Source organism: Muntiacus reevesi, chromosome 3, assembly GCF_963930625.1.
Source record: "Muntiacus reevesi chromosome 3, mMunRee1.1, whole genome shotgun sequence".
NCBI lineage: Eukaryota > Metazoa > Chordata > Mammalia > Artiodactyla > Cervidae > Muntiacus > Muntiacus reevesi.
Genome location: NC_089251.1, coordinates 87,656,730 through 87,800,908, shown reverse-complemented (window position 1 = coordinate 87,800,908; position 144,179 = coordinate 87,656,730). Strand labels below are relative to the sequence as shown.

The following is a 144,179-nucleotide window of genomic DNA, read 5'->3' as shown; positions in this document are numbered from 1 at the left end:
AGCCAGTTTTCAAGTTACTAACATTAAGTCACTACACAATGAGTTGGAAAGATTTTTTAGTAGTATACTTATATGTAGTATTTCCACCATACAGGAAAGCAAAAGTAAATACCCTCAAAAGCGTGGTATAGCAAAAATATAGGAAAATAAGTAAGTGATGTGTTTGTGCTTATTGTAATTATATAATTTATTAATGTAAATATATATAAATTGCTGTTTAATAATGCCTATGTTTAATAACCAGTTCACAAAATTCCTGAGAATTTAGGAACTGGCTCTTGTCAGTCAATTTGAGCCATTCCTGGGTGGTAGTAGCAATACTCATTGGCTTCCAGATGGTACTAGTGGTAAAGAATCCACCTGTCAATGCAGGTGCAAAATGGCACGGGTTCAATCCCTGTGTCAGGATGATCGCCTGGAGGAAGAAATGGCAACCCACTCCAGTATTCTCGTCAGGAAATTTCCATGGACAGAGGAGACTAGCAGGCTTCAGTCCATGGGATCGCAAAGAGTTGGACACAACTGAGAGTCTGAGCACCTAATAGCAATATTCATACTATTAGCTCTTCCTAGATCAAGGATTTCCAACTCTGATGGTGGATCAGAATTCCCCAGGGGAGGATGCTTTTTCTTTTGTTTCATTTAACCTGAATGCCTAGGCTGCATCCCAGGCCAAGCAAATCCAAATCTCTGGAGGTAGCACCAGGCATCAGTATTTTTCAAACCTTCCAGATAATTTCAGCATGCAGCCAAGGTTGAGAATCACTAGCACAGAACCTCGCTACTTAAAATGAGGTCATGACACCGGCAACTCAGGTAACATGCGGAAGCCCGTTAGAAATGCAGAATCCCTGGCCCCATTCCAAAGCTAGATGTCCAAGAGATTGGAACTCAAATTAAAGTCCTGACCACTCCACCCACCTCACATCAGCTGCCTAACTCATACTCACCCCTTCACTCTTACTTTTTCACTGAAGCCTTCCCTAACAGTCCTCCACTGATGCCTCAAGTCCCAGAGTGCTTCCATGGCACCCTGTACCTCTTCCTGGCTTTTATCACCCCAGTGTTTCAGTCATTATGTACTGATTCTGCTGATGTCTGAATCTCCGAGCAAAGTGGAGAGGTAATGGGGGAAGCTCATTGCTGTGTTTAAGAGCTCTGGGGATGTGAGAAGCCACTGGGCAGCCCCTGGAGCCTGAAGATCTCAGTGATAAGTGGGTTGGGCCAGAGTCTGAAGAACATGAGTGCTGTTAGGGATACACTGTGCCACTTGGATGAGGGCAGCCTCCTCTGGCAGGATAGAATTCGGTGAAGGAGAAAAGAGCTGAAATCTGGAAAGTTCAGGGTGTTCAATGATCAAATGAGGATGCAGCACAGACAGGTACCAGGGGATGTTAGGCGGGTTAGACTCCCCTTCTCAGTAGATTTATTAAGCTCAGAATTTTATTTTCTCTTTTTCTCCCTCTCTGTCTCTTTCTCTCTCTCACACACACACATACACGTCCTCAACTCCCTCAGAAGAAAATGTTTCGGTTTTAGCAAATCCTCAGTTCAACTGCAGAGACACACAACCGTGGGTCAGAGAAGACACGTCTCTGTGGTGAAGAACCGGATGGGGCAACGCTGCTGCTGTCAATCCAGAAGGATGACTGAGCTCATCAGCCCGGAGGCCCCTGCTCCTTGGATGCTGGCAAAGTGGTGGGTGCAGGAACTGAGTCAAAATATAACCGAAAGTGGGGTCCAGCTGCTCGCTGCTCAAAAGCCAGTAGAGAGACAAGCTCAGTGGAAAGGAAAGTTTGCTTTATTTTCAATGCCGGCAACCGGGGTGGGAACGAAGTGGGTGGACACCTGTCCAAAGACATACTCACGCTCACTGGCAATCAGTGGGCAAGAGCTTTTATAGACAGAGGGAGGGGCTACATTCAGAATCAGCACAGTCAGCTCTGACAGTCATCTTGAAGTTGGTCATGTGGTGGTCTGACCAGCATCATCTTGATTGTTTTGAGTATATAGTTTTGAGTACAGTTCCAGGGTTGGTTTGTTTCCATCTCCTTGAGGCCAGTTCTTGGAATTGTTACAGCACTCTGGCCAACAGGTGGTTAACTTCTTCCCAGGACTCAGAGTCTAACAGTGATGGTTTTTAGACATTACTGAGAAAAACCATAAATCACATGGCGCAGGGCTCAAGAGGCCCAAGCTGTCTCCTTTCAAATAAAGTTTTAGGTTTCTCCTTTTATAAAATCTATGTGTGTTTCTTTTTATTTTAAAATACAGAAAAAGAGGAGACAGAGAAGCACCTATTGTCAAATGACAAGCAGACTACCATATCTATATATACATATGACATTTTGGTTTATATATATAGCTGTGATCATACTTTATGCACAAATATAGTCTATTTTTCACTTACTATTATTATATCATACTGTACATGGCCCTTGTTTTTTCTAAATTTTAATGAACTCCAACACAATATGCCATCGAATTTGTTGTTGTTTGATTGCTCAGTTGTTTCCAACCCCGTGGTCTGCAGCACATCAAGCTTCCCTGTCTTTCACTCTCCGAGTTTGTTCAAACTCATGTCCATTGAGTCAATGATGCCCTCCAACCATCTCATATTCTGTCCCCCCTTTCTCATCCTGCCCTCAATCTTTCCCAGCATCAGGGTCTTTTCCAATGAGTCAGCTCTTCACATCAGGTGACCACGATATTGGGGCTTTGACTTCAGCATCAATCTTTCCAATGAATATTCAGGGTTGATTTCCTTTAGGATGGACTGGTTGGATCTCCTTGCTGTCCAAGGGACTCTCAAGTGTCTTTTCCAGCATCACATTTTGAAAGCATCAATTTTTCGGCGCCCAGCCATCTTTATGGTCCAACTCTCACATCCATACATGACTACTGGAAAAACTATAACTTTGACTATTGAATGTACATATTTTATTTAGCCATCCTTTGAGTATAAGGCATTTTGCCCATTTCAAGTTATCAGTATCATATATATGACTTATAAAACATCTTTTTACAAAAAAAAAAGAAAACAACTTAAGTTTAGATTTCCAGAATTGGGGTTTTGGGCCCAGGGTAGGAGGAAGGAAAAGGAAAGGTGTATTCTTCCTGACACTGTTGTTCAACCTCTAAGTTGTGTCCAGGTCTTTGTGACCACAAGGACTGCAGCACACCAGGCTTTCCTGTCCTTCACTATGGGTAGACAATTTTTCCACAGATTGGGGGGGGGGGGGGGCGGGGAGGGGCGGGGGGGAGGGCGTGCGGGTGGAGTTACAGGATGACTGAAGCAAATTACATATTATGCCACTGTTGATCTGACCAGAGGTGGAGCTCAGGAGGTAATGGGAGTGATAGAGGGTGGCTGTAAATATAGACGAAACCTCAGTAACTTGCCTGCCACTCACCTCCTGCTGTGCAGGCCGGGTCCTAACAGGGGGCTGGGGACCCCTAGGCTGAGCCATCTCTCCTCAGAACCAAATGATAGGAAGGTACACCTTGAACTAAATTTGAACTTTATTCCTTTCATTTCCCCTTGCCAGGAACAACAGTGTAGTTAATCTATCATTGGTTTGAAGAATGTTTCTTTATTGGCTTATTAAGCAACATTATCCTATATGCTATTGGCTTGTATAATTATTATAATTCCTACAGTGAATCTATGTTAAATAAAATATTGGGGGGCTTCCCTGGTGGTCCAGGAGTAGAGTCCACCTTTCAGTGGAGGGGATGCGGGTTTGAGCCCTGGTTGGGAAACTAAGATCCCACATGCAGCAGGGCAACTAAGCCTGTGAGCCACAACTACAGAGGCTGTGTGCCACAAGGGACAATCCTGCTGCCAACCTTGCATGCTGCAACTAAGATTGGATGCAGTCAAAAATAAATAAATAAAATAAAATATTGGCCAAGACAATCTCAGTCTATAAAAGTAATTTGCCTGGAAACAAAACAGTAGCCCAGCTCTAATACCTGCCCTGTGTTCTGGGAGATACCACCTACTTCCTCCCCAACTCCCAAATAAATCCAATTTATCATTTAATCTGCCTTGAGTAGATCTCTGTTCTTTTCAACAAAAAGATCGTGGATTAAATGAACAGAATTTCAATACCTCTTAGAGTCAGAGGATATCAGGACTGAAAGGGTCCTGGCACAAACAGACCCCCCCTCTGCTCAGCCATGGCCACAAGGACTTGAGGTTGAGTCCGTCCACAGTTGCAGGAGTGCCGTGCAAGCCAATCAGAGGAACCCACTCACCTCCCACAGCAATAGGCTCTCCTGCCTCCTAACATTGATGGTGCCAGAAATGGGCATTTGACTTAAGCGGTCAGAGCAAAGAGTCATCTATATGGCTTATGGCTCTTTTAATAACAACAACAAAAAGGAGGAGGAGGAGAATAAGAAAAACAGAACTCTTTTCAATATTATGAAAGTAGTATGTGTTTCCTGAGGAAAAATTTAAATACAGGAAAGGATGAATATATAAATAAAAATAGCCTCCCTTGAAATCAGGGAAATGCCAAAGAAAACCAATGAAACATCACATTCATTAGACTGGCAATACTTTTCCTTATGATCAAGTGTTAACAAAGTTGTGGGAAATGAATTCTTTCATACTGCTATGGGCATGTCAGTTATTACAGCTCCTATTGAGGGCAAGTTGCCAGTATATATTAAAATTTAAACTCTTAGGACCCACTGTTCCTCTCTATCTGCCTTGGGGAGACCTTTGTAGACATGTCCAGCTAACTGGGATCAAAGATGTTGACTAAAGCATTGCTTGAAGTAGTGCAAAATCAAAAACAACCTAAATGTCTATGAAAAAGGGAACAGCTAAATCAGTCTAATAAAGTCATACTACAAACTAGCATGCTGCAGTTAGAAGAGTGAAAAAGATCAAAGTGTCATAATACCCAAGAAGGCGTGCTGTTGAGTGAAAAATGCAAGTTGAAGAAAGAAAGGCACAGTCCAATGTCATTTTAGTTTTTTAAAAGCTACACAAAATAATCTGATTGTCATCTGTGTTTCTATATATTTGTGTGTGAATACAGAGAAAAAAACATTCCAAAAGTAGCGATGGTCAATGGTACTTAGTTTATTCTTACTATGATTCATAATTATGCTCAGGAAAAACTCAATAACATATTGTGTGATCTTACTTTAACAAAATTGTTTTCAAATATACGTATACGCAGGAGAAAATTTGGAGAATACACAAAGAATAAAGACGCAAATAAAATAGCCTCTAATCCCACCTCAACTGCTCACCCTCTAGAGCCCTTTGGGAAAGAGTCAGGGTTCTACTCAGGGGCTCAGGCATGTCCATCAGGCTATCACTGGCCTTCTGCCCACAAGGGAGTCTGGCACCATCCAACCCAGAAGACCTCCTAATCTAAATAGCACCCTAAACTCTGCAAAGGTCATGGTGCCCACCCACCACTTGTGATTCTAGACAAAGTTCTGAATTTTCCCATGACTACTTCAGTGCTTTTTAAAGCAATGAATATCAAATCTTTTGAAGCAAGTGCTCCCCCTCCCTTTCTTTGTCTGGGTGTATGTTTTGTTTTGCCTTTACTCCATGAGGGTTTCTTGTGTCCCTGCTTCTTGGTGCCCTAAACCCACATACAATCTGCCTGTTGGCCAATCCTGCCCTGCTCCTCTCCCCACCCCTACCCCACCCCCCAGAAAGCTGTGTTTTCAAAGACACACCCCAGGTTGCCTGCCCCCACCCCACCCCACATCTATGCCTCCTGTTTCAGGCTTGCCATTGTGTCCCAGGCAAGCTGCCTCACAATGAATTCTTAGCAGATGATGGTATTGCCCTGTCTCCACGTTCTGAGCCAACCCCAGTTATGCCTGGCATTCGGGAGTCAGCATTTTGTAAGCTTCTGTGACATTTGAGAGCTCACATCCCACTTCTCCCAGCATTTGGAAAAAAAGAAAGAAGGACAGAGAACTGCTCTTGTCACCACCAATGAGCTCATCCTGCTCAGATAGGCCATAAGAAAGCTAACTCTCACCCCATGAATCAGGAAGCCTGAACTCACAAAAAAGCATGCATTCCTCAGCTGCCTGACCCACCCGGCTGACCTTTCTATAAAAAGGAGAAATACACTGAAGCCTCCTCCCTAGAATGAGTTAACTAATTAAACGAAGACAGACATCTTTTAGTGAAACAAATCTTTCACGCCATCCATCGGAACCCTTTGATTTCTACACACTTTTCCCTTCAGGCCTCCTGTGACTGAAATCACACATATTTGGGAGCCACTCCCAGCTTGAACACTTGGGACAGTTTTAAGGAGCAAGTCACTGAACCTCTCCTAGTTTCCCTTTCTTGGTCTGCAAACTGGAAATACTAGGTCCTATCTTTTCCCATTGTGATTCCAGGACAATATATGCCCTTGGGCATGACTCACGGCCTCAAAACGGTGGTGCCTTGGGATTCAGTTTGCCTCCTCATTCATATTCACACCAGACCAAAACCATTGAGTTGTCATCCCCAGACTTACAGAACAATGGCCTGGTTCTCCTAGCTCTGGCTCCTCAGGATGGAGAAGTCTCTGTGTAGTTAGCCATGTGGTCTTTCCAACTCAACTGACCTCTCGGTCAACTTTTCCTCTACATCTTCTAACAGTGGGGCCAGTCTGCCTCATAGACCTCACAGGGGCCCTTGTTCTCCCTCAGAACTACTGCTTTATATTTAAGAACATTTCTTTCTTTTTATATCTCTCCATGGAAATTTTGAAGACTTCCACATCAGTCTTCAAAGATTTGCTTCCTCCCTTAGCTGGCAGCCGTGGTCCTTCCGTCTGTGCAAGGTAGCTGATTCACCTTTTCACTCTCTAGTCTTTTGTGAGTCTGCCATATGGATTATGCATTGATTCAGAATCTGAGTTTTATTTAGGCTTAGAGTTTGCTCACCTAAGTACGACAGTGTCTTCACGTCTTTGTAATAAATAGTATCTGTTATTGTAAAGCATATTACACATTAGTTCTAAATTATCCTATAGTGCTTGTATGGGCTGGTTGTGATTATTCTAGATTTCCTTTAGGATTGACTGGTTTGATCTCCTTGCAGTTCAAGGGACTCTCAAGAGTCTTCTCCAACACCACAGTTCAAAAGCATTAATTCTTCGGTGCTCAGCTCTCACATCCATACACAACTACTGGAAAAAACCATAGCTTTGACTAGACAGACCTTTGTTGGGAAAGTAATGTCTCTGTTTTTTAATATGCTGTCTAGGTTTGTCATAGCTTTTCTTCCAAGGAACAAGTGTCTTTTAATTTCATGGCTGCAGTCACCATCTGCAGGGATTTTGGAGCCCAAGAAAATAAAGTCTGTCACTGTTTCCATTGTTTCCCCATCTATTTGCCATGAAGTGATGGGACCAGATGCTGTGATCTTAGTTTTCTGAATGTTGAGCTTTAAGCCAACTTTTTCACTCTCTTCTTGCACTTTCATCAAGAGGCTCTTCAGTTCCTCTTCACTTTCTGTCAAATGGGTGGTGTCATCTGCACATCTGAGGTTATTGATATTTCTCCCGGCAATCTTGTTTGCAGCTTGTGATTACTTTAGACAGGTGAGTTCTGCGGTATGTGAATTATATCTCACTTAATAAAGCTGTTGTGTTTTTGCGTGCTGACCTGCCGGTGGCCTTGCTCCCTCCCACTTTTAGAACCAGCTTCAGAGGCATCTGTACATGTTCCTCATAGAGGCGCTGGCCCTGTTTGTGCTTCTTGCCCGTGTTGATCCCAGTCCTGGGGCCCTCTACCACACTCACCCCACCAGATCCAGAGAGAAAGAGAGATTAAAAGCAAACAAGTAGCATGTACCTACTGAAGGTCGTTCAGGTTGTTTCCGCTTTTCCTCTTAGCAAAGGAACTGCAGTGGCCATTTTTACTCACATTGACTTGTGCACTACTGTGAGTTTTTCAAGAGGATACACTACTAGAGTGAAATTTCTGGGTCGTAAGTCATAATTCATCTCCCCCAAGACTTTGATCAATTATTCTTCAAAACAGTTGAAACAATTTATATTCCTACCAGCAATGTGGGAGAGTTTCCATTTACCAGCTGCTCTCCAGCTCTTGACCTATCAAAATTGATTATTTTTTTTCTTTTTCAGCATGACCATTATAAATCTTGTCTTGTTTTAGTGGGCATTTCTCTGATTGCCAGTTGAGCATCTATCTATCCATTAGTTTATGAATACTCAGTTCTTTCTCTGTGAGTCACTGATTTTTATCCAAATAGCAATTTTCTACTGGGTTATTTGTTTTTTATTTCTTGGTGTGTATTTTGGGTACTAATTATTATTACATGGCAGATATCTTCACTCAGTCTATTAGCTTGTCTTTTCACTTTGGTTATGATGTGTTTTAGTATTTGCAAGGTTTTGATTTTTATGGCAACAGAGGATGAGATGGTTGGATAGCATTGCAGACTTGATGGACATCAGTTTGAGCAAGCTCTGGGAGTTGGTGATGGACAGGGAAAACTGGTGTGCTGCAGTCCATGAGAGTCAGACACAACTGAGCAAACGAACTGAACTGACTGAATTTTAATATTGTCTAATTTTCCTCTATGGGCTTCCCTGGTGGCTCAGTGGTAAAGTATCCACCAGCCACTGCGGGAGTTGCAAGCTTGATTCCTGAGTCAGGAAGATCCCTTGGAGAAGGAAATGGCAACTCATTCCAGTGTTCTTGCATGGGAAATCCCATGGATGGAGGATCCTTGTAGGCCATAGTCCACAGGGCCGCAAAGAGCTGGACAGAGCAACAATGCAATTTTCCTCAACAGTTCATAGGAGCTTTTTGTTTTGTTTCAGAAATCTATCTCTACTCCATAAAAATAATCTTTGTTTTCATGCTTTTCTTCCACAGTTGGGCTTTAATCTAAATGAGACTTATTTTGTGTGTGATGTGAGGTAAGGATTTTATTTTTCTCCACAGAGAGCCACTGGTCCCAGCACATTTATTGAATAGTTTACCTTTCCCTATAATCCATAGTGCCTCTGCCATTAAATTCAAGTTCCCATATACAAATGGAGATCTCAGAAATTCATTCCTCTGCAAAATTCACTTGTAACGTCTACAGTTTTATGATGTCTTAGTAACTTAAAGGAAAATACTCTCACCACATTCTTTCAAATTGTCTTAGCTCTTCTTGATCCTTTGCCCTTTTTGTGTTAACCAAAAAAAAAAAAAAAAGCACAACATAAGAATTGCAAGTTAGGGACTTCCCTGGTGGTCCAGCGGCTAAGACTCTGTGCTCCCAATGCAGGGGGCCGGGGTTCAATCCCTGGTCAGGGAACTTGATCCCACATGCTACAGCTAAGGCCGGGAACAGCCAAATAAATAAATAAAATAAATAAATATTAAAAAAAAAAAAAAAGAATTGCAAGTTAAATTTATTTGGGGCAAAATGAGGACTACATTTCAGATAACTCTGAGAAACTGCTCCAAAGAGGTAGTTATGGGGAGGTCAGTATATATGAGATTTTGGTGAAGGGAGGGGAAATATAGGCAATCAAGCATATGTTTTTTTTTAGGCAGGTTTCTGCTGGTCATGAGGAGCAGTCAACACTATGAAGGATTTTAGTGCTTTGAGGAGATACAAACAAGAACTGGACTCATAAAATCAGCTCCTGGGATTTCCCTGGTGGTGCAGAGGATAAGAATCTGCCTACCAAAGAAGGAGACAAGGATTCAATCCCTGTCTGGGAAGATTCCACATGCTGCAGAGCAACTAAGCCCATATCAGGTTCTAGAGCCTGGGAGCTGCAAATACTAAGCCTGTGTATCACAAGTACTGAAGCCCCTGTGCCTAGAGTTTGTGCTCTGCAACAAGAGAAGCCACCACAATGAGAAGCTTGTGAACGGCAACAAAGAGTTAAGTCCCTGCTCACTGCAACCAGAGAAAGCCCTCGCAAAGCAACCATGACCTAGCACAGCCATAAAAAAATAAATAATTAAAAAAAAAAAATCAGCTCCTAGGGACTTCCCTCGTGGTCCAATGAGGAAAAATTCACCCTGTGATGCAGGAGACACCAGTTCAATCTCTGGTCTGGGAGGACCCCACATGCTGCAGGGCAACTAAACCCAAGCCCATGCACCATGTTTCACAACTACTGAAGCCCACTTGCCTAGAAGAGCAACAGGAGAAGCCACCATGAGAAGCCACAACTAGAGAAAGCCTGCGCATAGCAATGGAGACCCACAGCAGTCAAAAAATAAATAGATAAATCCAACAAAACCAAAACTGGGCTCTTTGAGTGGACTATCCAGCAACTGTTCTGTTATGGAATAATCCTAATTTCCAAATCACAAGAAGACTCACCAAGATGCTTATAAGCAATTCTGTGTACCATAATCTTAATATTTCTGAAATAAAAAGTTTAAAAAAAAAATCAGCTCCTGAAAATATCTAACTATCAGAAGACCTGTTTTGTCAGTTCCCTTCTTCTCCCTAACCCCTACCCACTCCCACCTCCTCCACCCCACTCCCACCCCCCCATCCCACCTCTGGCCTCAAGCACGGAGTGTCTCATTTCTGCTCTTCACCCTGAACTCCTTTCAAGGGGCATTAAAAATCAGCAGCTGCAGAAGCACATGATTTAATCCTTGTAGAGGTAGATGGCAAGTGCCTACGCTAGGTGTCAGTTTATAGTTGACACATTTAATATTAGTTTTGTTAAATTCCATGAAAATCCTTCTCAAAGTTTCAACGTGTCAGGAAGGAAGACATTTTCCTTTACTCTCTAGGTTATTCTGGCTGGTCTAAGAATTAAATTGATAAGAGGCAGATTAATAGGAGGAAATCACACAAAATTTAATAACACATACACATGGAAGAGGCCCAGAAAAACCAAGTAACAAGCCAAAATGGCTGAAACCTTAGTTTAGATACTCCCTTCAGCTAAAGACAAAAGAGAATACTGAGGGTAGTAATTTGGGACTTCAAAGGGGAGGAAGGCCATTGATCTATGTCAATGGAAAAGCAAATGACTGGTAAAGAAATGTTTGCTGGGCCATGCAGAGACAGTGGGACACAGAGAGGAATTTTCACAAAGAGGCTTTGCTAGGTTCCTCCCTGTGCATGCATACATATGTGCTTAGTTGTGTCTTATTCTTTGCCTCTCTATGGACTGTAGACCACCAGGCTCCTCTGTCCATGGCATTACCTAGGCAAGCATACTGGAGTGGGTTGCTATTTCCTTCTGCAGGGGATCTTCCCAACCCAGGGATCAAACCCATATCTCTTGTGTCTCCTGCATTTCCCCATCTGTACAACTAATTCATACTATAGTTATCTATGGTGATAACTTCTTTCTTGGAATATATTCTCTGTCTGCATTCTTTTAGACAGTTAGGGAGAAGGTCAAAACTTTTTCATGAGTCTTTTGGGCCTTGATTGTTTCCAGCTTGAAATAATCTGCATGCAAAAGAGACCTTTTGGAATGGCAAGATTTGATCTCCTACAACTTAAATTACATTAAATTTATAATTTTTTATTTGGGAACTGTCATCACCAGTTTCTTGCAATAGGGGAGCCAGTGCTAGGGCTAAGAAGTCAGTGAACAGGCTCAAACGTTCCCTCTAAAATCTCATCAACACCCCATTCTCACTATTGCTCCCTGCAAGCCTGCTCATAAAATGCTGTGTCTCCAGCAAAACCCTGCAGTGGCAGTTTCAAGGAAAGGTGAACCTAAGTCTTCTCAACCTTCTTCCAACAAGACCTCACTGCCCCTACACACCCTGTGGTATAAGAAGTCTGGAGCCTCCACTAAGGAAAGAGAAGGGGAATGGAGGCAGTGGATAAAGTTGCTACTAAATTGGTCAACCAGACCCATGCCTGGGTCCTAGCCTGGGCCAAGACCTCTTGTCCCAGTCCAGGAAGTTCTTTCCCCAGTCAGATTCATAGCCAATAACAAAACCAGTGCTGAGACTGGAACAATACAAGCTTTATCCAATGGCCAAAGCGTGGAGAAGCGGGCACCTAGTTCACAAATCAACTTCTCAACCCAGTTTAGGTGGAGACACCAAATACATAGAAGGGTTGAGGTAAAGGGGACAGAATTGGAAAGGGTGGGAGGAATGAATACTCATGTGATCCAATAACAGGGGTGTGGTTTCAATCCAGAACTGATGCAACTCTTCTTTCCAGTGTTGGTGTAGGCTTTTCCGGTTGTTGTCATGGCAATTATCAACTGTCATGGCAGTGGTGGGTCTGTTATTTAGCATGTTAAAATATTATAATGAGTGTGTAGTGAGGTTCAAGATCTGCTGGAAGTCAAGTCTTCTGCTATTTTGGGCCTAGTTGGTTCTAAGCAGTTTTTGTTCTTTTTTCTATTTGCAGCTTCCTCTTGAAACTTAGGTAAGAGCAATTGCTTTCTATTCAAGAGAGGGGCCAGGGTTTGGGTCTGGGGAGACAGTCTTGGTAACAAAAGGCCAGGTTCCAGGCATTATCCTATTCTGATTCCTGTTCTAAAGGGGCTTGAGCCCTCTGAACAGACTAGAAGACCTAGTCATCATCTGTTCATTCCAGAGCATACCTTGGGCTTCTCGAGGGTTTTAGGGCCTGTGGGGGAAATGGAAGTGAGGGAGGGAGAATGAGGGGGCTACATGATTGCTTACAAAGCCTCATTCTTCTACCCTCACAACCCCAAGTTCCCCAGGGAAGGGCCTCAGGGAAGCAACATCTGAAAGGCCCACTGGGACTCCTAAAGCTGTGCGAGACTTTCATAAAACTACAACCAGGGAACAAAGGACTCGAGAAACAGCAAGTTGAAAAGAAAGGGCACACCCAGCTGCAAGTTAATTGAGGAGAATGAGATCAAGAGGCTTTATTTTCTTGGGGTCCAAAATCATTGCAGTTGGTGACTGGAACCATGAAGTTAAAAGATGTTTACTCCTTGGAAGAAAAGCTATGACAAACCTAGATAGCATATTAAAAAGCAGAGACATTACTTTGCTGACAAAGGTCCATCTAGTCAAAGCTATGGTTTTTCCAGTAGTCACGTATGGATGTGAGAGTTGGACTGTAAAGAAAGTTGAGCAAAAAAGAATTGATGTTTCTGAACTGTAGTGTTGGAGAAGACACTTGAGAGTCCCTTGAACTGCAAGGAGATCCAACCAGTCCATGCTATAGGAGATCAGCCCTGAACATTCATTGGATGGACTGATGCTAAAGCTGAAACTCCAATACTTTGGCTAACTGATGCAAAGTACTGACTCATTGGGAAAGACCCTGATGCTAGGAAAGATTGAAGGCAGGAAAAAAAGGGGACAATAAAGGATGAGATGGTTGGATGGCATCATCGACTCGATGGACATGAGTTTGAGCAAGCTCTGGGAGTTGGTGATGAACAGGGAAGCCTGGTGTGCTGCAGTCCATGGGGTCACAAAGAGTCGGACAGTACTGAGCGGCTGAACTGAACTGACTGAGATAAAGTGCTGAGTTACAGCAACATGGACAGGCTTAAGGGAAAGCAACAGTCCTGCATTGTATCCTGCGAAGCAATCGTGGGGAGCTCTTACTGTCTCTAGAACTGGAGGAGAATGGGGGGAATGGTCACTGTAACCCAAAGAGACCCACAGATACGAAAAAGAACTGTCCAAGAGCATGGCCTTCGATAGAGAGAAGCAGCCACTGCCAGCCTATGGCCCAGACAGTCCCATTAAGCATTTAGCTCTCTGCTCCTAAAGTAGAGGCCCATTGATTGAGGTGAGCAAAGCACAAATCGCTAAGTAGTCCTCTACTTCTTGTCCCTATCCTTTGGCCCTAGGGTTGGTTAGGTATTCCTTACAGGCAGGGATGTCTGCAGGCTGGTATTTTTCAGTTCACAGAGCTATTTCAGCTGCTTGTCCTGAGGAAGGCAAGAAAGAGCTGAGCTGGGTCTAAGCTTGGTGCTCCTGGATCAGATAAGAGAGGCCACCAAAATCCACCCCCACCACAGACACCCACACACATGCACACACCCTACATGTAAATGTATAGTAAAAGCTACAGAGTACTCCACAGTTGTTTATTTTATTAAAAAGGATGCCCTTAGCACCTAAACTGGTCTTCAGACACAGAGAGAAGACTTTGAAGTTCCTGAAAGCAACCTGAGAGGAGAGAGGAGGAATTAAAAAGGAAGAAAATCAAGGAAAGAGGACACTACAAAATGACTTAAGACTATGGTTTGTTCTCTGAGCTCCAGGGCTGACCTGGAACCAACACACCCCTCTTTTCCTCACGGCTGTACTCCTTTCATATTTAGATGAAGCAAGAAATTCACCAAGGAAGAGGTTAGAGCCTGCAAATAGGGATACTTCCTATTTCACACCCTGTTGGAAAAGAATAAAGTAATTTCATTGAAAACACTTTATACAGAATAGGTCCTAAATATGTGTGAGCTGAAACTAAACAGACTTTTCATTCCTCCCCAACGGGCTGATGAATTCTTCTCAACCCATTTACCCCTTCTCACTTCTCACTCTGGAAGCAGAGACAGCTTGAACTAGCTCAGCCCATCACCCCTTCTCCCTAATCCTCAACTCTTCTTTGTTTCATGTTCCTTTCTCTTAGAAAAAATGGCCGCCTTCCAAGCCTCATCACTCGGTCTGGGCGTTAGACTCCACTCCACTCTGGACCAGGATGTATCAGTTACTCCTCTTTAGTCTGGTTTCCCTTCCCCTGTCTCCTTTCCTTCCCTTCCCTATACACGTGTTTAGTCGTGGCCAGGATTTTAAAAAACAGTTCTTGGACCTGTCCCCCTCTCCAGTTTCCACCCTTGCACTCCTTCCTCCCATCACTACTAAACTCCTATAATACCCTGCCCAGCTGGATTCCCCAAATGTTATCATAAAAGTCACCAACAACCTCCATGTTGCCAAATCTGATGATGTCTTCAGTCTTGATTTTGCTGCCATACTTGACCCTCAGGCCCACTCTGTCTTCCTGAAAACTCTATCCCAGCCCCTGCCACCATTCTCACCAGGTTTTCCTCCTCCATCGGGCTATAGATCACTTTCTTAGTCTCTGCTCACTGTATACACACTTCGTAGACAGGCTCACTTACTAACTCATCTTCAATATTCTTCCAGATAACCACCATTCCAGTCTCTGAGCACTGCAGGCATGGAGCCAGCCACAGTTTATTGGGAATTGCAGGTTCCATGGAGGTGGTACGGGTGGCACTCTCCTTTCCCAAAGCTTGGGAAAACTTACTTCTGTCTGGTGACTCTCAGGCACTTTATGCCTAGCTGTCACAGTAGACCCCTGTATGAGGCCTTCTGCTAGGCAAAGGGGTGGGGATTGGGGAGCACACACAGGCATAAAGCCCTAAAGTTTGTCACCAGCCCTCCTCGTCCTACGATATCCACATGACCACACACGCACATACACACATCCCTGCACATGCTCTATGCAACAGAAAGAATGACCAATTCAGAAAGGATGAGCTGCTCCACCTTAGCCAACACCCAAATTCCTTTTTCTCTCTTTCCATCACCCCACCCATCACTCCACCCCATTGCTCATAGTGAAATGGAGCCAATGTCACATCACAAGAGTGCCCTCTAGAGGACAACTGTCCAAACTGCAATGGTGCCCTCTAAGAGGGTGTGATAAATTGCATTTTCCACAGATGGTAGTGTCTCCCATCTCAACTGCTCTGCCTACAATATGGCACTCCACCCAACACTAAACTCCATCTTGATGGATTTAGGGACTTCTCTGGTGGTCCAGTAGTTAAGAATCTGCTCTCCAATTCAAGGGATGCAGGTTTTATCCCTGGTCAGGGAACTAAAACCCCACCTGTGGTGTGGTAACTAAGCAGACTGCAATTACTGAGGCCTTGCACTGCAACTAAGACCTGATGCATAAATAAATATTTTTTTAAAAGAGGTGGCGTTTATGTTATATATTCTTCTATTGGAGTGAGCTTGTGATTATGGAGGAAGTCATGCTAGATGACTTTCAAGGCTAGGCTACCGTTTTACTTGTTTTCAGCTTTAGAGCCCTTAGCCACGTGTAACCAATTCAAGTACCCTTGCTGTGAGGAAGCACAAACTAGCCCATGTAGACAGACCACATGGAGAGACTGCAGAGAAACAGTGATTCAGGCCCACACCATGCCAGCCCCAGCCACTAACAACCACTTACAGACCTAACAGCAGCCGTGCTGAGCCCATCCCAAATTCCTGCCCCACAGAACACTTGGGATATAATAAAATGATTTTTGCTATTTTTAGACACAGTGTTTAGGATAATATATTATGCAGTAATAGATAACTAGAATAGTGGATCATGAATTCAATCTGCTATAGCATGACCAGTATTTTTTTAAAACTAAGTAGAACAGAATGAAACGGAATATAAATTAATAAGGGTATAAGAACTGTCGAGAAACTTTTTAAATAAAATGTGTGTGTTTGTGTATGCTACTCTAGATCAAGAAATTAAATGTATTTGCTCCTTGAATAATATAACTTTTTAAGTTTTGAGAAACTAGACTATTATTGCAATTCCAGAACTTACCAATGCCCTCTGAGGCCAATATCATTACTATGAGTCCAGAAAACTGGGAAAACTAGTACTTTGGCAATATGTTATAGATGGGCCCATTTGGCTTTATCATCTAGACTAGAAAAAGGATTAGAAGTGCCTTCTGCTTATAAGAATAATAAAGAAGGTGATTACTAGGAAAGAGGCATTCTAGGTTGTTCTTGTATATTTATAAGGTAACACTCAGTACCTTGATTTCCTTAGTAAATACTCTGTTATATTAATGAAATTTCTGAGACAGTTTGATGGCATATTTTTCCATGAAACTCCTGCATCAAAATTACTTGAGGTCTCATAAAAATGTAAGATCCCTGGATCTCTCTTCAACCTTTCAGTATCAGAGGCATGAAGCCCAAGGCCTAGCTTCCCAGAGACCCCTCAGAAGACTAAAGTTTGAGATCTAGTGAGTCTCAGAAAGGACTTCAAATCTGGGATTCAAACTCCCCTAGAAAGTGAAGGCTAACTCTATCATGCAAAGGCCTTTAGCTGGTCAGAACACTGAGTGGTTTCAATGCACCATGGATGTAACTGGAAATAGCCCCGATTATCAAGAAACTTCATCCAGGACACCTTTAAAGAGAGGGCATGGCTGGAGCACCTCCACATTTCTGAAAAGAGATTGCATTGATGAAGAGTACTGTGTATCTTTGTGTATGTCTGTGTCTGTCTGAGGGCATGTCTGTTTTACATGTATATATTAAATTATATTATATCATTTTCTGTATGTTATTATATTTTGACACCTTAAAAAACCTTTCCTGCTGAGGAGAGACAGCCCCTCCCTTTGTTGTTGTTCAGTCGCTAAGCTGTGTCTGACTCTGACCCCCTCGACTGCAGCACGCCAGGCTTCCCTGTCCTTCACCATCTCCCTGAGTTTGCTCAAGTCATGTCCATTGAGTCAATGATGCCATCCAACCATCTCATCCTCTGTTGTCCCCTTTTCCTCCTGCCCTCAATCCTTTCCAGCATCAGGTTCTTTTCAAAGGAGTTAGCTCTTCACATCAGGTGGCCAAAGTACTGGAGCTTTAGCTTCAGCATCAGTCCTTCCAATGAATATTCAGGACTGATTTCCTTTAGGATTGACTGGTTTGATCTCTTTGCTGTCCAAGGGACTCTCAAGAGTCTTCTCTAGCACCACAGTTTGAAAGCATCAATTCTTTGATGCTCAGCCTTCTTCAGGTCCAGCTTTCACATCCACGCATACTACTGGAAAAACCATAGCTTTAACTAGATGGACCTTTGTTGGCAAACTAATGTCTTTGCTTTGTGATACACTGTCTAGGTTTGCCATAGCTTTTCTTCCAAAAAGTAAATGTCTTTCATTTCATGGTTGCAATGACAGTCCACGGTGATTTTGGAACCCACAAAAAGTAGTCTGTCACTGTTTCCATTGTTTCTCTATTTATTTGCCATGCAGTGATGGGACTGGATACCATGACCTTAGTTTTTTGAATGTTGAGTTTCAAGCCAGCTTTTTCACTCTCCTCTTTCACCTTCATCTAGAGGCTCTTTAGTTCCTCTTCGTTTTCTGCCATAAAGGTAGTGTCATCTGCATATCTGAGGATAACAAAGGATCCAGCCAGGATGCAAACTAAATATTCCAGAGCCAGGTCACATCTCCTTTATGTGACCTGGAGGCAATATTCCTAAGCCTTAATCATCTGGGCCAGGTACCCCAAAAATCGTCCACCACCACCACCACCTCCCCCCGCCCCCCACACTCAGTAAGTGCAGATTTGGATTGATAAACAGCAAAGGGTCTGCTGGAGCTCATTTCTGGATGACCAGGTCTTATGAGTTTGATAGGGGTGCCCAGCCTGTGCCAGTGACTTGGAACCATTGAAACTGTTCAAACTGACCAGTCCTAAAATGCTCACTCCGCCTCGCCTTGCTGTTTCCATGGAAGCCCCAAGAAAACCCATGGTTTAAGGGCTCCCCTCACTCCTGCCTCCTCACAATCCTGGTGTCTCTCTCCCTGTGGCCTGCACCACAGCCTGTGTTTCTAGGACTCATGAGTGCAATAAACTTTGCTTTACTAGGCCCCTCCTCCGTCTCCTCTCAGGCCTGCACCTGACTAAAACCTTCTCATAAAGAATGTCTGCATGTGTCTCTCCAGTCCTGTCTGTGTCTGAGTGTGTGTGTCTCTGAGCATGTTTCTGTTTGTGTGTGTGTCTGTGTCTGTCTCTCTGAGTCCAGGGGGCCTTCGAAGCAGTCCCTTCGGTAAGGTGTTTCCTGACAAGCTCTGGGAGTTGTCCCTGTCCGTTCCAGGTACTCCAAGTCTTCCTGTTCCGGAGTGTTTTTCCTTTGCACACACTGCACCCAGGTGTACACACACTTTGCTTTGATGGGTAGATCCCTAAGTTCCTACTGAACAGGGCCTCTGAATTTTTTTCTTCTTTCATTCCCTGAATTATATCCACATGAATATAGATTCCCTGATCCAAAAGGAAATAAACAGATCTTACAACCAGCATGCTTTCTTAAGAAATTTGACAAGTAATTTTTTTTTAAATCATCATCTGTTGAAAGAATGTGAGTGGAATCACTTGGATTCAACTAATCAGCCAAAACAGTCTCACAGGGGACTTAAATGCTACACAAAATGATCCCAAGTATATTCATATGTTGGAATGAAAATACTGAGAAAAACACAACTATTTTTATTACATGAAGAACAAAAAGCACAAACCATGATAAAATTGTACAATAATTATAGGACAAAAAGCCTCTCATGGAGCAGTGATGATCACATGGACGATGGTCTGGACCCCACCACCACCATCATAATCACCGCTCATCTGTGCAGCACGTCTCCACCTTGTGTTCCTAGGCTGGGCTCACCATCCCTTCAAGATAGTTTTTTACATAATAATCATTACCATATGTGTGTGTTCCTATTTTATTACATGTTTTTAAATATGTTTAAGAGAAAAAAATACCGTCTGTATTATTTTGAGAGTTTGGTTGGTTTTAGGATTTCAGAATCACCTCATAGAAGAAAAATTTAGAAACATGGATCCAACCCCATTTTCAGCTGGATTAACTGAGTCCCAGAAGAGTAAATGACCTGACCAGGATGGTAAAGGTTTTGTTTCACAATCTCAAGAGGAAAAAAGATTTGGAGAAGATTCGTAGGCATGCTAAGTATATGATCACATCTCTGACCTTGAGGGGACTCTGGGGCCCACACGGACTGGTAGGCTACTCAGAGTCATGGGGAGGGTGAGAAGAGCTGGAGCTATTGCTGGAACTTGCAACATGTTAAGTATTTAAAACAGAGATCTTATCTTTGGGCCTTATTTTGAGATTTTATTATTTTCTTACTATGCATAACAATTGAGTGAGTTTATAAATAACTTGCAGTCTAATTGGGTGGGTCTAACCTGTGTCCTTAGTCTCAGCAAAACTTGGGGAGTGGGTGATGATGCCAGCAGAAGCCACAATAAAGTCAAATCCATTCAGCTCCCCTGTGCACATAGTTAAACAGACCCCATGGGATAAACAGCTGGTGCTAAACTGCTGATTTCCCTTGTTACTCACACCAGGAGGCTGGTTGAAAAGCTGCCATATGGTTAGAACCTTTCATGCAGTGACCCCTGCTGCTGAGACCTGAGATACACTTGAAAACTATTATCTTGCTTGGGAGAGGCTCTGGCCCCCCTGTTCGTCCTGAACCCACAGATCTGTCCCAAGGACCTCACTCACCCACAGCACAGCCCACAGCTGAGTCAGGGGTTCATCAGGATTCCAGCTGTGAATTAGTTAGGGGGACACATTGAGTGAAGCCTGGGAAGCAGGGGACGGCTGAGGGGCATCAAGGTGAGCACAGGAAAGTGGAGTCCCCAGCAGAGGGAGTGGGCTTGGGCAGAACAACCGAGGGCAGTTATGTTCAAATTTGAGAAAAGCATAGACTTCTTTTGAGGAAAGCTCCAGGCCTGAGACTGATTTTGAAGATTTTCCCACTGGCCTATTCAAGGCTATGATCAGAGAAAATACTTCCATTTCTTCTTTTCAAATATTTATTTCGATATACCAAGTCTTAGTTGCAGCATGTGGGATCTAGTTCCCTGACCAAGGGGGCCTCCTGCATTGGGAGTGTGGAGTCTCAACCACTGTACCACCAGAGAAGTCCCAATACTTCAATTTATAAATTTTAAAAATTATCACTTTGGGGAATCACTTTAGCGCCAATGTGATGGTAATCAAAGATGCAAACAAGAGAACATGAACCCTGAAGTTATGTGAAAGAATCTATTCACAATTTGGTCAGCTGGATAGTATAAAACGTTACTTTATATTTTATATAAATATGTTTAAATATTTCATGTATTTATATTATTTTCTCTAAGAGTATCACTAAAGTGAAAATATTAAAAACTTGTACCGGATGCCCAAACTCTGAGAATACACTGAGGCCCCCAGCAGTTCCCTAGCTGGAGAAACATTGGGTGGACTTTTTGGACTTGGATAGATGGGTATGATCCAGAGTTTCAAGTTTCATGATGTTCACATTTATAAAAGTTAGGTATTGTTCTCAAAGAAAATTTGGCAAAATACTGAGAAGTAGAAAGAAAAACACAATGTCACCTGTTTCTGCCTTCAAAAAAACGCTGCAAATGTGTCAGTATACCTCAAACTGTTATAAAACTTGTAAATTTGAGGGAAATTTCTTTATTAACTTATTTCTTTATTAACTGATTCTTTAGGATTGATGCTGAAGCTGAAGCTCCAATCCTTCAGCCACCTGATGTGAAAAGCTGACTCAGTGGAAAAGGCTCTGATGCTGGGAAGGACTGAGGGCAAGAGGAGGAGGGGACGACAGAGGATGAGATGGTTAGATAGCACCACCGACTCAGTGGACATGAGTTTGAGCAAACTCCAGGAGATAGAGAAAGACAGGGAAACCTGGCGTGCTGCAGTCCATGGGGTCACAAAGAGTCAGACACAACTTTCTGACTGAACAACAACAACAAATTTCATCAAATGTGTTTTGTGGTCCTAAAAGTCACACGGTGAGGTCAGCAATATTGCACTTAGGAACCAAAGTGGTTATTGATGTGCCTGGCACATACCAGGAGTCACTTCTCCCTCCAGTGTTCTATAAGCAACAAAGAATCCAAGACAGGACTTGCTCCATTGATTGGGAGGCTTAAGCTCTGGTCACAAATCTCTCTTGAAGAGCAAAAGCTATTCCAATGTCTGTCCTTAATCTTTTCTGTTCCACTTCACTGTGTTCAGAAGAATCAAAGCAAAAAGCCAGCCAAAATCATCCCTGATAAGAAAACAACTAATAATTATAGAGCATCTTGTATATCCTATGTGTGGGTACATACATATATATGAAGAGATTAACTGCAGATCCTCATGATTAACTACTACCAGGATCCCTCTTCCAACAGAAGCACTTTGCATTCTCCAGCAGCCCATCAGAACAGAAATCAAAGCTCCAGTGTGCCCACCTATCCTCTGTTCTCCAGCACACGTGCACATATCTGCTTTCCCAAAGCTACAGACGGAGAAGAGATGATTCGGTTAACCCTTAAAGTGATTCATACAAGCAGAACAGAAGGAGACATTGAGTAGGAGGGTATTTTCTTTGAGTTGAAGGAGGTATGAAGAAAAAAAAAAATCTCATTACAGTAATCATATTGTCGGTACAAAGACAGAGTGACTTAAGGCAGGTCCCCGGCAAGGAGAGGCTGAGCGAGGCTGGGCCATGTCCTCTAGAATTAGAACAGCATTCTGTATATCTTCCCACTTCTAAGATACACATCCCTCAGAAAACCAAGTGAGGAGAGCCTGTCATTAAGGCAATCTGGGCAGGGCTGTGACTACAGATGAAATCGAGATGGAAACCCAATCCACAGCACAGTTCTCTGCTGGGGGCCAGAGCTTTCTCGGGCTGTCTTTTTGTCCACTTAGTACATCTGAGCAGTGGTGTGGCCTTAAGGTTTTGTGGGGAAGGTGCCTGATAGAAAAAAATAATAATAATTTTAAAGTATTGCTGATATGGAATATTACTCAGCTATAAAAAGGAATGCATTTGAGTTGATTCTAATGAGGTGGATGAACCTAGTGCATGTTATACAGAGTGAAGTAAATCAGAAAGAGAAAGACAAATATCATATATTAACACATAGATATGAATCTAGGAAGGTAGTCCTGATGATCCTACATGCAGGGCAGCAAAGGAGACACAGACAAACAGAACAGACTTCTGGACACAGTGGGGGAAGGAGGAGGGGGATGATTTGAGAGAATAGCGTTGAAACATATATGTTACCATATATAAAATAAATAGCCAGTGGAAGTTTGCTGTATGATGCAAGGAACCCAAAGCTGGAGATCTGTGACAACCTAGAGGGATGGGATGGGGAGGTAGGAGTGGGGATTCAAGAGGGAAGGAAGATACGTATACCTATGGCTGAATCATGTTGCTGTATGGTGGAAACCATCACAATATTGCAAAGTAATTATCCTCTGATTAAAAATTAAAATTAAAGGGAAAGTGTTACTGTTGGGTGAGTTGCAATATTACATGAGAAAATCAGTCCTAATTCTCAGTTCAGTTCAGTTCAGTCACTCAGTCATGTCCAACTATTTGCAACCTTAAGAGTCCTAACTCTCTTGCTCATTAATTATGGTGGAATGTTCTAACTTGAAATAATTTTTATATAACTAAGGGAGACATATGTGTTGAAGAAAATGTAAACATACAGAAGAAAATAATTTCACCACCAACAGGTAACAAACCTTAACACATTTTATTGTGTAACCCTCCAAACTTTCTTCTATGCATATAAACGTGTTTGTTTCTTATAAATATAAAATCTTTATGCACAGAATATTTTCTCACTTGACTTCTCAAGTAACTCAATCAATCAAATATGAATTTTCCACATCAGTAGAAACTGCTCCCTCAGCATCATTCTTTATGTATGCAGGGTACTCCATTATATAGTACATTCATTAGTTATTAATCAATTTTATATATTTACACATTTCAGTTCAGTCACTCAGTTGTGTCCGACTCTGTGCGACCCCATGAATCGCAACATGCCAGGCCTCCCTGTCCATCACCAACTCCCGGAGTTTACTCAAACTCAAGCCCATCAAGTCGGCGATGCCATTCAGCCATCTCATCTTCTGTCCTCCCCTTCTCCTCCTGCCCTCAATCTTTCCCAGCATCAGGGTCTTTTCCAATGAATCAATTCTTCTCATGAGGTGGCCAAAGTACTGGCATTTCAGCTTCAGTATCAGTCCTTCCAATGAACACCCAGGACTGATCTCCTTTAGGATGGACTGGTTGGCTTTCCTTGCAGTCCAAGGGACTCTCAAGAGTCTTCTCCAACACCACAGTTCAAAAGCATCAATTCTTTGGCACTCAGCTTTCTTCACAGTCCAACTCTCACATCCATACACGACCCCTGGAAAAACCATAACCTTGACCAGACAGACCTTTGTTGGCAAAGTAATGTCTCTGCTTTTTAATATGCTATCTAGGTTGGTCATAACTTTCCTTCCAAGGAGTAAGCGCCTTTTAATTTCATGACTGCAGTCACCATCTGCAGTAATTTTGGAGTCCAAAAAAATAAAGTCTGACACTGTTTCCACTGTCTCCCCAGCTATTTCCTATGAGGTGATGGGACCAGATGCCATGATCTTAGTTTTCTGAATGTTAAGCTTTAAGCCAACTTTTTCACTTTCCTCTTTCAATATGGAATATTATAAGTGCTAAACATCCTTGGTCACATATCTTTCCAAACATGTCTGATTATTTCCTTAGGTTTTTCTTTTTAGAAGAGCTGTTGGGTCTAGAAGTTTTCATGTATTTAAGGTTTTTATATATACTGCCAAATGGCCTTCCTTGCCCTATGGATAAGTTGTACCCTTTACATCCACTATTATTGTATAAACGTTCTTTTTTTCATCTTCACTAATAGTTGATTTTATCCTGCCACCTCACAAGTTGAACAGTGGTATAAAGAACAGTGCTTTGTTTTCTTTTTGATTTCTTAAATTTCTAGTGAAACTGAATATTATTTCACAGTACATTGGTTTCCTAGGGCTATTGTAACAAACTATGACGAACTGGGTTGGTTAAAACCACAGAAATGTACTATTTCAGGGCTCTGGAGGCTGGAAACGCAGAGTTAAGGTGTTGGTGGCCATGGGCCCACTCCCTCTGAAGTTTCTAGGGGAGGATCTGTTCCAGGCCTCTCCTAGCTTCTGGGAGCCTTCCTTGGGAGACTTCTCCTTGTGCTTCTTCGCATGATCCTCTCACTGTGCATGTCTGTCTGTGTGTCTAAATTTCTCCTTTTTATAAGGATGCCAGTCATACTTGGAGCTTTCCAGGTGGCACTAGTGATAAGGAATGCACCTGCCAATGCAGGAGACATAAGAGACGCAGGTTCAATCCCTGGGTCTGAAAGATAACCTGGAGGAGGTCACAGCAACCCACTCCAGTATTCTTGCCTAGAGAATCCCATGGACAGAAGATCCTGGTGGGCTACAGTCCATAGGGTCACAAAGAATCAGACACAGCTGAAGTGACTTAGCACAGTCCTATTGAATTAGGACCCACCCTAATGACCTTGCATTAACTGGTTATTTCTGGAAAGACCCTATTTCCGGAAAAGGTCGAATCCAAGGTTCTAGGGTTTGGGACTTCAACGTATCTTTTTTGTTACAATTCAAATCAGAACGGCATGTGTACTGACCATGTGTATTTCTTTTTCCTAAGGTGAACTGCTCACTTTTCTATAGAGTTGTCTTTTTCTTTGATTGGTAGGGCCCTTTATATAAGCGCTTCATCTATCACATATGCTCCTAATGCTTCCCTTGTGTGCATGCACAGTTGCTTCAGTCAGTGGGACTCTTTGTGACCCCATGGACTGTAGCCCACCAGACTCCTCTGTCCATGGGATTTTCCAGGCAGTAACACTGGAATGGGTTGTCATGTCCTCCCCCAGGGGAGCTTCTCGACTCAGGGATTGAAGTCACATCTCCTTCATCACAGATGGATTCTTTACCACTGAGCCATCTGGGAAGTCCAACACAAAAGAGCCAACATAGCCAAAAATAAATAAATAAAATGAATATATTTTTTAAAAATCACATAGTGAATGTAAAAGTACAACCACAATAGGTGTGAGAAAGAAAACAGTTACAAACAATACTCAGTGTATGGTCCATGTACCAGCAGTAAAGACTTTACATAGAAGCTTATTAGAAAAACAGAAACTCCAGTCCCTCCAGGCCTCCCCAGTCAGGATCTATATCTTACATATGTCTTAACAGAATCTCAAACATTACAGGTTGAAAAGCACAACAGTAGGAAAGATTTCACTGTTTAGAGAGGTGAGAAAAGATTTATATATATATACATATATTCACACACACATATATCACACGGATATATATATATGCACACACACATATATCACACAGATATATATATGCACATGCACACATATATCACATAGATATATATATGCACACACACATATATCACACAGATATATACATGCACACACACACATATATCACACAGATATATATACACACACACACACATCACACAGATATATACATGCACACACACATATATCACACAGATATATATATGCACATGCACACATATATCACATAGATATATATATGCACACACACATATATCACACAGATATATACATGCACACACACACATATATCACACAGATATATATACACACACACACATCACACAGATATATACATGCACACACACATATATCACACAGATATATACATGCACACACACATATCACACAGATATATACATGCACACACACATATATCACACATATATACATGCACACACACATATCACACAGATATATACATGCACACACACATATCACACAGATACATACATGCACACACACATATCACACAGATATATACATGCACACACATATCACACAGATATATACATGCACACACACATATATCACACAGATATATACATGCACCCACACATATCACACAGATATATATATATATGCACACACACATATCACACAGATATATACATGCACACACACATATATTACACAGATATATACATGCACACACACATATCACACAGATATATATATATATGCACGCACACATATCACACAGATATATACATGCACACACACATATATCACACAGATATATACATGCACACACACATATCACACAGATATATATATATATGCACGCACACATATCACACAGATATATACATGCACACACACATATATCACACAGATATATACATGTACACACACATATATCACACAGATATATACATGCACACACATATCACACAGATATATACATGCACACACACATATATCACACAGATATATACATGCACACACACATATCACACAGATATATATATATATGCACGCACACATATCACACAGATATATACATGCACACACACATATATCACACAGATATATACATGCACACACACATATCACACAGATATATATATATATGCACGCACACATATCACACAGATATATACATGCACACACACATATATCACACAGATATATACATGTACACACACATATATCACACAGATATATACATGCACACACATATCACACAGATATATACATGCACACACACATATATCACACAGATATATACATGCACACACACATATCACACAGATATATATATATATGCACGCACACATATCACACAGATATATACATGCACACACACATATATCACACAGATATATACATGCACACACACACACACACACACACACACACATATATATTTGGCTGCACTCAGTCTTTGTTCCTGTGCGGGCCTTTCCCTCTTTCCCTAGTTGCGGTGCACGGTCTTCTCATTGTAATGTTCTCTCTTGTTTCGGATCACAGGCTCTAGGGCATGCGGGCTTCAATAGTTGTGGCTCCCAGGCTCTATAACACCGGCTCAATAGTGTGGCGCAGGGGCTAAGTTGCTCCAGAGCAAGTGGGGTTTCCCGGAGCAAGGGTGGAACCCATGTCTCCTGCACTGGCAGGTGAATTCCTTACCACGAGTCACCAGAGAAGCCCAGGAAAGATTTCTTGAGGAAGCAAAGACTATACATAGACCTGAAAAAAGAGAAGGCATTAACTAAGCCTAAAAGAGAGGGAGGAGTGTTGTGGGTGGAGGTTACAGCACCTGCAAATGTGATGCGATGGAAGCTGGTGCAAATGAAAAAGGAAAACGGCCCAGAGGGCTGGATCACAGCTCACCAAGGAGAGGTGGGATGGGGGTAGGAGGGGGTGGGACAAGACAATAGAGAGAGGCCTGATTGTATGCTGATACACAGGCCTGATATACTGGACTAACATTAAATGTGTTAGGAAGCCATGATTCTGTTTTCAGCATGAGCACAATTTGATTATATTTGAACTAAGTGAAATAATTATTTGATCACTTTTGCTGCCTTTAACCTGTGAGTGTGATAAAATGAACAATATACACTAACAGATCTTTTATATTGAACTATATCAGCATTCCTCTAGCAAACCTTACTTGAACTCAATTTTTATTTTTTAAATATACTCCTACACCAGGCTGCGGCCATTGCAGACTTGACTCCCCTGGCCTCACTCCACTTCCTCAAGCGACCATATCTGACAAACCCGGTATGACTGAGATTGAGAAATTTGACAAGTAAAAATGGAAGAAAACAGAAACACAACAGGAAAATCCACTGCCTTCTAAAGAAACAATTGAACAAGAGAAGCAAGCAGGTGAGTCGTAACCAAAGTGCACTGTACATGCCACAAGCATTGCTTTTTTATTTCACTTCTTTTAACTGTTCAACTCTGTAGATGAAAAGAGGTTGGTACAAGTTGAAATGACCGTGCTACCCCTTTTCACATCAAAAAATGGAGAACTACTGACAAAAGCCTGGGCCTGCCTCTCCCATCTGCCTGTCTGCCTGGCAGGGAAGGAAAAGAACTTGGTTGTTAGTAAAGGAAGAAGCTGGGTGGGAAGACAGAAATCTAGAATAAAAACCTGGCCCAGGGTTTCCAAATGCTATTTAATCAGAGTCCCATTTTGTTGTTCAAATTTGGGGGCTTCCCTAGTGGCTCAGAAAGTAAAGAATCTCCCTGCAATGCGGGAGACCTGGGTTCGATCCCCGGGTTGGGAAGATCCCCTGGAGAAGGGAATGGCTATCCACTCCAGTATTCTTGCCTGGAGAATTCCATAGACAGAGGAGACTGGTGGGCTACAGTCTATTGGATCGCAAGAGTCAGCCACGGCTGAGTGACTTTCACTTTCAAATGATTTAAATTACTGTAATGCACAATTTTTAATATGCAAATAAAAACTTTAAAACCTGAAATAATCAAAATAATATACTCCTAGATTTTATTCAGAAGTAGTCCCCTTAGTATTTTTGCATTCATGTTCATTCACTAGTCTATAGGCCTTTTTGTTTGTTTGTTGGCTTGGTGGGGGATCTTTCTTTCTCTTCTTGTCTCAGGACTAGCCAGTTTTGTAAAATAAAATTCTCTGCTATCCAACAGTTTATATATCATGAGAATTCTTTTCTTAGAAGACTCGAAAGAACTCATCTATGCATGAAGTTTCTTGAACATAAATTGATAATTTATTCTAAAAAAGAAATTCATCAAGGTTTTAAAACATTAGCATAGCATTTTGCAGAATATTTTAATAATTATAGTTCTCCATGATTATCTAAGTTTAGGTCCATTTTTTGATAACTTACTTTAATTATCTTTATTGAACTAGCCATGGTATATATATTATCGTTGTCTTGTTTTTCATAACAATGTGTTGAATTTGTTTATTTATGTTAGTGGCTATTTTTAAAAACTCTATCCATCAACTTCTCTCCCACACCTTATCTGATGAGAGACCCTGCAGTCTTGACCATCAGGTACATATGTATGAGGCTGAATCCATCTTAGTGCCTAAGCCACCTCATGACAGCAACTGGACCAAGGTTTACTTGCTACCCAAACCAGGACAATCAGAGTTCTTTCCCAGGATTCTTTTTTTTGGAGGGGCGGGGGGCCACACTATGCATCATGCAGGATCTTGGTTCCCAAACCAAGGACTGAACCTATGCCCCCTGCAGTGGAGGCTCAGGGTCTTAGCACTGGATTGCCAGGGAAGTCCCTTTCAGGATTTTTCCTATTAGAACTAGCAGGTCCTCCTTTTCCTTTCTGGTCATTTCTGGAAAGATATAGCCCTTCAGTTCTGTTCAGTTCAGTCACTCAGTCATGTCCGACTCTTTGCAACCCCATGGACTGCAGCACGCCAGGCCTCCCTGTCCATCACCAACTCCCAGAGTTTACTCAAACTCATGTCCATTGAGTCATTGATGCCATCCAACTATCTCATCCTCTGTCGTCCCCTTCTCTTCCCACCTTCAATCTTTCCCAGCATCAGGGTCTTTTCAAATGAATCAGTTCTTCGCCTCAGGTCGCCAAAGTATTGGAGTTTCAGCTTCAGCATCAGTCCTTCTGATGAATATTCAGGACTGATGTCCTTTAGGATGGACTGGTTGGATCTCCTTGCAGTCCAAGGGCCTCTCAAGAGTCTTCTCCAACACCACAGTTCCTTGCGCAGACAACCTGTCTGTATTCCGGGCAGCTCTTTGGATACCTGCTAGCTCGCTCTTTTCCCTTTCCCACCACCCTCCCCCCACCACACTCAGACATCCCACCCTTGTGTGTTTGTCCAGGAGGTGTAATACCTTCTTCACATCTCCCTGTCAAATACATCTTAGCTTTTTTATCCCTGTGCACAGTTTGGACTGCACCCTATGCCTCCTTCCTGAGAGGGTTGTACCATTCCCCTCTGGGTAGCTTGAGGTTGTCTTGGGCTAGCCTAGGTGAGCCAAGGGAATTCTTCCCACCTCTTGTCCTTCTAGTAAGAATGTTCTCACCTGGCCCCTTACTAAACAGCTCACCGTGCTTCTACCAGGGAAGAGAGAGTCCCACTGATTATCTGTCTCATTATTACCAACATCACCTCATGTTGGGAGCATAAATGTATCCACCTATCTGGTACTCAGATGGGGCTACCCTGCAAGTCTACTAATAGTTTAGCTGGAACCCAAGGATCCTGCCTCCCCACCTTGTGTTCCTGGCCTGGAGCCACAGGCAGCAACTGGAGGCCCCAAAACCCAATGGATGACAGCCCCTCCCTTCCTTCCTTCAGCCCCTCTCACCCACCTCCGTACTGATTTCCTGAATGGCAACCTCCCTTCCAGCCCACAGTCATCCGCTGGTACTGTCTAAGTTACGGTGATGCAATGACACAAGTAAGCACGCAGACCTTATTTTTAAATGTTGAAGGCAACCTTTCCATTTCTTCAGGATTCAGTGACTCACAGTGGTCCAAGGCCAGAAGAAGAATAAACTGCTTGTGCTTGCCGTGCACTTGGACCTGAGATGTCTAGAGTTCTTGTGAGGTCCACTGACATTCTTATATCCCCAGGAGAAACTTAATCTAGGTTATTTGCATACTCTTCTTCTTTTTTTTTTTTTAATGACTCAGTAAAATTTATTTGCAACCCAAAAGGAAAACTGCTGTTGTATTTACAGTCATTCATGAACATTTACATGTGGCCAGTACTTGAACCACCCAACACACACACACATTCAGTCAAATCTATTGGATACTCTGCTTGTTGAACTCAAGTATATCTTTAAAACTTGTACTGCATGGTGTTTACAGCAGCTAAAGTAGTCTGTGTTTATAGAAGATGAAGTCAGTCTTTGATAACTCCCTGAATTCTCTCTTAAAACTTCTGTCCTATCCCCGGTCTTCTTGGGACACTATTGTCGTCATGAAAAAGTGAAAGTGAACGTTGCTCAGTTGTGTCTGACTCTTTGTGACACCATACATCCATGAAATTCTCTAGGCCAGAATATCGGAGTGGGTAGCTTTTCTCTTCTCCAGGGGATCTTCCCAACCCAGGGACTGAACCCAGGTCTCCTGCATTGCAGGTGGATTCTTTACCAACTGAGCCACAAGGGAAGCCCAAGAATAATGGAGTGGGTAGCCTATCCTTTCTCCAGGGCATCTTCCTAACCCAGAAATTGAATCAGGGTCTCCTGCATTGCAGGTGGATTTTTTACCAACTGAGCTATCAGGGAAGCCAATTGTCATCTTAATGCCCTTTAACTGCCACTGCTTTCACCACTTATCCCCTCCATTCCTAACACCTCCCCCCAATCTTGACAAGACCTCAGAACAGAGGCCTCTCCTCCACTCTTACTCTTTAAAACTTGGCTGCCAGATATGTTTCCCAATTAGCAAGAGATACTTCATCTTTTGGTAAAGGGTGTCACAGGGAGTAAAGTTGTTGAGAACCATAGAGATGGTCTAATCCAATCCCACCCGTGTTACAGATAAAGAATTTGAGTCCAAGAGAAAGGAAGGCTTAAGGCTGTCACAGACTCAAAGACTTCAACCAAATTTCCTTCAATGTCATGAGAACCAGAGCCCCTTGGGTTAAGAACATGTGTGACCAGCCTCAGGTCTCCTCCTGCAGAATGCACTGAACACTGCCCCATAAGAGGTCTTCTTATGCGGGCTCATCAGTCCTTCTGCCCCCAAGGCCTGACCCACAGCAGGCTCCATGAATTATTATTATTATCATTATCATTGCTAATCATGCTAATTGATAACAATGCTAATAATGATATTAGCATTATCATTGTTGTTTCCACTGTGACTACCATAGTCATAACAGTGGGAGAGAGAGTAATACAAGATTCCCAACAACAATAATAATTATTTACCTCACACCTCAAAGACACTAAATCATGGTCTGCCATGGCACCCCTAAGAGATAGCAGGATTGTCCACAATTTTTAGAGAGGAGAAGGAAAGAAAAGAAAAGGGAAGTGTGTCAGTGGATTAATCCAAAGATAGATTGTCAGAGATAAGTGAAAAATACTGAAGACTTTGATGTTCAGCTGTAGATTGGATCTGTAAACCTGTGTTTTCAACAGAACCTAGACCTCTGCCCAACATGACATTCCAGTGCAGAACTTTCCAAACTCTTTTGACCATTAACCCCAGTAAAAATTGTGATTTTACATTTATATATATAGCAGAAATAAGTTTTCATAAAAGTGCTGTTAACCCTTACCATGTGCCATGAATTCGGATATTTTTTCTTTCATTCTAAATCTATTCTATTTTGTTCTTTAAACTGCTAGTTACAATCCCCTAAGTGTACTTGACTACACACTAGTGACTTAACACCCACAGTTTGAAAATTGTATCTTCAGAGGGAAGATAAGAGTACTACTAAAGAAGGGCTAGACGAGATTCTTCTCCAAGAAAGCAAGAAAGAAATGGTGTTAGGGATAAAAGTAGAAGAAAATGAATATAGAGTCACAGTTGTGAGATTAAGGAATAATAGCAGAAGCACACAGCCTCACTTATGTAGAATTTTTGCCCAAAATGTTTAACCTAAATCTAATCATGCAAGTGGGTTTACCAGGTGGCTCATGGTAAAGAATCTGCCTGCCAATGCAGGAGATGCCAGTTGCATCCCTGAGTCAAGAATATCCCATGGAGGAGAAAATGGCAACCTACTGCAGTATTCTTGCCTGGGAAATCTAATGGACAGAGGAGCCTGGAGGGCTACAGTCCATGGAGTGGCAAAAAGAGTTGAACATAACTGTGCAACTAAACAACAACACATATATATGTATATGGTGGTTTAGTTGCTAAGTCATGTCCAACTCTTTCAAACCTGTGGACTGTAGCCCACCAGTCTCCTCTGTCCATGGGATTTGCCAGGAAAGAATACTGGAGTGGGTTGCCATTTCCTTCTCCATGAGATCTTCCCTACCCAGGAATCGAACCCAGGTCTCCTGCATTGCAGGCAGATTTCTTTGCCAACTGGGCTACGAGGGAAGTCACCCATATACATATATACATATATATATATATATTCTTTTTCAGATTCTTTTCCATTATAGGTTTTTCTAATAAGATATTGAAAAAAGTTCCCCATGCTATTCAGTAGGTCATTGTTGTTTATCTATTTTATATATAGTACTGTATATGTGTTAATCCCAAATTCCCAATTTATGGCTCCCCGCTTTGCCTTTTAATAATCTTATTTGTTTTCTATGTCTGTGAATCTATTTCTGTTTTCTAAATAAGTTCTTTTGCATCATCTTTTTTTAGGTTCCACATGTAAGTGACATCATATTATATTTGCCTTTGTCTGACTTACTTCACTTAGCATTGTTAGGGGAAGCACACTGACTGAAACCACCCACCCTGGCCAGGAACCGTACTAACCATATGCATGAGTTACTTTACAACAGGAGGTCCTGGTAAGGAACACAGAACTAATAAGCCACCACCAACCAGAAGAATTCAGGCAAGGTCAAAAGGAGATACCACATGTCCTACCACCTCCCAGAATCCTTCTTGCTGGCATCCATCTTGGCTGAGCAATGCGTGCACCACCAGGAAGGACCCTGAGTCATAATGATTGGCCAAAGACAACCCTGAAATGAATCCCATCACCATAACACTCGAGACTGCAAGCCACATGGCAGAGCAGTTCTCCTGGTTTCACTTACCCTACTGCTCTCTGCCCAAGTGCCTCTCCCCAATAAAGCATCTTGTTTTATCAGCACATATGTCTCCTCAGATAATTAATTTCTGAGTGTTAGACAAGAGCCCATTCTTGGGCCCTGGAAGGAGTTCTCCTTTCTGCAATAGTATCTCTAGGTCCATCCATGTTACTGCAAATGGCATTATTTCATTCTTTTTTACAGCCAAGTACTACTTCATAGGCTTCCCAGGTGGTGCTATTGGTAAAGAACCTGCCTGCCAATGCAGAAGATGTAAGAGATGCAGATTCAACCCTTAGGTCAGGTAGGTCCCCTGGAGGAGGGCATGACCACCCACTCCGGTATTCTTGCCTGAAGAATCCAGTGGACAGAGGAGCCTTGTCGCCACAGTTCATGGGATTGCAAAGAGTCAGACATGGTTGAAGTGATTTGGCATGCATGCACAGGTTTAAATTGCATATATGAACCACATCTTCTTTATCCATTCATCTGTCACTGGACATTTAGGTTGCTTCCATATCTTGGTTATTGTAAATAGTGCTGCAATGCACATTGGGTGCATGTGTCTTTTTGAATTAGAGTTTCTGCCTTTTCCAGATATATACAGAGGAATGGGATTGCTGGATCATATGGTAACACTATTTTTAGTTTTTTAAGGAGTCTTCATGTAATCTGTGAGTTTTATTTATATTTCCTCCCAGTTAGGTTGCCCTCTGAGATTCGAAAACTTCCCCCAGACCCGCCCGTGAGAGGGTTTCCTGGTGTTTTGAAATTTCCTCTATTAAGACTCCCTTCCTGGGATGGGTCTCTGTCCCTAGCTCTTTAGTCTCTCTTTTTATCTTTTATATTTTGTCCTACCTCCTTTCGAAGACGATGGGCTGCTTTTCTGGGCGCCTGATGTCTTCTGCTAGCGGTCAGAAGTTGTTTTGTGAAGTTTGCTCAGTGTTCAAATGTTCTTTCAATGAATTTGTAGGGGAGAAAGTGGTCTCCCCGTCCTATTCCTCTGCCATCTTGGCTCCTCCCCCTTAAGGAGCCTTCGTTCTGCTCTCCATAGTGGCTGCACCAATTTACATCCCCAATGGTGTAGGAAAAGTCCCTTTTCTCCACATCCTCTCCATTTATTGTTTGTAAACTTTTTGATGCTAGCCATTCTGACCTGTGAGTGGTTGTACTTCATTGTAGCTTTGATTTGCATTTCTCTAATAATTAGTGACGTTAAATGTCTTTTCACATGCCTGTTGGCAATCTGTATGTCTTCTTTGGAGAAATGTCTATTTAGATCTTCTGCCCATTTTTTAATTGGGTTGTTTGTTTTTTGATATTGAGCTGTATAAGCTGTTCATATATTTTAGAAATTATGCCATTGTTGGTCACATCATTTGTAAATGTTTTCTCCCATTCTTTAAGTTGTCTTTTTGTTTTGTTTCCTTTTGTATGGTTTCCTTTGTTGTGCAAAAGATTTTACATTTAATTCGGTCCCATTTGTTTATTTTTGCTTTTGTTTGCATTACTGTAGAATACTGCTACAATTTACGTCATGTCAAAGAGAGTTCTGGCTATGTCCAGTTTTCCCAGCACCACTTATTAAAGAGATTGTTTTTCCCCATTGTATATTCTTGCCTCCTTTGTCATAGCTTAATTGAGTATAGATATGTGGGTTTATTTCTGGCCTTTCCTGTGAAGAAGGAATTCATAGGGCCTGGACTCCATCTCAGACCTGTCCGTGCTGATCGTGCTAGGCTGCCTCTCTAATGGACTCTGAACTCTGTGCTTAGCGCCTGTGGGAATGACAATGGAAGCATAAGACCCCCTCTGGGCAGGGGAATCTTGAAGATCACATCCAGGTTAAGAGAAAAACAGACACTAATCACTCCTGCCTCCAGACAGTATCTATCGGAATGTAACCACAGGTTTATCGGTTATTAACTGGTTGGAATATAACCATGGGCTTATTGATTATTAACTGTTTGAATACATAACACATGAATGATGGGGTTATTGTGATTGTATTTACCCTTCCTTTGTAAGCCTCAAGGGATTTGGGCTGGTGGGTTTGGACACGTACACATGGGGTATAAAAGATTTTCCCAAATGCTGGTCGGGGCCCTTGGCTAAGAGGAGACTCTGCCTTGGGTAATAAACTGCACTCCACTATCTGCATTGTCCTTCTGAATGAGTTTGTTTCCCGGAAAGCATGGCTATAACACCTGTTCCATTGATCTATATTTCTATTTTTTGTGCCAGTACCATAGTACTTTCATTACTATGGCTTTGGAATATAGTATGAAGTCAGGAAGCATGATTCCTCCAGGTCCAGTCTTCTTTCTCAAGATTATTTTGGCTATTCTGGGTCTCTTTTATTTCCGTACAAATTTTTTTGTTCCAGTTGTATATAAAATGCCATTGGTAATTTGATAGGAATTGCACTGAATTCATAGTTTGCCTTGGGTGGTATTGAAACCATTCACCTCAAGTTGGGACTTGAACCCATGTGCTGGGACTCAAACCCAGCCAAAACTCACAGTCTTCCAACTGAGATCACATGCTGATTTCAGGGTCTAGTGAAGCTCAGGTTCTTGCTGTCTCACGACAGAAAGAATTCAATGAGAGACAACGTGATATATAAGAAGTGGATTTATTTAGAGTGAAATACACTCCACTGGCAGAGTGTGGACCATCATAGAAAGAAAGAGCAGCCTCAAAATGTGGTGTGGTTAGCTTTTATGGGCTGGGTAATTTCATAGGCTAATGAGAGGGAGAATTATTCCAACTATTTGAGGGAAGGGGCAGAGATTTCCAGGAGTCTGGTCACTACCCCAATTTTTGGCCTTTGATAGCTGACCCTAGAACTGTCATGATGCCTGTGGGAGTGCCATCAGCTTGCTGATGCGTTATAGTGAGTATATACAGTGAGGCTCAAGGTCGAGCGGAGGCCGAGTCATCCGCCAGCTTGGACCTATTTGGCTCTAATCCGTGTATCTTGTGTCCTGGAGCTATATCATTCTTTTAAAGGTTATACCCTGCCCCCTTCTCTCGTATTTCAGTGTTAACAATATTGATTCTTTAAATACAAGAAAACAAAATGTCTCTCCTACTCTTTCTGTGGTCTTACAATTTCTTTCATTAGCGTCTTTCAGTATTGGGAGTAAACATATTTTAAAAGATGTAATAGCAGTGAATCCACCACTTACTCCAACCCACACTGAAACAGGAGAGAAGTGGGCAGGGCACAACCTGTAAAAAAAAAAAAAAAAACAGCCACAGGACATGACAAAAACTGGTTAGAACTAACTATAGCCAAGATAGCAGGGAGATTCAACTTTCAGTAGACTCTGAGCCTCAGTATATGCTCATTATAACACGTCAGGATGCTAAATGACACACCCACAGGCACAATGACAGTTTCAAGGACAACCAGAAAAGGTCAAAAAGTGGGCAGTAGCCCAATACTTGGAAATCCACAGCTCTTTCCCCAAAAAAGAAGAGACATTACTTTGCCAACAAAGGTCCATCTAGTGAAAGCTATGGTTTTTCCAGTAGTCATGTATGGATGTGAGAGTTGGACTGTAAAGAAAGCTGAGCACCGAAGAATTGATGCTTTTGAACTGTGGTGTTGGAGAAGACTCTTGAGAGTCCCTCGGACTGTAAGGAGATCCATCCTGTCCATCCTAAAGGAAATCAGTCCTGAATATTCATTGGAAGGACTGATGCTGAAGTTGAAACTGCAATACTTTGGCCACCTGGTGCCAAAAACTGACTCATTTGAAAAGACCCTGATGCTGGGAAAGATTGAAGGTGGGAGGAGAAGGGGACGACAGAGGATGAGATGGTTGGATGGCATCACCGACTCAATGGAATGAACTGAATGAGTGGAGGAGTTCAGTTCAGTTCAGTTCAGTCGTTTACAACCCCATGGACTACAGCACACCAGGCCTCCCTATCCATCACCAACTCCGGAGTTTATTCAAACTCATGTCCATTTGTAACAGGTGGGAAAGGGGCAGGGCATAACTTTCAAAAGAATGACATAGCCCAAAGACAACATAAACTGATTAGAGTCAAATGGGACCAAGATGGCAGACAAGACTAGACCTTGATCCTGAATCAGCAAATGAAATGACACACCCAAAGGTGCCATGCCAGTTCCAAGGCACTGATAAAAGACCAACGAGTGGGCAGTGGCTCAAATCCAGGAAATCTCCGCCCCTTCCCCGAAATAGTTGGAATAATCCTCCCACTCATTAGCATATGAAATTACCCAGCCTATAAAAACTAACCATGCCACATTTCACGGCCACCTCGTTCACCCTCTGCAATGGCCCACAGTCTCTCTGTGGAGTGTGCTTGTCTCTGTATCTGAATAAATCCACTTCTTACCTATCACTTTGTCTCATTGAATTCTTTCTGTGTTGAGACATGAAGAATCTGAGCTTCATTAGGTCCTGAAACCAGGTACAAGCTTTTTGCTGGGTTCAAGTCCCAGCCACGTAGGTTCAAGTCCCAAACTGGGTTTTGGCTGAGTTCAAGTCCCAGCCATATGGGTTCCAGTCCCTATCTGTGGTAAACAGTTTTACAGTGAGTCAGTGATGCCATGCAACCATCTCATCCTCTGTCGTCCCCTTCTCCTCCCACCTTCAATCTTTCCCAGCGTCAGGGTCAGTTTTTGGCATTAGGTGGCCAAAGTATTAGAGTTTCAGCTTCAGTATCAGTCGTTCCAATGAATATTCAGGACTGATTTCCTTTAGGATGAGCTGGTTGGATCTCCTTGCAGTGCAAGGGACTCTCAAGAGTCTTCTCCAACACCACAGTTCAAAAGCATCAACTCTTCGGTGCTCAGCTATCTTTATAGCCCAACTCTCGCATCCATACTTGACTACTGGAAAAACCATAGCTTTGAATAGACAAAACTTTGTTGGCCAAGTAATGTCTCTGCTTTTCAATATGCTATCTAGGTTGGTCATAACTTTTCCTCCAAGGAGCAAGTGTCTTTTAATTTCATGGCTACAGTCACCATCTGCAATGATTTTGGAGCCTTCCCAAAAATAAAGTCTGTCACTGTTTCCATTGTTTCCCTTTCTATCTACCTTGAAGGGATGGGACGGGATGCCATGATCTTAGTTTTCTGAATGTTGCTTTTTAAGCCAACTTTTTCACTCTCCTCTTTCACTTTCATCAAGAGGCTCTTTGGTTCTTCTTTGCTTTCTGCCATAAGGGTGGTGTCATTGGCACGTCAGGTTATTGATATTTGTCCCAGCAATCTTGATTCCAACTTGTGTTTTATCCAGTCCAGCATTTGAAATGATGTACTCCGCATATAAATAAGCAGGGTGCATAAAGTTAAATAAGTTCATCAAATAAACCTTGATGAACTCCTTTCCTGATTTGGAACCAGTCTGTTGTTCCACGTCCAGTTCTAACAGTTGCTTCTTGACCTGAATATAGATTTCTCAGAAGGTAGGTCAGGTGGTCTGGTATTCCCATTTCTTTAAGAATTTTCCTCAGTTTGTTGTGATCTACACAGTCAAAGGCTTTAGCATACTCAATAAAGCAGACGTAAATGTTTTTCTGGAAATCTCGCTTTTTCGATAATCCAATAGATGTTGGCAATTTGATCTCTGGTTCCTCTGCTTTTCCTAAATCGAGCTTGAATGTCTGGAAGTTCACAGTTCATATACTATTGAAGCCCTGGCTTGGAGAATTTTGAGCATTACTTTACTAGCATGTGAGATGAGTGCAATTGTGCGGTAGTTTGAGAATTATTTGGCATTGCCTTTCTTTGGGATTGGAATGAAAACTGACCTTTTCCAGTCCTGTGGCCACTGTTGAGTTTTCCAAATTTGTTGGCATATTAAGTGCAGCACTTTCACAGCATAATCTTTTAGGATTTGAAATAGCTCAACTGTAATTCCATCACCTCCACTAACTTTGTTCGTAGTGATGCTTCCTAAGGCCCACTTGACTTCACATTCCAGGATATCTGGCTCTAGGTGAGGGACCATGCCATCATGATTATCTGGGTCATGAAGATCTTCTTTGTACAGTTCTTCTGTGTATTCTTGCCACCTCTTCTTAATATGTTCTGCTTCTGTTAGGTCCATGCCATTGTGCCCATCTTTGCATGAAATGTTCCCTTGGTATCTCTAATTTTCTTGAAGAGATCTCTCGTCTTTCCCATTCTATTGTTTTCATTTATTTCTTTGCAGTGATCACTGAGGAAGGCTTTCTTATCTCTCCTTGCTATTCTTGAGAACTCTGCATTCAAATGGGTGTATGTTTGCTTTTCTCCTTTGCCTTTCACTTCTCTTCTTTTCACAGCTATTTGTAAGGCCTCTTCAGACAACCATTTTGCCTTTTTGCATTTCTTTTTCTTGGGGATGATCTTGATCACTGCCTCCTGTACAATGTCACAAACCTCCATCCATAGTTCATCACGCACTTTGTCTATCAGATCTAAGCCCTTGAATCTATTTGTCACTTCCACTGTATAAATGTAAGGGTTTAGGTCATACCTGAATGGTCTAGTGGTTTTCCCTACTTTCTTCAATTTAAGTCTGAATTTGGCAATAAGGAGTTCATGACCTGAGCCACTGTCAGCTCCCGGTCTTGTTTTTGCTCACTGTATAGAGCTTCTCCATCTTTGGCTGCAAAGAATATAATCAATCTGATTTTGGTGTTCTCCATCTGGTGATGTCCATGTGTAGTCTTCTCTTGTGTTATTGGAAGAGGGTGTTTGCTATGACCAGTGCATTCTCTTGGCAAAACTCTGTTAGCCTTTGCCCTGCTTCATTCCATACTCCAAGGCCAAATTTGCCTGTACTCCAGGTGTTTCTTGATTTCCTACTTTTGCATTCCAGTCCCCTATAATGAAAAGGACATCTTTTCGGGTGTTAGTTCTAGAAGGTCTTGTAGGTCTTCATAGAACCATACAACTTCAGCTTCTTCACCATTACTGGTCAAGGGGGACTTGGATTACTGTGATACTGAATGGTTTCCCTTGGAAATGAACAGAGATTGTCATTTTTGAAATTGCATCCAAGTACTGCATTTCAGACTCTTTTGTTGGCTATGATGACTACTCCATTTCTTCTAAGGGATTCTTGCCCACAGTAGTAGATATAAGGGTGATCTGAGTTAAATTTACCCATTTCAGTCCATTTTAGTTTACTTATTCCTAAAATGTTGATGTTCACTCTTGCCATCCCCTGTTTGACCACTCCCTATTTGCCTTGATTCATGGACCTAACATTCCCAGTTCCCATGAAATATTGCTCTTTACAGCGTCGGACTTTACATCCATCACCACTCACATCCACAACTGGGTGTTGTTTTTGCTTTGGCTCCATCTCTTCATTCTCTCTGAAGTTATTTCTCCATTGATCTCCAGTAGTGTATTGGGCATCTACCAACCTGGGGAATTCATTTTTCAGTGTCCTATCTTTTTGCCTTTTCATACTGTTCATGGGGTTCTTAAGGCAAGAATACTGAAGTGGTTTGCCATTCCCTTCTCCGGTGAACCATGTTTTGTCAGAACTCTTCACCATGACCTGTCCGTCTTGGGTGGCTCTACATGGCATGGCTCATAGTTTCATTGAGTTAGACAAGGTTGTGGTCCATGTGACCAGATTGGTCACTCATTTGCCTATGAAATTACTCACCCCTATAAAAGCTGACAACCTCCATACCCAAATGCCTCTTGCCTTCTGAAATGACCCACATTCTGTGGAGTGATTCACTCTACAGAAATCCACTTCTTACATCACACTTTGTCTCTCCTGATTTCTCTCAGTGATGATACATCAAGAACTTGAGTTTCATTAAGTCCTGAGATCAGGTGTGTGATCCCAATTAAAAGACCTTGGGTTCAATCTGAGTTGCACAGTCTCACCATCATCACCGGCAAAGTGGGACAGTTCTGTGCGATAAGAACCCACCGGGTACACCTGACCAGGACACCACCTGGTGATGTGAGAAATGCTCCAACTGATAAACTCATTTATACAATTTTAGACTAGAGAGGCTCATAGGAGTTGCCAACTACAAATTGGCACTTGTCAGCGACTGAACAACAACAACAAGGGCATTTGCCATCTGCTATCTGAATCCTGTGCTGTTGAGTTGTTGACCTTTGACACACCCTGAAGGGAGTTCAGTTGGAAAGTGAGGCACCTTGTGCTCCAGGGAAACTCGTGGAACAGGTCTTTAGATAGTTAGATATTTTCAGGAACTCATTTCAGGATCCCAACCCTTGCATCTCCTCATATCTAGAAGAGCACTATCATGATGACATCAGCTCCTCGTGACTAGCAGAAAACCTTTTGTCAAATAAGTGCTTGGTTGTATTGAACTCTCCCTTCATCAAAATCACATATATTGACATTCCTCCACTACTTTTTGGGGGCAGTTTCTCAGAACTCTGAGGTGCTGTCTCCCAGCCTGCAGTCATTTTGCCCAAGATAAAACTTAACTCACAACTCTCACATTGTGCATCTGTCAGGTGAGTATATGCTCCTCGGTTCTTTGTCTCGTCACAACAAAGATTTGGAGTGACGGACATTAAAGCCCTTGGCGCGCCACAGCTGTTGGATCTTGGACAAACCATGTTATAGCTCTTAGATAAATCAGTGTTCTATTTCATTTAGAAGACAGCAGGCCAATTCATCTTCAAGGCGTGAGGGCATGTCGATCCAAAGACACGAAGAGAAGAGTGCCCCAGCACGCGGGGGGGGGGGGGCCGGGGCCGGGTGAGGGGAGGGTGGAGAGAGAGAGAGAGAGCTTACACACGTGTGGGGGAGAGAGAGAGAGAGAAAGAGCCCTTTGGTCCTCTTTTAATGTGTTTTTTTTTCTTCCCCCTGGGCCTGCCCTATGCAAATTGGGCTTAGGCAGGAGCACTGTTCTACCTGAAGTCCTCACTCCGGTCCTCGGACCTTCCTTTGACCTTCCTCTGTTCTATGTTCACAGGCTTCCTTGTCTTTTAGCCACCCCCATTTGGGACTCCTTTTCCATATTCTAACTACCTAACACATCTTTTTTTAGTTGACAGTGGTGGTGGTTTAGTAGCTAAGTCATAGCCAACTCTTGGAATCCCACTGTCTGTAACCCACCAGGCTCCTCTGTCCATGGGATTTTTCAGGCAAGAATACTGGAGTGGATTGCCATTTCCTTCTCCAAGGGAGTCTTCCCAACCCAGGAATTGAACCCCGGTCTCCTGCATTGCATGCAGATTCTTTATCAACTGATTTATGAGGGAAGCCCTTAGTTGACAGAGTACAATGTGATTTTGAAGTCTATCAGATCTTATCTGAGTCTCATTTCAACTGTTTTAGCTGTGTGACCTTAGACAATTTGCTTGACTTCTAAACCTGCTTCCTGGACAATGTGGAATTTAACCTGAACCCAGTGAAGACAAGAAATCCTCACACCCTTTGTGTTCCAAAAATACCTCACTGCAAGGACCCACCCCTCCCCATAAGACTTTGTAAGAGTGAAGATGCCTTCCTTGTTTACTTACTTGGAAGTCACACAGTCTCCAAATTTTTATTTGTTGTTTTACAAATAAGTAGCTGAACTGCTTGTTCTTATTGATCAATCAGAATAAGACTTGTTATTGTTAGCCAAACTTTCTGTTAAGCTTTTCTCCACTCTCCAATGCCCTGAACTTCTGTCCACCCTCAGGGTGAACCAGCATTTAGCCCCTTAAAGAATCCTTCCCAGAAAATAAACTAGCCTCAAGGTAAAAGAATCTCTGATCCACTACCTAATCTCACCATCCTTTCATCCCACTTCCTTACACCTGGTTCTCTCTAGCTTTGTTTACTGATCTGTGAAAGGAGAACCCTTTTTGCCTAACTCTGAAGAAAATTTGTAGGTCTTTCGGTCAACATGGGCTCCCTATTGCAATAGTTACCTGACTCTTTAAAGTAGACTTCCTCCCCCATTACAATAAGTGTTTTAAACTAAAATTCCTCCTTACTAAGTCTGTTAGGGGAAGCACACTGACTGAAACCACCCACCCTGGTCAGGCACCACAGTAATCATTTGCATGAGTTGTTTTAGGACAGGAGGTCCTGGTAAGGAACAGGGAACTAATAAGCCTCCACCAACCGGAAGAGTTGGGGAAAGATCAAAAGGAGACACCACATGTCTGGCCACCTCCCAGAATCCTCTCTGGCCTCCATCTTGGCTGAACAAAGCGTGCAACACCAGGAAGGACTCTGAGTCAGAATGATTGGCTAAAGACAACCTGGAAACTAATCCCATCACCATAAAACCCGAGACTGTGAGCCACATGGTAGAACTGTTCTCTTGGGTTCCCTTACCTTCCTGCTCTCCACCCAGGTGCCCTTCCCAATAAAATCTCTTGCTTTGTCAGCACATGTGTCTCCCCGGACAATTCACTTCCTAGTGTTAGACTAGAGCCCAGTTTCGGGCCCTGGAAGGAGTCCCCCTTCCTGCAACAAGTCTGGATTCATTTTTTATTTGACAGTCCTTTATTGAATGAGAATAATAGTATACCTGGCACACAATATGTGGTCAATAAATGGAAGTGGCTATTGTTGTCACCAAAGATAACATCCCAAATCAGAAAGGTGAGTCCAAGCTCAGCTCCCCGCTTGGGTCCAGCTCTAGAGCCTACCCTTCTATACCACCAAGACCCCAAAGACCAGGGCCCAGATGACGGGGGAAGTCGTGTTTAGACTCTATCATTTCAACAGTGTATGAAAAACACTTTGACAGAGTCAGAAAAATCTATTTCTATTTTCCTTTTGATAGTCACCTACTGTGTGACCATATGAAATCCCTTTTTGTCTTTTTAGCACCTGGTTTCATGAGAACTTTGATTTGGATCAAGAGTTTTCAAACTGTGCCCAGCAGCATCCTAGGGCTCCACAAGAGAGGCCCTAGTATTTCACACATCTCAAAATTCTAATTTTTTAAAAATATATTTAAGTACTTTCTGAGCTATCCTTCAAAAAACACCTGCTCAAATATATTCTTTGCCTTATTTTAACCCACAAGACATCATTAGTTATTTTGCCACTGGGTTAACTAACTCTGGCCTGGGCTCTAGCTAAAGCTTCTTCTGCCACCTTTGCTTAGTAGAAGGCCATCCTGAGTCTGCAAAAAAAAAAAAAAAGAAAAAAAGAAAAAAAAAACCCAATTGGAAAAGATCACAGTGTGAAACTATTTATCCAGTGAAATCAAGGTTGCCTTGAATCTGTGCCGGTGAAGTCAAACCAAGATGTACACTGGATCTGAGACTGCTATAGGGATATAGGAATATCATTCACAACCTTGAGCAACACAGCCTCATTGTCCTAACGTTGTGCTGTCCAACAGAATTTTCTGCGATGGAGGAAATGCTCTGTGTCTATATACTGTAGTCAAGTTTGCCTAATGAACACTTGAACTATGGTTCATGAGACTAAGGAGCTGAATTGTTTTTACTTACATTTAATTTAAATTCAAATAACTAATAACTTGGCCAGTGGCTATCTGGATAGTCTTTAAAATAAACAATTCTTTGAAATTTGAACTTGGAAAGTTAATTTAGACTGTTAAAATAACATCATCATCTGTTCTTCATATTGGAGTTTTCCCCAGTTGTCATGTTTGAAAACAAATGATTCTTCTCAAAATTTTGCAAAAGCAAACAGATCTCTAGGAACCCTTTAACTTCTATGATTCTTCACTAGAGACACAGATTGTTACCAACCTGGGCCGTAGGACTCTTTAATCAATAGAAATTGATAAGAGACCGAACAAGAATTTTAGGCAAGACTTTATTGCAGCTTGTGCTGCAGCAAGAGGGAGGGAGAGAAGACAAGAAGTAGGTCCCCGAGGAGAGCTGCTTGTGTCCTTAAACAGGGTAACAGTGAGGTGAGGGTGGGGGCAGTGAGGATCCATGGGTTGGGCAGGCGGCACACCTAGGTGGTCTGCCCTTGGTAATACTGAGTGCAGGACCTGGTGCAGTACCTCACTTTTGCCCCAGGCACCTCAGAAATAGCTGTTGGTTATGGCCTTTTTGTATCCTATTGTTCATAATTGCCCCAACTGCACATGCATGCAGTTATTTTCAATCGCCTACAGTTTCTCTGTATTCTTTGGCTCAAGGAGACGTTTGTTCAGGTGCAAGCCCTTCAGTAGAGTGTCCCAGGTCCAGCTGTCTCAAGATGATATTTCACTCACACAGAAGAGACTCCTCCTGGGATACTTTGCTCTGTAAGTATCAAGATGTCTATGATTACATGAAGAAAGGACTAGATTAGTTTGGCCTGGCCTGAGTGGAGGCAGACATGATCCAGGGGCAAAAGTCACAGAACAACCACATGGTGAGATAGTCATGGATTAAATAACTTGTCTAGGGCTTTCCTGGTGGCTCAGTGGTGAAGAATCTGCCCGCCAATACAGGAGACACGAGTTCGATCCCTGGTCTAGGAAGATCATACATGTCTTGGCACTAAGCCCATGCACCACAACTATTGAGCCTGTGCTCTAGAGCCTGGAAGCCACGACCACAGAAGTCCGAATGCCTTAGAGCCCATGGTCCTCAACAAGAGAAGCCACTGCAGTGAGCAGTCTGCACACCACAACTAGAAACTAGCCCTTGCTCATAGGAACTAGAGAAAAGCCCCTACAGCAACAATGACCCAGCACAGCCCCAAATATATAAATAATTTGTCTAAGATGACATCACTGGTAAGGGGCAAAGTAGAACTCAAATCCAGATCTGTCAAGTTCTCAACCACTGGGCTGACTTCCTACTGACCGCAGCACTCATGGGTGTATTGTTTAACAGAGAAAATATGTAAGAGGGACGCTTCCAGAGCCACGTGCTTGCCAATCTGCATTATCTCCCTGGAACTGGGCTTTAAATGTCTCCAAGGAAGGTAAGCCTTCTGACCCACCAGGGTTGCAGACAGGTAAGAGTGAGAGAAGTATCTGCTTTAGGCGAAAACAACTCAAGTCTCCTCAGTCTTGTCATAAACTCACCATAAAACATCTCACATCTCATCTTGTTCTCTCCAGTGACCAGTAAGCTCATTGTTCAATGATCTGATTCTTAATAATAATTCTTAGTAATAGTCTTAAAATATCTCAATAATAATTCTTTGTATTAAAAAGAGATTTTCCTCTGAGAACCTAAAAGTACTCTATTCTATGTACTCTATTCTATTCCCTGAAACCAGTCAACGAAAATAGATTTGCTTCCCTCTTTTTTTTCTTTTCATCAGATTAGGAAACTGAGGCTCAGAGAGATGAAGGCTGAGGGACTAGGGGGCCGGTAGGACTAGGAACAAACTCTAGCCAGGTCCCAACCAGATTTCTCCCATCCCTTGCCCAGTGTCCACACCCCCTAGGGTTTTAGTTAGAATTATTTCTCCCAAAGGGGCTTGGTTCTGTTCCATCTTATCCAAAAGCCCCTCACCAAGTTACCCAGAATCTTCCCAAGCACACAGAGTGGGCCAGAGGCCACATCACCCATCAGGCAAACTTGAAAGTGGAGAACATTTACACAAAGATAAGCTATCGCCTTCCCACTCGCTACTGTCTTCAGCAAAATTTCCCCGATTATGTGTGTATGTTGTACTGTTATTAGTGCTAAGGAAAATGGGAAGAACAACACGCTGTTCTCAAAAGGCTCACCAGCTAGCAAGGGGTAACAAAAAGGGAAGGAAGCAGTTTAATCACTTGACGAAAGCACCTGCAGAGTCAGGTTTACCTTGTGTTGTATGGCCATGCTGTTCAAGGGCAAACACTGAAAATGGTCTTTGGGCTATCATAGTCCCCATCGCTCGGCCCACACAGGTACTTACCCAGACTAGCTTCACTCACTGGCGCTGCCTCTAGGACCCAAAATGCTGGTGAGATTGAGACCCCTGCTTGGTTAAAAAGACACTGTGATAGGAAAAAGGCAGAAAACATAAAGCACGACGGGAGCACTCAGGATAAGACACCAATTGTGTAGCATCTAAACTAAGTCTTCAGTAGGAGCCCACAGGTGAAGAAGAGAGGCAGGGATGGGCAGCTCAGACAAGGGGCACGGCGGGTGGTCCGGGGACCTGGGAAGGCTGCTGACGTGTTTGGGGACTGTCAGTGGTTGGGCATGGCGGACATATGATAGTGAGTAGAGAGACTGGTGTTGGAAAGGTAGGTTCCAGCAGATTCTGATGGGCCTGGTAGTCTGTCTCTAAGGCATTAAAACTTTCCTCTGTGGACCTGCAGACCTTGAGCAGACACTGGATTGGGAGAACTAGAAATAATTGCAGATTAATAGGATAGAAAACTCACTAGGGTTTGGAAGTAGCCTGTAACAGGAGGGGTTGGAATCATGCGTACCTGCATGCGTAGTCACTCAGTCCTGTCCAACTCTGCAACCCCATGGACTGTAGCTGTCCAGGCTCCTCTGGCCATGGGATTCTCAGGCAAGAATACTGGAGTGCACTGCCATTTCCTCTGCCAGGGGATCTTCCCAACCCAGGGACTGAACCATATCTCCTGAGGTTCCTGCATTGGCAGGTGGATTCTTTGCCACTGAGACACCAGGGAAGTCCTAATAAATGAATGCATAGGAGGTGGGGAAACGGGTTTTCCAGACAGAACTGTTCCAGAAGCTCCGAAACAGCTCACTGCTGACACATAAATGCTTGCTTGTCAATTGAATATCTGTAGCTCCCACACTGCACCTTTGAAGCTAACAATTTCTTATTAGAAATGAATGCATAAATATATCTACCAACAATCCAATGATTCCACTTCTAGATATTTATTTGCCCAAGAGAAATAGAAATTTAGGTCTATAAAAGATTTGCTCAACGATGTTCACAGTCACCACTTTATTCAGAATAACTGGGAAGGGCCCAAATGCCCATCAACAGGGAAATGGAAAAACAGATTGCTGTACCTCCATTCAATAGAATACTATTCAGCAGAAAAAAAGAACTGAAGATAAGGCTCAGCCTCAAAAGTGTTATGTTAGGTGAAGGGACCAGAACCCTCAAAAAGTATATAGGAATGAATGATTTTATATAAATACATATACTATATTCTAGAAAAGAAAAGGATAATCTGTAGTGAAAGAGTAGATCAGTGGTTGCTTGGGGTCAGGAGCAATTGGGTGAAAAAGGGCAAAGGTTAACAGGGAAAGGTCAAGGCCTGTTAAAACTCATTAAGTTGTTCACATCTAAGATCTGCGCACCGATCTGTTACATGAATCATATTAAATATTTTTTTCACCTTACTGTACAGCAGAGATTGGCACAACACTGTAAATCAATGATCAGCTCAGTCGTGTCCGACTCTGTGACCCCATGGGCTGCAGCACACCGGGCCTCCCTGGCCATCACCAACTCCCGGAGCTTACTCAAACTCATGTCCATTGAGTTAGTGATGCCATCCAATGATCTCATCCTCTGTTGTCCCCTTCTCCTCCCACCTTCAATCTTTCCCAGCATCAGGGTCTTTTCAAATGAGTTAGTTCTTCGCATCAGGTGGCCAAAGTATTGGAGTTTCAGCTTCAGCATCAGTCCTTCCAATGAATAATATTCAGGACTGAATTCCTTTAGGATGGACTGGATGGATCTCCTTGCAGTTCAAGGGACTCTCAAGAGTCTTCTCCAACACCACGGTTCAAAAGCATCAATTCTTTGGCGCTCAGCTTTCTTTATAGTCCAACTCTCACATCCATACATGATTACTGAAAAAACCATAGCTTTGACTAGACAGATCTTTGTTGGCAAAGTAATGTCTCTGCTTCTTAATATGCTATCTAGGTTGGTCATAGCTTTTCTTCTAAGGATCAAGTGTCTTTTAGTTTCAAGGCTGCAGTCACCATTTGCAGTGATTTTGGAGCCCAAAAAAATAAAGTCCGTCACTGTTTCCATTGTTTCCCATCTACTTGCCATGAAGGGATGGGACCAGATAGCATGATCTTAGTTTTCTGAATGTTGAGCTTTAAGCCAACTTATTCACCCTCCTCTTTCACTTTCATCAAGAGGCTCTTTAGTTCTTCTTTGCTTTCTGCCATAACGGTGGGGTCATCTGCGTATCTGAGGGTATTGATATTTTCCCCAGCAATCTTGATTCCACCTTGTGCTTCCTCCAGCCCAGCAGTTCTCATGATGTACTCTGCATATAAGTTAAATAAGCAGGATGACAATATACAGCCTTGACGTATGCCTTTCCTGATTTGGAACCAGCCTGTTGTTCCATGTACAGTTATAACTGTTGCTTTTCGACCTACATACAGATTTCTCAGGAGGCAGGTCAGGTGGTCTGGTATTCCCATCTCTTTTAGAATTTTTCAGTTTGTTGTGATCCACACAGTCAAAGGCTTTGGCAAAGTCAATAAAGCAGAAGTAGATGTTTTTCTGGAATTCTCTTGCTTTTTCTATGATCCAACGGATGTTGGCAATTTGATCTCTGGTTCCTCTGCCTTTTCTAAACCCAGCTTGAACATCTGAAAGTTCATGGTTCACGTACTGTTGAGGTCTGGCTTGGAGAATTTTGAGCATTACTTTACTTCAGTTTTTAAAAAATAAACAAAAATGAATTTAAAGAACTTTAAGTAAGCGAGGGGAACAGGGACGCAGACAGGTAAGGAGAGAAAGAACCGTTTGACACTAACAGACGTGCGCAGACCTAGTAAAGAATCCCGCGGGGTGGGTGGGGACGCCGAGGCCGGGACCCCGGAGGGCGGCGGGAGCGGGCGGCCAGGGCTGCAGTTACTCCTCTCGGACGCTAGGGGGCGGCGTGGGCCGGGGGAGGGCGCGCGCGGTGACCCGGGAAGTGGCAACGAGGGGGCGGGCCCGTGCGCGGGAGTCCATGTGGGCGCCGGCGCAGCCGGGAACCGCGCGGGTCGCCATGGCGGAGCTGCAGCAGCAACTCCGGGTGCAGGAGGCGGTGGACTCCATGGTGAAGAGTCTGGAGAGGGAGAATATCCGGAAGATGCAGGTAGCGGGGCGGGAGCCGACCCGGGGTGGGGGGGAGCGAGTACGGTCCGGGATTTCCTGCCCCTTTCCGCAGCCGCTTCAGGATCCTTCCGCTCCGCTGCCTCCCAGTCTGCAGACCCGGGTCGGGGTATCCCTGGGGTCGTCGCTGCGTCCTTGGAAACAATGGTCACTCTTAGAACTGGAGCTTCGGCTGAGCGAATGAAATCTGTGCGCCCTCGCCACGCGCAAGGCCGTTTGGCCCCCAGGCCAGGCGGGGGAGGGGGTGTCCCCTTGCCAGGGTTGAGAAGCCCCCGGAGTAAGGTGTTCAGCCTCCCCCACCTGCTCTCTTGCGCGGCCGCTTCGCAGGTGAGCAGCCAGAGCCCGTCCAAAGAGCACTGCCAAGGTGAAGGACCGGAAAGGCGGCAGTGGTCGGCCTCCTCAGTGGCCTGGTCCTGCTCGGCTCGCGCAGCACTGCCTTACATGCTGTTCCGCTTTGATCCCCTGAAGGTTGTGCGGCTGTTGATCCCACTTCCCGAACCGCCTGGTGGGGTTCGCTTGTAAAGGTGCCCCTGGAGTCAGTGGACCAATTGCCCCCTGGTGGATGGTTACTAGATCGCTGACCTCTGAACCCTGTGGTTTAGGCACCTGGTTCTCAGAACTTGGCTCCATCTCATCCTCCGCCACCCTCCTTCTCCACCCAGCCTTCGGTTCAACAACTGTCAGTGAGCTAGCAGCAATGAAACATTGCTAGGCACCGAGGATAATGTTTCCTGTCGTGGGTTTAAGCTCTTGGTGTCTGTTCTAAGGAGAGGTGCAGGTGTGACGCGCCTGCTAGCCTCTTCTGCACTCGGCGGTGGTCATCTCTGCCCGAAGGCTTTCCTGCCTCACCCGTCTCTGCCCTCCCCCCACAGGGCCTTATGTTCCGGTGCAGCGCCGCCTGTTGTGAGGAAAGCCAGGCGTCCATGCAGCAAGTGCACCAGTGCATTGAGCGCTGCCATGCACCTCTGGCCCAAGCCCAGGCCCTGGTGACCAGCGAGCTGGAGAAGTTCCAGGTGAGGAATACCCCAGTCAGACCACTTCAGCCCTAGGTGTTGCTCTTTTGCAGATGACAAGCGTTGGTTCAGAATTCTTGGCTTTAGTGTCTTCTTTCTGTGTTAACATCTGTGACAGTCCTATGTCCAGCTAGTCTTTACAGGGTTTAAAATTTTGGAAAAAGTCCTAGAGGTTGAGTGCTGTAAGAATTTCCCATAGAAACAATGCAAAAGGGAATTCATGACCAAGAGCCTTATGCTTTTTTTTTCCCCCATAGACATCAAATATATGTATACTGTACAGTATAAAGCTTTGTAAAATGTGTTAGTTCATTCTTACAATAGCAGAATCCCCAGGAAAGTGGAATAAGCCAGTCTTTAAAAGGTACAGATTAGAGCAAGATCCTACCATCGTTTTATGGGTTTTCCCACCCAGGATGCCCTTACTTGCTGTATCCAGAGGGCAGCTCCTGTGTCACTAAGGAGCAGTCCTTTACACGAAGCATTATTTTTGTTGACTCATTGTTGCCTGACTCGCAAGCCTCTCTCAGGTCACTTAGAGTCTCCTCTGCCCCCACCCTGCCCCATATTTCTCTCTGGAGAAGCAAAGGGTGTCCTCAGCTTCCTTTTACTCCCTTCCTCTGGGTATACTTTCCTGAAACTTGGGTGAAAGAGGGCCCACTTCTGAATCAGTATTTCATAGCCTGGGATTCTGTTCATGTGGACAAATTTATATCCAATGTGAAACATTTTTATATTCTATATAAAATTCTTCAAAATGACTGGCACTGTAAAAGGATAACTTCTCCAAGATCATGAAACTCCAAAGGGTTTCTTTGTGTTTGACACTTTATTTTACAGGTTTTTTTTAAAGTTTGCTTCTTGAATTACTGTACAACTTTCTCTTCCATTCACTGTTCAGTCCTGTAATCAGACTTACTTATTCATTGCGCCAGGCCCACTCTTGCCACTCCCCTCCATGGGGCTGAATCCAATGGACAGTTCTCATTCCTCATCTTACTCAGTCTACCTGCATCATTGACACAGTGGATCACTCTTCTCCCCTTCTTTAAAAATCTTTATTCATTTGGCCACCAGGATAGGATAGCTCACTCTCCTGGTCGTGTCGTTTCCCACCCCCTCACCCCCAGCTCCTTTCTTGTTCTCATTTACTGTCTTTTTTACTCTCTCCAACCTCTGAAGAGGACTGGAGTGCCCAGGGTTATGCTTGGACCTCAATCTAGTTCTGTAGTCTCATAGCAAATATTTATATGCTGACACCTCCTGCATTCATATCTTTAGACCAGCTTCACTCCTTATCCAGATTCATATATCCAGCTGTTTCCCCAACGTCTTCACTTATTTGTTGTCCATCTCCCTCCACTGGAACATCAGTTCAGTGAAAGAAAGAGCTTCACCTGTTTTACTCATTGCTGTATTCCCCAACAGTAGAGTCCCTCGCACATAGTAGAAGCTCAATAAATATTTGTTGAATTGAGTATTTTTCTGTAGCTATGACAGATCTTATAAAATCAAGGTGTTTGAAAGTCTGTAGTTGAGTAACAGTAGCCTCTAGTTCCTTCTTGCTTCCTGGAAGGGACTTATTACAATTTATTTGGTCATTCACCTGCTTTCTAATAATGCTTTGTCTGGGCCCTCATGGTGCCAGCCTCTGTTTTAAACAGGACAATCTTGGTCAATTCCACTATCGTGTCCCTTTAATTGATCAAGATAATACACGTCAAGCCAAAACATGTAGGATAGACCGTGGCACATGATAAGCACTTGGCAGATGAAGGTCAACCTTTCAGTTTTTCTACCCTTTTCCTTCTTGCCACAGGACCGCCTGGCCCGGTGCACTATGTATTGCAATGACAAGGCCAAAGATTCGATAGATGCAGGGAGTAAGGAGCTTCAGGTGAAGCGGCAGCTGGAGACCTGCGTGACCAAGTGTGTGGATGACCACATGAACCTCATCCCAACCATGACCAGGAAGATGAAGGAGTCGCTCTCATCCATGGGGAAATAGCTGTCTGCTAGTGGCCATCAGGGCTGAGGGCAGGAATCGATTTAAAAGGAGGAGTGGGGATTTGGGTCTTTTAAGGAGAGTTAAGGAATGAGGAAATTAAGGATGGCAGCACGTCTAAGGCCTGTGTTTCTTTCCTCTGGATGCTGGTTCCTTTGTGTTTCAATCCTAGAAAGTGAAATGGAAAAAAAACGGTGCTAAAATTTGGGTCACAGATAGCACAGGAGGTTTGTTGTGAGCCTGAATTTCATGGGCAAGTACTTCTCCTGCCAATAGGAGTCTCCCTGTCCCAAACCAGGGCCCTCCAAGGTACCGGATTCTCTTACTACACAGATACCAAGAGGCCGGCAGGTTCATGTAACCTGCTTATGGTCTAGTGGAGTATGAAAAGAGGTGTTTCTATTTATTGCCCACCTGCTGTTTACCAGAAGGATCACTACAACATTTTCCACAAACTAATAAAATCCATGCAGTCACTAATGTCGAAAGGGGCAGGGGGCTTTCGGGGGTTTGTTTTGCTTGTTTTTCTTTTATAGACAAGGGCATGACGTTAAGATGTAAAGTTGGGAGAGGCAGTTCGGATGAAAAGTTTGAAAGGGTCCCTGCAGGTACTCATTTCTCCATCAAGATGTGGATGTGTGTTTCTTAAAATTCTCACACATTACATCATTCAGCCTGGAGACCCTGCAAAAATGTAAGAAGCAATATCACACTGGTAAGGGAAGCAAGTGTTCCCTCTCACTGGCAGCCATGGTGGGCCCTGAGGCCGCCTGCAGCAGAGTCAGCCAAGCAACAAGACAATCTTACAGTGACACTCGGCCTTAAAGGGAAATGGGATTTTGACAGTATTATATGCTCATATTCAGGAACGAACAGTGAAAGAGGAACTATTAGCTACTTAAATAAGAGGGTTGTGAAGTACGGGCTTTGGGAAAATCTGTTTTTCATGAAACAGAATGAAAGCCTAAACCCAGTGTTGCTTCCTTTGCCCCCTGAAATAACAGAGCTTTGTTGAGACAATCCCCTGGCAACAAAAAAGTCAAGGGAGGAAAAGTAAGCAACTCGGGGATGAACTGTGTGGCTCCTTTAGAGTGATAAAGGGACTGCCCTCCATTACCAAATACCACTTTTGCCAGGGCCTTTGCTACATGTGTTGTTCTTGCCCCAGTTCTGGCCCCTTATCATTTTGATAAGGACCTTGTTTTTTTTACCAACTTAGTACTTGAAATGATAATATTGTCTTTGCTGTTTCAAGACTGTGATATATTTTCCTAGTGGTTTGGTTTTCAAAATAAATGACTTAATTTTCTTCCACTTTTGTGTTTTTTCCCTTTTATCTGGACAGTGAATATACAACTTTATCAGGATACTTCTCTTTGTAATGTGTGAAATAAATTTAAGATGTCCCAGGGAGTGAAAAATATGTTATAGTCCGGGTGCTTATAGATGAGAACTTTGAGGACATACTAGAACACTGCGAATATAATCTGTTAATGTAAAAAGATAAACTGGAACGCTGAAAATTTCAATATGCGCATCAGGTCTCTCGCTTCCACCGTGGAACTAGGCAGGTGGCCCTGCACGTCCCACACCCCTCGGTCAGTTGTCTGTGTTTGCCTTATTCTCATTCAGAGGCTGTTACTCTACCCAAGAGCTCACATATCCTACCGTTCAGAAGACACCTCAGGAGAAAAGCTGGCTGTTCTCACGGCTCCTTGCAGGAGGTCTCTGGCCTCCAAGATACATCCTTTCCATTTCCTCTGCCTGAACAGCCCTCTGGCCACGCCCAGCATATGTAACTTCTATGCATTAGAGGCAGGCAGGATAGGTGCTCTCCAAAGATGTGCTCACCCTAATCCCTGGATCCTGTAAATGCACTGCCTTGCAAGGCACTAGGGACTTTGCAGATGTTAATTAGGTTACAGACTGAAAATGGGTTGATTAGCCTGGATTGCTTTGAGCTCCTTTTTTGGGGCGGGGGCGGGGGGGCGGGGGCGGCTAGAATACTGGAGTGGGTTACCATTCCCTTCTCCAGGAGATCTTCCCGAACCAGGGATTGAACTCCGGGTCTCCCACATTGTAGGCAGACGCTTTACCGTCTGAGCCACCAGGGAAGTGAAAAAGTTGGCATAAAGCTCAACATTCAGAAAACTAAGATCATGACATCTGGCCCCATCACTTCATGGCAAATACATGGGGAAACAGTGGAAACAGTGTCAAACTTTATTTTTTGGGGCTCCAAAATCACTGCAGATGGTGATTGCAGCCATGAAATTAAAAGACGTTTACTCCTTGGAAGGAAAGTCATGACCAACCTAGATAGCATATTAAAAAGCAGAGACATTACTTTGCCAACAAAGGTCCGTCTAATCAAGGCTATGGTTTTTCCAGTGGTCATGAATGGATGTGAGAGTTGGACTGTGAAGAAAGCTGAGCGCTGAAGAATTGTTTTTGAACTGTGGTGTTGGAGAAGACTCTAGAGAGTCCCTTGGACTGCCAGGAGATCCAACCAGTCCATCCTAAAGGAGATCAGTCCTGGGTGGTCATTGGAAGGACTGATGCTGAAGCTGAAACTCCAATACTTTGGCTACCTCCTGCAAAGAGCTGACTCATTGGAAAAGACCCTGATGCTGGGAGAGATTGGGGGCAGGAGGAGAAGGGGACAACAGAGGATGAGATGGCTGGATGGCATTACCGACTCAATGGACATGAGTTTGAGTAAACTCTGGGAGTTGGTGATGGACAGGGAGGTCTGGCGTGCTGCAGTTCATGGGGTCGCAAAGAGTCGGACACGACTGAGCCACTGAACTGAACTGAACTGAGCCTGGATTACCTAAGTGGGCCTGATTTAATCAATTTCCCTAGCTGAGGTCAGAAGAGATGAGGTAGAAGTTAGTTTCAAAGCATGAGAGGATTCAACTCCCACTGCTGGGGGGTTGGATATGGGGTACATGGAAAGTGTGAGGAGGGATGGGAGTGGCTGCTAGGAGCAAACACAGACCCCCAGCTGACAGCCGGCAAGGAATCAGTCCTCGCCACAACAAGGAACTGAATCCAGCTGACAATTTGAAAGCAGATGCATCTAAGGAGCCTCCAGAAAGGAACACAGCCCTGCCAACACCTTAATTGTGACCCTGTGCAACTAAGCGAAGGACCCTGCAGCGCCACACATAGCTGACCTACAAAACTGTGTGATGATAACTCTTGGCAACTCGAATATGTAGGACAGTATGATTAACTATTGTCACCACGCTGTACATTACCAAATGTAGTTTTAACGCACTAAATTTGTGGTAATTTGTTATGGAAGCAATAGGAAACATACCATCCTTTAGCACCATCATTCAGTGCAAATACCACTTCCATGAAGCCTTCTCTGGTTTCTCCATCTATAGGCGTGTCCCCTGTTAAGTCTCAGAGCATTCTGCTCCCGAGCCTCTTCAGCCATTACCATGGTCCACCTGGGTCATATAATTAGGTTATTGACATACGTCATATTTCTCCTGCTAGATGATGTGATACTCAGGACAGTCACTTCAGTCCTGTCCGACTCCTTGTGACTCTATGACTACCCTGCCAGGTTCTTCTGCCCATGGGATTCTCCAGGCAAGAATACTGGAGTGGGCTGCCATGCCTTCCTCCAGGGGATCTTCCCAACCCAGGGATCAAACCCGCATCTCTTACATCTCCTGCATTGGCAGGTGGGTTCTTTACCACCAGTGCCACCTGGGAAGCCCACTCGGGGCAGCATCTGAGCTTTATTCATCTTTTATTTTCCTTCCAGGGAGTAGCACATATCTCATATGTAGACTGCTAAATTTTTCTTGGAAAGGATGTTTCACAACTTGTATGGCTGGTTATTGTTTAATAAGATGAATTGCTCTGACAATGAATAATTGAAAAATGGACCTAGAAATATTTGTGACTATAGAAAGGAAGAGCTTGATGGATGATGGATACTGACAGCATAAGAAAATGAGAAGGGAGGACAGGTAGATGAATCTGGGGAAGGGGATGACAGAGGAGGAGATGGCTGGATGGCACCACCAACTCAATGGACATGAGTTTTAGCAAACTCCAGGAGTTGGTGATGGACAGGGAGGCCTGGCGTGCTACACTCCATGGGGTCGCAAAGAGTTGGACACAACTGAGTGACTGAACTGAACTGAATCAGCATGAACAAGCAGAAAGTTACATCACTGATGAAGGGACAAGATAAAGCCTCAGGAAAACACCTAAATGAAGTGGAGATAGGCAACCTTCTAGAGAAAGAATTCAGAATACTGATAGTGAAGATGGTTCAGGATCTTGGAAAAAGAGTGGAGGCAAAGATTGAGACGATGCAAGAAATGTTTACCAAAGACCTAGAAGAACTAAAGAACAGAGATACACTAGAAGGAATCAATAGCAGAATAACTGAGGCAGAAGAACAGATAAATGACCTGGAGAACAGAATGGTGGAAATCACTGCCACAGAACAGAATATAGAAAAAAAAAAAAAAAAAAGGGAAAAGAAATGAAGACAACCTAAGAGACCTCTGGGACAACATTAAATGCATCAACATTTGCATTACAGGGGTCCCAGAAGGAGAGAGAGAGGACCTGAGAAAACATTTAAAGAGATAATAGCTGTAAACTTCCCTAACTGGGAAAGGAAATAGTCAATCAAGTCCAGGAAGCACAGAGTCCCAGGCAGGATAAACCCAAAGAGGAACACACTGAAACCCATAGTAATTAAACTGACAAACATTAAAGGCAGAAATAAAATATTAAAAGCAACAAGGGAAAAATGACAATACACAAAGGAACTCCCATCAGGCTATCAGCTGATTTCTCAACAGAAACTCTACAAGCCAGAGGGAATGGCATGATATATTTAAAGTGATGAAAAGGGAAGAATCTACAACCAAGAATACTCTACCCAGCAAGACTCTCCTTCAGATTTGATGGAGAAATCAAAAGCTTTCCAGACAAGCTAAGAGGTAAGAGAATTCAGCACCACCAAACCAGCTTTACAACAAATGCTATAGGAACTTCTCTAGGCAGAAAACAAGAAGGAAAAGAGCTGCCTACAGAAAATAAATCCAGAACAATTAAGAAAACAGTAATAGGATCAAATATATTGATAATTACCTTAAATGTAAATGGATTAAATGCACCAACCAAAGATATAGACCAGCTGAGCAGATGAAAACATGTGCATGTATGCACTTCTACTCATCACATTAGTCTACTTGACCCCCCAAATTGTATGTAATTATTTTATATTGTTAGGATAATCATGTTCCCACTATGGCTTGCAACTATAACTATCTTTTATTTTTGGTCTGGCTATTGATTGTGAAAACTGATAAACATCTTTTACTATTGTGATTTTGTAACTATTACTCACTTAAAACCATTGTATCATGATTGGTCAACAGAAAAATAATAGAATTCTATATCACCAAAACTACCATTTAATAGAAAAACCTGTAATCACTTTTTAAAATCCAAATGCATATCAGAATTATCTTGGAATTTTTTGAAAAATACAGATGCCCAGGTATTGCTTTTTTCCACCAGAAATGTTTCTAATGAGCAGCCATGTTTAAAAACAACTGGACTATATGAGGATCTTTTACTTTTATCTAGATTGCATCACTTCTTCCATCTCATATTCAGGGCTCCCATTTCACTTAGTTCATGTTTTCCAATTTCTTCATCTCTTCTTTTTTTTTTTTTGATGTTCTTTCTCATGTCTTTGCCAAGCACAGTAGAAAAGCTCTTGTATGTAAATAATATGTATAATATATATATTTTAGAAAACATGACTTTTTGCTTAACTAAAAAATTTATGACATTTTGATTTCAGTTGTTTGACTTAGTGTGAATAGGATGCTAGATTTCTAATTTAAAAAAAAATATGGAACAAGCAACAAAGGTTTACTGTATAGCACAGGGAAACATAGTCAATGTCTGGTAGTAACATATAGTGAAAAATAATTTAAAAAATAATATATGGTACATGTATAACTGAATCACCAAAAAAATTCTACTTTTTGAAATTTAGTAATGTTTATATTATTTAATATAATTTAATATATATTATAATATATATTTAATATATATTATAATATATTATATTATATTTTTTTTAATGTCCTATGGACATCTGATAACAGTGTATGAGATAAAAAACTTTAAATATATTTATATAGGATGTAAGATGAATATAAATTAATCTAAGTAGAAATCTATTAATTTAAATTATTAATGCATCATTCAAGATGCTCCTATTCTTATTTTTTATACATTTGATAAAATATTCTCAGAAAAATGTTAATATGTCTCACTATGATTGTATTTTTTTCTTTTCCCTATTTCTTCTGATTTTTGCTTTAGGTATCTCTGTTTCTTTGTTGTTAGTTGTCAAATAGTTTTATGATGTCTGTCTTCTTTGTGAGTTGTACCTTTTATCATTAAAAATGTTCATCTTTGTTTCATTTAAAAATAAATTTAATTTTTAGAAAAGAAGCAAATACTAATAGAATGGAGCACACCTCCATCTCCTCCTCCAGCCCCACGGTCAGACTATAGCAGAGGGCGCAGACGGAGCAAGAATGCGGTTTACACCGTTTCGCCCCAGCTTTATTGAGCAGAGAGAAGAGTTATTGTGGAGCTGAAGGAGTTGCTTAATAACTGGAGCAAATATAAAGTAATGGAAATATCTATATTTAAATAAAATAAGAGGACCATCTTAAATTTCAAATATCTGTTATAGGAAAATAGTGTCACAGGCAGATAGATAACCAAATACTTATTTTAAATAGAAACCATTTTATTCTTCTTGAATAAAGGAACAAATGAATGGCTAAATGAGTGGATTAAGCTGGGTGGATGAGTAACTGACAAAGCCCTCCTAGAGGTTTCCATCAGCCCATCATAGGAACTTATTTTCACAGAGTTTACGTATAGAGTTTGTCTCAGTAAGATGTTAATGATCAGTCTAGATTCTCAAATGCTTTAATCACCACAAGTAATTTCTATACACAGTATTTAGTTCTGGTTGCAGTCATGGAAAAGAAGAGGTATTTCATGAAAAGTGTTTTGGATATATCTGTGTTTTTCTCACAGAATCATAGGACGATAACTTGGTCTGGTCTATTAGTCATGTTTTGAGGGTTGTGTTTATAATCAGATACACTTTTGTGTAATTATCTCAACACATAGAAATGCTTTAAGAAACTATAGCATGAAATAATTATATTGGTTTGATAAAGGACTGGAAGCAGATATTAAAGTTGAGTGCCTTCATTTATAATTTTATTGCAGGAAGGGCAATTTCCCATGCTGAGATAGAGACCTCATGGGTGTCCATTTGGAAACAATAATTTCTTGCATGAGTGGTATGATTATCCAAGCTTATTTCACAGATGAAAAGAGGAGGGTTCAGAGGAGCTAACTGGCCTGCCCACCCTCAGTTCCGAAACAGCCAAGAGCTGCCTGAGGCATGTTGGTGCCACTGCCCAGGACAGGTGCTCAGGCCAGCCTCCCCCCCAGCACAGCACACAGCCAGGGGCACCCCAGGGAATCCACATCTCATGGGAAGAACACAGGGCCTACGCATGGGTCAGTCCAACACTTGATGATTAGGACAACTGGCTGCACAGAGGAAGGACCCTGGTCACCACTCCAGCTAGGCTCTGATGAAGATGGGGAGGCAGGGGGAGGGGGCAGCAAGCCAAGAGCTGCCGGATTCCCAGAAACACACTCTGTGCTCCTGGGTTGATGTTCTGAGCGCATCAGGGTAAGTGGAGAAGCCTGGGCACCGCTGCCCCTAAGCCTCCTCCCCCAACATTCAGGGCTCTCTCTCAGGGAAGATTTCTGAGTGAGAGATTCCGGGTATCGGGCGCCAGCCATCACAGAGGCACAGTGGAGAGCCCTGCCACCTTCCTCCCTGGTGAGAGATCTGTGCTGGGAGTGAGGAGCGTGGTAGAGGAGGTCAGGTTGGAACAGAGGAGGCAGGCAGGGATGTGAGAGCATTTCTCATGGCCACTGGAGCAAGCTGATCCTGGGCATAAAATGGTCCCTCCCTCTGTTGGGATTACATCTCCCCCTCCAGGCAGTCCTCATGGGTGGCTCCCTCCAGTGTGGCCACAACTGGTATCCTTGCCCGAACACTGGAGGACATGTAACTCGCTCTCATCCCCTTCTCCTTGCTGCTCTGTACCTCGGGCTGATCCAAACACAGCCTCTCAAGCAGCTCTCAGGATTGGGTCTCTGAGTGCACCCCGTGAAGCTCCCCCTCTCCCTACCTCACACACAATCTTCCTCTCTTTCTCTCCTCCCTCTTCCCTCCTTCCCTTCTCTTCAACAGAGAGGACATACATCTTGCCCTCTTCAAAGATCTTCAGACATCCTTTCCCTCCAGTCTCTCAAACTCTCTATTTCATTTCTTGATTCCCTGAGGTAGGTCATGAGCTAAAAGCGGCAAAGTCAGTTTCAGCCATCCCTCCTGCAAGTCTCGCATAGGTTACTTCGGCCCTCATTTGGAACAAGGGGATGTTTCACACTGTTTGGTCCCACCTGGAGGGCTTCAGAAGGATTCCCGTTGCAGCATCCTATCCTAGAACACAGATGAGTGAGGTATGAGTCCCTTCCGGCCACAGGGCTTGTCCTGGGCTCCAAGCTCTCCATATCTTCTTCCCACCCACGCGACTAGATTTCTAGCATGTCCCCCACAATCTGAGGTTGCCTAAGAGAAGGCTCACTCCACTAGTGGGTGCACGATTTAGTTTAAAGCACCTGGACCAGAATTCAGGCAGTCTTGTCATAAGCCTGTCTCTCTCATGAAAGGGCTGTGGGACCCTAGACAAATTAGTTACCCTCTCAGGGTTTATGATTCTCAGCTCTTAAACAAAAAGCTTGAGTCTGATGGTTCCCAGGGCCTTTCCAGTTCTAGGATGTGAATTGGTCTAGAGGACTGTGTAAGGTCAGGCAGGGCCAGGCCCATTCTAGGACAGAGATGACGCCCAAACCCTCTGGGTAGTTCCTGACATTCCCATTTCCTCTGGTGGGCTGCTTTGTATCAGGTGACACGATTGTCCCAGGATCTGTCTCCTGCCTTGGGATCATGCTCCCCCCCAAGACCAGAACAAAGACAAGGACAAGTCCCTGAGCCTGGGGGCCCCAGGGTGACTTCAAGCCTCAGCAGATCAAGGAAGCTGTGTGTTCCAAAGAGCTTTGTCCCAGGACCTAAAATAGGCAGCGGCAGGAATGGTCCAGGCTCCCCCTCCACTGAAGATAAAAATATCATGGGCTCAGGGATGTTCCCAGTTGTAAATCAATCAGCTAGGACAATTTCTGCCCTTATCCCTTGCCCGGAGTTCCTCCTACAACCTCCATCCATCCTGTCCTCCTGTCCTGGCTTCCCAGCCACCTTAACTGGAGTAGAAGGAAGTTTTCACCTGCCTCTGACAACAGTCCACAACTTGGCCAAGCCATCGTGAGAGTCCTAAGCTGCCAAAAGTACAGATGAATAGATAGGCATTCGGGGGCCTCCACCAACCTCTGGGAGCCAGGGTAGCATGGGTCCACTCTGACAGGCAGATCAACGCCCAGTATAAGCCAGGTTTCCCCAGCCACATGGCTCAGTCGCAGCCTGTTTTCCAGGAGTCAATGCCCATGAGTAATCCCTCTGCACAGCTATGGGTAGGACTTCTTTTTCATGTTGTTACAGAGATTAAAGTGCTACCTCCCAAGGCCACTGGGATGATTAAATGAGATTTCATAAGTAAAACGGCTTCCCAGGTGGTTCAGAGGTAAAGAATCCACCTACCAATTCAGGAGATGCAGGAGCCTCAGGAGCAAGCCCTGGGTCCAGACGAGCCCCTGGAAGAGGAAATGGCAACCCACTCCAGTATTCTTGCCTGGAAAATCCCATGCAGAGAGGAGCCTGGTGGGTTACAGTCCATGGGGTCACAAAGAATCAACACGGCTGAGCACACACGTACGAGCAAAATGTGAAAACCGGCACCTGGCAAGTTGCAGATACTAAGAAAGTAAGACCTGCCTTGCCCCGCCAGCTGTTTACCGGAAGCGCAGACTCCCGCAGCTGACCCCCGTCTTCTGAGCTCCTTTGAGATTTTTGTCAGTCTGACACCCTAAGTCAGCTTCCAATCCGGCTCTTGAAGAGAACTTTGAAGGTGTCCGGCCTGCTCTGAGACACTAAATACGCTGCCTAGAATCTAACCCATAGCAGATGGCCATGCTGCTGGGCCGCTGGACGGCATGGTCTCACGTCTGGTCTTCCACCGCCCCCTGCCGGCTGCCGTGTGATACTGCAGGCAATGCTGGCATCCCAGGCCCACGGACCCTCAAGGTGAAGCGGTTTACAGAGGAAGACAGCAAGCCAAGGCCAGCAAGCAAGTCTGAGGAGGACGACGGCTTGGGACTGCAGGTGACTTATAGCTCACAGAGCGCTTGCCTGTTTGATTTTCACGACCACCCTGCCTTGCCTCTGTTCCTAAGCTCAGAAGGGAATTCACGGTCATTGTTCAGCCCTGATAGCCTCAGTATTAACAGCTGACCTGTCTGTTTCAGGCCAAGTCCTATACCCTAACCATACCCTGATCGAAAGTTCCAGAAAACCAATGAAACAGACCTGTGCAGATCTCAGTGCAAATACTGCTGTTATTTCTAAAGTGCTTCAGTTTTAACCACGCTGTAAACAATCCAGAATATTCAGAGGAAAGGAATTTTGTAGGGAAGTGCATGTGTGTATGTGTGTGCACGTGTGAGTTTGGCGTGTGCATTCACGAGCAATGCAGACTGGTTAATATATGGCAGATGTCAGCATCTGTCATGATGATGATGATTAATAAGCATTTCCCACGTGCCAACCAGCGGACAGTTTCATTTACTAGTAACATCAAGCACCGGGCTCCAATGCACAGTTTCCACAGTCCTCCCAGGCCAGAACCGTGGACCCCATCCAGTAGAACACTGGATATTCACAGAGTGAAGGCACGTGACCTGGCGACACTGTCCATCGGCACCAGATAGTGATGAGATCACCCGTCAGAGCCCGCAGAGGGAACACCTGCCTTTCTCCTGTTCTCTTTTCAACTTGGGGGAATCTAAACCCAGATAGCACACCAGAGAAAAGGAGTCGTGTCTCTGAGCCCTGCAGCTCTCTTAAGTAACTGGAGTTTTCAGGTCATATATTTATAGGCTCTTGCATCCGAAGAAGACCTTAAGGGAGTATTCCAGTCCAATCCTTTCATTTTGCAGTAAAATGAAGCACAGAAAAGGGAAGTGGCAGTCTAAGGTCACAAAGACAAACAGCTGGGATGAGAACTCAGGGTCCTTGGCTGTTTTTTCTCCAGCTGACTTTAGTTCGAGTAGCCTCGTTTCTAGATGGGAACTACTGGCTTCAGTTGAAGATTTTTAAGCCCGATCATTTCTTAAAGCACAGAGGAAGAGGAAGAAACCGGCACATTGTAGGTACTGAATAATTGGGTTGGTTGGCTTTTGCTTTTATGGATTAATCTTACTTTATGCAACTTAAGAAGATTAAATTCATGGGACTTTCCTGGTGGTCCAGTGGCTAAGACTGCACTCTAAATGCAGGGAACCTGGGTTCCATCCCTGGTTAGGGGACTAGATCCCACACGCAGCAACTAAAAGATCCTGTGTGTCACAACCAAGACTCAGTACAGCCAAACAAGTAAATAAAAAAAAATTTTTTTTAAATGAAGACAATTCAAGTAATGAATTTATCTCTTTATTCTCTCCAATGAAGTGGTTAGAGGTTTGAATTGCACCCCGCTGTCCCATTGCAAATCTGAGTGTGGATCTGAGGTTATAATATGATGTTTATTGAATCAAAGGAAAAGCTTTATGAGGAAGACACACAGACTTAGAGTAACTCTGTTTTAAGCTTCTGGAGGCATGTGAGAATCTTCTTTGAAGGAAAGATGCTGTCAACATTTAAGCGTATACAAGCTGTCCAGGGAGTTGGGACACAGCACAAATACTTCCTACACTTATTTCAAATACGTGATTAAAACAGACATGAAATGATGCTAATTGTCTATTAGCCATTCGGGCCTAGTAGTTTTGAATTTGTTCATCATCATGATTATAAATTATATTTTTATCAAAATCTTCCAATCCATTCAATGTTCTTCCAACCACCATCCTGAGGAATAACACCTCTGTCATCCTGAGACTTTCACAGATTCATGTTCTGCAGGGCAAGTTCCACCTTCCATGGAATCCCCAGGGTAGCATAAGAAGACTCCTGTGGGGCTTCTTCTTCAGACCCTCAGAGACCAGGGTTTACAGTTTTCTGGTACACAAGTGACACACTAGGAAGGAACAATGGAGAACTGATTGAAGGGTCTTCCTACAGCTCAGGACTCTGCCACATCCCATCACTGCCAACCACCACCCAAGACCAAACACCACTCTGCAGTCCCAGCGGTGGGGAATGCCTCCAGGGCAGGACCCCATAATATCCCGGTCGCTCATTAATTTTCACTGTATGTGTTCCATGTGTCAAGCACTGTGGCAGACTCTGGGGATACAGGGATGACCAGATACAGAAGTGGTCCTTTCTCACAAGGCACTCACAGTCCTTCAAAAGCCCAGCTGGCTCATGGATCAGCTGCTCATGAAAATCCATAGCAGGGATTTTAAATCACTGCTGTGTTGCAGCATAGCCAAGGCACTTGGGTTAGGATCTTTGCTTGAGTCCGGGGCCTCAGAGGGAGGGGCTCATCAGATCACTGACTTCTGCATCAGATCACTGACTGCGTCAGATGGTTTCCAAGGAGCTAACTTTGCAATTTCTGTGAGCTTACTGGGAACCATGCGGCAACTCTGCTTTCAAAGGAGGTGGGTTTGGGTTACTGTCAGCCCCGAGGCCATGGTGGGAAGGCTCTGGGCTACAACGAGGTTGCTGCACAGTTGTAGGCATCCTTACTGCCTGGGAGCCCTGCACATGGTCTGTGTGTGTCTCACCCTGAAGCTAAAGCTATTGCAAAACCTGAAGGGCCGCCTGACTGGAGACCCCTCCGCCTCCCTCACCCTCTGTGCTGACGGCAGATCTGCCTGCCCCCAGGGACCCTCCTGTACCTTCCCCCTCTGAAACCCAAAATTATCACATTTCCTATCAAATGCCCAGGAGGAGATCCAACTTGGGTATCGGGAAGAATCTGGTTCTGCTAACTCAACAGAGGCTGGAAAAGCCATTGGACAGTGAGTGCAAGGCCCACTCAGCCCAGCTCAGAGACAGGGCTGCTTCTGAGGCTCCGACAGTGGACGCATCTGTCCTGCACAGGCTCCTTTCACCAGGCACTGTCCCCCACAAGTATCACACAGGGACCTCCCCAAATGATTCCAGAGACCATGGAGTTCACTGCTACACACACCTCCAAGGCAGTGACCAGTCACCACACAGGGCAATCAGCTGGTGTCCGAAAAGGCTGCAATGTCTTCCAGGGCACCTACGCATCCCCGGTATCAGCATGGCACAGGGTCATCACAGAACAAATGTGCTCCATCTCACAAATTCTTTTTTTCCCCTCTCCGTCTCCTTAGTACCTCACACAGTGTCTTTAACAAAGAAGGGTCTCAGAAATGCCACTGGTGGACACTAAAGGTCAGGCTCTTCTGGAGTTTTATCCATTACCCTCATCTTTATGGAAATAATGAAATCAGTGTGTGATAAGTGCATCACACAGCCTCCTTCCTCTCAGGAGGCCCAGCCCAAGCTGAAGCTTTAAGGTGATTCTTGTTATCTTCCTGCAAGTTGGAGGTGGTGCATCATGGCAGCAGGCAGTGTGAACCCATGGCCTCCCACCTAACATACAGGAAGGCTGAGAGACAGCCTAACATCGCAGCCCTCCCTCTGCAGCAGAACTTCCCCGGCCTGTGGCCCCACCCCCGTGGACTGCGGGGGCCCCGTACCAGGGTGGTGAACTTGTCCACGCAGGCGTTGCGGATCTTCTCTGGGGTGGCGGGGCTGTCCAGCCGGAAGAGCGCCTTCGCGTTACCGGCTGTGTGCTGAGCGCGAGCCGCGCGGATGGCATCCTTGATGGCAAAGAAGATGGAGGCGCCCAGGAAGAGAGGCGGCTCCCCGACCGCCTGAGTGGACAAGAGCAGAGCACGGGCAGGGAATCAGGGGGGGGCGCAGCCTCCACAAATGCAGGGCTGGAGACCCCGGGGACCCCTGCCTGCGCTCGGCCACACACTGCAAGGCAGGAGCTCAAAATTAAACAGGGGCTGAGCACAGTCTAATAAATGATTCCTCCTGTGGGCACATGTCTTCTAAATTTCACTGTGTGATTTTCTCTGATGACACCATGCGAATATAATGGACCATTAAAAGTTGTATAAAGCATTATATTTTACAGACAAAAAAAAAAAATCTGACCCTTTCCTCATAACAATAAACCTCAGGGAATAATCTACCTGCAACTCTGTCACCAATATTTACAGTCACCATAATTATACTTAACAAGTTGCTGAAACAGAGGCATCATGACCAACAGGATGGAAACTATTTTCTAGCAAAGATGCTTTCATCCCCCAAAGCATAGATCAGAGACTGCCCATAACAGAGTCAGCAGGGAGACTTGTTAAAAATGCAGGCCTGGGCTTCCCTCGTGGTCCAGTGTGTAAGAATCCACCCGCCAATGCAGGGCACACGGGTTCCATCCCTGATCTGGGAAGATCATTTATGCTGAGGGGCAACTAAGCCCATGCAACACAGTCACTGACCCTGTCCTCTAGAGCCTGGGCACTGCAGGTAGAGAGCAGCCCCCACTCTCCGCAACGAGAGAAAGCCCACGCAGAAACAAAAGCACAAGGCGGCCAAATATAAATAAAATTTTTTTTAAAAAATGCAGGTTTAAGGACCCTACCCCATACCTACCAAATCAAAATTTCTAAGGGTGAGTCCCATGAAGCTACCTTTTTAATCTTGAGCCCCCAGTGACCCGACGCATGCTAAAGTGTGAGAGCTGACGGCAAGGACCACAAGTGTCCCAGGCCCTCCCGCAGGAAAGTAAACTGAGATGTGTCTCGTTGATTACAAGTAATTATCTGTCTTCCTTCTTAGACCAACAACTGTATCAATCAGTTTAATGAATTTTAATTAACTGTTTTTCATACTTATTGGGGACATGGAGGAAACAGAGGGTAGTTATAACCATCCAGGCATGCTGATCAAGCCTTAAGGTCTAGTGGCGGTCATTGAAGGAGGTGAAAGTGTGTGCACCGGGGAATGGGCTGGTCCTCATGAGTCGACAGGGGTGCAGGACCTGCGAGAGCATCTCTGGGACCAAGCCTCAGGGATGCACACCAGAGACGTGGGAGTAGGTCAGGACTTGACCTATAAGACTGAACTAAGGAATCCCTCTAAGTGCACCCTGAAAGCTGGCTTAAATGACCGGGGGTGGTGTCATCCTCAGCCCCGTGCCGATGCTCCCAGGCTGGTCTGCTCACCGCCCCCCTCACCCCACCCCCAGCCCCGCCCGCGCATTATCCGCCCGCAGGCTCAGGTCAGGCCCCTCCCTCTCTCTTCCATTCGAGCTCCCTGCAGACCCACATGGAGGGTGGTTTCCCAAAGTGCAGACGGGAAGGCAGCACAGACCCAGGGCAACGGTACCTTGGAGGCATAGATGGCCTTCTTGTTGGGGCAGTCGCGAAGCAGGGACACCCTGAACTCCGTGGGGATGCTGCCGAATGCGGGGATCTTGTAGGTGCTGGGGCCGCGGGTGTGCAGGCTCCCCTCGGGGGAGTAGTGTAGCTCCTCCAGGGTGAAGAGGCCCAGGCCCTGGACAAACGCCCCTTCCACCTGCAGACAGACAGAAATCATGGCCACCCTGCCTCCCGCCCCCCATCCAAAGACAGGTGCTGCTTCCCACAGCAGGCACCAAGCCCCACCTGCCCAGGGGACTGGAGAGAAGCTGAAAACAGCCCCCCACTGCTTCCTTCCCCAGCTCCTGCCCCAACCTGGGATAACCGATCTGGGCCTTTGCCAGCACTGGTGTAGGCAGAGCAAACGCACGGACATGGAAATCAGTTTCAGAACTTGTCAGCGGCTCCCGGACGGGGACATGCGGTGGTAGGCATGATTTCCCACGAAACCTACTTCAGGGCTGATGCAGATGTTCCTTCCATGATGCCACAGGAGAAATGGTAGCCCAGAGCTGAGAAGTGAGCTCGTGGGGTAATGGTGGCTGAGGGTGTCCCTCAGGGGACCACTAACCCCCGTGTACTGAGAGGGACCAGGCACTTTGGGGCAGCCCCACAAGACAGGTTCAGTCCCTGGGTTGCGAAGATCCCCTGGAGGAGGGCATGGCAACTCATTCCAGTACTCTTGTCTGGAGAATCCCCATGGACAGAGGAGCCTGGCGGCCTCCAGTCCACGGGGTTGCAAAGAGTGGGACAAGACTGAGCGACTGAGCACACAGCATAAGACAGGATTTTCTTGGTTAGTAGATTGCAGGCTTTTTGAACTCCCAGTCCTGCCTGCCCTCTGGGAGAAGACAGCCCCTGCTGCAGCTCACAGAGCTCTTGAGCGGCACGTGCCACACTCTGCTGGCCCATGTGTCTGCTCTCCCAGCCTCACTGCTCAGAATCATGGTATGTGGCACCATCACGCTAAATAAGTGTGTTCAGAGGGAGACCAGACACTGAGCATCTCTCTGTCTGCTATGCCAAGCTCACTGCCTGCCCATAGGAGAGGCTCCCCACACCACTGTTCCATGACTTAAAAAATAGATTTATGACTAAGTTTCTGTATACTCAGTGATTGTCCAGGTTTGGGAAATACAACGAACCTTTTCTACCGCATGTTCAATACCTCGGTTCTTGATTCCTCCCTCTGACTCTGTTCTACCTGCTCTGCTCAATGCTCTCATATTTTTCCAAAGTGATTTTCTTCCAGCCATCCCTTTATTCCTCTTGCTGGAACCTGTGTCTTTTGCTCCCAGGACCCTCCACCACCCCAGGCTCGGTAGCATTTACTTGCTAGAGTGCAACAGCCATCCTCAGTGGAGGAGGAATAAAGAGGGAGAAGATGCCTCTGCCCTGAGACCCCACTGCCTGCACACTGAACCCAAACTCAATCTTCACTCCCCCTCCCATGCTCCCTCTCAAACTATGCATGTGTGCCTGTGTGTGTGCATGCATATATGTGTGTGTTTGAACAGTCAGTGTTCCCATTGCCCATCATCTTGCTTTCTGCTGTGTGAAAGCCCTTTTCAAGTTTATCCATGTCGATTTCTCTTCTGCCTCAGGAATTGAGTGGACTGTCATCCACTAAATCCCACTCTCGGGGGGACTCACTTGGCACCATGCTCAGACCTCCTTAAAAATAACAGCAGGTGAGACGCTGTGGCCAGGGATCCTAGCAGGCAGTGGACACATCGGTGGCCAAGTCCCTCACCACCGAGCCCCCAGGAATCTTACTTGTCCAATATCAATGGCAGGGTTCAGACTAGAGCCAACATCCATGACGATGTCTGTGCGGAGGTTCTAGAATGGAGAGCAGAACAAGAGCAGTTTGAGAAGAAAGGGATGTATGGAATGATAGGTGGGTCATGGCAACCCTTAGGTTATTAAGAGCAACCTGTATAGTTCTCTCCCAAGCAGAGAGCTCCAGGCACCCTCAGGCAGCAGTGTGAGTAGGAAGAGCAGGCCCCCAGGTTCCTGGGGCTTTGAAACTGAGCCCAGATCGATCATGTAAGGAAGGCTTACATTCCATGGGCTAACCCCAGTCCATCCCCTGCTTTTGTGGAACTTGTGAGCTAATAATGGTTTTCATGTTTTTAAATGACTGACAAAAATAAAAAGAATATGTTGTGACATGAAAATAATATGAAATTCACATTCCAGGTGCATAAATTACATATTGTGGGAACACATTCACGTTCATTTCTTTGAATACATTCATATCTGTTTTCACACTACAAGATAGAGTAGAATAACTGAGGCAGAGTCAGTGTGGCTCAGAAAATCTAAAATATTTACTTTCTGGCTTTTTACAGGAAGTTTACCAAGTCATGATTTAGCACATTATTTTCCCAACCAGAAAGTTCATTCCTCTGCTCTTTGTATTACAGTTTTAGATGTTTCTCTTTTACCCTTCATACTAAAGTTTTGCAAACTTCTCACCTTATGATCCCCTGTCAAGCAGTCAATTTCCACTTCTGAGCAAGCCACCCCATAGGTGAAATAGTGGAAAGCATTCCCTGAGTTGGTCTCAAAACTGTAGCCAAGGTTGGGTGTCCTGGGGAGAAGAGGAAACATCGCATACGAATAAGATGAACATGTACTCCCTCCCCACTCATACACATACAAACAGTTTGTCCCATAAAATCTTAAGACCCTAAAGGCTTTATTTTTTATTCAGCTGTTCTTTAAAAAGCCCGTGAGTTCTGAACACTTTGAACGTGTCCATGAAACCCCTGCATGCCCGAGCATCTTGCCCTTGTCTCTGCTCCATTTTGCCAATGGCCTTCATATGAATCATTCTGCAGAGAGAGCGGTGCAGGGTCCCAGCATGCTGGCCTCTATGTGGTAGAAACAGAGGTGACAGGATTGCCTGAGCTCATGAAGGACGTGGAAATCACACTCCAAAGGATCTACTGAATTAGAATTCAAGATCTCAGAACCAAAGGTTCCTTCTGGGCTGGCTCCTGGGCTGTTCATACAAGCGCACCTGGGGCTGCTCACCTTTCTCAAGGTGAAAGGTAACAAGATCAGTAACCCGTGCCAACATGGGTGCAGCCACCTGTTACTACTCTTCATATATGGACCCCTCCTAAGTTTTAACAGATGATTCGAGCAAAGGGTTATTAAAAAAAGCAGATGTTCTTTTTTACATTCTTTTTCTTTTTTTTTCTATTCCTTTTTAAAAAGTTATTAGTAAATTTATTCCAGCATTTGGTGTTAGGTTTTAGACTTGGCTCATTTCTTTTTTTTTTAATTTATTTATTTTAATTGAAGGATAACTGCTTTACAGAATTTTGTTTTCTGCCAAATATCAATGTGACATTTTTTTTAATCCTGAATATCTTATACTATGATTCCAATTTTGCATGAGTTACATTGGTTGTGTGTGTGTATTCTCTGTTTATAGCACTCTGCACCTGAGCTATTCTATACCTTACACAGAAAGAATAATGTGAGCTGATGTGATAAGAATTTGCACGAAAACAAAACCAATACAGGGCTGAGGGAAAAGGCTTCTCCCAAGAGATGGCCATGTTCTTTGACCTCTAACCTCATCAAGTTCATCTGGGTTCATTAGAATTCAAGATCTCAGATCTGGGTGCTCCCTGATAAAATTCCAGTTCTATCAACTCTAACAATGAAATAGGAACTTATGAGAAAATCTTCATTGGTTTGTGTTTGTGTAGGTCAAATATTACATAACCAGGGAGCATTGGCAAAACACTGCTTTGCTCTAAAAAATACATGTATGTATTTATATTACATATATAGTCTATGTATTTATAAATTTTCACACAAGACCTTTTAAAGCAAACATTGAACTACTTTCCACGTCTACTGATCCGTGAAAGAAAAGGTCCTAGATAGATTTCCCAGAGAAAGCTAAAACATTATGGCTAACAGTAAATATGATCATTTCTTTTCACAGCTTCTAGATCAGACAGGCAGGGCCTCTGCTGAAACAGGGTTTCACTAAATTTTTAAGTTGCAGAAGACACTTTTTTCTAAATCTCATTTTATGTTCTACTCTGCATTATTTAACAAGACCACGTGCTCTAGATCCTCCTCTCATTCTTTTGCAGGAGAGCCTGTTAAAGCAATCTGACGCAGAGAACACAGTAACACACGTGGGTAACGCTCAGAACACCAGACACCCCTGGTTCTTACAGGAGAGTGCTGAGGGGCATGGCTGCTGATGGACCCATTATGTCATAAAAGAGGAGACAGGTTCAGAGAGGGACCAGTGACTTCCCAAATGGAACAGTACACTTTAAGACCAGAACTAGAACAGAGGTCTTTCGATACGATAGCTCATGCTTTTGGCACATCGTTTGGTAAGCTCATGTATTTCAGGGCAACTTCAATACACTGAAGTTAGTGGAAGTCCATTGGAGAGAGAAGCATTTCGGGGGACCTGCTCTCCCCTGACCAAAGGCTGACAGAGTGCAGTGCTGGAGGGGCCTGCGGAGGTTAGGATGACAACACACGGTGAGAGGAGCAAGGTCAGCACCTTACTTACCTGTAAAACCCAGTGGCAGACAAGCTCACTCTATCCTGGTAGGCAGCCATGACCTGAGGAGACGGAATGGCCATCAGGAAGGGGGAAGCATGGCTTCCAGAAACCCCGGCCCGGCGCTAAGCTTTCAAGAGCTCCTCCTCCTCACCTGGAAGCTGATCAGCGCTTTTTCAATAGTGACTCTCGCTTCCACATGGCACCTCCTGCTCTTCACCACCACCCCCTGCACTGGTCATCTGAAGCCTGGAGCACCACAGCGGCCTCTTAACTGGTCTTCCAGTCACCTCCCTCCCTGCCGTGTAGCCCAGTCCAGTCAGAGGGATCATCTTAACACACCATACACCATGCAGTCCTTGTCATTCACCTACTCTAGAGCTTTTCGTGATTCCGCATTGCGTACAGAGCTACCGAGCAAATGCCTGACAGTAAGGATTCCAGTCTTCTCTCTGGCTTTCGGTAACACACACATCGTCGCTGCTCCAATCAAACTCCAGCATTAACTCTCTCCCAATCCTTCTCGTCCCTACACTTCTGTGCCTTCATTTATGTGCTTCCTCTGCTGTATCTGTCCAAACCCCTTTCTTCCCTCAATAATCAGGGAAGGCAATCAAGCTGGCCTCTTCATCCACCTCTCCTGTGATGACTCCCTACTCTGGCCATTACAACAGCACTCTGTACAATGCTCATTCCTTACTTAACATATTAGCTTTGTGATCTATTAATAAAGTTGTCCACCACTCCATCCATTCTATCTCTTTAGTCACTGCGGACAGTGACTCAGCCATGAAATTAAAAGATGCTTGCTCCTTGGAAGAAAAGCTATGACAAACCTAGACAGTGTATTAAAAAGCAGAGACATCACTCTGATGACAAAGGTCCATATAGACAAAGCTATGGTTTTTCCAGTATCGTGTATGGATGTGAGAGTTGGACCAAAAGAAGGCTGAGCATTGAAGAACTGATGCTTTTGAGCTGTGTACTGGAGAAGACTCTCACCGAGAGTCCCTTGGACTGCAAGGAGCTCGGTCACTCCTAAAGGAAATCAATCCTGAATATTCACTGGAAGGACTGATGCTGAAACTGAACTCCAATACGTTGGCCACTTGATGTAAAGACCCGGATTCTGGGAAAGATTGAAGGCAGGAGGAAAAGGGGATAATAGGGGATGAGATAGTGGATGACATCACTGACTCAATGGACATGAGTTTGAGCAAACTCCAGGAGATGAAGGACAGGGAAGCCTGGTGTGCTGCAGTTCATGGGGTTGCAAAGAGTTGGACATGACTTACTGACTGAACAACAACTACATAATAAATTTTTATTTTTTTCTTCCTTCCTTCCTTTCTTTCTTCTCTCTCTTTCAATATCCACAGCTCTAAATTTAATTTGTTGTTGATGTAGCTTGCATCACGATCATTGTCAACTACCAAGCACTTCACTATATAAAAGATGCTATTGAGTCCTTTGCAAACACTGCCTTGCTTAATGTTCAGTACAACCCTATAAGATCAGTAGTATTACTATAATCATTTTACAGATGAGAAAACTAAAGTTCACAGAAAGAATTTCTCTAGGATCTTTACTATATGACATCAAATATATACATAGATAGTAGTGGTAGCAGTAATAGCTTGCTTTTTCAATAGAGTACAGACACTAAAGAGCTTTGATGTCTGTCATGTCCCAATCACACTCTTCTGATAAAACCCTTTTGGAGGGTTACCTGCTTATAAGGAACACTGGACTACATAGCCAGTAGATGAAGACAAAGCCCAGGTCAACAGATTGTAGAGACTGTCATTGAAAACATTTACATTGCCTTACAAATCCATGCTAAAATCCACACTACCAAAATCAGCCCACATTCATGTGGTATCTATGAGGGTGGACAGGGAAGGACAGGCTGTGTGAGGCACAATAAGATGAGTAGGTCTGGGAGAAACAGCTTATTTTCTTTGACTCTTTTGAGGGATACTTGTACAATCTGAAGAAAGCTGAGTGCCGAAAAATTGATGCTTTTGAACTATGGTGTTGGAGAAGACTCTTGAGAGTCCCTTGGACTGCAAGGAGATCCAACCAGTCCATCCTGAAGAAGATCAGTCCCGGGTGTTCATTGGAAGGACTGATGCTGAAGCTGAAATTCCAATACTTTGGCCACCTCATGCAAAGAGTTGACTCACTGGAAAAGACCCTGATTCTGGGAGGGATTGGGGGCAGGAGGAGAAGGGGATGACAGAGGATGAGATGGCATCACCGACTCGATGGGCATGAGTAAACTCTGGGAGTTTGTGATGGACAGGATGCCTGGCGTGCTGTGATTCATGGGGTCGCAAAGAGTCGGACACGATTGAGCGACTGAACTGAACTGAACTGACCTGAACTGTACAATCTGAGTTGGTTCATGTGTGGTCATGAACCCATTTTATGGGTTACTATTGCATCCAGTCCTTTCGTTGCAACATGAGGGGAAGGTCAAGTGGGGCCACCATTGCGTGTTTGCTTGTGGGCGGAGCTGAGTCTCCCACCTGAGAGACACTTCCTTGCAGCTTCCCTCTGAGGGTTTCTGACATGTAGGCTTCTAAACCAGAAATTGGAGAACAGGGCTCATTCTTCTCATGAGTGCTTGTATCACTCCTAAAATCACAGGGATGATATAAATTTGTGGGTAATGTCTTTTGGAGTTTCCCAGGTGGCTCAGTGGTAAAGAATCTGCCTGGCAAGCAGGAGACATGGGTTCGATCCCTGGGTCAGGAAGATCCCCTGGAGGAGGGCATGGTAACGCACTCCAGTATTCTTGCCTGGGAAATCCCATGGACAGAGGGGCCTGGCAGGCTACAGTCCATGGGGTTGCAAAGAGGCGGACACGACTGAAATGACTGAGCATGGACACAATGTCTTTTTCCCTGTTCCCTCACAGACAAGAGTCTCTGTGGACCCAGAACCCAGAGCTGGGTAATGGGGGAGGCTCCTGGGGCAGCCCTCTCAGAAATGGAGGTTTGAAGAAAAAGAGACTCTTCAAGACTGCAGATGAATGGGATGTCGGATGAGCTCTGAGGGAAGAATTCTCAGGCAGGAGTAGCAGTCACTCCCATCTTCTGCTGCTCGGGGCAAGCCCAATTCCCTCAGGGCTGTCAAGATCTTGGATCAAAAATTCTCAAGTGACTTCCCTCGACTATGAATGCTGTAGAGAAGGCAGCCAGTAAGGCTGAACATTTGCTTCTCCTGTGAAAGCATACAGACAACTTAACTTCTCTTTGCCTGTGTGACTAGATCCTGACCTCCTCTTCCTACCCAGGGTTGGGGACACAGCCTTGTTCTTAATTTCTCTTTTGTCTGCAAACTTACCCAGTCTTCCCAGGAGCCATCAGGATTCTTTCTCTTGAAGGGTAACAGCCTTTTCAGGATGGTCTGGCAAGCTTCCTAAAGGAGACAGCCCACATGGCAGACACATCAGTCCTCTGCATTCCCCAACTCAAGCAAAATCCTGAGGTTCTCCAAGCAATGCTGTGCCCAGAATGCTGCTCAGACAGCCATGCCACCCTCTCAGGAACGTCCCAGGCCCAGGGTAGGAGCCACTGGCCCTTGCGTGGAAAGCACTTCACGACTCAGTCCTGAAGTTGACAAGAGGGGGAAATGCTGAAGGATCCTTAAGGAGGTGTCGTCTCCCTTCAAACTCCTTTGTTTGATGACATTACCCACCATAGGGCAGGGGGAAGCACGGGGTCTGACCTGGCTGACCCCCAATCAAAGTTCAATTTCGATCCATTGTCTCCTGTTCAGTTCTACCACCAGGGTGTGTGTTCTCCCAGAATCCCCTGCATTCCTCCAACTCCCCTCCCCCTCCACGTTCATCCTTCCAGGCCTTGACGGAAGTGATAATGGTTCCTGGGCCCCTCTTTTAGCTTGGTGTCCTCCCGATGAAGAGAACCAGAGGCATAGCCACCGCCACAAGCCCGCAAGGGAGCCATTGCAGCTCCTACCCGCGGACTCTCCCGGCCCCCGGCCTTGGGCTGGCCCTCATCTCAGCAGCCCCTGAGGCTCCTTACATAGATGGCCTGTCCGTAGATGTCGGTACTGACGGAGGCGGCCGTGGGAGAGGAGTTGGGCACCGTGTTAGTGCTTGTCTCGCTGATATAGATCTTAGAGGTGGGGATCTTCAGAGCTCTGCTCACCACCTGCAAACAGAGAGGACACTACCTTCCAGGGAAGGGCCTGGCAGGGCTTGGCTGCCTTCTCCCCAGGGTGGGATTCAGATTCACTCTTAACAGGCAAGAAAATAATTTCATAAACCACAATTCTACTGAGGCTGGGATGTTCTCACATCAGTCTGAATCTGAAGTAACACTTTATGGAGTGGTTTGGTTGGATTCAAAATATTCGTAAACCTGATGGTGATGAACGATGCCTTTTTAAAACTAACCCTGGCTTTAAAAAAGATTCAGCTTGGCCAGTGCCCACAAGCCAAGCAGGTGAGACAGCTCCAATCCAGCTCCACTGAGAGGAGTCTCACATGTGTGAGGGAAGCCAGTTACCTTTAATACACACCTTACACGCTGGCACAGAGCCCTTGAGTGCTGGTGATGGAAGTGGCCCGAATCATCACCAACCTTTGCATAGATGGGGAAACTGAGGCCAAGAGGAGAAGCAGGCTTGCCCAAGGTCACATGTAAACAAGCAGCTGGGCAAGGGCCAGAACCTGGGCCTGCCTCTGCTTCTGATATGGGGCACTGTTCACTCTTTCACAGCATCTTACCTCACCCAGACATCACAGTGCTGGGGAGGATGCACATTGTCTCCAGACTGCTCACCTGGACCATCTTGGTGTGAAGGCCTTGGCCCATCTCTGTGCCCCCGTGGCTCACCAGCACGGAGCCATCTGTGTATACGTGGATCAGGGCTCCTGCCTAAGGGGAGAGAAGAATGCCAAACACAAAATTCAGCAAGTCCTAACTCAGTTTAAGGCCCTGGACCAAAAGTACTGGAGCCCAGGAAAAAGAAAACCCATAGTAACATTTTGAATAGAAACCTCAGACCAAAAAAAATCAAAGTAGTATACATCTCATGATTTAATAATATATACCTTCAGTAGTTAGCAAAACTTTTAAAAAATATATCTCTCTGTCACCTGTCCTCAGAGGGAGGGCAATCATATATGTTTGTCCCCCTTCTCTAGACAAACAGATGGGATCAGAAAGGCTGAGCAGCTGTCCATAGTCCAAAAGCCAGGAAGATAATAACTAGGCACTGACCCCAGGTCAAATAGGGATGTACAAATTAAATTTCATTTAAACAGCAGAGAGTTCCTCTGGTCAGCCCTGCTCCCATGAAAATGTGTTCTTGTTGTGTCGTGTTCAGTCATGTCTGACTCTTTGCAACCCCATGGACTATAGCCTGCCAGACTCCTCTGTCCATGGAATCTTCCAGACAAGAACACTGGAGTGGGTTGCCATTTCCTACTGCAGATTCCCACAGGGGATCTTCCCCAATCCAGGGATCGAATCTGCATTGCTTGTGTCTCCTGCATTGGCAGGCAGATTCATCACCACTGTGCCACTTGGGAAGTCTTGCAACAGTGCAGAGAGGGGAATGGGACCCCAGGGCAGTGAAGATGGACAAAATTATACAAAGCAATTACCTGATTTAGAAAAGGAATTGTGAAGCTTATTCCAAATTTGGTAGGAATTATGCACAATCCTCTCTTTTTCCAACAATTCTCCCTAGAGGAAAGAAAAATAATCTCATAGTAACTTCTACAGCACATTCATTTCAGATTGGACATGTTTTATGTAATATCTTTGTAAAACTGGAACAAGGCGTCCTTGGAAGTGCCCACTCAGTCTTGGTCATAACTGAGTTATGCTTCGACTGGGCAGACAAAGTGAGAACAGTGGGCATTTGGGTTCTGGATCCTCCAGTGGAGCTGGAGCAAGGCCCACCCTTGACAGTCTCGACCTTAAAGAGTCATTACTGTGCTTCCCTGAGAGGGATCAGGATTGGGTCAGAGTGCTCTCGTGGTCTTGGACTGTGATGGCGCCAGGGAAGAACTGTGGCTTGTTGCTAATAATACTTCCTCTGTGCTGTATATTTGCTTGTCCAAGCAACTCTGTGAGAGAAGAGGCCAGCACAATTATCCCCACTCTGCAGATGATGAAGCTGAGGCGCAAGGAGATGGAGTGACTACCAAGGTCACATTTATAGATTGGTGTCAGAGGCAGGCACGTAACTATGGTGTTCTTAGTCCTGGGTTTTTCAAAGCATCGTCTGCCCAGAAGGCATACAAACATGTGAAGATGGACCACACTGCTATGATCCTAAGTGCTGTGACCCGGGGGCCCCTGGGCTGCAGAACATTTCAGGATCTCAAAGAGATGGCTATGGATGAGTTAGCAAACGCAGCAGCCTTCTCAGTTATCTAGTAAGTTATCATTCTTATTTTGAGTTCAGCAAAAAGGCTATAAAATCTGAAACCCTAGAGAACCCCAGAACATCAGGCTCCTCCCCCACGGCGCTTACTTGTTGAACTTATCGACCTCACTCTTCCGAGCGTAATACTGAGAGCTCTTCAGGCACTCATCCCAGCACCTGGGCACGCTGAACTCCTCAAGCCGCTGGTTGAAGTGGGTCAGGTCCCCTTCTTTGTACAGGTTCTTCCGCCGCACCTTCCCAAGCAGTGAGATGCTGAGGCTGTGGCCGTGGCAACAGACCAGGGGGGGCGTAACCGGAAGTGGAGCTTCTCGCCCCTCCCCAGCGCCTGCCCATCTTCTACCGCGTCGGAGATGTCCAAAATCCAAACTAAGCTAAGCCCCACTGACTTGTTCCTCCATATTCCCCAAGTAGGCTAAGCCCCTCTGACTTGTTCCTCCATCTTCCCAGCTTACTTCCTCCGCAGGCAGCCCACAGGTCACTGCGACTTCGCTCATCCAGTTCTCGGCAATGAACAGGGCCTGGGGCCCCCCAAAGCCCCGGAAGGCCGTGTTGGAGGACAGGTTGGTCTTGCAGAGCCGCCCGGTGCCCCGGATGTTGGGGATTTTATAGCAGTTGTCCATGTGGAATAGAGCTCGTTCCATTATCTGAAGCACACACAAGCAACCAAATTGGGAGAGAACGTGCTTGGATCTCACTGGCTCCTCAAAAAAGGAGGCAGGCTTTCAAGGGCTGCACCCATCCCTGCCTTTGCCAGCCCCACAGTCAACCGCTCTTCTTTGGGCCCGCAGTAATTTTTTCCTGTGATATCACAACTGCCTCTTTAGTGTACTCCTGGCCTGCGTCTCTTCCCTCTAATCTATGCTTCATACTAAAAGGTAAGATCATAGCTACTCAAAGAACTTGCTTCAAAGTGCCCCTTGTTAACACCAGAATAAAGTCTGTATATCTTTAAGTGTGGAATTCAGGACACTTTTTGACCTTTCCCCAGTATATCTTTTATCCTCTTTTCTGATAGCCTGTTATTCTCACCTTGATGCCCCTTCCCACCATATCCACCTGCTAAAATCCCCATTCGGCTCCCACATGAGCAAGTCCCTCCCAGATCCTCCAGTTAGGATTGATTATTTGCCTCTTTTAAAAAGTTGGTGATTTTATTCCCATTAAACCGGTACTACAAATAGTTCTAAGAACCTAATACTTCCATAAGTCATGTAATGCAAACCAGTAGCCCCTCCACGCTCCTCCTTCCACTCCTCAGAAGCAACCACTTATTCTGTCAGTTGTTTACATTGTCTTCCACATCTCTAAATAATGTGTTTACATTTCCATTTCTTGACTTGTTCAGTTTAGACTTTTACACTGTTTTTCCATCATGGAAAAGGAGGATTTAGTCCTCCCTCCCCCACCCCCGCCCCAACCCTCTTTCTCTTTGTACACACCGGCCTCCTGTCTCCCACCATCCCTATATCATTATATATTGATATGACAGTATATTAACAGTCCATTTAATAATTTTGTAAACATCACTTACAGTTGAACAGGCCCTGGAGTTATGCTAGAATTACTTCTCTCTTTATTGATAATATTCCCCCCTTGGAGCTAATAATTTTCTTTACTTTTTACAATGGCTTTGTTTTCTATTCACATATTTCTAAAAAGCTGTTTTCAATATGTTCAAACATATTTGATTTTCTATCAGTCTCATCTTTTTGAAGACATTGTTTCTGGAGCCTTCTGACCAACTTTCATTTAAATTGACTTCCCCAGGCATCAGTGGTGGTGCTTCCCTGGTGGTTCAGAGGGCAAAGAATCTGCCTGCAATGCAGGAGACCTGGGTTTGATCCCTGGGTTGGGAAGATGCTCTGGAGAAGGAAATGGCTACCCACTACAGTATTCTTGCCTCGAGAACTTCATGGACAGAAGAGCCTGGTATGCTACAGTCTAATGCATCTGTTCAGTCACTCACGGGTTTTCCCCTCGCATTCATCCCATGATTCCCTCTGCCTCTCTCCACATTGCATTTTCTCTTTCTAGATTTCCATGTCTTCCCCTTTCTTAGTTTTACACCTTCATATTATTGGAGTACAACCTTCAGTATCTTTCCAAAAAGAGTATATAGAGAGATGATTTTTGAGAACTTGCTTGTCTTTAATGTCTTTATTCTGCTCTCACTTTTAATTCATGATTTGGCTGTATGTAGAATTCCAGGTTGGAAATAAATTTCTTGTTTACCCTCAGCATTTTGAAAGCATTAGTTCGCTAGTATTGAGAAATCTAATCAATACCTTTCCAATTCTTGGAATGAGTCCTGGTTTTGTCCTCCCTGAAAATTGTGAAGTCTCCTTTGTCCCCTGGTTTTTGAAACTTCACAATGATGTAAATTAGCATAAGTCTATTTTCTTTTTTTTTAAATATTTAAAAAATTTATTTATTTACTTTATTGGAGGATAATTACTTTACAATACTGTGATGGTTTTTGCCATACATCAACATGAATTGGCCAAACTGATGCAACCATTATGGAGAACAGTATGAAGATTCCTTTAAAAACTAGGAATAGAACTACCATAAGTCTATTTTCCTTTATTGTGCTGGTTCCTGGATGGGCTCTCTTAATCTCAAAATGTATGCCCACCAGTTTGGGGAAATTTCTTGAATTCCTTCTTAACAGTTTTCCTCCTCGCTCTTTTTTCTATTCTTTCTTTCTGAAGCTTCTATTATTTGGCTCTCCTGGATGGGTCCTCAGATTTTCTTATATTTTCTCTACTATTTTCCCCATTGTTTCCTCCTATTTAAGAGAGTGTCTTCAGTTTCTTTCAGCCCTTCTGCTTTCACAGTTTTAATTCACAAGACTTCATTTTTATTCTTGGACTGCTCCATTTTTATAGCATTCTGTTCTTTCTTTAAAGTATAATGACTCGTCTCTTTGATGAGCTAAATGATAGCTTTTGTTTGTTTCATTTTGGCTTTAGTTTACTTCCCCATTTACAGTCTCTTTCCCACAGGTTGCTTTTCAGTATTAGTCATCCTAGATGATTTTTACGTGTCTCAATTCCATTTTTTGCTTCCCTTAGTACTTTGTCAATTGTACTTATATTTCATTTTGTCTTTTATTATCTGTCTCCACCATATTGTAACCTTCTTGAGGGTTGAAACAATGTCATATTCTTTATGCCACCACCCTAGGGGTTCAATAAATATTTGCTGGGTTGAATTTTAACACTTGTAAAATCTTTGGGGATAAGTTCTGTATCTTTCTCAATCTGATTTTCCTATAACATCAAGAAGCAAGTTTTATAGTTAGTAAGACTACTAGAAATGTTTTGTTTTCTGAACAGTTTCTTACCCTAGATCTGAAGTATAAAGCTTCCAAATTGAGCCAATTAGAGAAGCCCTTAGCATGTCGAAAGTGGGAATAATAGAGAACTTCTGTTTTTCTGAAATTTCTTTTTTTTTTACAGGAATCTATACATATATAACTATATAACTAATATAGTCATAAAGTTAAGATTTAAAAAACATAAAGATAGTACCATCAAGGTAACTTTGTTAATTTTCAAAATGACAAAAATCTGAGTCATATGAGAAGATTCAAAGCAGCACTGTCCATAAAAACTAAAGAGTGGAAACAGCCCAATTGTCCATCTAGTGGTGAGTGGGAAACAAAATACGGTCCTTTCATACAATGGAATATTCTTCATCAATAAAAAGGAATGAAGGAATGGCCCATGCTATAACATGGACCTCCCAGTCGCCCCAGGATGCAGGGGCAGGTCTGACATACACCGCGAGAGAGGTCCTGGCTGTTCCCGGCATTGCTGTAGTGATCCACCTCCAGGGCCACAATCTTCCCTGTCTTCATGAAGCCAACCTGGTAAAAAGGAGAGTGAGCTCAATAGTTCCCTTTGTCTGCCTCTAACCATCTCCTCCCACTTAAGCTACCTGCAAAAGACAGAAAGAATAAGACATCACACCATGAAATGAAGGAGAACTTAAGAGATCCGCAGACTTCACAGGTAAAGAAGGAAGGAACTAACATCTCCCACTGATGGACCCTTCTCCCTGCACTTGTCCTTCTTCCTCTCTACTCCTGGCTTCTGTTCTACCAGCAGAAGTGAGGAGGTAGAAAAGAGAGCACTGGTCATGACAGGCCAGGGAGGAGAATGTTGGGAAGAGAAACCAGAGACCCGCTCATAGCTTTTGGGCAGCAGACAGCAAAAGTTATACTTTGCACAAGCATGAACATGCTTCCACATCCCTAACCTCGTGTGAACTAGCCAAACAAAACCTGACAGGTCATTTTGTGAGTTAGGAACCTGAAATCTCCAAAGACCAAGTTACTTGCTTGGAGCCCACAAGAATTTGGGAATGAGAAAAACAGTAAAACAGTTTCTTTTGGTAAGTCAAGTCATGGAATGAAGTCAGAAGAGGCCAAAGAGGAGCTCTTCAAAACCAGCTTGTGCAGACAGAGGGCTCCCAGGATTATAGCACATTAACGTTAGGCCACTTTGCAGAATGGATTTACCCCAGGTCTGCTGATAAATTGTGTTTAAGCCTGAGTGGACAAAGACAAGATTTGGACCACAGCAGTTTCACAGTAGTCGTGCATAGCAACCTGGGGCATCTCCTGGGAACTGGCCTGCATTACTCTCCTATGTTGCTGTTGGCTGATTTGAATTTCTCTCCTTGCTGTTTCTTCTTTGAACTTCTATAGGTTGTCATGAGAAAAATTAGAGTATATCCCAGGATCCCTGAATCTTCATCCCCAGTTTCCTAAGCAGATGACACTGCGCACCCAGCACAACCCCTGACATCTAGAACCTTGTATCTGGCCAAGAAGGGGTGTCTGCCGCCAGTTATCAGCATATCCTCATCACGATCCAGCATGCAGCGCACTGGGTGTCCGGTCCTGGGGGAGACACCAGAGTGTGAGAAATCTCTGCAACAACCAAGCCCGGTGAATCTCAGAGATAAAAACTGCAAGGAAGCCTTCTTTTTCCACCAGGACACTGTGCTGGACAAGGTAGAGGTATACGAGTGTGGGTAATGGGGTGTGGGGTGTGTCCTTGCCATCAGGGTCCTCACAGCTGGATAGAGGAGATAAGACGTGGACACAACGAGCCAGGTGATACTGCCTTCACCCCTATACTCAAGAGTTCTATAAACAGAGGGCTGTGCAAATTCCAAGCAAAGGCTATCTGCTTCCCAACAAAGGAAACCCAGGAAGTCTTCCCAGCAGAGGCAGCCTTGTTTTTCTCCCCAGAGCCCATTGGAACTCACTTGTAAGCAGCCAGGGCCACAGCCACAGTCACCAGGGTGCTCCGGGTCTCCTTCCCTCCAAAGCCTCCTCCCATTCTCTTCACTCGGACCAAAATCCGGTTTACTGGAACCCCCAACATTTTTGCAACAAAGGACTGTGGCCGAAAGAACAAAATACTCTCAGTGAATGCATCACCAGGACTTTCTTCATGCTTGACCCAGAGCCTACCTGAGACACAGAAGCCTAATTATTGCTGTGAATTCTGAAATCCCTTGATTCAAGAGTCCCCCTCCTGTCCCAGGGCACTCGTTGGGTAGTGGTGCCAGGGTCCAGCACACATCAGTTACTGACATGTTTGTTTACTTGTTTTAATCAGAGGGGTGAGCAGCTGTCCACAGCATACTATCAGGGTCAAAACTCATTCCATTTAGCCAAGAATTGGTGGGTCACGAGGGGAAGACCAGTTGCCAAAAACACTGGCAACCATTGTCATGTTACACACAGTGGAGAAATGAGGACTAGCTGAGCCCCCGCAGATCATCTCGTGGTCCCCATGGCTCTCATTAAGCTCAACTCCTTCATTTAACAGATGAGGAAACTGAGGTCAGATATGATCTGACCAACGCAATACAGCACTGGAATGACAAAAGCTAACACTTTCTAGGCTCTATCCAAGTTTTAAAATTTATCTAACCATTACAGCATCCATGCCAGGCCCTGTTTTATAGATGAGAAAGGTTGTATAACAAGTTCAGTCATACCAACTTGTTGGAGCCAGGGCCTGGCTTCAGACTACCACCCTCACGTCCCCTCCTGGACCAGCCCATGTCTCCCTCTCCCCCGGCCCCTTGTTGACCTGCTGGACTCCTACCTGGGTTTTCGTGGCATTCTGTGTGGACGCAAAGAGCTCCATCTCCCCTGCCTCGCCTTTCGGAACAGCTATGGTACAGTGAGTCTCCATGTAGAAGTGCTCTTGGCCACCAATGTAGAGCTCACCTGGGGAAGCAACAACACTCCCCACAGTGAACCCAGTGCTACAGAGGCAGCGAGCTTGCTTAAGGAGAGAATGTACTTGTCCAGGGTCCTGGGCAGCACCAACGGTCCACAGGTAGCCTTTCAGTTCCCTAACCAGGATGGGCAAGAGTCTCAAAGTCTTAGCCGTCTGGCAGCCAAACCCCAACGAAGAAACCAAGACAACACTGACATACGTCAGCTGTGAAGCTTTTGTCTCACTTCAGCCAGTGGAAATCAAAGATTTTTAAACTACCATTGTAAACCTTTTAAAAAAAAAATAGAAAAGGAGTTAATGAATGTGATTGAACAGCTGAAAATAAACTGCATCTTCCAGAGCTGAGGCTGTCAGGCCAATTGGAGAGCTGGCTTACTAGTTACAGCAATGCACAGAAATCAGTGTAAAAAACAAACCCCAAAGGGGTATGATCAGTAGCCTTGCCCTAGGATGCGAGCTCTGGACCTAATTGCACAGTGGGGGAGGGAGGGGGTGAGGAGAGGAGATAGCACTAGCTGTCAATGGGTGAGGACTGCCTTCGTGCAGATAGGGAGGACGAGGATTCTGTGTAGCTGGAAGCCTGGCGGACCGAAGGCTGGCCAGACATCTGTGACCCTTATCTTCTCTAGACAGTCTTCCAAATCCAGCATGCCATAATCTCTCCAGAATCACTTAGGTATGTCCGGTCTAGAGACAGGAGAGTGGAGACTAAGATGTTGACGTTCCTTCTTTCCCAGCCACCTGTCTAGTATTTTTTTACAAACATCAGAAAGATTCTTCTGTTAAGAAATGTCGGAAAATCACTTCCTTGCTGCAGGGCTCTGGTACATCTCTTAAATTTCACTCAGAAACCAGGGCCACCACATTCCCACCATTGCATGGTGCAGCCATACCTGAAACCACATTATCTGCTTCTGAAAACCCCTTCTTGAGGTCTCCTTTCTCAATCTTCAGCTCAGATCCATAAAAGGAATTATTTTTTATAGCATCCTGAGGATTAGAAAGAAATTCAATGACTTGACTTTAAAGGATGGAAGGTGAGTTTAAGGGGCTGGGGAAAAGAAGCTCTTGAATGATTACTTCTTTCTCCTCACGTAAATCACACAGGCATCTCTATGAGTATTTTACACAGGCTAAAAGTAAGCTCAGTTGTAGCCCAGGGTGTCCTGTGTCTCTGTTTCCTCAGATATAGACACATAACCCTGGTTCTTGGGGAAAAGCAAAGGACCTCTCAAGAAATCAGTTGAAATTGAAATTGGAAAGGAAGAACTCAGTTTGGCCATTAGTGGACTGAGTCTAGGATCATGATGGGGGAGAGTCACAGGATCACATAATCACAGGACTGGAGGAGATTTAAAAGCCTATCTGGGAAAATCCCACCTCACCTCACATCTCCTCTAGAGGATCTTAATAAAGGTGCCTCCAGGAACAGGAAGTGTTCCCCTCTCCAGCCAGCCCACCCCCAGTTACCTCAATGGTGATAATGGCAGGAAGATCCTCGTAGGTGACTTTCACCCCATGAGCAGCTCTCTGTGCGTGTTCTGGGGTGTCAGCGACCACAGCACCAATGATGTGCCCAACGCAAGTCACCTAGGAGCAGAGTCACATGGTTAAAGAACATAACACATTCCTCATGAAGCAAATTATTTTGGATTGTTCAAAACAGCAAAGGAAGTCCCACCCCCATAGTTTTCTAAGGTACATTTAAGGAATGTCCTGAGACCGTTTCATGTTCTTATTCTACTACTGGGGGCTATGTGCTTCGTCCTAAGGGATTAGAATCAGCAGAATTGGAATTGGACTTGGAGAGAACTAGTCTCAGGATGGCAAACTTGATTCATCTCCAGGGCTGATTCTGAGGGCAACCTGTTGATAAGCTGCTCAGGATAAAGCGTGGTGATTGGTTAGTGATGTTTGCCATGCACAGCAGAAAGGAAAGCGTGGCATCATGAAGTGCATCTGTCCACTCAGATCCACATAGCACCCTTGTTCTTCATATGAAGAGATGGAAACCAAGGCAGCAAGATCTAAAGTGGCTCGTTACTGGACCATAGCTAAGTCTTAATCTCTGACTTGGAGTATTATTTTCTTTCTACCACTCCACTCTTTTTCATCTTCTCTTTCTCAGATTTATACAAAAGTTTCTCAAAGGGCAGCAATCATGTCCCATAGTTCATCTAGATGCCCCAAAGCGGTAGTTCTCAAATACTGGTTCTTAGTTACGATAGTCTATAAGCCAGTTTTTTGGGTTGCTAGATTTATAAGCTAATTAATAATTATTGTTTTCTTTTCATTGGATGAGCTCATTTTCTATTTTAAAAACTTTATGTATCTCCTTCAGGGATGTTTTCCAACATCATCCCAAAAATTAACAACAACAAAAAATTGTCCAGCTCATCACTTTGGAATATAATATTTCTTGACAATAAGGACCAATATTTAACATGTCTGTCTCTCATAATTACCTCTTTAGGACTCAATTAAGCTCTTGACTTAGCTAGTTAGCATAGAGGATGTTGAACCTGGATGACTCTCACTAACCATAATTATGGTCTTAGACACTCTTGAAGTTTGTAAAGCAATTTATCTTCTATCAAACGCTCTCCTTTAGTTCTAATGACTCAGGGTTGTAGTTTTGAATTCTCTCCTTCATGTTTACCTCAGTAATGAGTTGAATTTGTCCTTAAGCAACACCTACTCACCGTCAACTTGCAATATTTGATCTGTACTGGAATTACAAAATGACTATCTGAGAACTATCCTATAAGTATACAGGTTTTTGTAGCACCTGCCTTGAATGCTTAATTTTTTTGGGGGGGAGGCAGAACTCCATATATGGTTGAAATCAATAGTTAAACTCTCATGTAAGTGAATTATCAGTTCACATAGCAGTGGTAGTATAATTGTAATTTTTATTCTGTTTACTTTCTGCTTAATGTATATATTAATATATACAATACATTCTGCTTAATGTATTTTTATTTCCTTTTAATAAAAGAGCTTAATATTATACCCTACGAACCTGATTTTTAGTTAAAATACAGTCACCAGCCTTTTTTTTAATGCCACTCTAGCATGGAGTCATCTTACCATGTCTGATACTAAAAACAGCAGCCATCAATTAAATACATAAGTACACCTTAAGTTAAAAGTGCTACCAGGCATATCTCTCCCTTTACTGATTGTCCCAAATACTGCCCAATTGGATGATGGCCACAATAAGTGCAAATGCATAAATCTTTTCAAGATTAGGGGTCTGAAGAAATGAACACAAATTAAAGCTTAAATACTCCTTCCACTGACTTCATATTAAAAAAAAATCCTAGATATACCTTATCCTTCGCAAAGACTGTCTCATCATTAAAAAGTCCAGTTTCATTACTCCCAGGAATATCATCAGCAGAGAGAAAGCAAACAAACCCTGGCACTTTCTGAGCTTCTGACACATCAATGGACCTGCAAGAAGGAGGAGCATGAGGAGTCAGGAAGGAAAACTGAAGCAGAAGACCTTTCACCTGAGAAAATGCCGAACTAGGCCACACCTGTGTGTCAGTCATTTTTTCCCCCAAAGATTGTATGGTAGAGAAAATCTCTGAGATACCTTCAACTGTATTTTGATACCTTATAAATCTTGCTCCCTGTAGTTCCCCATCCAATACCATCCATCCCTTTGCAGGAAGAACAGATACTATCATCTAGAAGAGAGAGCTATATCCTTGAAGGGTCCACTGATAGAATTCAATGATCCATGAACTTAAATGGGAAAACATTTTCCTCTTTAAAAAAATGTGACCCATTAACCAATCAGATAACTTTATCTTCTTTTTCACAGGCTTTCCTTCACCCTAATTCTTCTCCTTTCTCCCTCCTAACCTATCCTATTTGGCAAATGCTCCACTTACCATGTGGAGGCCATGAGCTGGGTGCTAGGGGGGATATAAGATGAATAGGACAAGTCTGTCCCCATGGGCCTTGTACAGACCCTATTCTGGTCTCCACGTACAAGGGAACCAAACAGCATTTACTCTGGAGAGCTCCAACTAACACCCACATCATAGTTAATATAACCATCCAGAATCAGCATGTTAGGGCTCTTGCTCTACCACTCAGTTTCCTTATCTGGGACATGGGGACAAGAATAGGCCCTGCCTATAGGGCTTTGTAGAGGAATAGATAAAGCATCATGTATAAAATGCTTAAACCAGGCTGCAGCAAACATTAAGTGTGACATGAGTATCTATTCTTTATTATCATCATCTTAGAGGTGGCAATTCTTGCCATTTGGGCTTTCAAAGTCTAATAAACAAGTGCAAGTGACTGTTCTCTACTGGGTCCTTTGTGGACACTATCATTTTAAATATGCTATTATACATGGGGAAAATGAGAGCTTGTCAAGAGCTTGGTTTGACAAGGCCAATGTCAATTTGCTAGGCACTGGAACAGGAAGTCAATGCCAGCCATGCTAAAGCCTCCTTCTTCCCTTTAGTACTGACTCAAGTTTTCATGAAGATTTGTACTGAAGTTTAGCCCATTTCCACAGTGTAGATCTAAGAAAGGTCTTTCAGCAGTTCCTCATTACTTTTTGGGCCAAGTGTAACATCCCTGGTCAGCACCCCTAAGGTTTTCCTGATCTGGGCCCTGACTATGTCTTCATTATCATCATCCCACCCTCCCAGGAACCACTGAACCCCTCTTGTATCCTGCTCCTCTCCTGTCTGGGTTTAACACAAGTCGCTGTGCTCCTCTCTGAACCAGGAGGCCCTGGAGAAGGCTCATTGTTGTGGCATCTCCAGTGCCTGGCGGGTGCTCCCAGCACCCTCCTCCCCAAGTGTTTTCACTGCACGCACTTGATCTTGGCGTGGGCCCGGGTGCTGGTGACCAGCCGGAGGAACAGCTCATTCTCGTAGCGAGGGATGTCGTCACAGTATACGGCTTCCCCAGAGGCTTGCATGGCCGCGGCCAGGTGGGGCAGGGGCCGGCCCACTGTGTCCTCCTTGGACTGATCCTTGGGCACCTCCTGGAACAACATGGTCACCGATTTCAGAGGACACTGTTCCTCTATAGGCCCTGGGGAACCGTGGAGAGCTTCAGGCCAAAGCAAATGTGAGGAATAAGAATGGAGGAGGCAGGAGGGCCCAGGGGCAAGGAAACAGGAGGCAGGTTAGAAGTCACTTGAAGGGTGGTACAGTCATCCTCAGTATCTGTGGAGGACTGGGTCCAGGACACCCCCTGGAGAACAAATCTACATGTGCTCAAGTCCCTCTATAAAGTGGTGCAGTACAGTCGGCCCTCTGTATCCATGGATTCCACATACACAGATGAGGGTTAACTGTATACAGGAACAAACAAAACAAGGAGCTTAAAGGTCCGTTTGTTGGAGGTTGGGTAAATAAACTATGCTGTGTTCACAGGTTGGAATAATATACAGTTGCTAAGAGCTATTTTTGAAGAATTTTAATTAGAAGGAAATGCTCATGTTAAGTGTAAAATCAGGACACATACTATTGTATGTGTACATGCAATGATTCAAATTCTGTGGGAAAAACACTGTAAAATGCAAATATGTCCATATATGCATAGGGGGAAAATGGAGAGCAGTACACAAACATATGGGCTTCCCTGAGAGTTCAGGTGGGAAAGAATCTGCCCACAATGTAAGAGACTCGTGTTCCATCCCTGGGTCAGGAAGATGCTCTACAGAAGCAACTAGCAACCCACTCCAGTGTTCTTGCCCAGAGAATCCCATGGGCAGAGGAGACTGGTGGGCTACAGTCCACGGGGTCGCAAAGAGTTGGACACGACTGAGCAATTGACTCTCTCACTGTTTCACACAAACATAATAATAATTTTCTCTTGGAGGTAAGGTTTGATGTGATTTCTATTTTCTTCTTTATGTTTTTCTATATTTTTTAAAATGTTCTAAAGTGTATTCAGTTTAAAATAAAATTCTGTTTTATGTGTTTTTTTCAAAATAACAATAATGATGGCTAGTATTTATTTAGAGCTTACTATATACTGGAATTATCTAAGTTATTTACTTTTATTAACAAATTGAATCCTCAAAACTGTGCTGTGAAACAGGGACCCACCTTACCCACATCTGCAGCTGGGTATAATTATCTTGCCCAAGAGGCACAGAGAGAAAGTCACTTGTCCAAGTGTACACAGTTATGTGATGGCAGAGTTTGGATTCAAGTCCTGGCCGTCAGGCCCAGAGTTCTCGTTTTGGATTGTTACACTTGAGAGCAGAGGTCTACAAATTGTGGACAATGGCCAAATCTGGCCCACTCTCTGCTTTTATAAATAAAGTTTTAGTGGTACACAGGCATGCACATTGATTTATGTGTTGCCTCTGGCACCTTTTGTGCTACAGTGACGAAGCTGAGGAATTGTAGCAGAAACTACGTGGCCCACAAAATCCGAAAAGTTGATCCTTTACCTAGTGCCTCTCAAAAAATTACTGTTAATAGAAAAAAATTTTTTTTTAAATTTTGTTTACTTGGTATGCTCAAGAGAATGCCTGGCTTTGCACATTAGCCCATAGAGGAACCAGAAAAAAACAAAATGGAAAAAAAATTTAAGGAGCAGGTGAAGGTGAGTAAGCCCAAGAGAGAAATGAGGTGAGCTTCATTCACATTAATATAATTCCTGTTTCCTCCACTAGACATTTATGCACAATGATAAGGAGCTTTAAGCAGTGACATACAGTGTGAATCAGTCACTTGCCAATGGTCAGCATCATCTGAGGTGGCCTGAAAGGGCCCCTGATATTAGCCACATATGGTTTGTACTCACTTGGAAGAGCTGGATGTTGGCTGGAGGGTCTTTCTGAAAGAGTAAAGTGGCGCTGGTGTAGGTGGGGTCCAGTTTACCACACTTCTGTGGAGACAAGATGACAGGTGATCATGACTATTTCTATCACTGGTTCCAACCTTGGTTGTCCCCAAGTGGTGAAAGTAACAACTTTCTCATCTCCTCATCTGCACTCCTCCTGATGCTGGCTGGATCTACCTCAACATTTTATCGTGGGCTCTGTCAGCTTCTCGTCTCCCATCTCTGCACCCTACTTCCTCTGACCCAACCAAGGCTTCCTTCCTTCCTGCATTGATGTGTGCTTCTCTGTTGGGAACATCCTTCTCCCCCAGCCTTCCTGGAAAAGTCGTTATTTTCCTTCTCAATTTTGTGGGAAATATTTAATGTAGGGGAATTATTCATAATAGTAATATAATCGCAACAAAATTAAGTGGCATGTGAAGCTCTGTATGCCACGTGATACCAAATCTGTTCAGAAAATAATATATCCAGATCAAAAGACAGAAAGATGATAGGTTTATAAACCTATAGGTTTATAGACAGATGGAAGGGAGACAGAAAGGGAGAGACGGGGCAGACAAAAAGGATTACACACAGATTGGACAGATAAACATGGGGAAAAGATCAGAGGAATAAGCAAAAATACTAACAGTAGTTTTATCTAAGATCTGAGAGTAATTTTAATTTTTTCTTTATACATTTTTGTATTTCTAAAGTCTTCCACAAGTTTTTTACTTCCATAATCAGAAAAATTATGATGAATGTTTATAAAAGAGGTATCTCACTCTGCTGTCCCCACAGATGTGAAGCATTTTCTCCTTTGTGCTCCCCGCTCCCAACTCCATCTCCTCAGTAGTCACACCAGGCTGGCCGTTATTGATCCTATTCTCTCCCACACTAGGCCGCCCACCATGTGCAGTACAATCTTATGACATAAAAAGTATAAAATAAATGCTTGCTGGCAAACCCACCTCAGGAGCTGGGCTGCACTTCAACTAGCACCCTCTCCTGAATGCACAACCCCACCTCACATCTTATCACACTAGATTCCCATAATCACATAATCAGAATCACATGATCACAGTTGTATCAGCTACACAGCAGAAGGATCATCAGGTCTACCCACCCCCAGATTTTACAGCTAATGCTTAGAAAGAGTGGTGACCTATTCAAGTTCACATCATTGCTCTGTGTCTCGACCCCCAAGTTGGCTCCCATCTTCGTGTGACTCTCTAGGCTGTGTCCCTGGTCCCTACTCCTCTGTCCTTAGACATCCAGAGGAGAGGAGCATTTACCACCTGGTCCACAGTCCTCTCCTGCCTCGGCCAGCTTCCCAGATCCCGAAACACAAGTGCTACAGGAGCACACACGTGCTCGGCCTTGCCAGGCCCCACACTCACATCTTCCGAGTCCTCTTTGCCCAGTTTCTTCAGTACTGTCAGGTAGAACTTGAAGAAGAAGCTGAGGGTCAGGGTGCGTCGGAACTCAATCATGCCTCCAGGGGCGTCTGGGGATAAGGACAGTTCTTCCGCCAGACCTGCACACACGTCCTGTAGCAGCTTCTCATTCCAGAACCTGCCAGAGAGCAGGTCATGGGAGAGTGTTCCCAACCAGCTCTCAGAATCACTTGTGTGAGTGGAGTCATGAACCTCAGCTCAAAAAATGTGACTCAGATACTTATAGTTATGTGGCTTCACCTAGTGCTTCAGATAGTAAAGAATCTGTCTGCAATGCAGAGACCTAGATCTGATCCCTAGGTCAGGAAGATACCCTGGAGTAGGAAATGGCAACCCACTCCAATATTCTTGCCTGGAAAATTCCATGGACAGAGGAGCCTGGTGGGCTATAGTCCATGGGGTCACAAAGAGTCAGACACAACTGAGCAACTTTCACTTTCACTTCACACAAGTTACTTAACCTCCTTAAGGCTCAATTTCCTCTTCTTTAAGAATAAATGCAATTTTTAGAAGACCACACCAAAAAATAATAGTTAAATCTATTGAGTTCCTACAATACACTGAGCAATGTCCTAAGTGCTTCATATGAAACATTGTTTTTAATGTAAATTAAAAGGTACAGTAGGGAAAATTTTTATACTCACTTTACTATGACAAAACTGAGATATGGGAGAATTAAGTAACTTGATTTATATTAACCATTCGTTAAGTGTTCAAGCCAGGAATTGGAACCAAGGAGCCTAACTCCAAAGTTAAGCTTTATCTAGCCATATGGTTATTGTAAGGATTACATAGAACAGTACCAGCAAAGTGCTTGGTACAATTGCTGCCATATGGTAGCCTTAGTAATAGTAGTTGCCATACTAATAGTGTAGCAGCAGTAACAGTAGTAGTAGCAACAGCAATAGTAGTAGCAGCAATACTAGTAATAGTAATGCTAGCAGTGACAGAAGCATGAATAGTAGGAGTGGAAGCAATAGTAATAATAGTAGAAGCAGAAGTAATAGTAGAAATAAGAAAAGAATCATTAGTAATAGCAATAGTACAAGCAATACTACTAGTAGGAGAAGTAACAGCAACAGCAATAGTGATACTTCTATTAGCAGTAATAGTGGCGGCAGCAGTGCTAGTTGCAATAGTAATAGTTATTGTAGCAGTAAAGTAGTAGTAATAGCATTAATAATAGCTTCCATAACAGAAACATCAGTAGCAGTAACACTAGCAGTAGCAACAATAATATTACTAGCAGTAGAGACAGCATAGTAGTAGCAACTGTAATAGTAGCAGTAGCCACAGTAGGAGTATTAGTCATAGCAGTGATAGCAGTAGGAATAGCAGTAATGATAATAGTAGAACAATAGTAACAGTAGTAGAGGAATGAGATGAGTAGCACTAGCAGTAGTAACTGGAGTAGTAAAAGCAGCAGCAGCAGTAGTAATAGTAGTTGTAGCTGTAGAAATAAGTAGTAATAGTACCAACAGTAGCAGCAGCAGTAGTAATGCTAACAGTGGTTCAGCAGCAGCAACACTACTAATAGTACTACCACTAGTGGCAGCTGTAATCATGGCAGTAGTAGCAGCTCTTGTAGTAGCAGTGGTGTTAGCAGTAGTTGCAGCAATGGTAGCACTACTGGTCGTCATAGGAGCACTACTGCTCATCATAGGAGCACTACTGGTCGTCATAGTAGCAGCAGCAGCAGTAACTTTATTCCACTCTCAGCTCTTACTTTGACAGCTGCCTCCGCGTGGTCTTGAGGGCTGAGATGGTTCTGTCCGCCATTCCGCCATAGCAGAGGGCTAGCTCCTTTACCTGCGTGCTTCCTGGCTGGAACAGGACTCTCATGCCACAGGTCACCTTGGCTATGTCGTCTTCTCTCCGGGACGCCTGCTTGAATGCTGAGAAAAACTCACCCTAAAAATAACAGAAAAATACTTCTTTCTCACCTTGCTTTGCAAAGACTGCAAACAATGGGTCTGAAGCAGGGAGGGTGGGGTGAAGTCAGAAGACCATCACAGAGCAGCCAGGAACTGGTGGTAGGGGTCAAAGATGAGGACATAACTACCGCCTTTTCAGGAGGATTTCCAGGTAACATCCCCAGAAACTGGGAAAGCATCAGGGTTTCTGCCCATCAGTCAGGAAAACAGGAAGTCCAGGGACATAGCCAGGGGCTGTGCCAAAGCCTCTATCAACATGTCTGCCTCTCAAACAGATACAATGAGATGCCAAAGGGTGTTGAAACCCAGTGTCAGCTTGGGCCTCCATAGATGCTCTCCCTGACCTATCTCTCCTACCAGTCTACGGGCTTCAGTTAGATTTCTCTTTTCCTGAAAGAAGACTCACACTATGAAACAGTAGCTTTCTTTGTGCTTTGAGCATACACTTCCCCTGGGTCCAAGCCAGGCTCTGTCTTTGGAGATGGGAGGAGAGCGTGAGTCAGTTTCCAGGTAAAGATCCACCTGTGTCAGGTTCTGTGCAGGGTTTGAACTGTCCCTGGCACCAAGTTCTGATGAACATCAGTGGTGGGAGGTTTAAGGGAAAGTGTATTGAAGAAACACAATTGTTGAGGTTCAAAATGACCCCAGGCTTTTGTTGAAGAAGCCAAGGAGAGCCCTCCTGATGAGATTTCTGACATCTAACATAGCACTGGGGCTATGAGCCCAGAGCTTGAACTTGGTTCTGGAACAGAGGTTCCAACCACTTCCAGGACTATGCCAGCCCACAGCAACATTTTCCCCAGGGTGCATGCAGGGTCAGGGTCAGGCCATCAGCTGTTCTTTCTTGAGAAAGACTTCCAAATTCTGGGTATGAAAATCTTTCATTTATGAAATGTTTTTTGTTTATGTCTCTACCTGGGAGAATACAAACTGGACTGTTTCCTCCTTCTTTCCCCATCTCATAAGTTTTTTTTTTTTTTAAATCTATTGATTTATGACATACAAAAACTCTGGGAATCACTGTTCAAAATAGCCTATAAAGACAAGCTGGAAAATCATTAAGAAACCATAGCAGGGACATAACTGCTTTAATATAATCAGCATTCTCATTAAGGAGGTCAAAATCGGCAAGGGCAAACATGCCTTGTAACACGTGCTAGAGCACCAGCTCTGTAAACCCTTAATACTCTCCTTTACTACTGGTGCCCGGTCTCCCCCAGATCACTCTTCTAAAGGCCCATGGAATGTGTAGGACAAAACCACACCAGGTTAGGATACCACAGGCCCCAAGGAACATGAACAAGGTGGCCAGAGGAGCCCAGACCTGCCCCACCAGGCCAGAAAACCCTCCCACTAGCACCAGCTAGTGATCCCCACTGGCTCCCAGACACCTGCCAGGAACCTAATGAATTCTTTCTTTCTGGTCCTCGCAATAATCTTCACAGTCAGTAAACATGGGCCCACTTTACAGATGAGGATTTGGGGCTCAGAAAGATGAATGACTTGTTCAGAACCATACATCTACCTATCTGGTTTCCTTGCCTATGCCCTGTGCCCAATACCCTGAAACTCCTCTTTGTCCAAAAAGGAATATGGTTTGTTAATAAAGGCCAGGCTCAGAGACGAGAACATCAGTGTTAAAGTGGAGAGATGCTAAGTGTGGTCCCCGAGGCAAACTCTGGTCTCTTTATCTGGAGCCTGGCCGGAGCAGGGGTGATTTGGGTTGTTTCTGACAGCATCTTACCTCCCTGCTGTAGGGGATCTCAATGGAGAGCAGTATCTCCTCTGGACCCAGCAGGGTCTTTCTGTAGCTGGGGAAGAAGGTGTGGTCCATTGGAACCGTTCTTCTGGTGCCTGTACAGAGGCAAGACAGACAGGGAGCAATGTGAGAAAGCATAGGACAGATCACCAGGGGAATTCTCCTTCCTGGCCCCTGATGCCCACAGTCAGAGGGAGTGGCTGGCACAACAGGGACCCAGGTGCTCCCTCTGAAACCCCTAAGCATTGGTGTGCTGGTGACTGTTTAACAATCAGTTCTTTAAGAAAAAGCCCTGACTCGTAGCATTCACAAGCTTCTGTGGTATAAATACTTCTACAACGGCCATTGTCAAGCTACCAGAGCAGCATAGCTCAGTGTGAAGATGAAAAGAGGGTAGCGAAGAGTTGACACAGCAGGCCTGCCATCCTGGGAGAGGTCTGCTTACAAGGCTGGCCACTGGCTGTCCTCTGGGACCTTAGGTTTCAGGAGAGTTCCCACCATTCCCTCAAAAGACCAGCTCACAATGCCTAAAATGTTTGTACAAATCACACCTGACTTTCCTTCTGGGAGTCTGGACTTCTGGTACGTGCCAGGCAGGGCTACATGACCAGCCCCACTAAAAGCCCTGGGTGCTGGGTCTCTAACGAGCATCCCCAGTAAACAACCCTTCACGTGTGTGGTCATGGCTCAACTTATTCCCAGGGAGAATGAGTGTGTCTCGTGTGACTCCCCTGGGAGGAGGCCCTGGAAGCTAGTGCCTGGCTTCCTCCACCCCATGCCTCTTTTCCCTTTGCTGATTTTGCTCTCTTTCCGCCTGCTGTAATAAGTCATAACCATGAGCAGACTCAACACTGAGTCCTGTGAGTCTTCCTTGTCCTCCTGAAAGTCATTATACCTAGAGGTGGTCTTGGGGAGACCCTTGAGCAAGGAAAGCGGCACAGGAGTGAACTATTACATAGCATTTCCAGTCTACAAATGGAATAAATGGAAATAAACTCAAAGATATAGACAGCTATAAAATGAGGGGAAATAATGAGGAAATGGTGAATTTTGAGTATTTATTACCTTTGTTTTTAATATAATTTCTTTCATTGTGAGGGTATATAGTTTAATGTTTAATAATGGCCATGTTTAACAAATGCTCAGACTCCCTGAAAACCCAGCCATCAGCTATGCTGAGTGGCATACTCTGGCCCCAGCACACACCACTGAGTATGCCATCTGGGTGACAGGTCCTATTGTGAATTTTTAATAAAGTGATGGTCCAGCCCTCCTGACCCCCAGCCTGGGTGCAGCTCCTTTTGTAGTTTCCAGGGATCCAAGTTTTAGGAAAGCTGCGTTATTGAACTTTGGGTTCTGTTTCTGCAGAAAGTGACTTCTCCTGTGAGACTCCACTCCAGCCCTGGCCCTGTTTCCTGACCTCTGCATGAGGCAGCTCACCTCTGGACACGATGGTCAGCTTGGTCCCGCTGGCCATGAACACAGGGTTGAGGTCGGAGATGGGGCTGGCTGTGATGATGTTCCCTCCAATGGACTAGGACAAGCATGGAGAATGTGTAAGAGCCCACCCCAGCAAAGTCCAGCTCACACATCTGGCTCCTGAATGTGGAAGGTGGGGGACATCTGCTGAAGGGACAGCTCTGAGGTCCTCCACCCACCGTAGGCACAAGACCAGCACAGTAAGAACCCGGGCGTTCGGGCAATATGCAAAACTTGAGATTCCAACGCCTGGGGTTGGGTCCCAACTCTGAAGTTTACCTACATGTAACCCAGGATCAGCTCCTTTAAATTTGTTTGTTTGATTGATTTCACCCAACCTTTTTCTGAAAGGTCTGAGATGGTTTATCACTGAGGCTGTAGGAGAGTTCGTGAAAGAGAAATAAAAGACAAAGATCAAGGAAAAAGACTGGGAAGTCTTACGGATGAACAATGTGTTCTAACTGAGCTTCCTTGGCAAAGAATATAAGGACAATCAGACACAGAGTTCCCATTATTAGAAAAGGGGAAGAAAACCAGTTGCTCCAGGAAAAAAAAAAAAAAATCCTTCCCACAAGTAGATTTCATCTGAATTGGGGAACTTAGTAGAGTTTTCTGGGTTTGCATCTCCTTATCTATAATTGGAAGAGGTGCTTGAGGTAGGGCAAGGGGAATGGGAGTAGGTTGTTTTGCTTTGCTTTTTGTTCTAATTTAAATCAACAGCTACAACAGTAGAATGGAAGGGTCAGCTTTTCTCCCAACCCTATCAAGAGTTGTGAGACTCAAATGGCGCCGAGTGTGAGAACGCCGTCTGCAAACCCTGGGTTTGGGGGCTCGTCTGAAGGCTGCTTGCAGTCAACACATGGGCCTCTCTCTCCTCTCAAGGGGCTTGACCTCTGATTCTCCCCCTGACTCTGAAAGGCAGTCCGCCTTCCTATTTTGGCTTCGCCCTAACTTATCTCTCATCCACCTGCTGGCAGCCTCGGCTACGTTCAGAAATAGATGGGCAGGCGGCTCCATCTCTCCAACCTCAGGGGTAAAGATGGGGTCACAGCAGGAGCACCCCCCAGGGTGGCCCTCGGGTCACATCAGAAGCACCTGTGGGACTTGTTAAAGCCTGACTCCGGCGCTCCAACCCAGATCTGCTGTAGGTTCTCTGAGAGCAGGGTTCAGGAATCTGCATTTTCAACAAGCCCCCAGGAATTCTAGACGCAAGTTTGAGGTCTATTCGGGCTGTAATAGAACCCAGATGGCCCCCTCACCTTGTGAGGAAAGTGCCCGTCCTGGGCCCCTAAATAGGGACTCACCGCCACAGACTTGACCTGCTTCCCAGCGAACCAGCGCAGCTGCTCCAGGACTCCTCGGAACACCTCCGTTTTCTGGGTGGGAAGCTTGGCAACTGCCTCGAGCAGGGTCTTTTCCACAGAGCTCAAGGGACAAGCGGCTCCGAAGGAGATCCCTGAGAACACAAGCCCGGAATGACAGCCATTCACCTCACAGCTCAAGAAGCACTTCCATACACAGCTCCTAGGAAGCGCCACAGCAGCTGAGTAAGGATGAACCAGGGTGCACGTCCTTACATGGATGCAGAAATTAAGGCCCAGAGAGGTCTGGTGACCCGCCCAATGCGACACAGTTAATAGAAGAGCCAGGCCTAAAACCAGAGTGCTTTTTCTCTAAACCAGTGACTCTCACCTCAATAAAATCAGATCTCTGAGGCTGAACTCTTGGCATTCCTTTTTTCAAAAGCACCCAACCCCACTTCCCTACCTACCCCCTATTCCCGTGAGTGAGTCTGTGTGCAGCCAGGATTGAGAACGATTACTGAAAATATCAAGCCCCAAGCCCATTGGCACCCGACCACTGATACTCAGCGAAGGAGAGAAGTGAGGGTTTCCGCTTCCCCGGTGCAGGGTGGCTCTTGAAAAAGCAGGCACAGCAGGAGCCAAAGGGAGGCTTTCCTGCTCGCCACCATCCTCTGCACAACCCGCCTCCAGGATCCCAGCCCCCTGTGGGGGGCAGGCCCCGCCTCACCCTCAGGTCCGTGCTCCACTGAATTCAGCTCAGGGACCCAGGCCGGGCAGATGATCACAGGAAACAGCTGGTTCTTGAACTTCATCTCAATGCCTCGAAAGAAACGAAAAGCCCCAAGTTGCAGGGCTCCCACCTCTGCAGACAGCACGGATTTCACATGCTCTGTGGGTGTCTCGGAACTTGGAGGTGCAATGGACCGAACATGGGATAAAGGGCAGTTTCCACATGATCAGCCAGGAAGCTATGTCTTTCTCTCTCTCATCGGAACTCAAATAAGATGAACTTGACTTCATGTGTGTGTGTGTGTGCATGTGTGTTTATTCACAATATTAGAAAAAGGGCATGAAAATAAGTCAGAAACCCTTCTAAACACTTTACATATTTTAACTCATTTTATCCTCACAATAACCCTATGAAATACTGTGATTTTCTCTGCTCATAGATAAGAAGGTTTTTCTTGGTGGCTCAATGGTAAAGAATTTGCCTGCAATTCAGGAGACATGGGTTTGATCCCTGGGTTGGGAAGATCCCCTGGAGAAGGATATGTCAACCCACCCTAGTATCCTTGTCTGGAAAACCCCATGGACAGAGGAGCCTGGTGGGCTACTGTCTATGGGGTCGCCAAGAGTCAGACACAACTGAGCCACTAAACAACAACAACAATAGATAGGAAACTGGAGCACAGGGAGGTGAAGTTTCTTTCCTAAATTATACAGCTAAGAATGGGCACATTTCAGTACCAGGGCAATTATTAGAGTTGGGATATAATAGTAATACAATATGAAAGTCTAACATTCAGACAAAAAGGAAAAATGACTGAGAGAAAAATTCAAATCAACTCCTAGGTTCCAATATCTGTCTGAGTTCTTACGGTGCATGGCTTGATGGGACCGAACGTCTGTGTCTGATTTCTGTCCTTCCAGTGAACCAAGTAAGAAACCTCTCTGAACAGACCTGACTCTGTTCCTCAGACCGTCAGCACAGCACCCCTCCCAGCCCCACCCACAGGGTTGTACATAGAAAAGTTTAAAAAGGAAATATCTGTGCATCGTCCCCCATCTTCTCATGTGCTGCAGAGGGTCTCTGAAGGGTGGAGCAGGCTTTGAGAAACCTCATCTGTTTGAATGTCAGCTCATAGAACGAAGAAGGGAGAGGCAGGCAGTAAGTGATTCATCTTGATAGGGTTTTCTCTATGCCCAGCTTCCCCCAACATCACGGCAGTAGATGGTTACACTGGGGCAGGTAGGGAGTGTGATGGTTACACTGGGGCAGGTAGGGAGTGTGATGGTTACACTGGGGCAGGTAGGGAGTGTGATGGTTACACTGGGGGAGGTAGGGAGTGTGATGGTTACACTCGGGAGGTAGGGAGTGTGATGGTTACACTGGGGGATGTAGGGAGTGTGATGGTTACACTGGGGGAGGTAGGGAGTGTGATGGTTACACTGGGGCAGGTAGGGAGTGTGATGGTTACACTGGGGGATGTAGGGAGTGTGACGGTTACACTGGGGGATGTAGGGAGTGTGATGGTTACACTGGGGAGGTAGGGAGTGTGATGGTTACACTGGGGGAGGTAGGGAGTGTGATGGTTACACTGGGGGAGGTAGGGAGTGTGATGGTTACACTGGGGAGGTAGGGTGTATGAGGGAAGCGGGGTGGAGCTGTGGAGTGATCTTAGGCAATTATTTCTAATTTGGAGCTTGTAATATCTTTGTGAATTCCTTTTCTCTTAAAATCTAACTGAGTCCAAGACATTGTGTGACTCTTGGTAAGGAATATACCATATATCCAAGGGCCCCAAAGATTCTTCCAGCCAGTCATTCTCCACCTTAGCTCATGTGACCCTGGACCCTTGAGTCTGGGCCACACAGGCCGTCACGATCACATCACCTGAAGCATGTCTCACGCGGCCATCCAGTGGGTCCTGCTATTGCAGCAGGGGACTCCATATGGCACGTGTGCTCAGCAGGGTTGCTCAGTTCTGCACTTCACCAGTACACGCCTGAGCCTGGCCTTCCTCTCTGCAGCTGCAGAACCAACCGGAACCCAGGGCTTGGGGGGGTTCTTCCAGAGCCAGAGATAGAAGCCCGACAGGCTAGAATGGGCTGCTCTGAGACCGCCCTGGCCTCTGAGGGTCCTCTGAGACCTTCCTGGCCTGTGTCTCCATCCTCTCTTCGGATCCTCACTGGGTTTGGGGCCCAGCCAAGGGGAAATGGGCCACGCCCGGTGTAGGAATGGACGGAGCCTGGCAGGGGCTGGGGTGTCTCTGCTCCTGAGTCTTCAGGCACCGGGCTGACAGCGGCACCTCTGGAGCCTCCGTGCCCTGTTTGCATATGGTGGGGCTCACGTCTAGGGGGTGGCATCATAGAGCAGGTGGTGGCCACAGTCGTGGGCAACACAGAACAGCCACACTGGGACATTTCCCCTCCCTTGCCTTACCATGTCACCCCCAGAAAAAGGGGGCAGGAGACTGACGTTTATGAACCCCTAGGGCCTATCGGGTACTGGCCCAGGCACTTGACCCATGTTGCTCCCTTACCCTCAGACTGGGAGCCCCTCAAGGGAAGGAGTCTGGTCTAGATGATCTGGGTACCCCTGGCTCCCCCAGAATACCTGGCATAGGGCCAGGTCTCTGTCAATGTTTATGGAGAACAATCAGCAAGGATCTCAGTTAATACTCAGAACAACCCTTGAAAAGTGAATGTTAGTCGCTCAGTTGTGTCCAACTCTTTGTGACCCCACGGACTGTGGCCCACCAGGCATCTCTGTCCATGGAATTCTAAAAGCAAGAATACTAGAGTGGGAAACCATTCCCTTCTCCAGGGGATCTTCCCGACCCAGGGATCAAACCCAGGTCTCCCACACTGCAGGCAGATTCTTTACTGTCTGAGCCACCAGAGAAGCCCATTCAGGGAGGAGTTATTACCTCCACATATGAAATGGGGAAGTGAAGGCAGAGTAGGACACACAGGACACATGGCCACAAGCGGCTGAACTGGACAGACTGACCCAGAGCTGCCCGACCTCTTACCGATCTCTGTGTTCCCCACCACCAGCTTGGCCTCGGGATGCTGAGCTTTGAGGTCCAGCAGCTCCTTCAAGGTGGAGGATTGGATCCAGGTCACACGCTCCCCTTCAAAACGCAGCTGCTTCGGTGGAATGTCTTTCAGCCTCTGGAAGATGCCATTTTCTTACCGTGTGGCCTGCTCCTCCCCACTGTGATTCCCAGGACCATTGCTTTCAGATTGCAAGAGGATCATCTACAGATTTATTTAGTACTGGATTCAGAGGAAAAGTGCATGTCAGGCAAGAAGCGAGGGGAAGCACTTGGTCCTGAGGCAGGACTTGGGTCACGGCTCTTTTACATACATTATTTCATTTAGTCTTTATTTTTTTTTCCCACTTAACCTTATTAGTTGGAGGCTAATTACTTTACAACACTGTAGTGGTTTAGAAGAGCTTTAGAAGAGCTCGAGGAAGAAGGCATTGTTAGTCTCTTCTTTTGCAGATAAAGGAGAAACCTGGGGATCAAGGTTATGGGACCTGCTGAAGGTTGCCGCCACAGGTGACTTCAACTGTCCCACCCTGTCTCCAGGAGGTGAGAGACGGGACAGGGGTGGCAGAAGCACGGGTATCAGAAGGCAACGTAATGGAGGGCTCGTTCTAGTGCATGAGGGGCGATGCAGGGCTAGGAGGGAAAATCCCCAGATTGAACTGATGGTTTTTTAAAGGTTTCATAATCCAGAGAAAGATATTCTGGTGGTCTGCTGCAAAGTCATTCTTTCTGGCCCAATGAACTCTGAAAATCATCTTCATGTGCTCACCACCCCTAGAGAAGTCTGCACTTGAGAAACTTTGAGAGTGGCTTGATTTTTGTCTGTTTGCCATCAGTGTTGGTGTGGAGGAGCAAGATCATCAAGGTGAGAAAATGGGCATGAGAGGTGTTCTTAAGATAGGGCTGCAGATCATTGTGTCCTTTGAACACAGTTTTTTTTTGTTTTTTGTTTGTTTTGTAAATAAATGGACTGCTTACAGAAAGGAGAATGCATTGCTTCAGGGCTTAGACAAGAGATTTAGCCAGGATGCCAGCAAACACTTCTGGAGCTCCTATTATTGTACACGGCATGCCAGACAGATCTACTCCTCACCTGTGAGCAACACGTGTGAAAAGGAGAAGTGTGGGTCCCTGTGGCCATATGTGGCACAGGGACTTGGAGTAAGAGAAACCAAGGGAAATTCAGGCTGAAAACCACAGGACAGAGAGGACACAAAGACCCCAGTGGGTACTAGTGGGACTCAGCAGGTCTCCAGGGGCTCAGGGCGCATCACCTACCAGCAACTCTGGGGGGAAGATGGGTTCCTGGGTGGGATCCAGGGGCATGAACTCCTCTGGGTTGAATAAAGACGGTGAGAGAGTAACCTGCTGGAAAGGGGAAAAGATAAGGTATACACGTCTCCCGCATTAAAATGCCCCCTAGGGCTGGCCCAGCCCTCTGTCCCAGCGAGCTCATCCACAGCCCCCAGCAGGCTGGTTGGGGTGGGGGTTGGGTTGGGGGAGAGCTCCCAGGAAACAGGGACACAGAGGTGTTGCCAGAGGATCCAGGGCTAAGGAGTACGTCCACCAGCTTCACAGTTTGAACATAATGGTTTCCTCTTCCAGCGGCCACAGCCCAGAGTGTAGAGATAGCCCACTGGCTCCTTTGACCTGAAGTTGGCCCTCAGGCTTCCAGGCCAAGAAAGACCCACTTACCCTGTCGTCTATCTTCTGGTTCATGCAGCAGTTTGGATTGTTCTCATTTCCTCCACAGCATCCACCATTCTAGAGAGATGGCCACAAATATCACACAAAGATATTTGCAAAGAGTTTTCACAGGAGCTAAAGAACTTAGATTATTACTGTCAAAAGAAACCTGGGTTTGAAATCCACCCCAGCATCTAGAGGAGCAGCAGATAATGCACCTCCCCAGCCCCCACCTCCCACCCATCCCACTTGCCTCTGCTTTAGTTACTTTCTCTCACTTGATAAATATAGATTATATAACTTGGGGATATATAACAGGATCTCTCCTGGAAGTAACAGAGAAATTTAATTCTAAGAAAATTTCTCCATAAAAACTAGGTCCTATTTTATCAAAACATCTTTTTGTGCTCACTTCCCTGCTTCAGTACTGCTTCCTGGGGAAGCCTCCCTGAGAGAAATTCCCATTGGTTCTCACAGCACTCACGCTCTACTTCTAAACCAGCAAGTCCTGGGCACCTCCCAGGCTGGAGTCTTTGTGGGGCTCCTGCCAAAGATGTCTAGGACCAGAGCTGGGCCAGGGATGTGCCTGACAACCTTCCACTCCTTATCAGGCTCTTTTTGCCAGAAAGTTCACACTCTATTCCTCAACATGTACCTGTTCGGGAGGTTATGTTCAGGTCTGCTGACCCAACACCTATGGACAGGGGACTTGCTCAAGACCTCTTAAGATGCCAACGACGGAGCACAAACTAGAGCCCAGATTGCTACATCCCAAAACCAATGCACTGAAGGTGGGAAAGGGAGTGTTTATCTCACTGATCTGCCCTAAGGAGGCAGAAGTCTCAGTTCAGGGCCCCAGAAGACACTACAGAATCGTGGAGTTCTACAAGACTGGGGAAAACTCCCAGGCTCAGTCCTAGACACATTTCCAGAGCAGCCAGCTCCTAGGGGAGTAGTTGGGAGGAGCCCTTCTCTACATTAATCGTGGAAGACAGCGTTCATACCACCATTTACTAAACGATGAGTCACAGCTCATCGGTGTCCCCGAAGAAGTTCTCAGAGGGCCAAGGAGGCTGAAGGTCCTTTGGGAACCTGCAAGCCTTCTCAGACTTGCCTCAACCACCCTGCTTGCAGACCCCTCCTGTAGTCACTACTTTACCACTGGATCTCAGAGCTGTCTATTTTCTACCTCCCCACTACTCTTGAGAGTTCCTTGGACTGCAAAGAGATCAAACCAGTCAATCCTGAAGGAAATCAACCCTGAACTTTGATTAGAAGGACTGATGCTGAAGCTCCAATACTTTGACACTTGACATGAAGAGCCGACTCACTGGAAAAGATCTGATGCTGGGAAAGATTGAGGGCAAGAGGAGAAGGGAGTAACAGAGGATGAGATGGTTGGATGGCATCAGTGACTCAATGGACATGAGTTTGAGCAGACTCCAGGAGATAGTAAAGGACAGGGAAGCCTGGTGTGTTGCAGTCCATGGGTTACAAAGAATCGGACATGACTTAGTGACTAAACAACAACACTTTGCCTTTCCCCTCTGTGTTTGGGCAGAAAGAAGAGGGCCTCTTCTCATCTCTCTTTTTGGAGAAGGAGTAATGTAGGGGAATACTAGGTCCTGCATACAGTAAGGCAACAGCCTTGCTCACCTGGTCCTTGTGGGGCAGCATGTATTTCACAAAAGTATGTTTCACAAATAATTAAAGTACCAGCGTATTCTTACTTAGATCTTTTTTCTTAATAATTCACTGATGTTTTTTATGACATAAATTTTTGTGATGTATGATGATGTGTCACTGCCCTCAAGGTCTGCTGAGGTTGGATAAGATTAGGGTTTTCCCCCAGAGAGATTTCCTCTTTCTGGGTGTGTGCATGTTCAGTTTCTCAATCACGTCTGACTCTGCAACCTTATGAACTGTAACCAATCAGATTCCTCTATCCATGGACTTTTCCAGACAAGAATACTGGAATACATTGCATTTTCTTCCTCCAAGGGATCTTCCCAACCCGGAGATCAAACCTGCATCTCTTGCATCTCCTTCATTGGCAGGCAGATTCTTTACCACTGTGCCACCTGGGAAGCTCAGGCTAAAATGATTAGGCTCAAGATTATTTTTATGATTCCTCATTTCCTTCTTTGCTGCTAGATGGATGTTATCATTTCTTGCTGTGAACAGGCTGCCTTCCTACAGCATACCTTCCTCACTCTTTTCCAGTGTGGTCATGTAAACTAGATAACTGAGTTTGTTAGAACTGTGTGTAAAATAAGAGCTAAGAAGCTCTGAAGAGGGCCTTGGGGGTTCCGGGGAGTAACATGCATGAGCTTCTGAGCACACTCTGTGTGCCAGTCACTTGGGCTACTTAAAGCACCCAGCTCTACTTGACTCTTCTCTACGCTGCCAGGCAGCAGGATTGAGGGAGGTATGGCTCTAGAGTGATAACAATAATAAAACTCTGACTCTCAGAAGGAGGATACTTCCCAACTACACTCAAAAGTCCTTCTCTTTCGAGAAAATAGTAGGGTTGGTCAGATTATCTTCCTTTGAGAAGGCTCCTATGAAGTAAATACACAGACAAGATTAACAATCCATGGTTCTCAGGGAAGCCTAAGCAGTAAATGAAGATTAAATATTGGGTAACAGGAAAAAATGTACCAGCATCATAATTTATGTTGCCATTTACTGAAAATGTAAGATGTGCCAGGCACTATTCTAAGAGCTTTACAAGGAGTTCTTCCCACAAGCACTTTAAGGTAGGTATTATTATAATCCCCATTTTAGAAATGAGGAAATTTGCCCAATATTATGTATCAATTAAGTGATGGAAAGGGTTTTGAACCCAGGTCTGCAGACTGAATCTAAGCTTTCAATCACTTTCATTTAAATTCATACTTCCTGGTTCCTCAATATCAACAGCATTCACCAGGGTGTGCTGTTTCCCATCCTTAGAGGTCCCACCTCCACCCTTTTGGATTATTTGGACACAATACTCCTTTTTTTTGCACTGTACCAACTCTAAGGTCAGTGAAAGACACAGGAGTCTGTGACTCTCCCCTCGACCCAGAATCAAATTGAGATGAGACAGTTTGATAGGAGTTAGGATCGACTTGACCCATTTGGGGAATCAGGTAAAATCTGGGGAGATTAAGCAAAAAAGGGAAGCCAGCTCTCCGTCCTCCTTGCCGTATGGCAGGTGTGTGTCTGCATTTATGTAATCAGCGCCTGTTCATCCCAGCTGTGGTTTGTCACTCAGAGTTACACGAATACTGCAGGGCTTCACACACTGTCTGGAGATCTAATTAGCAGTTTCATAAACCCAGCAGGGTGCCAGCTGCGGAAACCAGCCTGGACGGCAAGGGAAGAGGGGCGCGAGTGCTGAGTCAGGCTGGGTTGTTACTGAATGTCACATTCAGCACCTACACCATGGGCTGAGCAGGCCAGGCACCGAGGCAGGATGCCAAGCCCGAACGCCCTGGAGGAAGTTTGCTCTTAGGTGGCATGTTTCTTTCAGGAGCCAGCTCTCCAGGCCTTTCCTGGAAGGAAAGTCTCCGTGCTATTGATGAGAACCACCACTTCTCCCCACACCCCAAATAAGAATGGCAAAGCCCAGCGCCCTTGCCAGGTACCTACAGCAGAAGTTTCTGATAGTTGGCCATCTTATCTTTTTTCTCTGTAACCCAGAGGCCCTTGGCATCCCTCCCAACTGTGATTCCTGAGTGTTGTTGCTTCAGGAACTGGGCCACTGCTGTCCCGGAGCCCCCACTCACCTTGGCAAAGGTCCGGAAGCCCTGGAGGATGGGTCTGTAGCCTGTACAGCGGCACAAGTTTCCTGTGGGCCAAGGAAAAATCTGCAATGTCAGCACTGGCCCCAGGGCAGCTAAGGGGTTTGTGGCTTTGCTCCCAGCTCAGTAAAATGCCCTCTTTACATATTCTATTTTCTTTACTTGGAATGATCCTCCTCTTACTTGTACCCCTGACTTCCAAACATCTACCACTTCTTCCAGGAAGCCTTCCTAGAATGCTTAGATTGAATCAAGTGCTCCCCTAAGTCCTCCCATGGTGACTCCTAGTCAAAGCTTTATCAGTGAGCTTATCAAACTACATTATAAACTTTCTTCCCCTTCAGAACATGGACTCCTTGAGAAGAGGGACTATCTTCCATTCCTGTGTCCTTGTACCCTGTCTAGTGCCTGGCATATGACCGGACATCATATAACTGATTGGAATAAATGAGGCACTGAAAGAAATTGAATGGATGGGAAACCTTCTCTACTCAATTCAGAGGAAGAGATATCAGGTCCAGCCACCTGGGCCCATTCACAGAAGGCAAAGTGGGGAGCCAGTCCCTGCCCAGGACTCAGAATCAGGGTCGCCTTCCTCATACATGGCCTTTGTCCCCTGGAACCCTGCTCTGGGGAAGCTGCCAAGGCAGATGCCATGTCATTGGCTTCTGTGCAGTTTCCCAGATGACCTCCTCCCATGCCAGCCACTCAAGGTCACCCTTGCCAGCACAGAGGGGGTGTCAGGAAGACAGCTCAGGAAGATGGACACTAAGGCAGGAAAACCCAGAAGGTCTTCAAACCAACCAAGTGTTCTTCAAATTAAGAAAGGGCCAATCTCCCAGTAAATTTTAGCTACCATGATGGGATAGCCTGAGCCTTTCTCTCAAAAGTGCCTGGAACTCCTAGTTCACTCCTGGCTTCTACTCTGCCCCTGCCCTGCCCTCCTCCGAAACCCACTTGCCCTTTGCCTCCTGGGCCCTGCACGAGGCCCATACCTTGGAAAGCATCCTCGATTTCTTCAACAGTGGGCTCGGGCTGATTCCGAAGCAGTGTGTACATGCTCATGACGATGCCGGGGGTGCAGAACCCGCACTGAGAGCCATGACTTTTGGCAATTCTCTCCTGAAAGGGGCAGACGACATAGACACCTGTGTTGGCAGAACCCCTGCCAGGCTCCCTACGTGACTCAACTGAAGACAGTCCACGTTGACAGTCTGCACTGTACAAGGTCAAATCCTAGTGTTCCCACTTACCAGCTGTGACCTCGGCTAGATTACCAAGCCTCCCTAAACCTTGTCTGTTTGTTTAGCACTACCCTAGCACTTATCTTCAGAGCTGTGCTGAGAATTCAGTGAGATCATTCATGTAAAACACTTAGCCATCATACCTGGCATGTTATTAACCAATGGCAGTTATTAATAGGATACCCCCTCAAAGAACAGCGGCAATTAGAATTATTTTCTTCACTAAAGACAGAGGAGGAAGATTTAAGAGATTTAAGAGATGTGTGTAAGATCACACGTGGTGAATGCAAGAACTGTGTCTGGTTCTTTTAACTTCACTACCCCACAATCCAAAATCAACCAAATGAATCCATTTTATTCCAAATTAGATTGCCACTGTATTCTTAAGTGAAGGCAATTCTTGAAGCCCAATGGATGGAGACTTAAGAATTGGGGAATGTGTGCTATAGAATTCACTAAAAGCGTTGAACATCACAGAATTTTCATTCAGACCTGCCAGATCTTTATTACAACAAAATTCTCCTCATCTACATTATTTTTTGATCTCTTGGGAATCTCTCTTGGAACTTATGTCAAGTAAAATTGCTAGAATGTTTTATCACCAGCACTTAGCTCGGATAATCATTCATTTGAGAAATATTTACTGAGAATCTATTATGTGCCAGGCATAGTATAGGTCCTGGGGATGGAACATGCAGAAGAGAGATGAGGTCCCTCGTCTCACAAAGCTCACATCTTAGTGAGGGAAATACTGAAAAAAACAAAAAGAAAACTCGAGGTGGAGGTTGGTGCTATATAGAGAATTAGTACAAGATGACATGACTCAGAGTGACTAGTGGCTATTTGGAGTGGTAAGAAAAGCCATTATGATAAAGCGACCTTTAAGGTGAACTTGATGACATGATTTGGAACAAGGAAGAGAGTCACCCAGGCAGAAGGAACAGTGAGTGAAAGACTCTGACCACAGACAGTGCGAAAATCTGCTGAAAGGCCAGGACAGGTGGAACCCTGGGATGAGAGATGTCAGCTGGGGGAACAGGAAACAGCCAGAGCCTGCAGCTCTTCACAGCCAGGATTAGGGATCCTGATTGTGATTCTGGGTGTGATGATGGGAAGCCTTTATGGGAATTTCAGCAGGGCTTGATACGATCAAATTTGTGTTTTTAAAGAATCACTCTAGCTATTGAATAATGGCTATGGGGGCAAGAGAAGACACCGTGGATCACGGCACTGACGTGGCCTAGGTGGGAGGGGATGTGAGTTGGACGAAACAGTAGTAGGGGAGACAGAGAAACAAATGAAGATTTCATTGTAAACTCTGGAGGTAGAGCAGCTATTAATTCTGGATGGACTGGGTGCGGGGAATGAAAACATCACAGGGGACTCCTAGATTTTTGTCGTGAGCAATTGGGTGGATGCTTTGCCATTGATTCAGATGGAGGAAGACCAGGGGAGAACGAATTTGGGGGGGAAAAGAGTTTTTGTTAAGTTTGAGATCAGGCATCCATTTAGTGATTCAAGTAGGCAGCTGGAAATCGGAGTCTGATCTCTGAGGAGAGGTTGAAGCTGAAGATATGAAGATGGCCTTAAACTCATGTCTGGAGAGTGTGAAGGTGGAGAAGCGACTGGGCCCAGGCCAGAGCCCAGGGCACTGTGGCAATTAGGGACTGAGCTGAGAAGGAACTGCACGTGGTTCCAGCACAGAGGGAGGGGGGAAATGTGGTGTCTTAGAATCCCAGAGGAAAACGTAAATGGACAAAGGAAAGTGGAATCTAAGCTTATCTGGAGCCAAAAGAAGCGCATCGGGAATAAGGCTCTGTACCATTGGAAAGGGAGAACTTTCCCCTGATTCTAGGGATGTGATCTCTGTGTTTAAACAGCTCCTTTCTTTCGTCTACTTGTTTCAAAGTAAATTACAAGCCCTCATTAACCCTCTTACATCTGCTGCAGGTTGGACAAGTTTAGTAACCTGCCACTTTCCTGCCTAGGAAGCGAAGCCACACAGGTGATGTAATATCGCCTCACCCCACTCTGACCCCCATGACTGGTCCGAGATGCTCCCTCTGGGGGTATAATTAGCTTGCTCGACTGGCAGCCCTGGCTCCAGGATTCATGTCAGGGACCCAAGGAAGGCAAGATCCAAATGATATGGTACAGGGAATATTAAGAAAAGGGTCTGGCTCAGACACCCTCTGTGATCACACCCTCCCAAAGACCTCCTGCCTCAGTTTAACATGAGCACTGGGAACAGGGGCCTTTCCTTCCTCTGTGCTCTGCTCGATGTGGGGCCTCTCCCACCTCATCTACGAACACCCTTTCTCACTCCACAGAACCCTGACTACTGCCCACTCTTGCCCAAAGAGTTCCCAATCTCAACCCATCATCAGATGCCTGATACCATCAGGGAGAAAGCCTTGGTCAGACACCCACGTGTCTCTGACTCTGCCCTTGCTAACTGCCATTTTAACAAGCCTGTATCTGAGTGATCTCTGGGTGGGAGGTGAGAGGTGCAATGGAATTACTGTGGAAGGGAGCAGGGAATAGGTGGGCTTTTGATCAAAGGCACACAGCGTTTGGAATCTTCAATCCGAGAAGGCAGGGGGCTTCCTAAGCACACTTGGGCACAGAGAGGAAGGTCCTCCGCCCCTCCTCCCCCAGCTCTGGTACAGCTGGACCTGCAGCCACCGGATCCAGTTGATTTCATGGTTCCCACGGGGCCATGCAATGTCACCAGCCACTCAAACACAGGAGGGAGCTTCAGGCTCGGGTGTCTCCTCTTTCCACCTCACAGCTAACCCCTGACCTCCACAAGGAATGGAGGGGGGTGGCCAGCCAGAATGCCTCCTTGCCTCAGGCTGCAGCCCTCATCCCAACAATCCATAGCAAGCCTGCGGCCTTGGGAAGAGCTGCTGGTTACCTGCACAGGATGCAGCCTCGTCTTGGTGCTTCCAATTCCTTCAACAGTCGTCACAGCCACATGGTGCAAGGAGCAGATGGGGGCCAGGCAGGCATTGGCAGAAAAGTGGCTGGAACCCCAGATTAAGGTCATCCCACTGACCATTCAGGCCATCAGAGCGGACCCGAGTGCAGGGTCTGAGAGATTCGTGATGCTTCGTGTCACTTCTCCTCACTCTACATTATGTTCTCTTTTCCACAGGGATCCTCATCTCTCCACCCAGGCCAGGGCCCAAGCCCCCCCCCCCCCATTGTCCTGTGGGGTCACGAACTGGTGCACCCTAGGCCTCTGGGCTGGAACATGGAAGCCAGGGGCACTTTCAGCTGCCTCTTATTCAGGTAGACCCTGGAGGCTGAGTTAAGAGGAAGCCTCTGGGAGGTCCCAGGTCTAATGAGTCCCTTTTCCTCTACATGCTAGTTGCTCAGTCATGTGATCCTATGAACTGTAGCCCGCCAGACTCCTCTGTCCATGGGAATTCTCCAGGGAAGAATACTGGGGTGGGCTGCCATGCCCTCCTCTAGGGGATCTTCCCAACCCAGGATCGAACCCAAGTGTCCTGCATTGCAGGCAGATTCTTTACTGACTGAGCCACCATGGAAGCCTAAGAACACTGGAGTGGGTAGCCTGTCCCTTCTCCAGGGGATCTTCCCAATCCAGGAATCAAACCGCATTGCAGGAGGATTCTTTACCACTGAGCTACCAGGGAAGCCCTTAGCCACTTCAATTTCAGAACCTCCTGTCACTTCTGTTTCTCGGTTTTCACTCACCTCCATTTCTCCCATTCATCTGTGTGGAGAGGGAGGCAAAAACCCCCAGGTGAACTGCCCTTAGAGCCTCCCCACCTCCATCCTTTTACTCATCTCTCACTCACTCATGCAACCAACATCAGTCACTGAAGGCCAACCTTATACCAGGCACCCTGCTGAGGGCTGAGGAAATAAAGGTGAATTAGACAAAAACTCTGTCCTTTAATAGCTTGCCTTCAACTCAGGAAAGCAGAAACCAGTATGAAGATGCAGTTTAAATATCTTATGGTAAGGGTTGCAGGAAGGCTGTGTATGTGGCACCAAAGAACTAGCACAAAGGGTTCCTAACCCAATCTTAGGAGGTCAAGGAAGCCTTCCTGGAGGAGGTGATATGGGGTCGCACAGAGTCAGACATGACTGAAGTGACAGCAGCAGCAGCAGCAAGGTGTTAATAAGAGTTAGTCAGGTGGAGAAGTCCTTGAAAAAAGGACATTCAAGGTGGGAAACAGCTTGTGCAGAGACCAAAAAATGAGTGGACATGGAGCATTGGAGTTCATAACTGTTTCTGCATGAGCAGAGTGCTGGACCCATGGAGAGAAAGAAAACTGGAGAGGAAAGGTGGGGCAAATTGAAAGACCTCACATGTTGAGCAAAAAATTTAGATTGGGGGCTATGGAAGCCTACTGAAGGATTTCATGGGATGTGAAATGAGTCTGAATTTTTTAGAAAGCTGATTTTATCAACAGTGGAGAATCTTGTCCATATTTAAAAGCCAAGAAGATGTTCCCTAAGACATCATTGTATTATATCCCTAGTCATGATCAAAGCCTATTCAGGAATACAGGGGTTTACCCACATGTGTGCATACACACACATACAGACACACACATACACACAGATACACACAGACACACCATCACTCAAAAGCTGACACCTGCATCCTAGTCCCCAAAGGCAATCAGCCAGCAAACAAAGGATACATGATCTTGTCTTGGAGACGATCATACTTGGAGAGCATCACTGTACAAGCCCCACAGCCCCCTTCTCCACAGCCCAGCTTGGTTCCTCTCAGCCCCACTGGAAGGTCAAGGGTTAAGGAGTATGAACTCAAAGAAAAAAGTCTTTGTTGGCCTGCTGGGAAATGCCTGGGCTGAGCTGCAAGTGAAGAGCCATCCATCCACACACAGGCTCAGTCCCCTCATCCCTGGAGGCAGCAGGCTCAAACGGCCTCCCACTCAGAGAGGCTGCCCTGCAACCCAGGGAGGAAGGGATGGGGCCAGCTCCACGTGCAGAGGAGGAAAGGCCCTGGCACCCATGTATCATCCCCTGGGACTGGAGTGCCACTGCTCTCTAGACCTGGAGATCTTCTTGGGATCACAGTATTCTAAGTGTGGTCTTAACAGGCCCCCAAACTGGTGGGCTCACAGGGCAGCTGAATCAGGTGCCTCAAAGATGGAGCATGTGGGGCAATCCTGACTTCACCCCAGGTGGGCATGCAAGGAAGCCACTCAGGCCAGTACGGGACTTACTGAGTTCAGCTTCCCTCATTTCTTCACCATACCTCTTGGACTGATGAAGTCTGGGGACCAAAATTAGAGCTGGATTAAGGGCTTCTGAATATCCATCCCATCAGATATGTGAAAGGAAATTAAAATGAGGATATTTTGGGGGTCAAAAGCCAATATTGGAGACACCTCTTATGTCCTGGGAGAAATTAAGACTCTGATACTTTTTGAAGTTTGCAAAGTGCCTAACTAATAGGTTGCTTTGGAGAACAGCAATTACGGTGGCCTCTTTCCCACGGGACACACCAGCTCCACTGCTGCTTCTCCTTCAGGCCCCCAGGCCTCCAAGCCTTTCAGTTTCCTGCTGAAGATGGAGAGAACTGAGTCTCTTATCCCCTGGTTATTTCCCTAATTTTAAGATAAAGTTAATAGTTAACAATGATAGAGCATCTTCTACTTGGAAAGCACTCATGCCCATGTTTGAAGTTCACAATAATTTGGTTAGCAGGTAGGGCAGGAACTGCTCTAAGAAACAGTGAAATGAAAGAAAGAAAGGAGGGAGGGAGAAAGAAAGAAAAAGGAGGGAGGGAGGGAAGGAAGGAAAGAAGGAGGAAAGACTGAGATCCAAGACGTAATGTAAGCCCTGCAAGATAACAGTCAGTTACTTTGAGTGTTAGGGCCCAAACACAGTCCTCTAATTCCGGATTTGGGGTCTTCTCCTTCACCATGCTGCTGCCTCTTTTAATGTACAGCTGAAGAGGGCGCTCTAGATCTGGAGTTTTTCCTTTCACTAGTCTGGACCTATGAGATTAGCAGTTGAGATCACTCTTGGGGCTCATGAGGATGAAAGGAAGCAGCCCAAAGTAGTCTAGAGGTCTTCTGCTAGCCTGGGGATCTTTCTGGAAGCCAAGGTAGAAGTCAAGGTTAGAGTCTTCTCTCTTGCCTGGAACTCTGACAAATAAACTCTCAACACAGGCAGCAAGAAGCCATGAGAACTGCATATTTACATGAAGCCATCTTTCAGGGTTGGGTTTTATTTGAGAATTGGCATTTAAACCAACCAATGCTATGATCAGGAACTTCTTAGCCCTCTGGGTCTTCACAATCTTATTAGAAAACTAAAAATTGATGCCAACAATCTAATAATGAGCCTCTCTTCCCTAGCTGCCTAGGTAGATGGGCTGGAAATGGAGTTTCATGAAGTTCCCTGATCCTACTGAGTGACTCTGCCTCTACAAAAGCACCATCAGGTCCATGAACTGTGAACCTCCAGACCTGCCCTCTCCAGGTCAAAAATCCAGGACAAAGTACACTAGAGCCAGCCACTCTCTTATAGGAGGTGAAAAATCAAGAGGGAAGGCCATGGATTCCAGGCTGGCTTCTGTGGGTGTTGAGACATCTTTTTGTTATTCCAAAATACATCACTGGAAAGAGCCACAAGACATCCCCACCTCTGGGAGCCTCAGGGGTTTGTTGACAGAGGTCAGGATGGGCATCACTCTACAGCAGACCCCTAGCAAGTTTCCAGTGGTGGGTGGGAGTTTCAGACCGTGGCGCTGGGCTTCAGTCCAGGCCTCCCAGCACGTGTGCAGAATACGTGAGGTGGGGGAGGCAGGTGCCTGAACACACCCAGCCTCACCTCCTCCTCTGTCAAAGGGATCGCTGTGGAGTCAGTGAGACAGCCTACACAAATCTCCTGAACTCTGCCTGTACATGATCAAGTGCCCATTAGATGTTAGCTCCTATTGTCTTTACTGTTGTTCTTGTTCCAGGGTCTCAGAATCCTTTCCTACTATGAAAGAACAAAAGGGATGCAGGATCTTACAGAAGCCCTCCCCACACTGGGGGCAGAGCAACACCCTACCCCCCAGGAGTCCCCCACCCCATGCTTCCCAGCACCTGCCGTTACCACAGTGGATGGTGCCTCTTCAGGATTCTCACCTCAGGCATCCCTTTCCCCCAGAATACCCCCTCCTCTGACTTTCCCTTTCGCTTTGCATAGCTTGAAAGCCTCCATGGGAAGCCCATTCCTGTATTAACAAAGGTCTGCTGAGGCAGGCTCCCACCCTCCACACATTCTTCCTGGTGGGGAAGGGAAAGGCCGTGAAGCTGGTCAGGGCTAAGGAGCGCCTTTTGGAGCTGTTTGTTTTACAGGCCCAAGATTAAATTTTAGCATTACTGGAGTCTTAAATGCAAGAGACCTTGAAGAATATTAAGGACAACATTCTTATTTGGCAGCTGAGAAATTCAGACCCACAGACTTCCCGAGGTCAGACAGCTGCCAAGTGACAGAGTTGCAGCTAAAATGCAGAGATCCAGAGCCCTAATCCAGCGCTCTTCTCTGTTCTCCTGGCCTCCAGACCAGTTACCAGCAAGTGGCCTAAGGCCCAGAGAATGAGTCCCCAGTGGCCCCTCTCCCTCACCCCCACTCCAAAGTCAGGATACACTTTCTTCTCAGGTAGGCCAAAAGGGTTGTTTCTGGATCTGCATTTTTCTCCACCACCTATAAAAAACAAACACAAAAGAAAACTATATCAAACATATACTTAGCCATTGTCTCACCCAAGAATTTGCAGAGTTAATGGAGGTGTATTAAACATATCATGAAAATGAAGGTATTTTTCTTGACCATTCCATAAGACAAACATATTAGCTGCAAGCCAAATTGTGTGCAAGCTAACATCCTGCAATTCTAAAATTCTGCATTCATGCTCAGCTCTGGACCCATGACAGGGCACGTAAGTGTGGCACCTACCATGCTGGGCTGATCAAGGCAAAGTCCCCTTTGAGTTAAGCATGTCATTTCATTTCCAGCTGCTGGATAACATCTGTGTATGCCAGGGACAGACCTCTGGCTTTGTCTCCTGGAGAGTAGACTCTTAGGCAGTAGGTGGCCAGTTGGTCGGCCTGTGATCATAGCAGAGTACTGTAAATTGGGTTATCACAATCAACAACACTAGCATAGGTTAGAAATGGAGGAAAAGTCTCAAACCAAAGGCCCATGAACAGAATGTTCAATAAGATGGAAAGTTTGTCTTACAGAGTTCAGTGCCAGGTCCTGATGGAAATCATAGAAGGAAATCGGTAAAAATCTGTTTCACTTCTCTTCTTGCATCATCAAGCACAATAGGGTTTGGATGATTGGGGTGAGTAAGAGGAGAGCGTGTGTCATAAGGGGCTTCCCAGGTGGCGCTAGTGGTAAAGAACCTGCCTGCCCATGCAGGAGACAGAAGAGATGAGGGTTCGATCCCTGGGTCAGGAAGATCCCCTGGAGGGGGGCATGGCAACCCACTCTAGTATTCTTGGCTGGAGAATCCCATGGACAGAGGAGCCTGGGATGCTACAGTTCATAGGGTCACAAAGAGTCAGACATGACTTAAGTGACTTAGCATACATACACACACACACAGACGTGTGATAAGAATTTCTTTAGAGAAACCTGTACTAGGAGTCCCACGTGTTCCTGAATTAGGAGGAGAAGGTATCTGAAATTAAATGACACTTGCTCCTTGGAAGAAAATCTATGACAAATCTAGACAGAGTATTAAAAAGCAGAGACATCACTTTGCTGACACAGGTCCATATAGTAAAAGCTACGTTTTTTTCCAGTAGTCATGTATAAATGTGAGAGTGGGACCATAAAGGAGGCTGAGTGCCAAAGAATCGACGCTTTTGAACTGTGGTATCGGAAAAGACTCTTGAGAGTCCCTTGAACAGCAAGGAGATTAAACCAGTCAAGCCTAAAGGAAACCAACCCTGAACAATCTTTGGCAGGACTGATGCTGAAGCTGAAGCTTCAATACTTTGGCCACCTGATACACATATCCCCTCCTTCTTGAGCCTCTCTCCCAACCGCCATCAAAGTGCCAACTCATTGGAAAAGACCCTGTTGCTGGGAAAGATTGAGGGCATGACTAGAAGGGGGTGACAGAAGATGAGGCAGCGGTTGGATGGCATCATCAACTCAATGGACATGAACTTGAGCAAACTCTGGGACATAGTGGTGAACAGAGGAGCCTGGCATGTGCAGTCCATAAGGTCACAAAGAGTCGGAGATGAGTTAGTGACTGAACAATAACAACAACAAAAACAGACTTGAGAACTAAGTAAAAGGCATGATCCTGGGTCCTGGGATTGTGGAAAGAAAGCTATAAATTACATTTTTAGGAAAATTGGAATAATGATGCATAAAGTCTAGAGATTGGATAATAATGATATAGTAACACTAGATTTCCTGATTTTTATAAATAGATTGTGGCTATGTAAGAATACCCTTATTCTTAGTTTAAGGGAGAAAGAAGTATGATATCTGAAATTTATATTCAATTGTTCATAAATAAAATTTTATACTTTATATGTTCATTCCAATTAATTACATATTTAAATATATAAAATTATGTACTTAAAAATCTCTATATCTATGTACCTATATATCATTTTGCTGGCATTCATTTAGCAAGTATTTCTTTGTATTCTTCTTGCAACTTCCTTATAAGTTTAACTTTTAAAGTTCAAAGTTTGAAAAATAAATTTCTTTAGTAGAGGATTTCTCAGGGTTTTAATATCCATCCATTCATCCTTTCCACATTAACTGGGCACCTACAATGTGCCAACAAAGTGGTGTAAGAATATCTAATATCTAAAAAGAGCATCTTGTGGGGATATTTGTCTTTGTTTTTTTTTTTTTTTCTTTTTACAAAACAAAACATCTTTATTTGGTCCGTCGGAGCCTGAGGGGATACTTGTCTTTGAAATACATTTTGGAATATGGTAATTTACCTGATCACAATCCACTTTGCCAACCTGCTCATTAGCTCCCAAATGGTAAATGCCTGGTCTTAGAGATTGTGTTTCTCTCATGCATGTGTGTCCCACAGCCTCAGGCCTGGGAGGAGCTTGTAAATGTTGATAACAAGGCGGGGTAGGTGGGTATGTGACTGAGTTTTGACTTATTACTGACTGCTGCTTCTCGTGGGCGTCACTCCTGGACACTTTCAGCTGTACCCTCCATGCAGAATTTTCTAGACTTCTCCAGGGGTCAATATCTCCACTAACCAGAGAGCGACTGTTTGAATAACAAGAATCCAGCACCAACCCCCACCCTCACCCCGACAACCAGGAGCAGAAATGCAGACATAAAGAATGGGCTTGTGCATCACCGGCAAGGAATTCAGACCCAGAAGGAGGTGGAAAGAAAAAGAAGAAAAAGAAGGACAAGAAACACAAAAAGGATAAGAAGCACAAGAAGCACAAAAAACACAAGAAGGAGAAGGCCGTAGCTGCTGCGGCTGCAGCTGCCGTAACCCCTGCAGCCGTGGCTGCTCCCACAACCACATCAGCACAGGATGAGCCAGAGCCAGAGCCAGAGCCTAAGAAGGAGACTGAAAGTGAGGCTGAAGATAACCTTGATGACTTAGAAAAGCACCTGAGTGAAAAGGCCCTGAGATCAATGCGGAAGGCTCAAGTGTACCCACAGTCCTAGATGGAAATGTTTGTTATGATGTAAATTTTATTTGGTTTGTACGCAATTCAATTTCAAAATTGCTAAAATGTGTTTGAGCTTTAGACTATAACATTTGTTGTAATAATTGCTAGGTTGAAGTTCACCATGTAAAAAAAAAAGGGCATGGATTTACACTGCAAAAGGTGTCCACAGTGTATTAGTGACATTCTTTCATTGACAGCTGACATGAATTTGTTTAGACTGAAATATTTTAAGCCAAAAAAGAAAAATCCCCTTTTTAAAAAGGGAGGTTTAAATATCATTGGCATTCTTATGGTTCCTTTAAATACCCCTGGCTATTCCCAGAGGTTTCTCTTTCTACTTTTTCTTTCCTTTTTCATTTTTCTCATTTGAGTCTTAGCACCCATTTTAGTTATGATGCTTTCAACCTTGATGGTTTGCAAGCTTGCCCAGAAACAAGACCACTGTTGAACTACCACAAAAGTATAAATGAATATTTTAATGCCACAATCTTTCCTGTTGCCTGTGGAGTCTCTGCTGAAATGAATCAGGATTCGAGCTTTAAGATGAGACAGAAAATGAAAGCATGTTGTTTGCCAGGACACTGTGGGTTTATATAGATGTGTAACAAGTTGATTTGGAACACTGGAATTTCATTCTTTTCTCTTTTTTTTGTAAAGGCAATTAACTAGCCCCAGGAAGGATCCTTCAGTTACATAAAATTTTGTTTTATGAAATGTCATGGCTCCATTCATAATTTTGCCTTGTTCCAGTCGGTATATACAACTTTCAGAGCTCTTGTATTTGGAAAGCTGGAAGGGCCCAGACTTTGAAATAGTGTCTTGTTTTCACTGTTTTTGTTTCGCTTTTGTTTCTTTTTTTTTTAAACTAAAGCTATATAAAGCTTGTGGATTAAACAGAATAAATTTCTAAATTAAAAAAAAAATGGGCTTGTGGACACAGCGGAGGAAGGGTAGGGTGGGACAAATCGAGACGGTAACACTGACATGTATGCACCACCGTGTGTAAGGTAGATAGCTAGTGGAAAGCGGATGTACAGTGCAGGGAGCTCAGCTCAGTGCTCTGTGATGACCTAGAGGGGTGGGATGGCAGTTGGAAGAGAAGCTCAGGAAGGAGGGGACATATGTATACTTAGAGCTGATTCACATTGTCATATAGCAGAAACCAGAACAAATTGTAAAGCAATTATCCTCCTATTAAAAATACATTAAAAAAAAAAAAGGAATCCAGCCAAAAGCATGATCACTACAGTGATACCAAAATACTGGGCAACTCTTTCCCTTTGACTCTGACTTTAAATCAGAGGAAGTGGAAGCCATAGTCACCAAGGCCTGTCACCACCACAGAAGGCTCTGGAGGTATCTGATCATTTGTGTCTTACACCCTCTCCAGGATCACAGCGAGGGAAGACAAAAGTCCTAGACAGTGGTCTGAAATAGGAAGAGGAGGAAGTGCATATTTAAGAGTGAGTCAGCAAGTCCCGTCAGCTTCTTTGGTAACCTCCTTGCACAGTGTCTGGTAAAGAAAGATCTAGAACATCTTGGGAATAGAATTGGGAAGAAACAACTGCCTCTGTTTGACTGGGAATTCCTTGCTTGGTCCAATTTTTACAGCACTGTTTTCACCTCATCACTCCTCATCTTTTCTCACCACCTTTCCAGCAGATTCTCAAAAGTCCACGTTTACAAAATTAAATGCACCAATATTCAAAACAGAAACTTACGGTAGTGGAAGTTTCAAGAGATGGTAGGGTTTGATGCAATAATACCATCTAAAAAATTTTAAATTGCTTTCCTAAGGTGAAAATAAAATACACAGGGAAACAACTTTCAACAAATCAGACTGACCTTGAAATGCTGCTTTCTAGATTTGGTGCATCACAGCAACCATCCCCAAAGAAAGAACCTTGCACTGTCACATGTGAATTGATGGCTTCATAAATAATCAAACCTTTGAGTTAAGTCACTGAATCCACTGCTCACCCATTACAAAAATCACTTAGAAGAATGCCACAGAAGATGCCTCTGTGTAAGTAATATGTGAAGAAAACCTATTCAGCAACTGTTTCTTAAATCTCTCCAGTGTAACTGCTGCATGTGACAGTGTTTTTGGAATTCTTGGCTGCAGAAATCTTTACAACCACCAACATCGAAGCTTTGCCCTACATCTTAGTTTGCTGAAAGGAAGTCAACACAGAGAAATCACTCTGCACCTGGAAGAGCACGGGTGACCTCCTTCCCCAGGGCCACCCGCTGATACCACTGAAATTGAATCTGACCTCCTTGGAAGCCCCTTACATTGCAACAGCTCACGGCATTCCCCTGCAAGTCACCCAAACACACCCTGACAATTTAAGCACTAGCTGCATTTTAATTCTTGAAAACTGCCTCCAAAGTCGCCTAGCTTCTCAACTTAAAATTGCCAATATTGCAAAACAAAATTGCTCTGACTCCTGGGTTTGGTCCTCACTCATAAAATCCACATGGCCATTCACAATGTGCAACCACGGCTACTCTTTTACTGTCCATTTCATTCACAATCAGGGAGCTGAATTGAGCACCTCAGCACCGGTGGAGGGAGGGCAAGTGGATAACGGAGAAAATGTGATGTGCTTACAGCTCTCTCCCTTCACCTGCATTAAAATCTGCAAAGGTTCTTACCCTTCTGGTGCTGCAAGGACTGGTACCCATGTCATAAGACTCTCCTCTGCCCCATTCCAACCCCACTTTTCCTAGGTCCCTATGAACACCAGTGAAGTTGATCCAAGTGGGCAATTTTTATCAAAGTAAGAGGTTTGCAATATTTATACATATAACCAAGAGTGGGGTGGGGGGGGGACCCATGCCCTTTAGGAAACAAGATGTCAGGATATGTCCTCACACAAGTTAGCTGTTACATTGATATGGATAAAATTTCAGAATCAAAGCTGTGTACATTTTATACCCTGAGATTAGCAAGAAAACACATTCCTGTTCCTTTTCTCAGTAAAGAGAGCAACAAAAGCCTTCGGATACTTTTGATTAAACACCGAAATAGAGGTGGGGTGGGTGACCTCCAATCTCACCAAGAACCCTGTCTACCTTTCTCAGCTTGGTGCCAGCATCTCTACAGGCTGGGAGCACGGGGGAGGAGAGTGCTCCCATATACCCTTCTTCTCTCTTCCCTCCCCATCGTTCCTCTGCCCCATGGGGATCTCAACTGGGTTCTAGACCTGAGAAGGTCTTCTCTCCCCAATGATACCCCAAATTCAGGAATAGCTTTGAAGGAAGAGAGAGAAGGCGAACAAGTGAGTGAGAACCCAAAATAGAGAGGACAAACATCCCTCCCAAGGATCAGGGAAACCAGAGGAAAAGTCAGCTTCTGCTTACCTTTTTGCCATTCACAAAGAAAACCAATTCATCTGCTGTCATTGTCAATGGGTTGGTTGTCCCCGAACTCCAGGTACCTCACGCCCGAGAGGTACTGCCAGTTATCACTGCCCTGCAACTTGACAAATACACCTCCCCCAAAAAAGAAATGAAGTCAGCCAATGGGACGGACCAAGCTTAGAGCTTCGGGGCACAGAGAGTTCTTGGCACAAGCCACCAGTTTACATAATCAAGGAAAATGCAAACAACCGTATACAGCAAATCACACCCCCAACACTTGTGTCCAAGAGCACAGAGGAAGACACGGTGGATATAGCCTTGGTGCTAGATGACTGTGTGTCTTAGGCATCACCCTCATGGAACTTGCTTCATCCCCTACTTGAAGACAGAGAAGGGGGACGGGCCACAGTCATAGTCACAGTCATCGCAATAGAGATGAATCACATCCTCCAAGTCCACACTTGTCATCTCACCATTTAGTTATAGAGACCCAGACTCAGCATAACATGCAGGACTCATTCTCCCAGAGCCTGGAGGAGTCTGGAGCCACAAGAGGCAGAGTCCAGTGCTTCAGATGCAAACTCTGACCTTTGACTCCATCAGGTCTCTTCTCGCTTTCAGAACTCATTGATTTTCATCTGTAAATGGGCAAATGAATGACATCAAGAGCAAAAGGCTGAGGGATAGATGACGTACTTGGGAAGTGCTTTGTAAATTGGCAGACAACCTAATTTTTTTTTTCGTTGTAAGTGTATTCTCCACAGCACAATAAAAATAATCCTCATAACAAGCCATTTTTGAGGTTTTCCTTTTGTTTCTCTCAGTGAAACACCATGGATTAAACTGTCAGAATAACTCATAAACATATTTTAAAATACAGTACCAAATAAAATGTGCCTGTCTCATAGTCATAGGCAGAATTAATACCGAGCTGAACACCTTCCCCATCCAGTCTCCATTAACTACTGGTATAAACACACATGCATATCACCTACCTGACACCACCACCAGCACCCCAATGCCCCTCCCAGCTCTTTCTCTCCCTCTCTCTGACACATACACATACGCAACAGCATTCTCTCTGGTCTTCTACTCAGCCAGCCTCTCTGAGGTAGGTCATTTCCCCTATACCCCTTGAAGGATACAAGGAGGGAGAAAAGCAGATGTAACTTAGAGAAATAACTTAGAGAAACAGAAGACTGGCAGGACAACCACCACGAGATCAACCAACGCCCCTCTCACGACAGTCTCCATTTAAGCAGGAGATGGAATTCCACTTGTTGGGTGACTGATCAACCCAGATTGCCTCCAGATGTCTTGATTTTAGCACTAAAGCCTTGACATATCTCAGTCCAGGGCAAACTAGGATGATTGGTCAACATAAAACAGTAGTTCTTACCCGGGAAGAGATGATGCCCATCCCAGGAGCCTTTTGGCAATGCCTGGGGATATGTCTTGGTGACAGAAATCATCAATAATCAATCTATAATAATAATGATGACAATAACAACAATAATAATAAAAGAGGGTTTTATTTGAGCCAAACTGAGGACTACAGTTCAGGAAGCAGTCTCTCCGATAGTTCTGACAAACCATTCCAGAAAAGCGTGGTTTTTGGAAGTTTTATATCTTGTCAGAAAGAAAAAAAAAAAAATCTAACATGACAAGAGTACATTTCTTCATAGTTTCAAAAAAGACAGGTCAGCACATACACAGGGAGTCAGGAAAGCCCTGGTACCTGTTAAAGAAGGCTTATCATCCAAGGATCACCAGCACTGGTGTCCTAGGAAGGGAGGCATTTATCTTTAAATGGACAGTTTCACTCTGGTCAATGCAGACCAATTTTTTCTTTATTGTTAAAGCAGATGTACAACATATGTTTAATAGGTCACAAAACAGGCTGTGCTAGTTAGGATAAAGTTTAATTTAATTCATGGATAAGCCAAAATGACTTCCACATGCCTCAATACGTGAATATTTCCACCATCATTTCCCTTTTCTGATCAAACAAAATCTTTGAAAAGAAAGCAGTGATGACAAAAATATTTGTCCCTTGATGCCAGAGTGGTTGCTCCTTACCCACAGGTCTCTCAGTGCTAGGACTTCCTCTCCTTTTATTTTTTGTAGGAAAAGAGTTGCCTAATTATTCTCATTGAAAGTGAAAGTGAGAGTTTCTCAGTAACAACTACAACTCCATGAGCTGTAGCCTGCCAGGCTTCTCTGTCCATGGAATTCTCCAGACCAGAATACTGGAGTGGGTAGTCATTCCCTTCTCCAGGGGATCTTCCCAACCAAGGGATTGAACCTAGGTCTCCCACATTGCAGGTAGATTCTTCACTGTCTGAGCCACCAGGGAGGCCCAATTATTTTCATTATGGGGGAGATAATTAATTAATGGAACAAAGTAAATGCAGAGGTATATGATGATGGGTAAACATTTTATGTTATATTATCAATTATATCAAATTGTTGCTCCAACATTGTACATGTGCTTTTAGCAGTCAGCTTAGGGCAAAGAGTAATACATATCACATGCACCTTGACAGCTAGGAAAAGAATAATAACACATACTGTGACGATGATAATCCTCTGTAAGGAAGCTGAAAAAAATTGCCTATTACTGATGAACTCCAACCAGATTATTTAAAGGGTCTGTTTCCCATACTTCTTTTAGCTTTTTTGCAATTTTTTTTCTAAGTGTATAACCTATTTTTCTTCAGGTTTTGATATGAGTGCAACAAGAAATGTGACCAATGGCACAAACATCTCTTTGTTTAGCCAACAAAAAAATCTAAGGCAGCCCTGTTAGCCAATACTGCTTGGACTAAGTGGTTGAGGGATGTCTGTTGTGCTCTAACGCTGTTTGCACTGTCCTCTGCCATTTCACCAAAAGTGACTGATAGATTTCTAATCATCTCTCTGTTTACATATACTCCTGCACAAAGAATCAAGATTCCCCAAAGACTTTGCCACCGGGTATCTTGCTATTCTGCTAAAATGGATCTCTTGACTCCATAATGAAAAGAGAAAGAAGGTTCATCTATTGCTTTCTACAGAGACAATGGGGTAGCATTATGTACCAGTCAACAAAATGATTTTATTTACCATAAAGACATTTATGTGCTGATCTCTGAGAAGGTGGGTCAATTCTAATGCCACATGCAAAGATAAAACTCCAGGAAGCACAAGCAATCTCACTGACAGCTTTGTTAACTGAAAGTTTTCTTAACACAGTATTAAGGCATGGATTTATTTATTTATTTATTTTTTGCAGGTTTTCCAAAAGTTATCTGTATGGCATTTAATATTTGAGAGTAGCTGGCATAATATATACACGTTATTCTCTTTAAGATGCTTGTTAATTAAGGCATACTTTATTTCACGTATATTCCCAAATATGACATTTCTGTCAAAGCCATGGTAATATCACCAGTGTTTCCAATTGTGTCTTGCTATTAATATAATATCAACAACTTCAGATATGCAGATGATACCACTTTAATGGCAGAAAACAAAGAGGAGCTAAAGAGCCTCTTGATGAAGGTGAAAGAGGAGAGTGAAAAAACTGGCTTAAAACTTAACATTCAAAAAACAAAGATCATGGCATCTAGTCCCATCACTTCATAGAAGATAGATGGGGAAAAAGTGTAAACAATGACAAATTTTATTTTCTTGGACTTCAAAATCACTGCAGATGGTGACTGCAGCCATGAAATTAAAAGATGCTTACTCCTTGGAAGGAAAGCTATGACAAATCTAGACAATGTATTAAGAAGCAGAGACATCACTTTACCAGCAAAGGTCCATATAGTCAAACCTATGGTTTTTCCAGTAGTCATGTACAGATGTAAGAGCTGGACCATAAAGAAGGCTGAGTGCTGAAGAACTGACCGTTTTGAACTATGGTGCTGAAGAAGACTCTTGAGAGTCCCTTGGACTGCAAGGAGATCCAATCAGTCCATCCTAAAGGAGATCAGTCCTGGGTGTTCATTGGAAGGACTGATGCTGAAGCTGAAACTCCAGTACTTTGGCCACCTGATGCGAAGAGTTGACTCATTGGAAAAGACCCTGATGCTGGGAGGGATTGCGGGCAGGAGGAGAAGGAGACGACAGAGGATGAGATGGCTGGATGGCATCACCGACTTGATGGACATGAGTCTGAGTAAACTCCAGGAGTTGGTGATGGACAGGGAGGCCTGGCGTGCTGTGATTCATGGGGTCGCCAACAGTCGGACACAACTTAGCGACTGAACTGAACTGAAGTATGCCTCTGGGCTTAAAGGAACTAGTATGCTTTCTTTTGAGAGCTCGAATGGACTCAGTCTCAAATAGCCTCTTAAAAATATATACATACCAATCTTGCCACTTTAAGCCAAATTGGAAAAAGAGGTCAGCCAACACATTTCACTCTAAAGTTTTCCTGTCTAGGACTAGATCCCTGAATAAGGAATCACCTCTAGTTCCCCACCTAGGAAAGCACTCCAAAGTTTCTTCTTGTTTGTTAGTCACTCAGTCATATCCAATTCTTTGCAACCCCGTGGACTCTAGCCCACCAGGCTCCTATGTCCATGAAATTCTTCAGGCAAGAATATCGGAGTGGGTTGCCTTTTTCTTCTCCAGGGGAATTTCCCGACCCAGGGATCAAACAAGTGTCTCCTGTGTTATAGGCAGATTCTTTACCATCTGAGCCACCAGGCAAGCTTTAAATAATTTTACTATATTTATTTATTTTTAATAAATTAATTGATAATTAATTAATTGAATCCCACACATGGCATATGGGATCCTAGTTTCCCAACTGGGGATCAAACCCATGTCCCCTGCATTAGAAGTGTGGAGTCTCAAACCCTAGATCACCAGGGATGTCTCTAGGTTTTTATTGCTTGGAAATCCCCCTCAAGTTCTTTTCACCTAGGAAATATAACAAAAATTTCTTCTAGTATTTTCCTGCCTACCAGTTCCTCCCAGGTGTACAGATACCACAATAAAAGTTTAAGATGACAACTTGAATAAAAGTCACAGGAACATCAAACTTAAGATAAGGAGGTTCATATATCAGGAAGAACTCACAAAAGTATCAGAAAAATGCTGTGAAGCTGGGGTGGTGGGGGCTCAAGGGTCTGTGCTTGATACTGGGTGCTAGTCCAAAATAGGCTCCATTTAACCTCAGGTGGGTTTTTCTGATATTGTGTTGACTACACAAAGTGATGTTAAAGGAAGTCATCAATAGTCAACCTACAATATGAATAGAAAAGTTCTATTCAAAAGCCAAACAGAGGATTATAGCCTGAGAGGCAGCTTCTAAGATTGTGTGAGGAACTGATTCAAAGAAGCATGTTTTCAGCACAGTTTTATATAGGGCTTTGTCACTTCCTACCCAACCAATCGTTAGCCTCCTTCTCTTATCTAGAGATAAAATTTCACTGTTATGAAATTCTGAATATGATTTTCAAAAAAGGCTTACCAGATTATCATTTTATTTCTATAATAACTAGTTTCTATAAGACTGAAATTTAACAGAACTTTCACACACTTTGACTTAGGATGATTACTTTTAATTAAAAAAATATGTTTGTGACCATGTCTTTCTCTGCAGCTTTTCAAGATGCTATAAATTAGGGGGAAACAGTCTAAAATAAGCATCTGTTCCACAAGCCAAAGACCTTCTGTTTATGCTTTCAACTTTGGGATGAATCCTCACATTTGGGCTGAATGATGGGATTTCATGGTCTTGAAATAGGCCAACTATAACTTACATTACATTAATTCCCTCCATTTTCCTAAGGACTGTGTGTTCAGGTACTCAGTCATCTCTGACTCTTTGTGACCCTGTGGACTATAGCTCTCCTGTCCATGGGATTCTCCAGGCAGGAATACTGGAGTGGGTTGCCATTTTCTCCACCAGGGGATCTTCCTGATTCAGGGATTGAACCCGTATCTCCTACGTCTTCTGCACTGCAGGCAGATTATTTATCACTGAGCCATTGAGGAAGACCCTTCTAAGAACTTTTGATTTATAATATGCATTGCATTGGCATGTGAGGTCCCAAAGTCCACAGAAAAGTCAAGATAAATTCTGAGGCCTCCTGGACACAAGCCTCTTCCTCTTGGAACAACAATTTTAGGAACTCATAAGAGAGAAAATCCTGCCAAGAGCTAAATCATTATTTCTGGAAGCATGAGCTCCCTTGGGGCCAGGTGCTCTCATGTTCTCTGAAGGCTTGGTCTTGGTTGGGTCAACAGCTGTAGAGTTTGGCTGTTTTTGAGTTGATCCTCTGGTAGCTTGTGCACTGGCAGATCCCCAGATCCCTGGAGGTGTCTCACTGCCAGCCCTTAACCTGTCTCTGCAGCAGGGCCTCTGGTCGGCTCACTCCCTCTCTTTGAATCCAGATGTGCATCTTCCCAGTACCAACCAGGATCCCTGTTCACTTTCTTCACTTACAACAAATTTTACTTGGAAAAAAAAAATCAGTTCCATTGTTGATATTATTTTTTACTAAGTTGTTGTGCATTATGTGTGTGTGTGTTTTTTTTTCAGTAAGACTGATTTCCCTCCTACATATGTCCATTCTAGATGAAAGATTTTGCTATATTCTCACAGCATCACTGCTCAGTACCCAAGTCCTCCTTTGTTCTCCCAGATGTCTAGATTATTAATCAGCCCTAATAATAGTTCACCAGAATAGCATTTCTTTCCCATAATGTGATTTCTTTAGATCCTTATAAAAGTCCTCCCAGAAGAGCAGGAAGTTATTATTATCTTCCCTTTCCAGACAGAGAAAATAGAAGTCTGATAAGTTGAATTGCCAACTGTCTCATAGTAAGCAAGTACTGGTTTCAACACTTATCACCCACGACCCAGCAGAGAAATCCTCTCTGATGGTTCTTCACTAACTAGGAAACTTTAAGCTCAAAACTGTTAGCACAATGCTCATGGGTCTTCTCTGTCCAACTGAAATCCAGCCTTCTCATTGGTGAAGTTTCTCATGCCTAGATGGTGAGTCCTGAGATCAGAAGCGAACCACTTACTACCACATTGTTGGTGCCCAGCGTAGGGTCAGGCATATAAAAAGGACCAGTAAATGCTCATTGAATTAAGCCCACAATGCAAGGAATGAACTGAGCTTTCAGAAATGTCTAAGGCTCTGCCTTTTGCCAAACATGGAACTTTCTCCCATCACTCCATACATTGTTCAGTTCAGTTCAGTTCAGTCGCTCAGTCATGTCCGAGTCTTTGCAACCCCATGAGTCGCAGCACGCCAGGCCTCCCTGTCCATCACCAACTCCCAGAGTTCACTCAAACTCATGTCCATTGAGTAGGTGATGCCATCCAGCCATCTCATCCTCTGTTGTCCCCTTCTCCTCCTGCCCGCAATCCCTCCCAGCATCAGGGTCTCTCCAATGAGTCAACTCTTCGCATCAGGTGGCCAAAGTACTGGAGATTCAACTTCAGCATCAGTCCTTCCAATGAACACCCAGGACTGATCTCCTTTAAGATGGACTGATTGGATCTCCTTGCAGTCCAAGGGACTCTCAAGAGTCTTCTCCAACATCACAGTTCAAAAGTGTCAAATTTTCGGCACTCAGCATTCCTCACAGTCCAACTCTCATATCCATACATGACCACTGGAAAAACCATAACCTTGACCAGACGGACCTCTGTTGCAAAGTAATGTCTCTGCTTTTTAATATGCTATCTAGGTTGGTCATAACTTTCCTTCCAAGGAGTAAGCGTCTTTTAATTTCATGGCTGCAATCACCATCTGCAGTTATTTTGGAGCCCAAAAAAATAAAGTCTGACACTGTTTTCACTGTCTCCCCATCTATTTTCCATGAAGTGATGGGACCAGATGCCCTGATCTGTTTTCTGAATGTTGAGCTTTAAGCCAACTTTTTCACTCTCCTCTTTCACTTTCATCAAGAGGCTTTTTGGTTCCTCTTCACTTTCTGCCATAAGGGTGGTGTCATCTGCATATCTGAGGTTATTGATATTTCTGCTGGCAATCTTGATTCCAGTTTGTGCTTCTTCCAGCCCAGCGTTTCTCATGATATACTCTGCATATAAGTTAAATAAGCAGGGTGACAATATACAGCCTTGGCGTACTCCTTTTCCTATTTGGAACCAGCCTGTTGTTCCATGTCCAGTTCTAACTGTTGCTTCCTGACCTGCATACAGGTTTCTCAGAACCATTTAAAGTCCCTCACCAGCTTCTTTCCAACTAACCTTCTGTTGTTGATATTATGTAACCAGCTAGTACTCCTCAGCCTAAGGGCCACATTTCTCTCTTACTATCGAGAAAAATTAACCCTTGATTTTCAATGTATATCTGGGAAGTAGATCACTTTTAGTTTTTTTTTTTACTTTAATTCTTTTTTTTTTAATTTTATTTTATTAGTTGGAGACTAATTACTTCACAACATTTCTGTGGGTTTTGTCATACATTGACATGAAACAGTCATAGAGTTACATGTATTCCCCATCCCGATACCTCCTCCCACCTCCCTCTCCACCCGACTCCTCTGGGTCCTCCCAGTGCACCAGGTCCGAGCACTTGTCTCACGCATCTCACCTGGGCTAGTGATCTGTTTCACCATAGATAATATACATGCTGTTCTTTCCAAACATCCCACCCTTACCTTCTCCCACAGAGTTCAAAAGTCTGTTCTGTACTTCTGTGTCTCTTTTTCTGTTTTGCATATAGGGTTATCATTACCATCTTTCTAAATTCCATATATATATGTTAGTATACTGTAATGTTCTTTATCTTTCTGGCTTACTTCACTCTGTATAATGGGCTCCAGTTTCATCCATCTCATTAGAACTGATCAAATGAATTCTTTTTAATGGCTGAGTAATATTCCATGGTGTATATGTACCACAGCTTCCTTATCCATTCATCTGCTGATGGGCATCTAGGTTGCTTCCATGTCCTGGCTATTATAAACAGTGCTGCAATGAACATTGGGGTGCACATGTCTCTTTCAGATCTGGATTCCTCAGTGTGTATGCCCAGAAGTGGGATTGCTGGGTCATGTGGCAGTTCTATTTCCAGTTTTTAAAGAAATCTCCACACTGTTTTCCATAGTGGCTGTACTAGTTTGCATTCCCACCAACAGTGTAAGAGGGTTCCCTTTTCTCCACACCCTCTCCAGCATTTATTGCTTGTAGACTTTTGGATAGCAACCATCCTGACTGGCGTGTAATGGTACCTGATTGTGGTTTTGATTTGTATTTCTCTGATAATGAGTGATGCTGAGCATCTTTTCATGTGTTTGTTAGCCATCTGTATGTCTTCTTTGGAGAAATGTCTGTTTAGTTCTTTGGCCCATTTTTTGATTGGGTCATTTATTTTTCTGGAATTGAGCTTCAGGAGTTGCTTGTATATTTTTGAGATTAATCCTTTGTCTATTTCCTCATTTGCTATTATTTTCTCCCAATCTGAGGGCTGTCTTTTCACCTTACTTATAGTTTCCTTTGTAGTGCAGAAGCTTTTAAGTTTCATTAGGTCCCATTTGTTTAGTTTTGCTTTTATTTCCAATATTCTGGGAGGTGGGTCATAGATGATCTTGCTGAGATTTATGTCGGAGAGTGTTTTGCCTATGTTCTCCTCTAGGAGTTTTATAGTTTCTGGTCTTACATTTAGATCTTTAATCCATTTTGAGTTTATTTTTGTGTATGGTGTTAGAAAGTGTTCTAGTTTCATTCTTTTACAAGTGGTTGACCAGTTTTCCCAGCACCACTTGTTAAAGAGGTTGTGTTTTTTCCATTGTATATCCTTGCCTCCTTTGTCAAAGATAAGGTGTCCATAGGTTCGTGGATTTATCTCTGGGCTTTCTATTCTGTTCCATTGACGTAGATCGCTTTTAGAATCAACAAAGTGGTATTACCAAAAGTGCATACATAGTCAAAACTAAAGGTCTCTAAACTTCAGCCTGAGTCAAAATTGCCAACAAAATCTCAAAGAATAGAAAAGATCCAGAAGCAGATTTAAAGTTACCTTATCTACTATGTTTTTTTGATAATGCCTTTCAAGAAACACTTTAATCTCATCACCATTGTGACAATGACAATGTGGGTTTGTCTGGATACCAAGTAGGGTCTCTCCAGTCTGAAATGTTCCAGCACAATTCAGGAAGGAGAGGTCTTACTTTTAAAGGGCCAACTCACATATGCTCTGTAGACAATATGGCCGAATGTGTACCACTGGGGAAAACTATTTTCACAATTGTTTGCAGCCCTTTTCCTATCTCCTAACTTATTTTCCTTTTATCATCTGAAATACTATGCAGTATACTCAGTTACATGTTATTGTCTATCTCCCCACACCTAATAGAAGGTAAGTGTGGCAGGCATTCTACCTCTCCACTAAATGTTCATGCCCTCCTTCTGTAATAGAGAGTTCCTGCTGGGAAACTGTTGCCAGCCAGAAATAACATTTCCCAGCCCCCTTTCATGTGGATAAAGTTATATTATTGAGTTCTGATTAATGTAATATGGGTGCAAGTGATGTTCACAATGTCCTGATTGCCATCTTTTCTTCCATTGTCTGGTCATTAATGTCAATGCCCAGGGTAATCATGGAAACCTCACAATGAACATAACAGAATTTCAAGCCAAAGTTCTCAAATAAATACAATGATCTGAGCTTTCCTCTCCTCTACCTTATTGCTTATTTGACTTTCTAGGAGCAGGAAATCAGCTTGTGTTTACTCACTGAGGTTTCGGAGTTGTCTGCTTTAGCACATAGGATTACATTCACTAATACTGGGTTGGCCAAAAAGTTCATTTGGGTTTTTCCACACCATTTTACAGGAAATCGTGAACAAAACTTTTGGCCAACCCCATACATTAAGTTCCCCAAAGACAGATATGTTCATGCAAAACACTGCCTGGGCAGGGTAAGCAATATTTATTCAAGAAACACTTTAAAATTTTCTCTATAGAGTCTTTCATTAATCTTAAGAATGATCAAATTCTCTATAAATAAGCTCAAATCTGCCTTTCTCAGGTAAATGGAATAATCAATCAGAAAGAAAGAAACTTCTTAGAATACTGAATGAATGATGACTGAATGAGTGAATGACACAGTGCAAGGACCTGGTTTTAGTAAAAGGCAAGGAACATGGCTCAGAGGTCTGGCTTGACCCATGTGCAAAGCTGCATGTGTAAATCATGGCCACCAAGGGTTGTGGGCTTCTGAGCCAAACACAATTTTGTTTCCTTCCGACATCCTCGGCCTTTAGTGTTCCCATCCTCACACTGTTTTAAGGATGGGTTTCAGAGCAACTTCTACATAAGGCAACATTCACACACCCATTCATTTATCAACTTTACTAGGACTCAGCCCTGTCTCAGACATGATGATGGGCATTGGTGGGGTCAAAAAGGCTTGAAGAACACCCTCATTGTATTTTATAGACAATCTCTGATTTCTGGGCCAGTGTTGCAGAAATTGAACATATAACATTACCTAATATATATAACACTACTATTATATATGTACTATATAATACATATAGCACTTCTAAATATCACCACTACCCAAAGCAAAGCTGCAGATTTTAGGCTTATATATGTTATCATCGGAGAACTTGAGAGTTTCCTTCAGAACTCCCAGGGCTGCCTCCCTAGTTTTATTACAGTGACCTCTGGGAAGTCAATTCAGGGTGCAAGAGTATATAGGAAGATCACCTACTGTTCCCATTCTAAACTTGTCCTTGAACCAGAGCTGTCTACAAGAACATAGTGTTGTTAATGATGTTATTTGCTTTGTCTTTCTTCTTAAAAGGAAGGAACACCATCTCTCCTGCTTTAAAAAAAATCCATTAAACTCCTCTTTACATTCCAGAGCATAAAGCCCCAAAAGGGAGCACCAAAACAATCAGGGACAGAGAGCAAGCTGGCCACCTCAGACCTCTCTGTATACCAAGTTCAGTTTTCCTGATGCTCAAGGAGAGAGAAAAGGAAGCTGAAAGGACTTTCTATGTAGAGTCTGCCCTAATACATGAGTCCCTGCTGGTGGTCTTATTCATGTCTGGCTGATACTATCTTCTTCTGATTGGATCTTTCCTTCCATCCTCTGTTGTACTTTTGGAAACAATCTACCCTTCTCTCCAGTGTCTTGAAGGATAGTTGATCATTGGAATTTGTGGGATAACATTGGATATTTGGGAGCTTCCTGGTTGGTTCAGTGGTAAAGAATCTGCCTGCCAATGCAGGAGATGAGGGTTTGATCTCTGGATAGGGATGATCCCCTGGAGGAGGGCATGGCAACCTCCTCCAGTATTCTTGCCTGGAAAAGCCAATGGACAGAGGAGTCTGGCAAACTACAGTCCATGGAGAAGTGCACACACATGCACATTTGAGATTTTAGCCAATTGTGAGTAATCCCAGAGTTTCATGACATACTTGCCATTTTTCTGAAGCATGAATTTTAAACTCATGAGATATAATGCTGCATCCACAACACAGAATGGTGGGCTGTTCTCACTGAGGGATTTAAGGAGATTTCTTATACTGTCAGCTTTGTTTTAGTGCATTTTGTGATGACTGGAGAAATCAAGACATCCTTATCTCTCCACTGATCAAGTAACCTTAAGCTCTTTTAAGAGCATCCTATAGTTCTTGCTATAAATGCCCCAATGGAAGGCCTCCAGTCCCAAGGTTAGTCTACTGGTCCAAGTTAAATAACCTACTTAGAGGGAGACTATTTGAAGAGGACATAGATTTGTGAAGCTGCTATTAAGTGCCAAGTCCTAAGTTAAGCATTTTATGTGGATCTCATTTACTTTCTACAATATCGCTATAAGATAGGTACTATTTCTTATTTTCTATATGGAAAAACTGTCTGCCCTCAGAGAGGTTTAGTAATTCACAAGGCTGGTAAGGGAGAACTAGGATTTGAATCCAAGTTTCTCTGATTCTAGAATCTTCTGAAAGCAATAGGGAGCAAAGACTAGGCTTTCCTAGTGTAACACCACCAATTACGGGGGCTAGAGACAGAGGAGAAACTGCTTCATTGATAAAGGTCTCACTTAACATTGAAGAGTTGTCAGCACTGAAAAAATTTGATCTTGAGAGAACCAAAGGAGTACAGAAGAGCTTGAAACAGCAGGGAGAGTGTTGTGCAGTGTTGCAGAAGCAGGCTTAAAGCCCTGCAGGCCTGTCTTCTGAAAAAAACACAGAGATATGTTAGTCCCCATAACATGCTTCATAGACAGGGATCACCCAGAGAACAGAAACTGGGTGTCAGACTCCAAGACTCTTAAGGAATTCTATATTCCCAAAAGAAATGTAAAGTGTCAAAAAGTTCCAGGAAGAGAGAAAAAGCAGACAGTGGGAAGTCAGTTCCATCTTAGCCGTCACCCATCTGACAACTGACTCCCAGGGACCAAGAATAAAGGTGCCAGATCCCAGGCTCACTCTACCAGGAGAAATAAATGAAGCAGAATGTGTGATGACTACCATCACTCCTCTAGAATTCCAGTCCAGGATGTGCAGAGAAGGACAAAGGAGGCAGTATTCTTACAGGGTCTACCCAACATTTGGACTCAGTCCTTTTTTTTCTAAACAACTAAGAATCTTCTGGAGAGCAGTGTCTGTGGGTGGATTGGTAGCTCCCTGGCACATGAAAGGAGCATGAACCTGAATGGGAAAAGCTTTAACCTCCCACAGAGGACAACTTTGGGCCTGAACAGGGTACTGATAGATTTAGAACATACAGATGCAAGAAGGAAGACAGAATACCCAAAGGAAGCAATAAAAGAGTGGTTCCCAATGATGATGAACATTGAATGGCAACTGAAGTTACCTCTGGGACCACTCCATGGCCTCTTAGTCAAATTTCCTGCCCCTGTGATTCTTGGCTGTCTTCCAGAACCAGGTGAGTAGCCAGACCAAAATAGTTAATAGTCCTCAGTGACCCAGTAACTATAATTTTTCAGTCTTGATCACTATCAGTGTTTTTTCTACATTAAATACCCCCTATTCATCACCTCTATATAATTATCACTATTATTCTGAGAAAATCATATGGAAGTAGGAACTAGGGTGACAAGGATCTTGTGAATGAACCACACAGCCCAGTAGCCATGTCTGGGCGCCAGGAAAGTAGCAGCTCCCAGGAATTGTGTGAGGCACCTTGCCTGGAGGCTAAATCAGAGTGCTTCAATGGTGTGTCTATAAGCAGAGTTTATGAACTTGTTTCAAAAAAAAAAATTAATATTGTTCCCAAGGCAAAATTTTCCAGCCTCCCATTTCTTTGTTATGAAACAGAGCCCTCATTCAACTGATCTAGAGAATTTTGGCAACCAAATACTGAGTTGAGATGAAGCCATGGAAAAAATCCCAGTCTAGAGGACAAGAGACTCAGGTGATAGCTAAGGATCTGTTCCTCCTTGACACTTATGGCAAGACCCTTTCCTATCTGTGAAACTCCACGTATTCTTTCAGCTCTGACATTCTAGGGTATTATGTCCTGCACAAATAACTTTACCTCTGCATACAGGGCTGTGCTATCAGGACCCATCTGGACCCCACCCACCTTCTAGTCTCATTTTCAGCTTGCTCACCCACACAACCCATCTTTCAGCTATATGGGGATTAAGCCTATTTCCCAATCCCTGAACTCACCACCAAGTCTCAAGACCTTTCCTCAGGACACTCCCTGAGCTTAGAACTCCTTTTCCCCATTTCTCCCCCTAATGAAATCCTTAAAAGCTCAGCTTAAATGCAATCAGCCCATAGCCTCAGACTTCTGCACACAACCACACAAAGGAAAATTCATTGATCTCTCATCTATTTCCATTGCACTTTATATCTACCTCTATTACAGAACCCAGAGACCAGATCTGGTCAGCATCAGTCCTTCCAAGGGTTGATTTCCCTTAAAACTGACTGGTTTGATCTTCTTGCTGTCCACAGGACTCTCAGGAGTCTTCACTAGTGCCACAGTTCAAAGACATCAATTCTTCGACAATCTGTCTTCTTTATGGTCCAGCTCAATAAATACTTGCTTAGTGACCTCTGCTCAGCTATAGACAGCTGAGGAAAAGGCACTAATTCTTCTTACACAGCTTACCTAAGTCTGCTTCCCTCCTGCCCAAAGAGAAAGTCATCTTAATCTTATGTTTATTTTTATCATGATGCTTCCCCTTAATCGTCACCATGCATTTTGATTTGTATAGCACTACAGCTCTTTTATGGGCTTCCCTGGTGGCTCAGAGGTAAAGAACCGGCCTGCAATGCAGGAAATTCAGGTTTGATCCCTGTGTCAGGAAGATCCCCTGGAGAAGGAAATGGCAATCCACTCCAGTACTCTTGCCTGGAAAATTCCATGGACAAAGGAGCCTGGCAGCCTACAATCCATGAGACTGCAAAAGAGTCATATATTGCTTAGCGACTAAACAACAGCAGTTCTTTTATATACATCAACTCATGGTATCCTCACAAGTAATACATGGTGTTATAATCCCATTTTCATCTATAGAAATAGGCCTGAGAGTGCGTGAGCAGCAGAGTGAACTTGAACCCCAGGTTTTAATCCCAGATTCAATGTTCCTTCCTCTCGACTTGATCCTCGAGATTATGACTTGAACACCCCTACTGTTCTCATGACTGAGAAGTTCATGTAGACCTTGGTAACTGGCCAGGGCAGGGAACTCATCAACACTGGATGTGGACAAATCAGGAAGAGTTAGGGAGGACACTCTCAACATTTATAAAACAAAATTGTAACAACCAACACTGAAAATCTAGGGATCAGGAAGTGAGTTTGGCTTAAGTAAGTCCTAGTCACTGGAAATGTTAGCTTAAGTAAAATAGGACTTTCCAGAAAAGAGCAGGTCAGATGGGAGTTATTCAAGGTTTGGAAATATGTCACGGGCAATGCTGGGTCCTCTCTTGTGAGGAACATTTCAGAAGGGGTTTGGAAAGAATGTTGGCTAAAGGTATGGGTAAAAGAATGGCTAAAGGTGTGGAAGCAGACCAGAAATGGACAAGAAAAGATTATAAGGAAAGTGAGAAAGGAACAGGTGGGGAAACTGGTTTGGGCAGGGGATGAGGAAGGAGACAAGGAAGTAGCTCAAAGAAAGCCAGCCCCAGCAGAGGGAGAATGAGCTGGTCACAGCTGCCCACTGCCATGGCCTCATGGACCCCAGTGGTGTTGTGCAAACCTAATTGCATCCAACCAAATGAGTCAGCTCTGACTGGAAGGGGCAGACCACATGCCTAACTGTCCCTACCCAACAAAAATCCCCAGAAAGCTCAGACAATCTTTTCTTACCTCCCTTCTGGAAAGGAACAGCTGTGACATCAGAGCCTCCCTTATCCTCCAGAAAGTCTCACCAGGTTCCCGCTGTAGCCTCTCAAAAAGCAAAAGACTGCACATTCAGTCGCTTTCTACTTGGACATGGGGTGGGGCAGCTTTTATTTGGTTTTCTGTTGTGTATGGCAGCATGGTGCCGTATCAGACTTTGTAGAACGAGGTAAGGAAGAAATTAAACATCAGCTCCTGTGGGAAAATGTCAATTTTCCAGCATGTAGGAATAGGGTATGTGATATCACTTACATGTAGAATCTAAAATAGGACACAAATTAACCTATCTGTGAAACAGAACCAGGGACAGAGAGAATAGATTGGTGGTTGCCAAGGAAGAAGGAGGTGGTAGGAGAGGGTTGGATTGTGAGTTGGGATTAGCAGGTGCAAACTGGTATACATAGACTGGATAAACAGCAAGATCTTATGTACAGCACAGGGAACTATATTCAATATCCTGTAATAAACCATAATGGAGAATAATATGAAAAAGAATGTGTGTGTGTATAGTTGAATCATTTTGCTGCACAGCAGTAATTAACACAATATTGTAATTCAGCTATAATTCAATAAAAAATAAATTTAAAAGATAAAACTAAATTTTGTTTCAAATTAAAAAAGAATATGAAAAAAAAAGTAAATTAAAAAAAAAAAAAAGAATATGGCATGTAATCAGATACAAACTCCAAGAAGTGGTCATTGACATGACCTAAATTAAAGAGCCCAACTTTGCATCCACTTTCACATACCTAGCACCCGTTCTTCTCCTTCGGTAAGGACCTGGAGATCCAGCCCTTTCCTACCAGAGTCCACTGAAAGGAAAGGAAATGTGTGAAAGAGGGTAGGAAGACATCGTTCTGTATAAAGCTTAACATAACGCAGACATGCCATTCAAATTCCCACCAGGAATTCCCTGAAGGCCCAAGTGGCCACAGGCCCTGAAACACCCCACAGAACCACCACCTGATAATTAGTCACCTTCAAGAGTCAGGAGAGCAGCTTAAGGACAGGAATGACAGCAACAGGTGGGACTGGTGGGTGGCACTGTCTGAGCTGTGGGTGCCTGGTACTGCCCCCGCAGATCCCCTTAATTATACTGTGCCTTCCAACTTAGGAAGCCCACAATTAGTTCTGAGAAGTGTCCTGGGGAGACAGACCCAGCAGTTGGTCTCTTCCTCTGGATTATCCCACTGTATTCAGGTGGACACTAGATACGGGCTCAGCTGTGTGAAGCAACCCTGAGAGGACTGTCTTGGCCAGTGGCTTCACCTGGGAGCGCTATGAGTCTCTGTCTCCATCCATCAGCCCAGCACAGCTTGTACTGGAGTAACCAATAGGAAAGAAGTTTTCACTGTTTTGATTCCCAAGACTTGCCGCTCCAGGCTCTTCCACCAAACTTCTGTGAACTGATTTTTGTCACAAAGCAACAATTTCCAAG

At 44.3% G+C, this 144,179-nt stretch overlaps 2 protein-coding genes and 1 pseudogene across 2 annotated transcripts; 2 read left to right on the top strand and 1 right to left on the bottom strand.

The window, feature by feature from the left end:
* Window positions 1–27,616: 27,616 nt before the first annotated feature.
* On the top strand, window positions 27,617–28,367 carry LOC136164027 (thymosin beta-4-like; annotated as a pseudogene).
* A 22,627-nt stretch (window positions 28,368–50,994) lies between these two features.
* FAM136A (family with sequence similarity 136 member A) lies at window positions 50,995–55,493 on the top strand. The gene is made up of 3 exons (XM_065927403.1): window positions 50,995–51,144; window positions 52,034–52,174; window positions 53,994–55,493. Exons 1-3 carry the CDS (start codon window positions 51,016–51,018, stop codon window positions 54,180–54,182), a joined length of 459 nt encoding a protein of 152 aa, XP_065783475.1. The 5' UTR covers window positions 50,995–51,015; the 3' UTR covers window positions 54,183–55,493.
* Window positions 55,494–66,481: 10,988 nt separating this feature from the next.
* Window positions 66,482–126,467, bottom strand: XDH (xanthine dehydrogenase). The gene is made up of 36 exons (XM_065927402.1): window positions 126,426–126,467; window positions 120,018–120,075; window positions 117,048–117,144; window positions 115,283–115,391; window positions 112,117–112,243; window positions 111,107–111,168; window positions 107,343–107,411; window positions 106,926–107,012; window positions 105,624–105,765; window positions 102,596–102,688; window positions 101,869–102,020; window positions 100,526–100,619; window positions 99,071–99,180; window positions 97,119–97,303; window positions 95,336–95,510; window positions 93,918–94,001; window positions 91,970–92,139; window positions 90,455–90,578; window positions 88,593–88,712; window positions 88,016–88,112; window positions 86,985–87,109; window positions 86,134–86,267; window positions 85,675–85,762; window positions 84,638–84,724; window positions 81,306–81,497; window positions 80,941–81,086; window positions 80,063–80,144; window positions 79,236–79,331; window positions 78,474–78,602; window positions 77,773–77,847; window positions 74,431–74,483; window positions 72,351–72,465; window positions 71,646–71,711; window positions 69,838–70,026; window positions 68,136–68,312; window positions 66,482–66,532 (listed from the first exon to the last, which is right to left on the bottom strand). The coding sequence occupies exons 1-36, from the start codon at window positions 126,465–126,467 to the stop codon at window positions 66,482–66,484; spliced, it is 4,002 nt and encodes a 1,333-aa protein (XP_065783474.1).
* Window positions 126,468–144,179: the final 17,712 nt, after the last annotated feature.

What these genes read in the sequence shown, in the direction of transcription:
- FAM136A (XM_065927403.1), top strand. Translation starts at nt 51,016, where the DNA reads ATGTGGGCGCCGGCGCAGCCGGGAACCGCGCGGGTCGCCATGGCGGAG. An exon ending in AGAATATCCGGAAGATGCAG is followed by an intron (nt 51,145 to 52,033) that starts GTAGCGGGGCGG and finishes CTCCCCCCACAG; the next exon opens with GGCCTTATGTTCCGGTGCAG. An exon ending in GCGAGCTGGAGAAGTTCCAG is followed by an intron (nt 52,175 to 53,993) that starts GTGAGGAATACC and finishes TTCTTGCCACAG; the next exon opens with GACCGCCTGGCCCGGTGCAC.
- XDH (XM_065927402.1), bottom strand. Translation starts at nt 126,467, where the DNA reads ATGACAGCAGATGAATTGGTTTTCTTTGTGAATGGCAAAAAG. An exon ending in TCTTCCCCCCAGAGTTGCTG is followed by an intron (nt 105,766 to 106,925) that starts GTAGGTGATGCG and finishes GGCATCTTCCAG; the next exon opens with AGGCTGAAAGACATTCCACC. An exon ending in CAATTCCTTTTCTAAATCAG is followed by an intron (nt 79,332 to 80,062) that starts GTAATTGCTTTG and finishes CTCTCCCCTTAG; the next exon opens with GCAGGAGCCCTGATCCACGT.